The sequence below is a fragment of the Equus asinus genome, unplaced genomic scaffold (genome assembly GCF_041296235.1).
Source record: "Equus asinus isolate D_3611 breed Donkey unplaced genomic scaffold, EquAss-T2T_v2 contig_803, whole genome shotgun sequence".
Lineage (NCBI taxonomy): Eukaryota > Metazoa > Chordata > Mammalia > Perissodactyla > Equidae > Equus > Equus asinus.
This window is the reverse complement of record NW_027225520.1, coordinates 3,476,431-3,620,609: the sequence shown is the minus strand read 5'-3', so window position 1 is coordinate 3,620,609 and position 144,179 is coordinate 3,476,431. Positions and strand designations below refer to the sequence as shown.

At 45.9% G+C, this 144,179-nt stretch overlaps 1 protein-coding gene across 9 annotated transcripts; it reads right to left on the bottom strand.

Moving 5' to 3' along the window:
- Window positions 1–33,906: 33,906 nt before the first annotated feature.
- LOC139039700 (serine/threonine-protein phosphatase 2A regulatory subunit B'' subunit beta-like) lies at window positions 33,907–122,757 on the bottom strand. 9 transcript variants are annotated; one of them, XR_011501339.1, is made up of 5 exons: window positions 120,426–122,705; window positions 106,865–107,047; window positions 90,012–99,392; window positions 88,668–88,776; window positions 65,821–66,445 (listed from the first exon to the last, which is right to left on the bottom strand). XR_011501339.1 is itself a non-coding variant. In XM_070503912.1 (4 exons), the coding sequence occupies exons 1-3, from the start codon at window positions 120,771–120,773 to the stop codon at window positions 83,448–83,450; spliced, it is 660 nt and encodes a 219-aa protein (XP_070360013.1). In that variant the 5' UTR covers window positions 120,774–120,841; the 3' UTR covers window positions 65,821–66,445; window positions 83,416–83,447. The 9 variants fall into 9 exon arrangements, 5 of the variants coding, with proteins under 5 accessions (XP_070360012.1, XP_070360011.1, XP_070360013.1 ...); XR_011501340.1 differs by lacking the exon at window positions 88,668–88,776; XR_011501338.1 differs by lacking the exons at window positions 88,668–88,776; window positions 90,012–99,392 and adding an exon at window positions 69,339–76,124 and having other exon boundaries at window positions 120,426–120,820.
- Between the last annotated feature and the right edge of the window lie 21,422 nt (window positions 122,758–144,179).

Sequence of the window (144,179 nt, the reverse complement as noted above, 5' to 3'; positions counted from 1 at the left end):
CCTCCTGCCTGTTCGCCTGTTTCTCCTTCTCTCCTTCCATCCTCTTTCCTCCCATGTCTCAACTTCTCTTCCTTGTCTTTGTTCTTCCTGCTTTCCCTGTGACCCTCCATTTGTCCGCTCTTCCTCTGTCCATCCAGGTATCCCCTCTATCTGTGCCTCTACCTATCTCTTTGTCGCGTCTCTCTCTTCTTCAAGCACACTGTCTCTCTTGGGTTCATCTCACTCACAGGCTCGAACATCCCTCTACTCACACAATCCCTCCTTCTGTCACTCACATTTATGGCTCACCTGTGAATGGTTGTCCTGGGACAGCCACTGCTGGAGTGCAGATGAGCCTGTGGGGCTTCACCCACTGTGTGGGGTCTCTGTCTCTCCCGGACGACAGCCCTTTCCACAGCTCCTGAGCCGGGCAGCATGTTCCTGCCTACTTCCTCATTGCTTGAGCAACCAGAAGCCACCACAGGCCTAGGGGGGCCCCTCTTCCTTCCCCAGAGGAGCTCTCCAGCCCCACAACTCCACTGCCCAATTATTACTGGGCAGCTGGGAAGCCGAGGTGTGCAATTCTGCTTTGAGGGCAAGCATGCTGATCACAAGGATTATACCAATATTTCAATCTGATGCAGCCCTCAGAGAGCCCCTGGTCTTGTGAAAGTCACAGAAAATTCTAATACAAGGTGGGATGTTTTGAGGAGAAGCACCTGGCATCCTTTGGGTGAGAAGGGCTCTCTGGAGGAAGTTTTGCCCAATTGGGGTCTTTAAGAAGGAGTAGGAGTTATATAGGGAAATAGGGTGTGGAGCGTGTTCCTGGCAGAGGAAATTGCATGAGCAATGGCCCTGTAGGCAAAAACAGCATAGTGTATGGGAGAATTGACAGGAATTTGGTTTGCCTGAAGCACAAAGCCTAACTCAGAGTGAATGGATCAATAAGGCTGAAGAGTCAGCAGGAGCCAGATGTGCAAGGGCTTTGAGTGCCAGGTCAAGAAGCTTGAACTTAACCCTGAAGGCCTTAGGGAGCCATGGGTGATGCTAGAGCAGGAGTGTTCTAGTGAGATCTTCACTTCAGAAAAATGCTTCTAATGTTCAAGGCAGAGAACATCCTTTAGACAATGCATCCAGTGAGCATGTTAGGGTGTTGGTTCCGGTGAGAAAAGGTAAGACCTACCTGGGACGTGAATGAACAGAAGGAACGCATTGAGGAGCAATCTGTAGGTGCAATTGGTGTTACTGGCAGGTGAGGGAGGAGGAGCTGAGAGATATGCTGGCTTCGACTTGGATGAGCACAGCATTGGGTGGTGGTTCCACTGGGAGCAAAGGCAACAGATGATACTGAATTCAGGACTCTGATCTGGTCTCAGCTCAGCTCTCAGTGATGGCCATCTCTCTCCCTCTCTTCTTGCAGCCAAGGGACACGACCTGAAGGCCCTCACACTCAGTTCCACCCTCTCCAACATCCAGTATTTGACAGACATGAGCAAGAGCTCAGCCACATTGAACTCCACTGAGAGAGGCCTGCAGCCCCTAATGAGACCCTGGTGTCAGCAGCTCCTGGCTGGATGAGTCCCAGCCAGCCACTCTCCACCTGCTGTCTCTCCTGCTCGTCGTCCTCCTGCCTCCTCCCCAGCTTGGATCCTTGTTCAAGAAGAGCAGCCTGGGCCCCTTGTCTTGGGCTGTAGACTGATCTCCCTCAGGGAAGTCCCTTTTCTGAGCATTTGAGAGTCATGAACACTTTCGGTGACCACCCCAGTTTTCACTCTTCCCACTGACTGCCAATTTGCTCCTCCCTCCCTCTGGCCCCCATTATCAGAGGATTCAGGACATCTCTCTAGAGTCCTCACATTCCTCTCTCCCCAGGCCTGCAGACGATGGGGCAGCCACCAGCGTGGAAGCTGTCTGCACCTACCACCCTGACCCCATGGCTCATGATGGAGAGTGTGACAGAGACCCCATGTGACAGAGAGCAGCATTCCTGGGTGCTGAACCAGCTGATCCACCCTGTCACCCCGAGGGGCCTCTACTCCCTGCTCAGGGACAGCCTTTTTGTCAGTGGTGAGTGTTCGTGCTGAGCTGGATTGACAGTGATCGTTACTTATGCCTGTTCTGCTTTATTTCCTCTCTAACACGTCAGCCCAGGTTCTGCGTATGTAAAAACTTTCAACTTACAAATGGAGACTATGTAAATGGATTTGTTGATCCCAATAAAAAAAAAATGTGAACTATCTCACTATTAATTTTTATATAGATTGCATGGACAAATGGTAATATCTTGGTTATAATGGGTTTACATATATAATTAAAAATTAGTTTCACTTGTTTATTTTTACTTTTTTAAATGTCAGTATTTAAAAAAAGTTTAAATTTCATTAGATAGAGTGTGAAATTCTACTGTTGGACGGCACTGCTCAAGACGTGAAAATGAAGCCCAGAGAAAGTGGTTAGGGACAACTTTTCCAAGGAAAGGAGTCAATCTGACCCACGTGGCAAGATGCAGACAACAGTCTCATACACACACACACACACACACTTAGAAAGTAAGACCAACATCATCATAGAGTTGAACCACTACTTCTCAAGTGGCAAGAGGTTGCAGTCCTACATTGTTCTAAGTGGACGACCTCAGGAAAGGAGCCAGGAGTCAAGAAAATTTACCAATCAGGAAGATCTAAAACCAGAGAGTAAAGGTCAGGATCTTTGGTGAAGTTCCCAGCGGTGGATTCTGTTAGAGACTCAATACGTTAGTGAGAACTTTGCAAGAAGGGTTGTTACAGAACTCACCTATCGTTTCCTATGTAAAAATACACAAGTTTTGTAAAGAATACTAGCTCCTGCCAATCAACGAAAAGATGGTAGAAGACGAATATCGCCCTTGTAAATCACTCCTGGATTAGTGAGCCAGTCAGGGAACAGATGACAGTGGATTGAGCTGGACCTCACTAGGCTGATTCTGACTTCATGACCATCCTGTGGATTGTCTCATGCCAGGACCTCTAAAACATGCTGCCCCCACCACTCTTTTGCCACCAAGGTCCACCAACCAGACCTTGCTGACAAATGCCCTGGCTGGGCCCCTTCTGACCACACCTGGAGGACTCTCCCCAAATCCTACTCCATCACGGCGCTCTTCCACCTGCCACTGGCCAGGGAGGCATTTCCTCCAAGGCTGACACTCTGTGTGCCCAGCTCTGGGAATGACATGTCTCCCTCAAGTGAAGAAAAGGATGTCAGTTCAGATCCTGTGGGCTGCAGCCATTAGGACAAGGCCTGGGGTTTGCTGTCAGAGAGAAGAGAACCTGTGGTGGGTGTGGGTCCCAGGGTTCAAGAAGCCCCCGTGATTCCTGGATAGAAGCCCAGAAGACGATGCAGGACGGAGGAGGGATGCTTGGGTGTGATTGTGCTTGGGAATGTCCATAGGGAGGCGGATGTGCCATTGGTAATGCCTTCAACAGTGTTGTTCATTCATCGATTCATCCTGTCTCAGGGAGTGCTGTCTACATCCTTCCAGCCCCTAGTCTCCCCTCTGGAGCAAACAGACAGCGTCAGAAGAACATTTACATTTCATTTGTAATGTATGCGTACAGGGCATGCAATGTGCTGGATGTTGCAAGTGTTTTGAAACATTAACTCCTTTAGCACTCTCCATATCCTCACAAATTAGGTACGCTTATCCTTCTTGCCAACAACAGATGAAGAAACTGAGGCACCAATGAGGTAAGTACTTTGCCCTCTACCAATATCTAGGAAGTGATTGAGGTGGAATTTGAACATAAGATGTTGGCTCCATAGTCTCTGCTCTTAACCATGTTCTTTGCTCTCTAAGACTTCACACCATGAAGACGATGGCTCAGTGTATCCATTTTCTTGTTACACCCGGTAGCTGCACTCTTTGATCTCTGTCTGAAAAAGATGCTATTCGCATCAAAACTGTTGCACATACACAACCAAAATGACTTCTCCCCATATCCCATGTCCTGGAAAATACATAGAGAACATTTCAAAACATTTCTTGCCCAGGCTGGGAGTGCTTCTGGGAAATCCCACTGTTCCTGTAAGAAGCCAAGGGCAGGCTGGGAGCTGTGTCTCAGGGGAAAGGTGAGCAAAGGAGTTACAATGGGGTTACAAAATGGATGGGGGGCCTCAGCAGGAAGTGACTTCAGGATCTGGTTGTGTTTCAAGCTGGGTGCTAATTTTCAGGCTTTGGGTGTAGGGGCTGGTGCTGCATTCCAGGGAGAGGGGAGTCTCCCTGTGTTCTTGGGGAAACCAGACCCTTGAAAGCAAGGGAATGAGAATTTCCTTTCACAATGGACTTGGGAGGGGAAACATTCAGCCCAGAAGAGACAGTCATGATCCTGAGGAAACCGGAAGAAGCTGCCTCCTCGTCCGCCAAGCAGAAAGCCCTCCTTCATGGACTCACTTTATCCAGATGAGACCAAGAAGGAGGACATCATGAGATGCCCTTGCAGGTGGGAGACCTGTGACAGTGGAGCCTGTGCCTGGGAGGCTCTGAAAGGCATCATAGGGGTGACATTTGCTGTGAGCAGGGTGCCAGATGAGAGGCACGCCTGCCTGTGTCTGGGAACAGTTTGAGTGTCAGGGAGAAGGCACCGCTGGCACAGAGGCTCACAGGAAGAAGTGGGTCTGACCAGACAAGGTCAGAAAGATGGCGGTGTAGCTGGAAGGAGCCTGAGAAGAGAGAGGAGGGCAGATGGGGACAGGCAGGGCCAGAAGGCAGGAACTGGCAGACTGTGCTTTTCCCGTCACTCTCTGATGACACTGCTCTAAGACATTGCACCTAGAAAATACAAATCCTTAACATCTCACAAAGTGTGTGTGCCAGGAATGGGGCACAGCTTAGCTGGGTGCCTCTGCCTCAAGGTCTCTGTGAAGCAGGGGCTGCGGCTCTATTGCGGCTTGACACGGGGAGGGTTTGCTCCCAAGTTCACTCACATGCATGCTGACGGGGTTTGTTTGGACTGAAAGTCTGAGTTCCTGCCTGTCTGTTGGCCGATCATTCCTTCCCTTCTCTCCTATGGAGCCTCTACATAGGGCAACTGAAAACATGCACACTTGCTCCCCCAGTTCCAGAGATATATGATGCAGACAGAGAGAGAGAGAGATGGAAACAGAAGGGGGGAAAGAGGGAGGGGACTAAAGCCAATGAGTAAGAAGGAAGGGCCAGGCTTTTTGTTCTTAACCCTGGGTTGCAGACCATCCCATGACCTTGGCTGCATTCTATTCAGAAGGCAGTTCCTGACCACTTGTGGTTCCACAAGGACATGCACAGCAGAAGGCAGTGAGCACTGGAAGCCATGGTGGAGGCTGCCCACCACATAGGCCGACATGAGGCACTTGGGTCTGATTCTAAGTCAAACAGGAGACCGTGCAAGGTTCATGCCAGTGAATGGAAATATCTGAATTTCCGCTAATTTCCACCTCTTAAAGGTGCAGACCTTGAAACGAGGCCCAGAGGGGCAGTGACTTTCTCAAGGTCACACAGCTGGAACCCAGGCCTGTTTTGAGGGGTACTCCACACTACATCCCACCCCCTCTTGTCATTCTTTCATCTCTAAGTGTGTGCATCAGACACATGCAAACCAGACCACAGGTGTTGTCGCTATTGTCTCTTCTACACCTGAGGACGTCCGGAGGGAGATATTTCTGGCCTCGTCCCCATTGTGCAGGTTGGGTGATTGAGGAGGCCCTGGGAGGCCCATTGGCATTTCCAGGACACAGAGCTTGTAGGAAAAAAGAGGTCGGAACTCAGCTGCATGTCCTCAAGCTGGCACCCTGGTTCCATCTCAAGGTCCTGTTTTGGGATCTGTGCTGGCTATTTGTGTACAGTTCTGGAGGTGACATGGGCAAGGAGGGTGAGCAGCCAAGATCCCAGAGAGGTTTTCGGTGGGTGTGATTGAAGGAAGGGGCCCAGGTAAGGGAACCTTGAGGAAGTGACCTCACTTCCTTGGAGACAGACCCCAACAGAACTTAGCACACTGGTCTCCAGGCGCCCACATTCTAGACATAGCATCCTATCGAGCCCACTTGAGTGGCGACACTGAAGACAAGAGGATGTTCTCCTGCTGTCTCCCGAGTTGTGGAGGCTCTGGCTTCAGGAAAGCCAAGAAAAAGAGCCTTTTCAGTCACTATAGACACTGGCTTGGCCCTCACCTGCACCGCCTCTGTCCAACTGGCAGGAGGAGCACTCAGGTAACACAGGGCAGGCCATCCGGGTTAGGCCAAAACTGAATGCCACCCGCACACCCCTTTGAGCCTACTTGTGTGTCTGAGGGGAGTGAGTGAGGGACGGCGGGGCAGAGCGGGGACCCACCCTGGGTAGGAGCCGTTTGCTCGGTGTTGGAAGCCTGGCAGTGTGTCATGTTCCCAGCCTAGGTGGTGGCTAGCAGGATGGGATAGTGGGTGCTGGGGACCAAGCTCCTCTACCCATAGGTTAGTCCCGAGCCATCCGGTTGTCATCTCATTCCCTCCCTGGCTGGAGGTCTATGCAAATGCTGCTTGGTACCTGATCTGTGCTGGGGTTTCCTCCTGTGGCCAAGTCGAGGCAGGCCCCTGAGACCTCCCGGCCGGGATCTCGGGCACTGTCTTTGCAGAGCTGCACGCAGGAGGTGGTCGAAGAGCTGGCGGATGGCTTCGGGTACTCCATCTCCCTGGACAGGGACCAGCTGCACCGCACCATCATCAATAACCAGGGCTGCTCTGAGGTGAGAGTGGGCACAGAGGGGTCTTCCCACCCAGAACCCTGAGATAACCAGGGCCGGCCCAGAATCCAACCTCAAACTGCCGTTCTCCTGGGACCCGAACAGGGCTGTCCCCCATGAGTGTCCCACAGTCCCATTCCCAAAGGAATCTGGACTTCCGCTTCTCCCCACCAGCTGCATAGGAGGGTAGGAGGGCACTCTTTGCATTTCCCTAGGAAGATTAGAGAAAACGTTGCTGTCGTTGTCACTTCCCAATAGGCCCTGAGTATCTTTGAATTTTGCCTTTTTTGGAAAATGGAACCTTGATAATGAGGGTCTCCAAACTCCCTTTAATGTAAGAGAGATAACCATCAGCGTGTTTTGGAAGTCAAAGGGATTCTCAGAGTGTGTCACTGCCCTGTACACTGTTTCCATACCTGGGAGGGGTGAGGTGGCCACATAACATTTCCCTCCGGGTCAGGGTCCGATGAAGCCTCAGGCAGTTAGAGGGGCTGGCCCTCAGCCGCCAGTTTGGGCGGTTCTCAGTTCTGACCCACAGGACCTAGAGAAGCCACCTGGCATGTCTAAGCCTCTGTTCTCCTCTCTAGAGAGGGCATGTCTGTTGAGGATTCACTGGGCTGGTGCTCTGCACAGAGGGAGGTGTGTTGTCCCTCAGCGAGCAAATGGCCTCGAGGGAGATCAATGTGGAGTCCTTCGCAGGACCAAAGTCAGATTGTACTTTGAGAGCCCAGAACCTTGCTGAGTGTGGGAGCTCCTGTGTCTCCTGTCGCACACGTCTGGGAGGGGCTAGGAGTTCCTGGGTCAGCTGCAGACCTCGATAATGCTGGTGGTTCGCAGTGGTGACCCTGACTCTGTGTCCCTCCTCGTCCCACCCAGAGTGAAGATGAGTCCACTCTGTCTGTCACTGAGGCCTGCAGGATGCGTGCCCTCCAGGCAGGCACGATGCAGAGGCTCTCAGAGTCTGTGCTGCCAGCCTTCCCCAGCAGAGTCCTCTGCAGTGTCATCACCTCCCTCTGCAGCTACTCAGGCTCCAGCACAGCCCACCAGGTGCTGGACCAGCTGTTTCCCAGGTGACTGCCCACCTCCTCCTCAGCACAGTGGTGACTCTGCCCACTGCCAGCTGTGTCTTGTATTGGGAATGTCACCACATCTCTCTGAGCCTGAGTTGGCTCCTCTGAAATGTGGGGTGGCAGAGGATGAACTTGCTAGGCTTCTCCCAGGGATGAATGGGATCAGGCCTCCAGGTGCTGCCCTGGTGCCTGGCTCTGCAGAGAGGGTGGTGGGTCATGCTGTGGTTGCTGGTGTTGATTATTTCTCTGTCCCCCACGGAAAGTAGTCTTCCTCTCCCTTCACTGGCTTGTGGCTTTTTGAGTTTGGAAAAACACCTGGAGAGCATCCTGTCAAGGAGTTTGAGATGCCATCCAGCTGGTCCTGGTGCTTGTCTTTGATGTAGCCATTTAGGGATCTCTGGGGCCCCAGAGGGGCCCCAGGCCTACTCAGACACCTGGGGTGGTTCAGGTTGGAGTTCATTTAACAATGTCTATGAAGGGCGTACTGTGCACAGGGCATCTGGACACACTAAGTGTCACTCAGTGAATGAAGCAGACAGCCTCCCTGGGCCTCTCCTCTAATCTGAGAGTCAGTCAGTCACACTTGACATCATTCACAGGTCCCATCTACCCTCCATCCCGGCCGATGCCCTCATCCCCTTTGGGACACATGGAGGCAGCTTGGCCCATTGTGTGCAGGATGCTGGAGGACAGCACCACCTCCCAAAGTGAGTGGTCTTTGGGTGCAGACCGAGGGCCTCCTGTCTCTAGCAAACAGAGTGCGGGGAGAGGACGGAGGCTGTGGCCGGGTCAGGCCTGGGAGAACCCTGCATCTCACCCATCTTGTGATTCCCATGGGAGGGCTGAGTTCTGGTGGCTTCCACTCCAGCAGGGCTGGACTCAAAGAGAGCTATGCATGGGGCCCAGGCCCCCTGAGAACAGGAAGGGAGGCTGGGCTGAGTTGCCTCCTAGAGACCCAATCCCAGCAGAGTCCCAGCTCCTTCTGCCTCCCTTTCTCCACATCCACCTCTTGTGAGCGGCACCACCAGGTCCATAGTAGGAGGTGTGTGAGCAAGCTGCTCACAGATGTGCTGGTGTCTTCATTCCAGTGGCCCATTTGCATGGAGGGCTGGGGTGGGCTGTGTCCAGACCCTTGGGGAGGAGAGTGTCGGTGGGAACAAGAGACTCTCACAGACTCTGTGTTCAGCCTGCTGGATGAGCAGGCCTGCCACTGCCAGGACAGTCAGCTGGGGCTCAGGGCTGGGATGGGCTCCTCCTCTGGAGGGGGAGGGGATGGCACAGGGGCCCAGATGCTAACAAGAGTGCCTTGGGCGGGCAGTGTTTAAGGAAAGGCCAGGCCACTGACTCTCTGGCCCATCTGCCTCCCCGCAGTGCTATCTATTTCCTGCTGGGAACCTGGCTGGGCCAAGGGCAGGATTGCAGGGAGCCCCTACAGTTTCCATGCTGGACCCTGCAGCTGGCCACTCTGCACGTCAGCTTTGGTGGCTCACATGTGGAGGGCCATGCCTACCTTCTGCCAGGCCACCTGGAGCACCTCAAGGCCATTGAGGCCAAACGGAAAGGTGAGGGGACTGGAGTCTGAGAAGACTGTCTGTATTGAGGTTCATGGGCTAGAGTTCCCTTAAAGGCAGTGGAGTCCTTCCTGTCTTTGGAAAGGCACAGAAACTGTCAGGTGTGTGGGTGAAACTTTCTCCTTATCCTGCTGCAGAGCCAGCTCCAAAGCTCCTGCCACATCCAGAGCCAGAGCCAGAACCAGCCCCTGGGCTAGAGCCAGCTCCAGCTCCAGCCCCACCACCCGTGGCAGAGCTGGAGCCAACGTTACCTGCATCGGACCCTACAGGGCTGGAGGAAGGGGCACCATTAACTTCAGCCCCAGTGCCAGCTCCTGAACTAGAGCCCACTAGACCCTGGGCTGTGACCACCGAAAACCAGCTGGGGGAGGAGAAGCCGAACATCTTGGACTTCCCTCCCCGGCTGGTGGCAGAGCAGCTGACAAGGATGGAGGCGGTGAGCAGCGGGGCTTGCAGGGCAGGGGGGCCCTGCCTTCCTGTGCCATGAGCTGCCCCACACCTGCCATTCCCTCATCCAAAATCTGATGATCTGGATCCACATTCCTGCTCCCCCGTTACCAACACTGCGACTTGGGCACTTTCTTAACCCCAAGCGCTCGCTGTCCCCATGTGCACAGCAGAGCCGGACACTAAGGGCACCTGCTGCACGGGGTGGCTGTGCCGATGAATGAGGTGGAACAGAGAGGAAGTTGGGCCTTTGGTGCAGGAGGGAGCTCACTGAAGTGCTGCCAGGTCCTTGGGCCGATCACGCGTGTGCCCAGGGGGCCTTCAAATCCTCAGCACACATCAGGCATGTGATGTGTACTGACTCCAGCGGAGACAATCACACAAAGCCAGTGCTTCTCCCTGCCTCGGGGGAATGTGCATGGGAATGGGGAGTGGGACCCGAGGGGGACTGTGATGGGTGGAAGATGTCCCTTGGGGTGGGCCGGTGAGGGCTGTTTTCCGGAGCCTGGAGGAAGTGAGATGGGGCTGGGAGCAAATGCCCTCCCTTCTGCACAGCACTGTGTCCCAGGTCATCTTGTGCTGACACCTTCAGTGGATACAGATAAAACCCAGGGAATCCCACACACCTCAGAGATCACATCCTCTGATTCCTGAGCTCCCGCTCTGTCCTCAACCCGCCTGGGACTGTGGAGGACCATGGAAGCCGACCTGGGGTGAGGCAGTGCTGGCTACACTCTGAATCTTCTTCAGGAGCTGTTCAAGAAATTAGTGCCTGCCCACTGCCTGGGCTCCATCTGGTCCCAGCGAGACCGCAGGGACCACAAGTACCTGGCACCCACCATCCGTGACACTGTGGCACACACGAACACCTTGGCCAACAGTGTCATCGCTACGTGCCTCGGGGCCCTGGGCATGACAGCGCAGGACAGGGCCAGGATGGTGAAGCTGTGGATTCATGTGGCCAAGGTAAGTCATGGGAGGCCCATGGAGGCCCTGTCTGGAGTCATGGGAATTGCCTCTTGTTTCTCAGCTGTCGATATTGAAGTCTGTGGTCTGAGTCCCTGCACTGGCCCTAGACACTCCTGCCAGGGCCACACTGACCTTGACTTGAGGTCCTGGTGGTGGCAAGCTCACTTCCTTCCTGTGCTCCTTCCTTATGTTCAGCTAAAAATCCTTGTGCCTGGCAGTGTTACTCCTCAGGTCCCAGGTGTGCCTTCCCTGGGTTTCCTGGGCATCTGTCTCATCAGGACAGGAGAAGTCCATGAGGGGACAGAATCCAGAGCTGGAGAGCTCCAGCCCCCACTCACAGCTCAATCTCTTCCCTTCCCTAGGGGTGTCTAGGCCTCAGAAATTTAGCATCCTTCCACACGATCCTTTCTGCTCTGCAGAGCCCTGCCATTAAGCGTCTCAAAGACACCTGGGGACAAGTGTCCAGGTGGGTAGGCTGCTCTCCATCCAAGCACCACGAGGGTGGGTGGACCCTGCACCCGGCATTGGGTGGCCATGGCCCCCGCAGTCAGCTGAGACCACCTGGGAGACAGTGAATGCCTGGGACACGGACTGATCTGGTTCCTGGGTCTCTGAGCCTCTCAGGGCCCTTAGGCCAGCGATTCTGCCCAGGAACTCATTTCCTTCAATATCAGATCCTGACTTGAGCCCAGTTGGAGATTCTCAAGTGTTTCCTTTGCAGCAACAGAAATCTCCATCCAACTGAAACCAAGAGTGTTCCAAACAGATCTGTGTGGTAGATATGGGAATGGAGGCCCCAGGTGACAACAGGAGAGGCCCCTCCCCAGTCCCATGGGGACCTTGGGGCTCAGAGCAACCCAGTGAAATCCCTCATCCAGGCCCCAGGCTGTTTGGGTCTTCTGGGATCTCAAACAAATGGGATTTGCCCTTCAACCACCCCATAATCTTTCTTTCTTTCTTTCTTTCCCCACTCCCCCAGGGAGAGATCCTACACCTTTAAGAAGTGGTGCAGGGGACAGCAGCACGTGAGCAAGAGACTGTTCCTGAAGGTAACCTGGGGCTGGAGATCTGGGAGGAGGGGTGGGCGAGGGGGCCGGGAACATCCTGAGGGCATCCTAGGAAGTGAGGCTATGGTAAGGCCATCCTGGGGTTCAGAGACCCCTGTCGGTGGGGCAGGAAGGAGATGCCACACGGCCACCACCAACACCCTCTGCCCTCTCCCTCCATGTCTCAGTTTGGCTATTGTTGGGACACACTGTGGGAGTGCAGAGGTCAGGACCATGGTCAGTGGTGGGGCAGGGCGAGGGGTGAAGGCAGCGGGGACAGGGACTCTGGCTGGGACAGAGAGTGGACTCTCTTCAGTGGGTCCTTGAGCAAGTCTCTGCCCCTCTGTGGGCCTCGGTCTCCTCCTCTGGGAAATGGAGGGAGATGACGTGGTGCAGGCCTCACGGTGGGGTGATACCGTCCAAGGGCGGACAGGAATGGGAGGAGATTTGTGCTGGCTCCTCCGCGAGAGCTGAGGGGAGAGCAGTGATGACAGTCAGATGACAGGGAGTCCTCAGGAGAGCCCTGGAGGCAGGTGGAGTTCTCCCCACTGTTTCCTGATGAGGAAAGAGTCTCAGGGAGGCCTGGGCAGGCCCAAGGTCACACAAGAGTGAGTCCTGGAGCCAGGACTGGTCTAGAATCAGAGCACCCTGGAGGTGGGAACAGCATGGGCAGCAGGGGACTGGAGCCAGATGGCCAGGGTCTGAGGTCAGGGGCCTTGGGGGACATGTGGAATGGAGCAGGGCCTCTCTGACCCTGTCCTTGGCACTGACAGGAGGCGACCTCCGTGTTGGCCACTGCACAGAGGGGCCGTCATAGAGCCCGGGAGAGGCGGCGGCAGCAGGTGAGGGTGCCTGGGGGGGAGGTGCCCAGGAGTCAGAGGCGAGGGTGCTCCCCCTCCCAGCTAGAGGCCTGCCCCAGGAGAGGGGCCTTCCTCCTCCAGCGCATCTGCTGTGGCTGCCGAGCCTGAAGTGCCTGCACTGGCAGTGAGCAGGAGGAGGCCTGGAAGGGCTGGGAGCAGGATGGTTTTGGGGTGGGGAGGGGAAGGGGCCACACCCCCTGGGATTGGCCCACAGCCAGCCCTGGGACGTGACTGGGGGAGTTTGGTGTTCCTGGAGGGGAGGGGAGGAGGGCATTGTGTGTGGTGGGTGCTCCTGAGGGTCCTAGGCTACTGTATGTAGGAGCCAGGGGTGGGCAGGTGGCTGGGGTAAGGGGTTTCAGGGGAGGGTTCATGGGGGCACCTGAGTGCTGGAACTCATCACCATCCCCACCTTGATGGAGCAGGGTGTCATCCCCTCCCTGGAGATGATCTTCAGTTACCTGGAGCTGCTGCATGATGAGACGGATTATTATGTGGAGGTGAGTGAGCCTGGAGGTGGGGCCCTGGGATCAGGCTCCTGAGGGTTTGGGAGGAGAGAGTCCTGCTTGAGACCTGAGCTCTCACACTTGGAAAGGTCCTCTGCAGAGCCTCCCAGCCTCCTGTGGAAGCCAGGGCATCAGGCCCATCTCAGCAATGAGTGATGGGAGGCTCTGCCTAGGCCGCCATCCAGGCTCCCTGGGCTGCTGAGGCTCAGAGCTGCCTGGCTGTGTGGCCACAGGAGGTGGTGTCTGAGCTGGACTCAGCGTCTCCCTCTGGCCCTGCCCATGAGGGAAGAGAAGTCGGGCCCCTCCCAGTCAGGAAGCACATCAGTGGCTGAGCTGTTCCTTCCTGCCTGAGGCCTCAGTCTCCCCATGTGTCATCAGAGAGCATTAGATTACAAGGTCTCAGCTCCTCTGCCCCAAGGTCTGGAGCCCAGAGCCTGGCCCAGGTCCAAGTCCGGTCTCTGGAAGGGCCTGCCCACAGGCAGCAGTGCAACACTGGAAGGGGTGGGATGGGGGCTAGTTCTGGGCTAAGGGGGCTGTTTCTGATGGACTTCGGCTGTCTGTCTTCCAGGGGAAGGTGCTCAGCTGTCGGAATGAGGTAAGGAGCTGTGGCCTCACTGTGGTGAGTGTGGGTGTGTGGGAATCAGAGAGCCCCCCTTTCATAACAAGCCCTCTAGCTCAATCCCTGGGGTCGGACATTTATTTGCAGAGTTTGATATACAGAGCTGGGGTCCTATGGCGTTGGCGGGTAGGGGAAGGGCTGGCATCAATGACCCCTTCCTGGTACAGGATCTATTTCAGGCCAACTGTGAGAACAGGCACGTCCTGACTGGATTTGCAGGGAAGGAGAGTTCCCAAGTTGGCAAAGGCCCCACACTGGCTCCTTGTCCCCCTCCTCACCCCCTCCAAGAGCCCTGCAGGGTCCCCCACCCAGGCCATGTCTCCATCCTGTCCTTCCTCTGTCCCAGGAATTCAAATTCATCAAGGACATCGAGCTGGTCCAGAAGGCTGCAAATCTGTACACTGTGCAGCCCGATGAGCACTTTGGGGCCTGGTTCCAGGCCGTGGAGCCCCTGAGTGAGGAGGCGAGGTGAGGCAGGGCAGGAGTTGGGTGAGGGCAAGGCAGACTCTCTCTGCAGACCAGCTCCAGTGTCCATGGCCGTGGCTCCATGGTCAGCCTCAGATCTGGCTGCATGGTGACCTCTGGGGCCCTGGGACTCCAGCTGCTGAGAGGCTCTGGGAGGCACAGCTCAGGTGTGGCTCCTGGGAGCCAACAACTCCACTCTGTCCTGTAGCTACAGCCTGTCCTGTCAGCTGGAGCCACAATACCAGTGGACCAGAAAGATTCGACTCTTCTTCAAAGACAAGAAGAGCCACTCATCTTCCCGCCCAGGGCTGAGTGAGTGTCTGGACTGGCAGTGGCTGAATCCAGGGGCTCAGTACAGATTCAGGCCAAGTCTGGGCCAGGGGAGTCGGACAGCTGTGGTGCTGGGGCCCCAGCTCCACCGCTGAGCAGTCCTGTCACGGGTGATTCCCCTCGCATTTCTGGGACTGGTTTGTTCCTCTGTGAAGTGGGTGACACTAAATATCAGCCCCTGTGTCGGGGACAGATGGGGTGCGTTGGCTGACTGAGCACTCAGCACTGGGGCTGGGGCACAGGGTACAGTGGGTGCGGGGAGGGGGGAGAGTATGCTGCGTTTCTGGGGGAGGCCCCCTAGGAAATTCCTCTCTCTATCCAGACACCAGGTCCCCAAAAAAGAGCCCAGTCGTGGTGGCAGATGACGCTCCTGAGACCAGCTGAACTACAGCAGGGACACAGCGGGGACACTCAGGTGCATGGGGCCACCTCTCAGATGCTGATGTGCATGAAAACTTTGTGATCCATTTCCTGGGGTCCCTGAAGGCAACAAGGGAGTGGATGATACCCCCATCTCCCTCACACATTTTCCCCAGCGCCTATTTCCCTCTTTGGAGGGGCCATGTTTTTGTTGTCAATGATAAATGCTAAGTTTGGGTATTCTATTAAATTTCTGTTTTTTTCTCAGCCTGGGAGTGGACATGTGGTTCTTTCGCTCTCTGTGGTCATGAAAATGATATCCAGAATCTCACATTCCTCCTTGAATTCAGAAACCTCGCAGAGTCCTCAGCTCAGGGCATGTGGTGAAGAGAGAAGTGCCAGTGTCGTCCCTGGCTGCTGAAGGACAGTCCCGTGTTCCCCTCACTCAGAGGACAGGATCATTGCAGTGTGGTTCACCTGGTCCTGGAGCAGAAGCGGCCTCTCCGATCTCCCGGGGCTGAGACGTTGGAGGGATTTTCTCTGGCAGAACAACAGTCACGGAAACAGGGGTGTCCTTAAAAGTAGCACTTGCTTGGGGCCAGCCCAGTGGCGCAGCGGTTCAGTTCCCATGGTCCCCTTTGGCCGCTTGAGGTACGCTGGTACAGATCCCCAGTGCAGACCTAAGCATCCCTTGTCCAGCCACGCTGTGGCAGGTATCCTGCATATAAAGTAGAGGAAGATGGGCACGGATGTTAGCTCAGGGTCAGTCTTCCTCAGCAAAAATAGGAGGATTGGCTGCAGATGTTAGCTCAGACCTAACCTTCCTCAACAGCCAAAAAGCTGCCCTGGCCTGTGCCTAGCACAATTCCTGCCCAGGACCGTGGCTGCCTTGCTGCACTTGGAGGACGAGGGAACATTTTCCCAGTTCCTCTTGCCCAAATGAGGAACTTGTTTTCTGATTCAGCCCCTGGAATTGCATCCACTGTAAGTGGGGAAAATCCTGTAAAACCTCAAAATGTGCACGTGGAGAGGGCGAGGCTGGAGGAAGGTCCTGTGCAAAGGGACTAAGGGTAGGCAGGACTTTCCCTCTCTGGGCCCCTCTAGGGTCTCCCTGTTCACCTTTGACCTGGGCTTGGTCCTCCTGGGATTCGGGTCCTTGACTCTGATTCCCACTTCCTGCTTCTTTTCTCTCCAAGGGGAAAGATTGGGGAGGCAGCTTTTAGCGCCACTGCCGGGTCTCCCTCCACGAACCTGGTGCTCCCTGTGAACTAGGATTTTCAGCATCCCTGCACTTCCACATGCAATTCTTTCTTAGGGCAGAAATTCCCTAGATGCCCCTAGCCTTTCTGTCAGGTCCATCGTGGCCACTCCTTCCAGGCTGGACCTGATGGATCCCAGGGGAGCTCTGGTTTTCCAGGATAACAGACCATCATCCTGACCAGGAATGACCCCACAGTGTTCCTTGCTGCCCAGGGTGACCTCTGGGCCTGTGTGGTTCTCAGGTCCATGGTCTTGGACAATCACCAGTTTACACACTCTGGTGTAATTTGACTGGCTTTTCCTAAAGTGGTAGCTGGGCCCAAGCCCATGAAGCACATAGCCCCTGGGGTGACTGGGGTCTTTTCCACAGTCTTGTGCGGTGGTTCTGTCATCAAGGTGTGAAACTTTCCTGTTGGGAAGTTGGAAAGATGAGGCCTAAGAAGGGTGTGAGTTAGGGGTCCTGCGGGCAATGCCACCAAACTAATGTTCTGTGGATGTGCATGGACACAGCCTCACCAAGTATAATGTGGAAATGCTCCCCGTGTGGGTGTCCAACAGATACTGGTCTGGCTCAACCGGAGAACCCGCCTGAGAACCAACAGCTAAAGGGTGACCACCCGGCCTTTTGAGCCTCATCCCCAGGAAACACCATGTAAACAAGGACTAGATGAATCGCTTGTCACTTCTGAGTTATCCCCTCCTTCCTGATCACTGCAAGTGTCACTCAGACACTCTGCAGGCCGGACTTTGCCAGGGAGGCCGTCTCTGGACAGCCAGAAGCTGAGGATAAATCCTGGTTCCCGGCAGCACAGGCCCTTGCTGATGCAGCACAGCCACCCAGGAAAGAGACTTGCCAGAGGAAGGTGGGGAAGGCTGTGCTGTCCCTCCAGGGAGAAAGAGTCGTGGCAGGTCCCAGGGCTAGTCCAGGGCCAGGATGAAGGCACGGGTGTCCCACGAGTGTCTCCTCCAGGACTGGGATGCTCCTGAGAGCCTACCCGGCAGGTAGCAACATTCAGTAAGTCACGTAGGTACAGCTGTGACAGAGAAGGGACAATTTATCCCATCTTTGGGTTTCCAAATTGGAGATTGTTTGCTGAAGTCCATGAGTAAAGCAGTTAGAAAATCTGGATGACAGGTTTATTTTTGAAGGAAAGTATGAGTTACCAAAACTGGCTTCCTCAGAGCTAAGTAAAGGGAAGAGAAAATAACAATGTGAATCTCTTGAAATCCCTCAGGTGCATATAGTGTCAGAGAGAAATTGTCAGAATATTTGAGGAACTGGAAAGCTGGGTTCTGTTTAAACTGTTGCTGGTGTAAGGTGGGGATGGGTGCTTGCATCTCGTCTTCCAGTGTAAGTGAAAACAAGATCACATTAGGAGTGAACTCAGTCTTTCCAAAGTGGTGTAAGACATGGGTGTACTCCTCACTCACGTCCCTCAAGAGTATCTTGCCACGTGGTCCATTCATTGAAGCATCTTCCATTTACAGGAGCTAACAAAAAATCTGCCCCATTGACAGCCATACCATCCAGCTAAGTTCCACCTCACCCCACTCACAGTGCCCCGCAAGCCTCTCTTGGTGATCTGTCTCATCACAGTGAGGGATTCATGCCAGAGTATTCCAGAACCCTGGGAACCATATTCATACCACCTCCAATTGCCAAGACAGGAGGGTCTCTGAATGGGAAATCTGACTCTCAAACACTGCCTTTCCCTTGAATGACATGATTGGCCCATTCACCCGACTGCTGCCCCCTCGGTTTTGGTGGCTCTGGAAGAGGTACCAAGATGTACTGGCCTTTCCTTCACCATTGAGGAGACCAATGAGAACCCTTCTTGACTCCTCAACCTGCCCTTAGGTTTTGATGTGTACACTGCCTGTCCCAGTGACCACAAGACCTTGGAGACCACTCTGAGTCTCCTTAGGGAATTGAACTCTCTCTAACTACAACCACCAGACTAGAGCAAAACTGGGGCCACTGTTTTAGGAATAACTTCAGCATTTGCAGCTAAGGTTGGAACACTTCTGGAGATCTACCAAAGCCCCTGGGTAAGGGGTCTGGATCCTGGAGAGAGAGATTCCGGTCTTCACCAATCAGTTCTCTCATCCAATCATAGGGAAAGGCAGAAGCTCTACGTATGTCATCCCAAGGACTTCTCAGTTTGTCAGATTATTAACTGGGTTGGGAAGGAATATAATGGCGAAGGAGAAGTGCCATGGAAACATTGAGACTCAGCCCAGGGTCATGCTCAAGGCCAATGCATCCACCACACTGCTCCTGGGAACATTGGCTGAGGACAGCTCACAGCTCTTTCCCTCACAGGACATGCCCACAGCATAGGGAACCACCTAACCTTAGGACACAGCCCTCTCGAGGGACAGCCAGAGGCCCATGTCTGACTGATAAGGGAATAAGAAGCCTGGTCTCAATTTGGGACAACACCAAAGGGCTGTCCCAGCTCCAGAGATCCTTGAGAGTTGGCAGAGACTCAGTGGCAACTGTCTTGGCCTTCAGCTTCTCCTTCAACTATCCCCGCCTTGCTAACTTCCCATAGGGATATCTCCCCAGAACGCTTCCCTAAACCTTCCACATGGAATCCTCCCCCTCACAGTCTCTTTCCAGGGCCCCATCTGTGTCAGGCAGCAATCGGGAGACATTAATGCTGAACACAGCTGCATGAGATTCGGCAAATACTGTTCTGGAAGAATGATCTGTTAGACAATCTGAGAGGGTAGGTCATTGTAATCTCCAGGATAACTTAGGTAATGCTCTGGTAATAAATGCAACAATTGAGAAATTCATGACTAAAGATGTATTTCTCCTCAGATTTACATCATACATTGATAGTTGAGGTGAAGGGACCCCTGGTTCCTAAGTCACGTGGGGCAAGGCTGATGGAGGCCCCACGATCTTGTTGGTACACCATCTGAAACTGATGCCTTCTTCAGTTGCCACCAAAGGACAGAAAGAGCACCTAGTGTCTTACACCTCCTCTTTTATTCTCTGGCTTAAAAGTGATGCCATTGGTTGGAAGGTGCCACACATCCTTTCCAAAACCAAGAGGTCTAGGAAACATAGTCTTCTGTGTGCGAGAGTGAAAGCAAAAGTGGATGCTGGCACCACACTCTCTTTCTTTTCACCAAAGGATATGATTGCTTTCCCTCTCACATAGAGAATTCACTCACCCTCTTTCCCAAGGAGGACATCTGAAGACCCGGTAGACTCAGAAACCCTAGCTGACCCTTGGGCTAATGGGACAAAGACTTCAGGGACCACACATGACAAAGAATACAGAACTCGCAGGAGTGGATCAGAAAATTCACTAAAGAAATGAACAAGGACTATTGTAATAAGCAGAAACAAGAAACGCTGGGGATGGGGAGAACCTGACATCCTCAATTGTCACATCATCCTATTCCAAATACTCAGTCTCCTGCAAGAAGTTGCAGGGCATACAAAGGGACAAAGAAGGATGGCTCATACAGAGGAAAACTTCATGATTAGAAGGGGCCCTTGAGGAAGCACTGAGGGGTTACTGCAGAAAATCTTGTCTGCTTGTTGCTATTCACATTCCTGTGCTGAGCCTATGTCTTCATAAGCTTGTCGCGGGGATGCTGAACAGCTCTGTTTCAGGGTAAGACAGAGTCAGAGGTCATGGATACCAGCACCTGATTTGTCTATTCTCTTCTGTCTTTCTCCATGACTATATCTACTGTCTCATCTTGCTTTACAAGCAAAACCTGGAAAACCTACCAAAGCAATTGTTTTTGGGTTTTTCTACCAATAGTACAGAAAATATGGCTGTTACTTTTGGTGCTGAAACTCAATTTTGTGGAGCAAATTTCAACCTGAATTTGAAGTTTGTTTAAAATATTTAAACATAGAATAACCATATGACCTGACCCTTCCACTCCTAGATATTTACCCCCTAAAATCGAACACAGGTATACAACCAACAATTTGTCTAGGAATATTCACATCAGCCCTGTGCGTAATAGTCCAAGGTGCAAGGTCCATCAACTGATGAAGGGAGAAACAAAAATGGGGACATCCATGCAATGGGATATGAATCAGCCATGGAAAGAAGTGAACTGCTGATGTGTGTATAATCTTTAAAAACATTATGCTAGTGAAAGAAGGCAGGCACAAAAGGAGAAATCTTTATGTTTCTATAGATACGAAAAGCCCAGAAAAGGCAGATCAATAGATAGAATGTCCCTTCCTGGTTGCCAGAGGCTGGGCGTAGGGTGGAATGGGGAGCGACTGCTTAATTTGTATGGGGTTTCCTTTAGGATGATGAAATCTTGTGGTCCAGATAGCAGTGATGATTGCACAGCACTGGGAATGTCCTAAACCCCACTGAATTGTGGGTCATTCACCTTTTCACAGTGAATTTTACGTGACGTGAATTTTACCTTAATTTAAGAAAACAATACAGAGTTCATTAGCTCCCACAACAGAATGTCAAGAGCCCCTGTGGCTCAAGGATGAAAGGGCTCTATCAACAACCTCATGACTACTCCAGGAGTGGTAGATTTTCATTTTCTCTCATAGTGAGAGTGTTCTGTCCATTGTCACAAGACTATTCTATTCTTGGCCCCAAATGTCCAAAGACAGTGAGAGAAAATATGCCCTGTCATACCCCTTTTCACTAGACAGGGCTTTCCTTCCAGAAGCCCCAAGGGAACTTTCTGGGTCAGTGTTGCAATCCAGCCCATCACTAAGCTACACTTTGAGCAGTGACAGGATTGCATTCAATTCCTTCCCCACTGTTCTCAGGTAAGAAGAAAAGGTCATGTTTCCTGAGTCCATGAGATGGGAAACACCCAAACCAAACTTAGGTTCTAGCAAGGAGAAAGCCATCAGTACACAAATAACTCCCTGTTCTAGGATTTAATTTTCTTATTAATAGACTTTACTTTTTAGAATAATTTTAAGTTTACAGAAAAATTCAGCATGGGGCTGGCTCAGTGGCATAGTGGTTAAGTTTGTATGTTCCAGTTTGGTGGCCCGGGTGTCCCAGGGTTGATCCCGGGTGCAGACCTATGTACCACTGATGAAGCCATGCTGTGCTGGTGTGCCACATACAAAATATAGGAAGATTGGCACAGATGTTAGCTCAGCAGCAGTCTTCCTCAAGCAAAAAGAGGAAGATTAGCAATACATGTTAGCCCAGGGCCAATCTTCCCCAGCAAAATATATATATATATATATATATATATATATATATATATGTATATATATATATATATATACAGCAGACAGCGCAAGTTCCAATATTCTCCCTCATACCCCAGTTCACACACACTTTCCCTTGTCATCAATATCTTGCATTTGTGAGATACATTGGTTATATTTGGTGACTGATACAATATAAAGTAAACAACTTATATTAGGGTTCACTCTGTGTGTTTTATCTTTAATGGGCTTTGAAGAATGTATAAGGACATCTATCCACTGTTACAGTATCATACACCATAATTTCTCTGCTCTAAAATTCCTCTGTGCTCCTCCTATTCATTCCTCCCTCCCTCTGCCCAAGTCCCAGTAACGACTGAAGTTTTTACCATCTCCTTGGTTTTGCCTTCTCCAAAATGGCACATAATTGGAATCATACAGTGTGCAGCCTTTTCCAATTGGCTTCTTTTACTAAGAAATGTGCATTTAAGATTCCTCCATGTTTTTTTCTTGGCTTGATAATTCATTTCTTTTCTATTGCTGAATAATATTCCATTGTTTGAATAGACAACAGTTTGTTTATCCATTTACCTCTTGGAGGGCATCTTGTTTAGTTGCCATCTTTTCCAATAATGAATAAAGCTGACATAAACATTCAACTGTAGGTTTTGTGTGGATATATGTTTTCAATTCATTCAAGTATGTACCAAGGAGTGAAATTGCTGGATCTTAGGGCAAGAATGTCTAGCTTTGTAAGACACTTCCAAACTCTCCTCCAAAGTGGCCGCACTGTCTTGCATTCCCAACAGCGATGGATGAAGTTTCCTGTTGCTCCATGTCCACCTCAGCATTTGCAGTTGTTAGTGTTCTGGGTTTTGGCCGTTCTAATAGGCCTGTACTTGCATCTGATTGTTATTTCTAATTTGCATTTCCCTGATGGCAAGGATGTTGAGCATCTTTCTGTGTGCTCATTTGCCATCTGTGTATGAAAGGGCAGAAACAGAATGGACTGCAGGAAAAGAGATGGCTGGGATGACAGGAAGGTGGAGGCAGAGATGATCTTCAGGGCTGACTAGGCACTGACTATGCCCTCTGTCAGATAAATTGTGGTCTACCTAACATTGAGTTTTGAGTGAAAACTCCATAGTATCTGGTTGTGCACACATATATCTTATTGAGGCTTGAGTTTTTATATATGTTTTCACTGAAAGATGCCGTAAGCCCTATGTATAAACAGGTTGCTGTACAGCAGGTGATGACGGTGTCAGAGATGATGAGAGTCTATCTTGAGTGGATGGTGTCTGCCATGCAAGCGGCATGTGTTGCCTATCACCAGAGGCAGAAACCCAAACACTTCTGCCACTGCGTCTTAGTATTGGAGTCTCCAAGGAAAACACAACGCAGCCAAGCACTGGGTGGAACAATGCTTTACTCACATAGAGGAGACAGAGCAAGATCAGCTTCAGTGGTAGGCATTGGTCCCCCATGGCCAGCGGGTTCCTCCTGGCAGCTGAGGCAGGGCAGCTGGCCTGCACACACCCCTCTCATGCCGTAGAAGAAAGAACCTGACCCCCTCTGCAAGGGACAAGTATAGCAGTGGAGTTGGCCAGCTGCCATGTGACGCCCAAGCTTAAGCAGAACGAAGGAGAACACATTGAGTCTGGAATGGGAAAAGATAGTCCCACAAGAGGTGACAAGTCCAGCACAGGCTGTGCAGACTCCTTACCTCTTGGTGAGGAAGTGTTCCCCACCCAAGACTCCTTCCTAAGTGGCCCAGTGAGGGTCCACAGACCACAGGCGCTGGATTGCCTCTCCCGGCAGTGTCAGTGGCAGCCAATGCCTCTCCCATTACGCATTTTCATTTTGCATTTGCCACCAGAGAGAGCCCTGAGAGGAGCTACATCTGTTTTATCTCTTGGAGGACACTTCATTCCTGAGAAGTTTCCGTATTCTTGGCTACATTGGGTTCATAATCTAATCATTTTTATATTTGTGTATGTAGCATGCGCAGTATCCCCTCTCTAATGTTCAGTTCACTTGCAACACTGGAGGCGCTTACTATTATATTTCTATTTTAGTGCTGAAGATTCTGAGGTCAGAAGAGACTACATAACATCTACGAAGTTATCACGTTTACTAAGTGCTGAAGCCATGTTACCAGGTCAGACAAGCTTCCTTCAGAGCTGACCTTTTAACCTCTAATGACTTCTTGTAGAAAAGAGAAGAGTAAATGCAAGTGCTTTCTCAAGATCATTGATTGCAGGAGTTCTTTGAAGAGAAAACAAAAAGCAATGCCTTCGTGTTAGGAGAAAACCTTACAGTTCTCCTTTACGCAGTGTCTCATCTTAATTTTCACACGGAACACCTCACTTCACCAAATCTGTGTGGGTTTTCCCCACACCAAGCAATTCCGTGGACACCAGCTGGGCGTTCTACAGTTTAACCTAATTCTGACACTCTGTAGCTGGAGATAGCGTCAGATCCCACTGGTTGAGGGCTCAGTCCCATGACACTGCCCCCACTTCAGATGCCAATGGCAAGTGGTAGGTCCCCAGGTTACCCACATTTTCTGTCCAATTTAGCTACAAATCAGAGGTTACCACAACTTCCTCCTCAGGTTCGATTAATTTTCTAGAGCAGTTCACAGAACTCAGGGAAACATTTATATATGTTTACCAGTTTATTGAAGGATATGATGAACGATACAGATGAACAGCCTAATGAAGAGACACACAGGGTGAGGTTGGGGAGGGTCCCGAACATGAGAGCATTTGTCCCTGTGGAGTCGGGATGGATCACCCCCACTGTAGGCAGATGCGTTCACCAACCTGGAGGCACCCCAAAGCCCATAGTATTGGGATTTCATGGAGGCTCCCTCACATAAGCATGACCGATTATTAACTCCACTTCCAGCCCCTCCTCTCTCTCTGGAGAAGTTGGAGGAGAAAGGGGGGATGGAAATCCCAAGCTTCTAATCACAGCCTGGTCTTTCTGGTGTCCAGCCTGCATCCAAAAGCCACACAGGAGCCCACCCAGAGTTGCCTAGTTAGAACAAAAGAAGCTTCTATTGCTCTTGGCACTTAGGAATTTACCAGTGTTCCAGGAGCGCTGTCAGGAACTGTGGGCAGAGACCTATCTATATTTCCTATTAGCTCACAACGTTTTTTCCATTTCACATTACTGTCTCCAGATACTGACTGTAGATACAGCACATGTTTGCACCCTTCTCTGCTGTATTAAGCCTGGGTGGGCTTGACTGCTCCCAGAGGCCGCAGACGGGGAAGCGTCCGTAATCTGTAATGCCTGTTCATGAGTATCTGACTACAAATGCTATGCCCCTCAGGCATATGCAGACATGGATAAACTGCAGCCAGAGGCTCAAAATCCGGAAAGAAGGGGCTATTAGAAGCTGAATCCCTACATAGGATGGGGGGAAGAATTTTCACTCTAATCTTCTTGGTTCTTCTGGTTGTTCTAAGAGTTAAATTGACATAAGACAGAAAAAAGGAGAAAAAGAAAACAAAGTTTAATAACATGTATGCATGGGAGAAACCTAGGAAAACTGAGTAACTCACCAAAATGGCTGAAGCCACCACCTTAATTACCAACTCAAGCTGAAGACATAGGGGATGTTGGCGGTGGGGGTTTGGGACTTCCAGGGGCAATTCATGTGGAGATGGAAAAGCAAATGTTTGGTAAATAATTGTTTGCCGTACCTGGCACAGACTTTGGATACAGAGAGGACTGTGATCCACCGGGCCTTTCTAGGTTCCTCGCTGTCTGTCACACCTCGTTCATATCACACTGTAGTTTCCATGGTAAGAGTTCCCTCCTGGAACAGGCCTTCCATCTAGAATTCTTTTAGGCAGTTATGGGGAAGGTCAAAGTCTTTGGCTCTTAAAATTGATCAAGCCAAAGAGACACATCTTGGGGTAGCAAATTCTGCTCCACTACAGTAGTTAGATTCATGAGGAACTGGAGCAAATGGGAAATGTAAAGTTCTCCTCAAAGGAGGCCCACATTTTAGTTATCAGCATTATTATATATTTAAGTATGTATTGCATACATAGCACAACCGTTCAAAAGGCAAACTTTCCTTCCAAGTGCTCAGACACACAGTAGTTCACTTCAGAGAGAACAGAGCTTTAATTTTGGTGTGTATCCTTGCAGAGAAGTTACTTTCATATACAAATAGGCAGATGCTGAAAATACACACACCTACCTATATGCGTATATAAATATATAGGTCTATACTATGTTAATATGCAATCTCAAATACATATATGCATTTCTAAGTATTTATCTATTTCTTCACACACATGTGGTTCCAAATCAGTACATTAGACGTGTCGTCATTTCCCACAGCTTCAAGTTAGGTCACAGTATGTGTGGCTGCACCCTAGGCTAAATAACCCGTCTTCTAGTAACACGCGTTAAGGATTTCCCTGTATTCTTACAAGCAGCGCTCCAATTATTAAACCTGCATAAACTACAGTTTGCATCTATGTAGGCTTACACGTAAGTTAAATTTTCAAAAGTGTATTTTCTGTGTGCATTTTCACTTGTGATGAATTTTCACTTGAGTGTCTTTTCACTTGAAAAATTTCTCACGGTGACTGTACCATTTTGCGTTTTCACAGCAATGTGAGTGTCTGTTTCCCCAGCCCACAGTTCCTACTCTGATTCTCCATTCTTCTTGCGCTAATGCTCTACTTTCTCCTCACCTCAAATATCATTCAAAGAGACATTTTCCCTCTGTGTCAAGGCTCAGCGAGGATTCCACACTTGTCACTTTAGCCACATCTGTACTACAAACAGGAGAAGACTGCAATATTATTCTTTTTGTAGGTTCAGCAAAATAAAATCTCATTCACACACATATTTCTAAGATCACTTAGGGTATTTCAATCTCTGACAATGGATAAAAACTAGGCTGAGAACATGATCCAGTACCTCTATAAAGAGTTTAACTGTTTAAAAAAATGTTACATTTTGTGGACACTGAAAGCTCATGGAATAGGAGTAAACATGAGTTGGGAACTGTGAAATAATAAGAAATATATATATTGATGTCTTCCCCTGGTTCCTGACACAGAGCTCCTCAAACCCTTGTAAAAACCTAAGTGGTGAGAGCAGTAGGAGCATCTTTTGTCCCAACAGGTGACTCTGGTGGGCCCCCGGATGACTCCAGGATGGGAGCGGGTTACCAGAAAGACCAAGTCTTGACTAGAAGTTTGGAATTTTGAGCCCCATCCTTCATCCTCCAGAGAGGGAGAGGGGCTAGAAACGGAGTTAATAATTGATCATGCCCACGAGAGAAAGCCTCCAGAAAACCCCAACAGTACAGCGTCTGGGGAGTTTCTGGGTGAACACGTGGAGGTGCTGGGAGAGTAGCACGCCTGGAGAGTGCATGGATCTGTGCCGGTTCCCCATGCCTTGCCCTAGGCATCTCTTCCATTTCGTTGTTTCAGAGTTATATTCTTCTATGATAAACTGGTAATCTTAAAAGTAAAACATATCTCTGAGTTCTTTGAGCTGCTGTAGCAAATTAAATTGAACCCAAGGAGGAGGTTGTGGGAACGTCTGATCTATAGCCTGTCGGTCAGAAGTGTAAGTGACAACCGGGGCTTGGGATTGGAATCTGAGGTTGGGGGGGAACAGTCTGGTAGGACTGAACCCTCAACCTGTGGAATCTGATGCTGTCTCCAGGTAAACAGTGTCAGAATTTGGGTGAATTGAGTTGCATTGTAGGACAGCCAGCTGGTCCAGGGTCCTGGGTCCAGGAACCTCAAAGAGGAACAGAGAAGGAAGTGACATGAAATAGCTGTTCTTTAATAATTCTATTATAAGAATTAATAATATTATCTGAGGAAATGTGGAAATCACACAAGCCAGGAAAGGAGAGACAAATGGCCATAAGATGCTTGTACAATAAAAAGAAATGTGAAAATTTGTTTGTGTGCTATAGAATTTTGCGTGTGTGTGTGCATTTTAAAGTATTAAACTTAATATACAATTATAACCCAGTTTCAGCTATCAGTATCATAACAAAATAATTTCCCCATACAAAAAAATAAACACTTAAACATTTTAACAGCTACAAAATTATATTGAGCGTGTTTCATTACTTACTTAACCATCTCAATCTTTGGGAAATTTAGTTGTTTTCCATAATATGCGATTATAAATGATGCTGGTATTAATCATACTAAAACATTCTGTATATTTTTTATTTTCTTACGCTAGACGTATAAGAGAGCATGAACTGAGAAAAATTTTAATTGCTCCTAATTTATATTTCCACCAGCACTACATAAAGTTTCTTACCTCAACAGCGTTACCATAAGGGATTAGTATTTCTTTAAACAATAATTTTGGAAAGGGAGCCTTGGAATGCAATCACAAAGGTAGGCATTGTAGGACAGGAATTCTGAGTTTCCTTCCTATACAGATTTTAAGAACTCTGCCTAAAGCCAAAGAGAAGCCCGATCTTCTTTTCTTTATTTTTTTATTTTTCCCAAGGATTGGCACCTGGGCTAACAACTGTTGCCAATCTTTTTTTTTTCTGCTTTTATCTCCCCAAACCCCCCCTGTATAGTTGTATATCTTAGTTGCACGTCCTTCTAGTTGTGGGATGTGGGACACCGCCTCAATGTGGCCTGAGGAGCAGTGTCATGTCCGCGCCCAGGATCCGAACCCTGGGCCGCCACAGCGGAGTGCACGAACTTAACCATTCGGCCATGGAGCTGGTCCCTGGATCTTCTTTTATTTTATATGAATTTTATTTTCTTTTTTACCCCTTTTACAAAAGAAAGATCCAACATCAAGTGATGGAGCCATTGGCCTCCCCAAAGATGTTCACAGATCGCTGCATCCTTTGTCTCTCTTTTCTGGGAGGGGTACATATGATCAGGCTGTGTTAAACAACTTGATCACGAATATCATGTTGAGCTAGCTGATTTAATTACTCCTTCCCTGAGACTCCAGTGCCACAGGGACTGCTGGATTTGGAAAAAATGACCCAAGACCAAAAGGGGATATTGGGTAGGTTCCAGAACTTTTTAAAAATCTCTACTGCAGCAGAATGAATGACAACAGAGAGAAACTTTATTAAGCTGGATTTCAGGGTCTCTCAGCCTAGGCTTCCACTATAGGGATAACGTCCTGAGCAGAGAAATTTTTCTGTTAACCCTAGATCACTTAGAAGAACTATTACTTACTTTTGGAGTGTCAGAACTGACATGTTGAAATAGGACATTGGAAGAGGGAAGAGTTAACAGTGGATGTCTGTGGAGTGTGCTGAGGAAAACTTTGTCTTGCCATGTCTCCTTAATGGACACAAGAAGGTTCATACGTATAAGGGAACTCCATTTTCCTGTGAATATGTCCTTGCCTCATTGAAATACAGGAATTTTCTATAATTCAAAGGATGGAATGTATCTTCAAGAAAATTCTGAATGAGAATCAAAGCAAACAATGCTTTATTTTGATAAAAAACAACAATAATAACAAAAACACTGAAGCAGTTATGCAGGTGCCATATCCCTCTGGTGTGCTGGGTTCCCTGCCCTGGTCTGAAGAGGAGAGTCCTCGCTACGACCTCACACAGCATTCCCTTCTGTATGTCTATGACATCTTCCATGTGTTTACTCCTGGAACACAAGGAGAGATCTCCAACTCAGTGACACCACGCCAGTTGATGCACGCGGGCCATCTGGCCACTGAGGGCTCTGACAGTCTTCGTTGATGATCATGACCTCATGATGCATGGCACAGAACAATCTTCTCCACTTTGCCAAGTTTTAATATCCTCCACGATTACAGTGTTTAGCCAATGAGTTACATGCTTATACGTTACAGTAGCTGGGAGAGGTTTCCTTCCAACTTCTGGTATTGGAGGGAAAGAAAGGACAACTTTGGGAGTCAGTCAAACCATAGGAGACACACAAAGGCTGTTCACATTGTAGGAAATAATCAGATCTATTCTTTCTTTCAAAATAAGTCTGTTGAATGTTGAAGTCATTCTCTCCAATGTTTTGTCACTTGCAGAAATTCTTGTATGAATTCATTATAGGAGAAACTGAGTTTCTTCTGTCTTTCTTATTATAATTAGAAACAGTGAGATGAAGGTGCTTAATAGGATTACTCCAGGGCAAGAGGGGTCCCTCTCTGAAGGGTCCTGTAGATGTGGATTTCCTACATACAATAAGTAGAATGATGGGATTTCATCTTTAGTTTGAGAAGAGGTCTTTTCATTAAACATTGTTCTTGGAAACAAGAGGGCGAGATGTTGGCAGTAGCGGGGATAATGAAACTATTTTGAAATAAGCAGAACTTCAAACTGAGGAAACCTAGGGGATTGTTCCAGTGGCAATGAGGAAAGCGGGAACTGGAGAGACTATGCCACCAGGTTGGGGTAACAGGAACCTCACAGCTCCAATGGTGATCTGTCAGCATGAAGGAGGGTTAAGTGGTCTGAATCATCAGAATATGAAGAAAAGGACAAAAAGAAGACACCACAAGTCAACTCAGACCTAGGAAGAGACCCAGAGGTTTCACTTTGGGATCCTCCACGGTTAATAAACCTGTGTTCTTTCATAATTGTGAAAGGAGGCTCGCCTCCCCCAACAGTCACATTCAATTTCCATTATTAAGTTGACAAAATTAAGAATTTTCTTCTTTCTTCTCCAAAGCATACTGACAAATAAATACTAGATTTGCTGAGGCAGGATTCCTGTTTTGAGATCCACAGAAAAAAGAGCCTGAGTGAATTGTAGCTCTGTGAAAATAATCTTTGAAAATGTCCAGTTAAGCTTATTTTAAGTACTGAGGCAATCAGATTGTAACCTACGGACTCAGAGGTCAGTGTGAGCTGGTCATTGACGTGAAATACATTTACAAAGAACAGTTACACTTGTCCTGAAAACAGTGTTTGTGCTTTCACTTTTTTAGAATCTGAATTTGGAGAAGAACCTGATTGACCAAAATTATAACTTTAAGAACTTCATGAATAGAGAAATTTCTTTCTTTTCACCTTCCTTTCTTCTATTTCATTTTCATGGTGAAATATACAAACACAAAAATGGATACATAGTAGACAAGGAGAACTGATCGTTGGTTACCAGGGGAAAGGGGGGGTGGGGAGAGGGCCACAAAGGGTGAAGTGGTGTACCCACAACATGACCAACAATAATGTACAACTGAAATCTCACAAGGTTGTAAACTATCATAATCTTAACAAAAAAATGGATACATATAGATGGTTATTAAATAAACAACTGTGTGACATCAACCCAGGTCAAGAAATAGAGTACTACTACCACCAGTAGGTCTCCTGCATGCCCCCTACTGTTGCTAGACTCCACTTGCCCCCAGGATATCGAATATCCAAATTAGCATAATAACCCTCCCTTGTCTTTCTTTATACTCGTATCCTGTCTATTTCTATGCCAAAATCATAGTCTGATTTTTGCCTGTTTTTTTTCCCTTGTGTAATTAGGGTAACATATATATATACTGTTGCATCTGATTTCTTTCATTCAATATTAAGTATTTAAGATTCATACTCAGTGTTGCAAGTTAATCCTATTAATATACCATTTTGTTTATTCCTTCGATTGTTGATGGAGGTCTGGATTGTGTTCACTTTTGGCAGTTACAAATGATGCTTCTGAGATGATTCTTCTGTGTGTGTGTATATATATATATACACATATATATATATCTGGTTACCATTCACATGGATTTACTTATGGTATTAAGCAGGGATCATAGGGTAACCATATCTTCAGTTTTACTGGGGATATTGTCTTTTTTTCCTTCAAAGTCAACAAACCAATTGATAGTCCCACACTGTAATTCCCATATCTTCACATTCTTGCTGACACTTAATACTGTCCAGATTTTAATTTGAGGCTTCTGGTGGGTGTGTGGTGATGACTGTGGTGTAAATTTACTCAGCCTTTTCTTTTCTGTAATTCTGTCCCTGGTCAAGATTTGTGTGTGGGGGACAGGGTAGGAGGGAACCCGGGATTCCTACATCATCCTACGTGAAAATGTTTGTGGGGCACTGATATCAGTTATTTCTTTTACTTTACTTGGTATTTCAAGTGCACTGTCCAGTAGTGTGGCCAGGACACAGAGTCATTTCTCAAGGACCCCACGGAGTCTAAATATTAGACTCTAAATATTAGGTCTTCTTGTTTCCCTTTGAAATAGCTTCTTTTGTCCATCTGATAAAACAACCTCGAGTACTCTTTTTAAAAACAATAATTAAGATATAATTGACACATTATATTAGTTTCAGGTGTACAACATAGCGATTCAATATCTGTGTATATTGTGAAATGGTCACCACAATAAGTCTAGTTAACATCCACCACTATACATAATTACATATTGTTTTCTTCTGATGAGAAATTTTAAGATCTACTCAGCCACTTTCAAATATACAATATAGCGTTATTAACTATAGTTAATATAAATATAAATAGAGTCAACAAGTGCGTTACATCCCCAAGACATTTATTTATAGCTGGAAGTTTGTTATTCAACCCTCTTCATCCCTTTCACCCCCCATCCCGACCCCCCACCTCAATTACTCTTGAGGGAGCATAAAATCCTCATACTGACTAATCTGGGTACTTCCAAATTATTTGTCGGCTTCCACTCAGATCTTGCATTGAAAATCTCAAAGAGAGAGTTTAGATTTTCTTTCCTTCTCACTGCCTGACCTGACCAAAATGTCATGCATCGCTACTGGCCTATTGCTACATCCAGGAGAGTCACTTGAGGAATAGACAAAACTGGAAGAAAAAACACATCGATAATTTATCATTACATTGTCATCAAAAGCATGGAATTCACCAATGATGCCTAGGAAGAAATTGGGATCATTTATGGAATAGTGTAAAGAGAATGTAGGAGATGTCTCAGCTGAAGAGAAAGAAGCTACAAAAAACAATTATGAAAAAGATGGAGCAATAAAATGCATCAGGAGATTCAGGAGCATAAACAGAGTTAAGGGAAAAAAATGACCCATATTTTCTTAGTTACTCATTATGGAGAGCAGGATCAATTCCTAAAAGGTCAAGTAATTCTGATTCTGATGTATTTGATGATAATGTTTATTACTAATGGTAATTTGTATTTTCAACTATCATCATGTAATGCTGATAATTTGCATATATAATTTATATTTCTATAGTTATTGCTACTCTCCTCTTAGACTAGTGACCATTATTTTGAGCGACAAAAACACAGTGCCTTGAGATTATCTGTCTGTTCATTATATGAGTCAAGTTATTGAATTTTTGTCTTGCATCAATTTTTATTTCATTGATTGATTGTCATTTAGATGATTCGGATGTTCACACATAATTATCAAGTCAAATCTCAGTATTTATTTAGCATTTCTCTCTTCAGTTATGGTTGGAAAATCTGTCCCTAACTTAATATTACAAAAACATATGCAGGTGTATCTCCAGATCGCTTTTACATTTAATTATTCATTCCATTTTGACTATTATAGCTTAGCCTAGAGAATTAAGTAAATGTGTATTACTTCACTCCTACACACCATTTAAACGGATCAAGAGTTGCTTGCCCCTTATGCTGTCCCCAGGCTGCAGCCGCCTGAGGGGACTCGCCCGGGGCCCCGCCCTCAGAGCTCACACCCGCCGTGCGCTCTCGCCCCGGGGCCGCCCCGCCGATCCTCCCCCGCGGCTCTGCGCGCACAGGCCGGACGCTCGGAGCGGCGCCGGGCTGCCCTGCTCGTCCTCCTGGGCGCAGCGGCACCTCTGGACCGAGCACGCGCACCAGCGGCCTCCTCGCAGGCTCCGTGCCCGCGCACGCGCCCTCGCGTCGCGCTCCTGGCGGAGAGACCTGCGCTCGGGCCGGGCTCCGGGCGGTTCTCGCGCTGCCGTTCTCGCGGGACTTCCGCGCTTCGGCGGCCTTTCTGACAAGCCGCCGCGCCCAGGGATGTTCAGGTTGGAGCGACACTTCCCAGAGGGCAGCGGTCACGCCAGATCTTCGGCTTCCATTCCGTTTTCGCGCGCTTCTCCCTCTTTGCAGGGTGAGTGGAGCTCATTTGTGGATGTATTAGCACAGGATGCGGGAATCCTGTGAAGCGAGTCACTTCAGAGCCCGACGTGAACCAGGAGGGGTGACGGCGGAAGCGCTCACAGTGTGGCGGCCCGTAGTAGGGACACCAGTCCTCACGGGACTCTCGGGCCTGAACGGCAGAGGACGGTGTGTGTCTGTGGGGACAGACGGGCAGCGTGTGGCGGGGTGTGTGTGAGAGACGCGAGTGAGTGGTGGGATGCGCCTCCGTGCCGTGGGTGTGGCTGCGAGGCTGTGACAGGTGCGTGGCTGTGCTGGGGTGACGGGGATTTGGTTGCATGTCCTTTACCTGTGCAGGTGTGATGGCTGTGGCTCTGTGGCGTCACTGTCTGGTGGCTCTGGGCTGCCTGGCGCTTCCTCCTCTTCTCTCCTCACAGCCGCTTGGCTGCAAGAGGGAAGTAGGACATTGAGCCCTAAAGGAAGATTTCCAGCCAGGGGGCACCGAGGTTAGTTTGGGAAAGCCTGGGGAGTTCTCTACTTGGGAGCTCTGAGGGGCAGCTACTGTCTCAGAGCCTCGGGGTTCCCAGAGCTCGGACCCCAGGAACGTGCTGTAAACCTATACCCGTAGTCCAGGCTCTGTCGTCTTTTCCATCTGTTTATGTGTATGAGCAGGGCGGGTGTGGACCTGGAGAGTGTCGTGTAAGGGAGTCATTCTGTGCCCCAAGAAAAGCCTGGTGCCTCGTGACTTCCTCCTCAGTCCTGCCATACCCCAAAGAAGAACCTTGGGGAGGGGAAAGAATTGTTTTACACACAAAAGTCAACATTGAGGATGGTTGATTTTCTTTCATAAAATCATTGATTTTAAATTATTGATATAAGAAAAATTTAACAAAACTTAGCAATAATATCTGATTTTTAGTTGTCTTCCCAAAAACATGTCCAAATACTAAATGAAATAGAAGAAAATAAGGAATCATTTTATTTACCCACATGCCTTTTGTTGCTGCTTAAGGGCACTGTCAGTCTTACTAATGTTCTCACTTTATGAGACGCTTGATCACATCGGATTTTTTGAGCAGGTTATGATTCACAAATGTCTCTTTGTTTCTGCTCCATTTCGGTGGGAGGGAAATTTCTTCTTTTCTAGAAACTCTTGATTTATAAATTAAAAATGCAATCTCAAGTAAAAGTCCTGATTCCCCCCCTTTTTTTTTGTGAGCATTATCAGAGCAGGGCTGATAAGCACAATTTTATAGTAAAAAGGCAAATTGTTTCTTTTATAATACCCAGTTAGGGGACATGCAATGTTCTTCAATAAAAATAGCTAACATATTTATACAGGATTACAACATATTATTAAGTTTTTATGTAGATTATATTTCTCTAAGATATTCATGCTTAAGAAGTGATCTTCATGCTCCTGCCTCTACTGATGAAAAACCCAAGACACTAAAATGTCATGAACTCCAAGAGCAGTTACATTTAGAAAATCTGAGAACAGAATCTATGTCTTAAGTTTCAACTGGATACCTTTCCCCAGTTATGAGTGCGTACTTCACACTGGGACCAGTATCATCGTGATTAATAATCCTGTACATGCCATCACATAGCAGGACCAAATTAATTAACCTGTTCCCTGTTAGATTTTTGTGTTTCTGGTTTTGGTTGTCAAAAACTGCGTATTGAAGATACTCGTATCTCTTCTAGCCCAGTCTCTTCTAGCCAGTGTTTACGTATTCACTGACCAGATTATTCTCTCCTATGTGCTCAACTTAGTAATATTAAGAGCTATAATGGAGGAAGGAAGAAATTAAGTCCTATAAAGAAATGACTTGAGCTTCCCATGTCAGGACTGTAGTTGGATGAGAGATGGAGATCCCATTTGGCCAAGCAGGGAAAGACTGACATTCTCACAGACATGAGTTTTCTAGATACATGTGATAAAGCCCAGCAATGAACGGTCTCTGGAGGCTGAGATCCAATGCTCTGTGAGGTTTTTGGAATTGAATAGCAATATGAATTAGTGATTGTAATATATGGATCATGGTTCTTGGTAAGGAATTTCTGAATGATGAGTACAATGAATATTTTATTATTGACTAGGATGTGCTGAAATTGAATGACCTTGGTATAATTCTGCATCATCATACATCGAGTATTCTCTAAATCAGGAACCGCAAAAATGTTCAGTGAAGGATTGTTAATGGCCATAAAAGAGAATAAAAACATAAGCTGTTTAAGTTATCAGAGATGAAGAACAGAAAAGACCTTAGATATGTTGTCCAACCTAGTGTATAGAAACCTAGTCATCTGGAGATGATTACATCTGTTATAACTGTAAGTTTGAGTGCTATGCAGCCATTCAAAATATTTGTTAAAATAAGAAAACTATGTGGCATAGGATTTAACATAAAGAACTTGAGGATTGAAGACATCCCTTAGTTTATCAAACCCTCTTATTTTTCTGTCCCTTGTGACAATGTCTTTCTTTCATTTGGAGTGTTTAGCCCATTTACATTTAATGTAATCATTGATACAGTTAGATTAAGGTCACCCATTTTATTATTTTCTGTCTTTTCCATCTGGCTTTTGTTCCCATATTGCTCTATTTTGTCTTCTTGGGTTAATTAAGTATTTATTTAAAATTCCATGTTAATTTGCTTCTTTGCTATACTTTGTGATCATTTTTAGTGGTCACGGTCTGTATTATAATATATATTCTTAACTATTCAGAATCTACTTAGAGTTAATATTGAACTCTGCTCTTACTCGTCAAGTGTAAGAACCTTGCAATTTATAGCCCCATCTTCTATATTGCAGCTGTCATATATATTACATCTATCTTTATATAAAACTATAATACCATGTTTTTAATAACATCTGTATTGATATAGAACACAGCACATATTTAAAGTATACACTTGGATTCGTTTATTTAAAATTTTGATATAATAGACATATAACATTGAAGGAGATCTGGCCTAAGAACATGAATGTGCTTGCATACAGGACATTTCATGGAGCTGAGTTGCGGCTGAGCTGGCTTGCAAACAGGATGTTCTGCCCATTCCTCTTATGGCCCTTCCGGGGAGAACATTGCCTGCAAACAGGAGTGTTCTCAGATCCTGGAATTCAGCCTAGGGCTGGGAAACAAACACAGCATTGTAAGCACGTGAGCGTGCTTGCATAGAAGCATGTATGATGAGTCACCGCCTTTGGCTAGTTGCCGGCTTTGTCTAGGGGGATATAAATATAAACAGCCCGTGCCAGACGGGGCTTTTTTTCTTCCACTGTCGACACCGGTGTCCGTCTCTTTTTTGGGGCCCCAACTTTCTTCATTTCGTCAGCAACATCACATTATATTAGTTTCAGGTGTACAACATATTGATTCAATATTTGTATATATTGAGAACTGATCACACTAAGTCAACAGTATATTTACCTTTCGCCTGCCTATCCTTTGGATTATTTTCATCATAAGCTCACTTCTGCCTATAATGTACATCATACAATGCATCATTATTATTTTTGCTTTATGCATTTAGTCCTTTTTTAAAGAAATTTTAAAAATTCATTCTTCCACCACTTCCCCTCCAAAATTCTTACACCTGGCAGACACAAACTCAGGAGATCTCTGAGAGCTTTTTATCTATTAATTTAAACCAAGGGGTAAGAGAATTTGATTGGAATACAGCCACACCCATTCGTTTATATATTGTCGATGGCTGCTTTCCAGCTACAACAGCAGAGCTGAGTAACTACAAAAATATTTATTATCTGGCCCTTTATGAAAAAAACTGCTGATCCTCAGTTAACGGCAGTAGAGGAATTCCTGAATGAATGTCACTCAGGGGGATGCACTGCGGTGGTGCTCGAGGCTCTCTGCCTTGGGCTTCTTCCCTCCCCCTTGGCTTTCACTCACCAAGTGGACACAAAGTAGAGAGCAGCTTTGGTCTTCCTAAATATACGTTAGTGACAAGGTAGCTGGCATATTTAGGGGATTAAGAATTCCTTAATAACCAGACACCGAATAGCCAGACAGCTGAGGAGGACCGTGCAATAAAACCGCATATAACAATGAATAAAACCGCATATAACACTTGAGGCAGAGTATAACATGCTTGGCCATGGCATATTATTCTCTTGAAAAACTGCTCAGTTTTTCTTGTGAATATTTTATTCATAAGTTTTGTACAAATATTCAAAATTGGTATTAATATTGATTTCATACATTAATACTCAAAATTAAGAATTTAATAGTCTTAAATTTTTGTTATCGCCATTACATGTCCATTAAAAGTTAGAGGTGCAGGCCTGGTGGTTAAGCTTGCATGCTCCACTTTTGTGGCCCAGAATTCACAGGTTCAGATCCTGGGTATGGACCTATACACTGCTCATCACAGCATGCTGTGGTGAGCATCCCACATACAAAATAGAGGAAGATTGGCACAGGTATTCACTCAGCAACAAACTTCCTCAAGCAGAAAGAGGAAGATTGGCAACAGATGATAGCTCAGGGCCAATCTTCCTCACCAAAAAATAAAAAAAAAAAAACGTTCAACTTGATTGCAAACCCATATGGCTCTGTTTTTTCATTTCATTTCCTTTCTTGCGATTTTAATATTAGAGTGTTAACCACTTTCCCAAATTCATCTGACAGACTAGTGTTTCCATTTCTACTTTGTTTGAAGCCAACAGATTACCTGGGTACCTGCCCCAGCCCAATTCCTTTGAGCACTTCTCATCCTGGTAGTACCGCTGGGTCCCACATAAAAGGAGCATCTCTAAATGAGCCCCTCAGTGAAAATCAGGTATCATGTGTTCTTGGCCAATAGTATGCTGGAGCTCAGGGCCAGTCTACGAGAGTATAAAATGCCATGTGGCTACTTAGCCGTGTTTCGATACTTACCAGCAAACTTAACAATAGTGCAGATTCTTTAATGTGTGAAGGTTTTAAAGCAGGGTGAGAAATATCCACTAATGGTTTTATTTGTTTAATGTATCATGCCTAAAGTTATAATTTGTCAAATAATTGTCATTTCATTAAACTATCAACATCCCTCTAGATTTGCACTGTCAGATACAATAGCCACTAGCTACTTGTGGCTATTTAAATTTAATTGATTAAAATTAAATAAAATTAAAAATTGAATCCTTCACGGGTACTAGCCATAACAAAGTGTTCACTAGCCATGTGTATCGGACTTTACAGATAAAGAAGTTTTCTATCATCATAAAACTTTCTATCACATAGGAATATTCTGAATACCTACATTTTACATAAATAAAGAGAATTTTATGGATTTAACTAATTAAATACTGCCACACATTTAATCATTTGCAAAATTAATTGAGTACTGTAAAGCATATGGTTAAAATCATAAATCTTTGTCAGATATTTGAAAGCATCTTAATTCTTGTCTAGTAGAAACAATATGCAAAAATATTGTTTAAAAATAGTAAGTTGGAAAAATGTTGACTTACATTTTGTTATTACCATTTTTATGTTTATACTTACTCATATTCTCATTTCTTACCGTATTTCCCCTGTGATTATGATAACTGGATGATTTTAGATAATTCCTGCAGTTTCCATGTTTTTGCCTGACACACACACACAAAGTGTAATCACAAAAAGTGAATGTTTTGGATCTAGCTTATCAACCAAATATTTCTCAGTCAGGGCCTAGGTGTTGGTGACCTTGCGATGGAGGCCCCTAAATATCTTTCCTTTATTTCCTTCTTACAAATACGTGATTGAGATGGGTTAAGTTATAGTTTCAGACCCTTCCTCCCCTATGATAGAGTAACAAGGATAGCAGGCACTCTTTCACCTCAAACAACTTAAAAATATAAAAATATGTGTGAAATGACAGTGTTCAGACATTAGTCAACTGCTCAAGACTAAGATCCCTGACTGCATAAACAGTCAAGGTGAACCCTATTATTTCTCCAAACGTAATGAACCAATAGCCACAGTGGAAAAACTCCATAATATATGGAATATTGGGTAAAGTACGCAAAAGGAGACTGGCTTAATAGAGAGGAAAAATTAGACCTATGACATAAAAAAGCCCTTAACTTTTTAAAAGCTATTCTGGTCTTGCCTAACAAAGCTTCAAAATGCACCTTGAAAGGATCAAACACTTTCCAAGTTATACCACCTGCAAAGAAGCAGGAAAATGTGATACACAATCAGGAGAAAAATCAATATTCAAAACTGACTCAGATATAGAATTAGTAGACAGGTTATTAAAATAGTTATACCTATGTTTCATATGGTGACAAAGGTAGAGCAAAATATGAGCATGTTAAGAGAGTCATGGGAGATTTTTAAAAACCCAAATTAAACATATGGAAATGAAAACTACAATGCCTGAAATGTAAACTACATTGGGGAAATTAACAACTGATTAGGTACTGCAGAGGAAAGATTATTGAGGTTGAAGGTATACTAATCAAAAAGAAACAGAATGAAAAGACTGTAAACTTATCAGTGAGCTGTGAGACAACTTTAAGTGAACTAATATTGTCATTAAAGCTCCCAAAGAATGAAGAAAGAGGAGGGGACTGAAAAATTATTTGAAGAATATGGTAAACAATTTTCCAAAATTGATGAAAATTATAGACCTAAAATTAAAACTCAGTGAACTGTAATCATAGGAATGTAGAAATATAAACCAAGGCTGATCATAACCCATGATTTTGAAACAGTGATGAAGTAAAGAGGAAGTCAGCAGAGAAAGGAGACTCATTATATAAAGAACAAAAACAAGAATAAAATCAGATTTCTATTTGGAAACAAGAAGGTAGAAGGCAATTGAGCAAACTCCTTCTGCAGTGCTGAAAAGAAAAATATTTCCTTGAATTCTATGTAAAGTAAAATATTTTCGTAAAAAAGTAAAAATTAGTGTATGTCCAATTTTCTCACAGACATAAGAAATGAAAGAATTGATTTAACAGCATACCTGCACTATAAAAATGTTAAAGTCCCCCAGACAGATAGAAAATAAAATCAGATGAAAACTTAGATCTACACAAGACATGATAAAAATGTGTGTAAGTATATTTCTTTCTTATTTTTTAAATTAGTAAAAAGATAACTGAGTGGGACCCTCAGAATGGTGTAATGAGGAGCTTGGCAATTTTCCCCACAAAGCAACGATGAAACTGAATAACGTTATTAAAACAATTACTTTCACTCTGTGGAAATTGAGCAAACACATAAATGAATCAAGAAGCATTTATTCAAGCAAAACTACTGAACTCCAGGAAGGGACAATGGGAGTGTCCAGAGTTTTAGCCTAGGGATGCTCCCATCTGCCTCTGGCTTTGTTTTACCAGAGTTGAACAAGCTCTGAAAACCAGCAGCATTGAGCTCTGGGAGACTGACATGAGTTGGAATGGAGTCTGGAAAAACCCCATGCCTGGAGGTGTTGTGCAAAAGGAGTGTGAACCTCAGTGCAAACAACTGGGGATGGATAGCCAACACAGACGGTCTGAGGGTGCAATATCATGAGACTAACCAGAGGTTAAGACAATTCTGGAAATGAGAAAGCCAGAGAAGTTCTTAATAAGATTTGACATATTCGTGGTGGTCCGGAAGGTTGGTTTATGCATAAAGTTGTGAGAACCCTAGCCATCTGTTCATCTCTGGCTGAATATGAGGCCTTGAGTATGCAAAGAGGTGACAGGAGAAGGCCCTGCAGAAAGTAAAAAGCCAAGGATTTGTTTGTTTTATTTTATTGAGGTCATAATAATTTATATCATTGTGAAATGTCAGTTGTACATTATTGTTTGTCAGTCACTATATAAATGTGCCCCTTCATCCCTTGTCCCTACCCCCCAACACCCTTCGCCTCTGGTAACACTAAACTGTTCTCTTTGTGTGTTAGTTTATCTTCCACTTATGAGTGAAATCATATGGTGTTTGTCTTTTTCTGTCTGGTAAAAGCCAGGGATTTTAATGTGTTTCCCAACCAACACTCAGAGCCATTGCCAAGGGGTAGAAGGCTCACCTAATCAAGGGGCTTATGGACAACATCTGAGCATTCATTGGCTGACCACTAAGCTATGCTGACCCAGAAGTGACGCTGTGAAGCCAGGCTTAAAGGAAAAAAAGAATTTAAAAAATAACAATAAAGTGGTTGGAGACATCAGCATCTCCACGTTGCAAAGGAGACAGATTACAGAATTAGCCAAGTCAGTACACAAAAAACAATATCAGTTCCTGGGGGAGTAGTAGATCTAAATCCAGAGTTGGTGCAATATATTATCTAACATGTCCAGTTGTCAACAATAAAAAATGGGAACTGCAAAGAAATGGGAAAGTGTGAACCATACATGGGGAAAAGTCAACAGAAACTGTTTCTGGGGGAGGTGAAGATAGTGGACTCAGGAAAAAAATACTTAAAAGGAGCTACTACAAATATATTCAAAGATCGAAATGAAACCATATTTGATGAACTAAAATAATGTGTACAATGGCTCATCAAATAGAGAATCAATAAAGAGAGATTACTTTTTAAAAACATAATAGAAATTCAAGATATAAAGTGTTGAATATCTCAAATGAAAAGTTCCAAAGAGAAGCTCAACAGCAAATTGAGTTGTCAGAAGGAAGATTTTGTGAACCTGCTGATAGGTCAATGGAGATTATCCAGTCTGAAGAAACAAAGATAAAAGGAATAAAAATTAACAGAATGTCACAACCTGCTGGGAAAACAATCAAGCATAGCAAGCATACACGACAGAAGTTCCAGGAGTATAATAGTTACTTTGAAGGAGAGTAGAGAAAAGGACAGAAGAGTTCTTTGAAGAAATAATGGCCCCACATTTCCCCAAATGAGGAAAAACCAATCTACAAATCCAAGAAGGTCAACAAACTTCAAGTAGGATAAACAAAAGGAAATTCACATATAAACACATCATAGTCAAGCTACTGAATGCCAAAGACAAGTAGAAAATCTTGCAAGAAGCAAGAGAAAGAGGACTCATTATGTACAAGGGAACCACAAGCAACTGACAGCTGACTTCTCTTCAGAAACAATGCAGGCCAGATGACATTGAAAATGCATTTTTCTCTTTCTTTCAACTGATTGTAAAGATGATTGCACAAAACGATGAAAAAACTGTAATATTGGACCTATATAAATATGTAATATATGAAAATTGCACAAAGACAGGGAAGAATGGAGCTATATCGAAACAGTTTCTAAACCTTACTGGAAGTAAATATTAATCTGAAGAGTATTATGTTAAGATGTATATTGTCTTCCCTTGAGTAACTACTAAGAAAATAATTCAGGCTATTAAGACAACCAGTAAAATGTTTCTCTAGAAAAAAATATATTTGATATGAAAAAGCAGTAAAAAAGGCACAAAAACACATAAGACATAGGAAACAGCAAAATGGGAGATAAAAAGTTAACAATATCAATAATTGAATTAAATTTGAAATGTATGAAGTACTCCAATTGAAAGCTGAGATGGTTGGGGCCAGCTCTGTGGCACAGTGGTTAAGTTCATGTGCTCTGCTTCGGTCACCCAAGGTTTGCAGGTTCTGATCTCAGGTGGGAGCTATCAGCTCTCATCAGGCCACACTGCAGCAGCATTCCCACTAAAGCAGAGCAAGATTGGCACAGATGTTAGCTCAGCAACAATCTTCTTCAAGCAAAAAGAGGAAGATTGGCAACAGATGTTAGCTCAGGGCCAATCGTCCTCGGGGTAAAAAAAAAAAGCAAAGATTGTCAGTCTCAAAACAAAACAATATACAACTGTATGCTGTTTACAAGAGACAAACTTTAAATTCAAATAGACAAATAGGTTCAAAGTAAATCATAGTAAAGTACACCATGCAAATAGTAACAAAATAGCTGGAGTGGCTATATCAATATCAGGCAAAATACTGTTTGATGCAAAAAATGTCACTAGAGACAAAAAGGAATATTTTATAAGGAGGAAAAGGGAAACTTACATAAATATTTAACAATTATAGACATAAACATATTTGACAGCTGAGCAACAAAATATATGAAGCAAGTCTGGCAGAATTAAAGAAGATATAAACAAATTGTCAACAATAGCTGGGGTCTTTAATATGCCATTCTCAGTCTGGGTCCAATGAAGGAAGAGAAACCTCACAGTAATTTGAACAGGAAACTGTTAATATAAATGACTAACTATTAATTAATACTTACATAAGGGGATTAGAATAATGAGAGATTAGCAAGTAAGTAAACAGTACGCTACAGAGTATAAGACTACAGATATAAGGAACACTAAACAGGGGTGAGATTGAGAGCCCATGGGAGATCCACTTGACAGGACTGAGATCCAGACCTTGTGGGAGAGGGCAAGGCCTTTACTTACTGAAAGGACTCTGCGAGTAAGCCATGGTAATGGATCTTCAAGAAGCCCACCTCCTAGTGTGCTGTGTAAAGCTGTCCGTGGGGCATCTCACCAGAGATACTTAAGTGCGAACCTGTGCAATGGAGGACACACATGGAAACTGCTGATTACTGTGAGCTGCTGGCACCAGGCACTGGAGATGCTCTGAGTGACACAGGAGCCAAGGGGATACTCTGCCATAAAATAACCCAAGGATGAGTGTGTGATTAAAGAGCACAGATGTATTTACAGAGCAGCCAGAATGAATGAAACTATAGCTGAGTCAATAATTTTTTAACTGTCACACAGCATTCCCAATAATGGAGAGAAAAACTAGATTAAAAAATGAATATGAACAATCTTATCTGCCAATTTGATTGACATCACATGTGTAGAATAGAGGCAGAGACCATATGCTAGGCTATAAAATGACTCAATATATTTAAAAGAACTGAAATAATGTAAAGTTCTCCTATCACAACATAATTGAATTAAAAAGCAACAGAAAGAAATGTGGGAAAAATCTCAAAGTTTGGAAATTAAACTACATGCTTCTAAACCGCCCATATGTCAAAGAAGAAATCACAATGGAAACTAAAAATAATTTGAATGAATGAAACAAAAACAACATCTCACAACAGATTAGAAGTAAACGAGGATGCAGAGGAAAATTTATAGCTTTAACACCTATATTAGAAAAAATTATTTTAAATAAATACCTAATTGTTCTAATTGAAGGTAGAAAAGAGGAGCAAACAAAACCAAAAGCAAGCAGAAGGAAGGAAATGATCAAGAATAGAGCAGAGATGGAAGTCTATTAGAAATAATAAAAAATTACAGCAAAGATACAGGGTACAAAACCAACTTACAAAGATCAGTTGCATTTCTATACTCTAATAATGAACTAAGAGAATTCAAGAATACCATCCCATTTACAATTGCAACAAAAAGAATAAAATATCTAGCAGTAAATTTAATCAAGGAGGTAAAAGACCTATACAATGAAAACTATAAGACATTACTGGAAGAAATTGATGATGACATAAAGAAATGGAAAGATATTCCATGAACTTGGATTGGAAGGATAAACATAGTTAGAATGTCCATACTACCTAAAGTGAGCTACAGATTCAATGCAATCCCAATCAGAATCCCAATGACATTCTTCACGGAAATAGAACAAAGAATCCTAAAATTCATATGGGGGAACAAAAGAACCCAAGTAGCTAAAGCAATTCTGAGGAAAAAAAAAAAAAACAAAGCTGGAGGCATCACAATCCCTGACTTCAAAATATACTACAAAAATATAGTAATCAAAACAGCATGGTACTGGTAAGAAAACAGGCACACAGATCAGTGGAACAGAAGAGAAAGCCCAGAAATAAAACCACACATCTACAGACAGCTAATCTTTGACAAGGGGGCTAAGAACATACAATGTAGAAAGGAAAGACTCTTCAATAAATGACATTGGGAAAACTGGACAACCATATGCAAAAGAATGAAAGTAGACCATTATCTTTCACCATAAACAAAAATTAACTCAAAATGGATCAACTACTTGAAGGTAAGACATGAAACTATAAAACTGTTAGAACAAAATATAGGCAGTAGACTCTTTGACATGGGTCTTACAAAGATCTTTTTGAATACCATGTCTCTTCAGGCAAGGGAAAAAAAGAAATAACTGGGACTTCATCAGACTAAAGAGCTTCTGCAAGGAAAAGGGAACAAGGATCAAAATGAAAAGACAACCAGGGCTGGCCCGGTGGTGCAGTGGTTAAGTTTGCATGTTCCATTTTGGCGGCCCAGGTTTCACTGGTTCGGATTCAAGGTGTGGATCTGGCACCACGTGGCAAGCCATGCTGTGGCAGGTGTCCCACATATAAAGTAGAGGAAGATGGTCACCGATGTTAGCTCAGGGCAAGTCTTCCTTAGCAAAAAGAGGAGGATTGGCAGTAGTTAGCTCAGGGCTAGTCTTCCTCAAAAAAAAAAAAAAAAGAAAAGAAAATATACTAAGGCAGCAAGGCAGAAGAAAATAACTTGCAAAGGAACCCCATCAGGCTTTCAGTGGATTTCTCAGCAGAAACCTGACAGTCTAGGAGAGAGTGGAATGATCTATTCAAAATCCTGAATGACAAAACTTCCAGCCAAGAATACTCTATCCAATGAAAATCTCCTTCAGATATGACAGAGAAAAACTTTCCCAGATAAACAAAAGCTAAGGGAGTTCATTGCCACAAGTGCCCCCCTACAAGAAATCCTCAAGCAGGCCCTCATATCTGAAAAAAGAAATAGGAAAGGCGCTACAAAGCCCTGAGCAAGGAGATGATAGGCAGGCAATAATCAAGAAGTGGCAGATCTCTATCAGATAAGGTTAGTAAACAATTCTAACGTCAAGGATAATATAAACAGAAAATACCAAAACAAAAATGACCTCATCTTTTTATCCATAGATGCACAACACAGGTTGGAAAAAGATATGACAAAATAACTTAGAAGGGAAATAGTAAAGGGATGGAATCAGTATAGTCTAAGGAAGTAGGAGGCTGTCAGAAAATGGACTATCTCAACTATGAGATTGTTTATATGAACTTAAGGGTAACCAATAACAAATAATCAGAACAGACATCTTTACAATAAACGAGGAGGAAAAGAAGAAAAACAACAGAGAAAACTACCTAATCAAATTGGTAGTCCAAAATACATAGGAAGGAAACAAAGGAAATGCAGAAGAACCAGGAAATGTGTGAGAAGATGGGAGTGTTAAGCCCTATATATCAATAGTCTCTCTAAATGTAAATGGATTGAATTCTCCAATCAAAAGATACAGAGTGGCAAGATGGATTAAAGAACAAATGCCAACAATATGCTGCCTCCAGGAAACATATCTCAGCTCTAGAGACAAACATAGGCTCAGAGTGAAGAGATAGAAGACAATACTTCAAGTTGATGGCAAACCAAAGAAAGCAGGTGATGCCATACTTATATCAGACAAAGTAGACTTCAAGATAAAACTGATAAAGAGAGACAGAAAGGGGCAGTGTATAATAATAAAGGGGACTCACCACCAAGAAGACATAACACTTATAAACATGTCTGCACCCAACAGGAGCACCAAAGTACATAAAGCAACTATTAACAAAGCTAAAAGGAGATATTACCAACAACACAATAATAGTAGGGGACCACAATACTCCACTTACATCAGTGGATGGATCATCTAGACAAAAAGCCAACAAACAGATACTGGACTTAAATGAAAAACTAGATGAGATGAACATAGTAGACATATATAGAGTCCTCCATCCCAAAACAGCAGAATACACATTCTTCTCAAGAACGCATAGAACATTCTCAGGGATAGAGCAAATATTGGGAAACAAGGCAAACCTTAATAAATTTAGGTAGATTGAAATGATATCTACTATCGTTTCTGACCATAATGCCGTGAAACTAGAAATCAACTACAAGAAAAAAGCTGGGAGAGGAACCAAAAATGTGGAGACTAGACAACATGCTACTGAACAACCAAAGGGTCATCAAAAAAATAAAGGAAGAGATCAAAAGATATTCAGAGGCAAACAAAAATGGAAACACCATGTTGACTCTTATGAGATGCAGTAAAAGCAGTCCTAAGAGGGAAGTTTATAGCAACACAGCACCACGTTAACAAACAAGAAAAAGCTCAAATAAACTATCTTAATCTACACCTAACACAATTAGAAAAAGAAGAAGAAACAAAGCCCAAGCTCAGGAGAAGCAGGGAAATAATAAAAATTAAGTGCAGAAATAAATGAAATAGAAACAAAAAAGACTGTGAAAGGATCAATGAAACAAGGAGCTGGTTCTTTGAGAGGATGAACAAAATTGACAAACCCTTAGTGAGACTAAGAAAAAAAGAAAGAAGGCTCAAATAAATAAAATTAGAAATGAAAGAGCAGAAATTTCAATGGATAGCACAGAAATACAAAAGATTATGAGAATACTATGAAAAACTATATGCTAACACACTGGACAACCTAGAAGAAATGGATAAATTCTTAGACTCTTACAACCTCCCAAAACCGAATCAAGAATAAACAGAGAATCTGAATAGACCAATCACAAGTAAAGAGATTGAAACAGTAATCAAAAACCTCTCCAAAAATAAAAGTCCAGGACCAGACGGCTTCTCAGGAGAATCCTGCCAAACATTCAAAGACAATTTATTACCTATTCTTCTCAAACTATTCCAAAAAGTTGAGGAAGATGGAAATTCCCCTAACACATTCTATGAGGCCAACATCACCCTGATCCCACCACCAGACAAGAACAATACAAAGAAGGAAAATTACAGGTCAATATCGCTGATGAACATAGATGCAAAAATCCTCAACAAAATATTGGCAAACTGAATACAGTAATACATTAAAAAGATCATACACCATGATTAAGTAGTATTCATACCAGGGACACAGGGATGTTTCAACATCCACAAATCAGTAAATGTGATATAACATATAAACACAAAAGGAGGAAGAAAAACCACATGATCATCTCTGTAGAAGCAGAGAAAGCATTTGACAAGATCCAGCATCCATTCATGATAAAAATTCTCAATCAAATGGGTATAGAAGGAAAATATCCCCACACAATAAAGGTCATATATGACAAACCCACAGCCAACATCATACTCAGTGGGGGAAACTGAAAGCCATCCCACTGATAACAGGAACAAGACAAGGATGCCCACTCTCTCCACTCTTATTCAACATAGTACCAGAGGTTTTGGCCAGAGCAATTAGGCAGGAAAAAGAAATAAAAAGAATCCAAATAGGCACTGAAGAAGTGAAACTTTCACTCTTTGCAGACGACATGATTTCTATACATAAAATGTATAGAAAACTCTAAAGAATCCATTGGAAAACTCTTAGAAATAATCAACAACTACAGCAAAGTTGTAGCATACAAAGTCAACGTACAAAAATCAGTGGCATTTCTCTACTCTAATAATGAACTAATAGAGCAAGAACTCAAGAATACAACCCAATTTACAATTTCAACAAAAAGATTAAAATATCTAGGAATAAATTTAACCAAAGATGTGTAAAACCTATACAAGGAAAACTATAGGACATTACTGAAAGAAATCGATAATGACATAAAGAAATGGAAAGATAGTCCATGTACACGGATTGGAAAAATAAACATAGTTAAAATGGCCATACTACCTAAAGCAATCCACAGATTCAATGCAATCACAATCAGAATCCCAATGACAATCTTCACAGAAATAGAACAAAGAATCTTAAAATTCGTATGGGGCAACAAAAAACCCAGAATAGCCAAAGCAGTCCTGAGAAACAAGAAAACTGATGGCATCGAAATCCCGGATTTCAAAACATATTACAGAACTGTAGTAATCAGAACAGCATGGTACCAGTACAAAAACAGGCACACAGGTCAGTGAAACAGAACTGAAAGCCCTGAAATAAAACCACACATACATGGACAGCTAATCCTCAATAAAGGAAGCAAGAGGGGCTGGCCTGGTGGTGCTGTGGCTAAGTTTGCACATTCCTCTTTGGTGGCCCAGGGTTGGCCAGTTTGGATCCTGGGTGTGCACATGGCACCACTTGGCAAGCCATGCTGTGGTAGGCATCCCACATATAAAGTAGAGCAGGATGGGCACAGACGTTAGCTCAGGGCCAGCCTTCCTCAGCAAAAAGAGGAGAATTGGCAGCAGACATTAGCTCAGGGCTAATTTTCCTCAAAAACAAATAAATAAATAAATAATAAAGGAACCAAGAACATAGAATGGAGTAAGGAAAGCCACTTCAATAAGTGGTGCTGAGAAAACTAAAGAGCCAAATCTAAAATAATGAAAGTAGACCATTATCCTTCTCCATAGACAAAAATAGACCCAAAATGGATCAAAGACTTGAATGTAAGACCAGAAACTATAAAACTTCTGGAAGAAAATATAGGCAGTACACTCTTTGTCATCAGCCTTAAAAGGATCTTTACAAACATAGTGTCCACTCAGACAAGGGAAACAAAAGAAACAATAAACAAGCGGGACTTCCTCAGACTAAAGAGCTTCTGGAAGGCAGAAGAAACCAAGATCTAAATGAGAAAACAACTCAGGAACTGAGAGAAAATATTTGCAAATCATATATATGATAAGGGATTAATCTCTGCAATATATAAAGAGCTCACGCAACTGAACTATGAAAGAATAAATGACCCAATCAATAAGTGGGCAGAGGATATGAAGAGACATTTTTCCAAAGAAGATATACAGATGGTCAATAGGCAGATGAAAAGGTGCTAAACATCACTAATCATGAGGGAGATACAAATCAATGCTACAGTTAGATATCATCTTATGCCTGTTAGAACAGTTACAATCACCAAGACAAAAAAATAACAAATGTTGGAAAGGTTGTGCAGAAAAGGGAACCCTCATCTACTGGTGGTGGGAACGCAAACTTGTGCAGCCACTTTGGAAAACAGTATGGAGATTTCTCAAAAGGTTAAAAATAGAATTACCATATGACCAGGCTATCCCACTACTGGGTATTTATCCAAAGATCTTGAAATCAACAATAAGAGATGTATGCACCTCTAAGTTCATTGCAGCATTATTCACAATAGCCAAGATGTGGAAGCAACCCAAGTGCCCAACGACTGATGATTGGATAAAGATGATGTGGTATATATATACAATGGAATACTACTCCACCATAAAAAGCACATAATCGTCCCATTCACAACCACATTGGTGGAACTTGAGGGCATCATGTTGAGAGAAATAAGCCACACAGAGAGAGAAAAGAACATATGATTTCACTCATATGTGGAATATAAACAAACTTATGGACAAAGAGAACAATTTAGTGGTTACTGTGGCAGCAGGAGAGTGGGTACAAGGGGTGAGGTGGCATATCGATATGGTGTTTGATAAATACTGATGTACAACTGAAATTTCACAATGTTATAAACTAGTTAGACCACAATAATTTTTTTTAAACTGGTTTTTTGGAAAGTTCAAAAAAGGTGAGACAACATGAGTGACATCAGCCTCATGGTGGAATTTTCCCCCTTGTCACTCCCCTCTAAGTTACAGCCAAATGGACATGCACTGACCAAGAGAGGATTTCCTATACAGCACTAGAGGATGCCTAAGAGATCCATGCGTCTATACATCTGAAGGTGGGTGGACTCAACCCCCAGTAAGCAGTGGAACTAGGGGAGAAGCCCCCACCACCCTCCCTGAGTGGCAGCAATCCAGGTTGTGGATCCTCACACAGTGGCTTGCACAAGTGGTGAGGACAGCCCAGCCTGGCCTGTGTGACTGCTGGCACAGTGGAGGTGGCCTGGCCCACACAACTGTGAGCAAACGGGGTGGGGGCAGAAGAAATAGCCCCTTTGCCCCAGCAGTGGCAGGTGGAACCTGTGACCAGAGGCTTCAGGAAACACAGCAGATCTGGTGACCTAGCCCCCACTGGTGGCACCCCCCAACACCAGCTCAGCAGCAGCAGGAGATACATATAGTTCTCCAGGTCCCTGGCAGGGATAGTGACACCTGTGAACCCAGCACCCCTGGCAGCAGTGCAGTGAGCACCTTCAGACAACCCAGGACAAGCATCACCGGTCATGATGGGGCAGCAGCATCCAAGCCTATGGGAGCCAACAGAAAGCCAGGGGGGTCTCAAATAGACCAGCCTCACTATACCTGGAAGACCTAGAAAAAGAATAAACAAAGCCCAACATCAGGAAAAGGAAGGAAATAATGAAATCAGAGCAGAAATAAATGAAACAGGAAGTAGAAAAACAATAGAAAGGATCAATGAAACTAAGAAGTGGTTCTCTGAGAAGATAAACAAAATTGACAATATCTCAGCCAGATTCAGAAAAAAAGAGAGAAGACTCGAATAAATACAATCAGAAATTACAGAGCAGTAACTACAATGGACACTGCAGAAACACATTGGATTACAGAAGAATACTATGAAACACTATATGTCAACAGACTGAATAGCCTGGAAGAAATGGATAAATTCTTAGAACCATATGACCTCTGAAAACTGAATCATGAAGAAATAAAGAATCTGAATACACCAATCACAAGCAGAGATTGAAACTGTTATCAAAAGCCTCCCAAAGAAAAAGTCCAGGACCATACAGCTTCTCTGGTGAATTCTAACAAACATTCAAAGAAGATTTAATTCCTATGCTTCTCAAACTATTCTGAAAAATTGGGAGGATGGGACACTTCTGCATTCATTTTCTGAGGCAAACATTATCCTGATATGAAAACCAGACAAGGATGACACAAAAAAGGAAAATTACAGGCCAATATCAGTGATGAACATAGACGCAAAAGTACTCAACAAAATATTAGGAAATTGAATACAACAATACATTAATTGGATCATAGACCACAATCAGGTGGGATTTACTGTAGGGGTGCTGAAATGGTTCAACATTAGCATATCCATCAATGTGATGTACCACATTAACAAAATGAAGAATGAAAATCACATGATCATATCAATAGATGGAGAGAAAACATCTGACAATTTCCAATATCCATTTATGATAAAAACTCTCAATAAAATGGGTATAGAGGGAAAGTACCTCAACATTACAAAGGCCATATATGACCAACCCACCGCCAACATCACACACAATGGTCAAAAAGTGAAAGCCATTCCTCTGAGAACAGGAACAAGACAAGGGTGCCCACTCTTGCCACTCTTCTTCAACATAGTACTGGGAATTTTAGCCAAACAAGTAAGGCAAGAAAAAGAAATAATAGGTATCCAAAAAGGAAAGGAAGAATTAAAACTGTCACTATTTGTGGTTGACATGATTCTATATACAGAAAACTGTAAAGAATCCAACAAAAAACTATTAGAAATAATCAATGAATACAGTAAAGCTGCAGAGTACAAAATCAACATTCAAAAATCATTTGCGTTTCACTCCATAACGGGGGCCTGCAGTTTGCCAGTTGGGATCCTGGGCGTGGACCTACACACCGCTCATCAGGCCATGCTGTGGTGGCATCCCAAATAGAAGAACTAGAACTATTTACAACTAGGATATACAACTATGTACTGGGGCTTTGGGGAGAAAATAAAAGAGGAAGATTGGCAAAATACGTTATCTCAAGGCCAGTCTTCCTCACACACACAAAATCAGTTGCATTCCTATACACTAGTAATGGACCACCAGAAAGAGAAGTCAAGACTATAATCCCATTTACAACTGCAACAAAAAAGAATAAAATACTTGGAATAAATTTAACCAAGGAGGTGAATGCCATATACTCCAAAAACTATGACATTAATGAAATAACTCAAAGAAGACAAAGAAATGGAAAGATATTCCATTCCCACGCATTGGAAGAATAAACACAGTTAAAATGTCCATATTACCTAAATCAATCTACAGATTGATCTACAGATCAACCTACAGACTTAATGCAAACCCGAATGGAATACCAATGACATTCTTCATGAAAAGAGAAAAAAGAATCTTAAAATTTATATGGAAAAACAAATGACACTGAATAGCCAAAGCAATTCTGAGGGGGGAAAAAAGAAACAATATTTGGATGTATCATGCTCCCTGAACTCAAAATATACTACAAAGCTGTAGTAGTCAAAACAGCATGGTACTGGCATAAAAAACCCGGATATACAGATCAATGGAACAGAATTGAAAGCCCAGAAGTAAAACCACACATCAAGGGACAGCTAATCTTCAACAAAGGAGGCAAGAACACACAATGAAGAAAGGAAAATCTCTTCAATTAATAGTGTTGGGAAAATTGGACAGCCACATGCAAAAGAATGAATGTAGACCATTGTCTCACATGATACACAAAAATTAACTCTAAATTGATTAAAGACTTGAACGTAAGACCTGAAACCATAAAACTCTTAGAAGAACATATAGGCAGTACAGATTTGACGTAGGTCTTAGTAGTATCTTTCTGAATACCATGTCTCTACAGGCAAGGGAATCAAAAGACAAAATAAAGAAATGGGATTACATCAGACTAAAGAGCTTCTGCAATGCAAAGGAAACCATCAGCAAAACGAAAAGACAACCTACCAATGGGAAGAAAACATTTGCAAATCATACATCTGACAAGGCGTTACTTTCCAAAATATATAAAGAGCTCATACAACTCATTAACAAGAAAAAAGAATAATCCAATAAAAAAATGGGCAGAGGATACGAACAGACATTTTTCAAAGACGATATCCAGATGGCCAACAGGCACACGAAAAGATGTTCGACATCACTAATCATCAGGGAAATGCAAATCAAAACGACAATGAGATATCACCTCAGACCAGTCAAATGGCTATAATTACCAAGACAAAAAATAACAAACGTTGGAGAGGATGTGGAGTAAAGGGAATGCTCATAAACTGGTGGTGGGAATGCAAACCGGTGTGACCACTATGGAAAACAGTATGCAAATTTCTCAAAAACTTAAAAACGGAAATACTGTATGATCCAGCCATTCTGCTACTGGGTATTTATCAAAAGAACATGAAATCACTAATTCAAAAAGATATATGCACCCGTATGCTCACCACAGCATTATTCACAATAGGCAAGATGTGGAAGCAACCTAGGTGCCCATCAAGAGACAAATGGATAAGAAGGTGTTGTATATATATACAATGGAATACTAATCACCCATAAAAACAGACAAACTCCTCCCATGTGAGACAACATGGATGGATCTTGAGCAAAATAAGTCAGACAGAGAAAGAAATACTGTATGATTTCACTCCTATGTGGAATATAAGCAAACACATAAATGAGAATAGATTAGTGGTTACCAGAGGAAAAAGGGATGAGGGAGGATGAAATGGTAAAGCCACATATGTATGGTGATGGATAAAAACTGAATTATTGGTGATGAACACAATGCAGTCTAAAGAGAAACTGAAATATAATGATAGACACTTGAAATGTATACAAGGTTGAAAGCCAATATGACCCAATAAAATAATTATATATATATAAATACATATATATACATATATATATATTTAAATACAGACACTGACCACTAAAAATAGGCACATATAGAAAAAGCAAGTTAAAATGGAATTTTAAATAAATATTATTAACCCCAAAGAAGAAAAAAAGAGAAAGGGGAACAAAAGCCAAACGGAAAAAAAGAAAACATATAGTAAAACGGATGACCTAAATCTAACTGTCAATAATTACATTAAATGTAAAAGGATAAAATTCTCCAATTGAAACTTAGAGTTTGTCATAACAGATAGAAAAACAGCATTTAAAAAGAAACAAAAGAATATCTTAAATACTCAAATTCTTTGTTAAATTCTATCATATGTAGTTTCATTATTTTGACAAATATTTTGAATGGCTGCATAGCACTCTAACTTATGGTATAATAGAATTAATCATGTTTAGATGATTATGATTTTATACATTAAGTTGGACAACATATCTAAGGTCTTTTCTGCTCTTGCTCTCTGTTAATTTAAGACATGATTTTACTCTCTCTTATGGCCACTAGCAATCCGACTTAGTACTTCTGTGGTTCATGAGTTAGAGGATACTAATGTAGGATGATCCAGAATTATATCAAAGTCATTAAAATTCATCGCATCCTAGTCAGCAATAAAATAGTCATATTTATCATTCAGGAATCCCTTACCAAGGACCATGATCCATATATTTTCAAGTCTTAAATCATATTGCTATTCAATTCCAAAAACCTCACAGAGCATTGGATCTCAGCCTCCAGAGATCGTTCATTGCTGGGCTTTATCACGTGTATCTAGAAAACTCACGTCTGTGAGAATGTCAGAGTCTTTCCCTGCTTGGCCAAATGGGATCTCCATCTCTCATGCAACTACAGTCCTGACACGGGAAGCTCAAATCATTTCTTGACAGGACTTAATTTCTTCATTCCTCCATTATAGCTCTTAATATTACTAAGTTGAACATATAGGAGAGAATAATCTGGTCAGTGAATACATAAACACTGGCTAGAAGAGACTCGGCCACATAAGGAGGACTAGGTTATTTGGAACCATTGTTCAGTTCACTGGAATGGGAGGAACTGGGAAGCACATAATAACATGGGGTTCTTTTGGGTAGGAAGCTTCAGAACAATTAATGAAAACATTTACGTCCCACTATTTCAATGAGAAGGAAACACTAACTTACACATACCATGGTTGTGCACCTGCCAAAACGGATCAGTCCTCCTTGGGATTCCTCTACTGGGAAAGAACAAAGAGAATCCAGAGCTGGGAAAGGAAAAAGAGACCATGAGAGCAAGCATAATTTAGGGTTACCATGAGAGGAAGTAACATTTGGCTCCTCCATTCCATTTTGCATAATACCTCTAACTGTACAAACATAACAATATGAAAAAATTAGAAGGACTGTAGATAAACCCAAACTCTTCCCCTAATGCCCAGGAAACCCAAACACTTCAGCAGACAGTTTTCTGGCCAGACCTCCACTTTGGGGAAGCTGCTCTGCACCTGAGACTAGGCTGCTCAGCCCAGCCCTGAACAGGTCCTCCTCCCTCCATTCACACCTTCCAGGACTGAAAAGGAGCCACGCCATCCAGGCACACCTAACCTCATGGCCTTGGGGTCAGGTGAGGTTGAAGAGGTTAGAAAAGACATAGAACTGGTCAGGAAATATTCAGTATTCCAATTCCAGAAAAACTGACTGTGATTAAACACATTACAACATATCCACGTAATAAACGTGAAGTCAGGAAAAATATCGTGAACATGGAAAGCATTCCGGAAACACTGTCAGTAGAAAAATCAGGTTATAAAACTATAGGTACAATATGATACCATTTGAAGAACATATGTGTATCTCAATATCAAACGACTGAAAAATCATCAGACTTCAATAGACAGAAAAAATCTAGAAAGTTTTACATTTACATGTTGACAGTGCTTATCTTTTGCCCCTGATGGGGGATTTTGTTTGTTGAGTATATCTTAACTTGCTGATTGAATGTTCATTTGTTAAAATATCTATGCATGTGAAGATTTGTTGTGTGTTAAGTGGAAGCTGTTTTCCAAAATGTGGAAAGTTCATTCTTCTAAACAGAGTTTAGTTGGTCTTGGGGAGATGTACTAAATTTGGGTTGTTTTATTAAATGGTTTTTGTTTCCTTCAGTTATCAGTGACACAATCTCCTCTCAGGTTTCTAGGCATGCTCACTGTTGGATTACTGTCTAGACAGATGGCTGAAGTCCCTGAGTATAGCTAATATGTATTGTTGCTGGTCTCGGGGCTACATCCTTTTGCAAGTTCTCTTCATGGAACCCTTTCCCATCCTGTTAGCCACGTCCTCCAGAAAGCTGCTCAATTATCTTATCCCATCAGTCTCACTCAGCAACCATCATCATCAGAAAAAAAATGTAAAGTAGGAGTTACCATGTGACCCAGCACTTCTGCCCTTAGGTATATACTGAAGAGAATGGAAATATGCATTCACACAAAAACTAGTACACAAATGTTCACATTTGTCACAGCCAAAAAGTGGAAGCAATACAAATGTCCATCAACAGATGGATGAAGAAAATGCCATTTATGGATATAAGGGAATATTACGCAGCCAGAAAAATAAGGCTATTTTGATACCGACTCCTCATGGATGACCTTGAGGACACTGCACTAAGTAAAATGAGCTAGTCACGAAAGTATAAATTTTGCACGATTGCTCTACTATGAGGGTCCTAGAGAAGTCAAATTCATAGACACAGAAAGGAGAATGGTGGTTGCCAGGACTGGGAGGAGAGGGGAATGGGGAGTTAGTGTTTAATGGGACAGAGTTTCAGTTGAAGATGAAAAAGTCCTGGAAGTGGGTGGTGCTGATGGTTGTACAACAGTGTGAATGTACTTACTGTCACAGAACTGTACACTGAAAAGTGGTTAAAATAGCAAATGTAATGCCGTGTATACTTTCCAAAATAAAGTAAAAGAATGATGTGCTTATCTACCACATGGACGAACTTTGAAAACCTCAGGCTAAGTGAAAGGAGCTAGACATAAAAGGACACATACTGCATGATTCCATGTAGACTGAATTTCAAGACTCAGCAAATCCATGGAGACAGACGACGTGTTAGTGGTTTCCAGAGTATGGGAGGACGAGGGATAGGAAGTGACAGCTGACAAGGACAGGGTTTCTTACTAAGGTGATCAAATATTTTGGAATTAGATAGTGGTACTGATTTGTACAACCTTGTGAATATAGTAAAAAGTTTTCTTTTGAGTACATTTTTACAAGGTGAATTTGGGGCTGGCCCAGTGGCGTAGTGGTCAAGTTCAGCACATTTTGCTTTGGTGGCCCGGGTTCACAGGTTTGGGTCCCAGGCATGGACCTACACCACTCATCATGCCATGCTGTGGTGGCACCCCACATACACAACAGAGGAAGACGGGCACAGATGTTAGCTCGGGGCCACTCTTCCTCAAGCAAAAAGAGGAAGATTAGCCACAGGTGTTAGCACAGGGCCAAACTACCTCACCAAAAAAAAAAAAAGGGGGGGAATTTTATGATCATGTATATATCTCAACTGAAAAAGTAAGGTAAAAATTTACAACATAAATTCCTTACCATCATGGTGCTCTCATAGGTCATCATAGTTTGATCGCAACCCGACAGTGGTGGCTGCAGTCAGAATGACATCACTGCCTTATCAAACACCAAGTCACATTATCTGAATCTCCCTAGTGGCCTTCAATGCATCTATTCCTATTCAGGGTTTACTTTACCTACCAGAAGGAACATAAGAGTATCAACAGTGTCATTTGAGTCTTTTTATCACCCCAAATACTAAGATGGCATGGTCTGGCATATGATAAGCATTTACTAAAAATCTGATTATTTTACCCCAAATTCTAGTTCTAGACATTTCTTAAGAAAATATTGAGATAAAGAAATGCATGTACGAGTATCTTCAATACAGAGTTTTTGACAGCCAAAAACTAGAAACACAAAAATCTAACAGGGAACAGGTTAACTAATTTGGTTCTGCTGTGTGATGGCATGTACAGGATTATTAATCAGGATGATACTGGTCCCAGTGTAAAGTACACACTCATAACCGGGGAATGGTATCCAGTTGAAACTTAAGACATAGATTCTGTTCTCAGATTTTCTAAATGTAACTGCTCTTAGAGTTCATGACATTTTAGTGTCTTGGGTTTTTCATCAGTAAAGGCAAGAGTACGAAGATCACTTACTTAGCATGAATATGTTGGAGAAATATGATCTACATTCAAACTTAGTAATATGTTGTAATCCCATATAAATATAAATATGTTAGCTATTTTTATTGAAGAACATTGCATGTCCCCTAATTGGGTATTATAAAAGAAACGATTCTCCTTCCTAGAGTAAAATTGTGCTTATCAGCCCTGCTCTGATAATGCTCACAAAAATAATGGGCAAAATTAGATCTTTTGCTTGAGAATGCATTTTTAATTCATACATCAAGAGTTTCTAGAAAAGAGGAGGAGGAAATTTCCCTCCCGCCGAAATGCAGCAGAAACAAAGAGACATTTGTGAATCACAACCTGCGCAAAGAAGCTGATGTGATCAAGCGTCTCATAAAGTGAGAACATCAGTAAGACTCTCAGTGCCCTGAAGCAGCAACAAAAGGCATGTGGGTGAATAAAATGATTCCTTATTTTCTTGTATTTCAATCAGTATTTGGAAATCTTTTTGGGAAGACAACTAAAAATCAGATATTATTGCAAAGTTTTGTTAAATTTTTCTTATATCAATAATTTAAAATCAGTGAATTTATGAAAGAAAGAAACAACTATCCTCAATGTTGATTTTTGCATGAAAACAATTCTTTCCCCTCCCCAAGGTTCTTCTTTGGGGGATGGCAGGACTGAGGAGGAAGTCACCAGGCACCAGGCTGTTCTTGGGGCACAGAATGACTCCCTTACACGACACTCTCCAGGTCCACACCCGCCCTGCTCATACACATAAACAGATGGAAAAGACGACAGAGCCTGGACTACGGGTATAGGTTTACAGCACGTTCCTGGGGTCCGAGCTCTGGGAACCCCGAGGCTCTGAGACAGTAGCTGCCCCTCAGAGCTCCCAAGTAGAGAACTCCCCAGGCTTTCCCAAACTAACCTCGGTGCCCCCTGGCTGGAAATCTTCCTTTAGGGCTCAATGTCCTACTTCCCTCTTGCAGCCAAGTGGCTGTGAGGAGAGAAGAGGAGGAAGCGCCAGGCAGCCCAGAGCCACCAGACAGTGACGCCACAGAGCCACAGCCATCACACCTGCACAGGTAAAGGACATGCAACCAAATCCCCGTCACCCCAGCACAGCCACGCACCTGTCACAGCCTCGCAGCCACACCCACGGCACGGAGGCGCATCCCACCACTCACTCGCGTCTCTCACACACACCCCGCCACACGCTGCCCGTCTGTCCCCACAGACACACACCGTCCTCTGCCTTTCAGGCCCGAGAGTCCCCTGAGGACTGGCGTCCTTACTATGGGCCTCCACCCTGTGAGCGCTTCTGCCGCCACCCCACCTGGTTCACGTCGGGCTCCGAATTGACTCGCTTCACAGGATTCCCGCATCCTGTGCTAACACATCCACAAATGAGCTCAACTCACCTTGCAAAGTGGGAGAAGCGCGCGAAAACGGAATGGAAGACAAAGATCTGGCGTGACCGCTGCCCTCTGGGAAGTGTCGCTCCAACCTGAACCTCTCTGGGCGCGGCGGCTCGTCAGACAGGCCGCCGAAGCGCGGAAGTCCCGGTGGAACTGCAGCGGCGAGAACCGCCCGGAGCCCGGCCCCGGAGCGCGCGATGCGAGGGCACGTGCACGGGCAAACGCCGCTGCGCCCAGGAGGCCGAGCAGGGCAGCCCGGCGCTGGTTCTGAGCCTCTGGCCTGTGCACGCAGAGTCGCACTGGAGTGTCGGGGGGCGGCCCCTGGGGCGCGAGCGCAAGGCGGGTGTGAGCTCTGAGGGCGGGGCCCCGGGCGAGTCCCCTCAGGCGGCTGCAGCCTGGCGACAGCATATGCGGAACCTAACTCCTGATACCGCCGGGGGCGGGCTGGTTTATTCAGAAAGCCTGTTAGCTGCGTTTAAACGGTGTGTAGGAGTGAAGTAACACATGTTTACTTAATTCTCTAGGCTAAGCTATAATAATAAAAATGGAATGAATATTTAATTGTAAAGGTGCTGTGGTGAATATTTTGTATATACTTTGCAATATTGATTTAGGGACAGATTTTCCAAGCATACCCAAAGAGAGGAATCTTAGTAAAATTCTAAGAGTTCACTGGATAATTATTGTAATCATCCTAATCACTTGAATGCAAATCAATTAATAAAAGTAAATCCTAGACAAAGATTTGATAGATTTATTTTAACAAATATAATGAGACTGCATTACAGCCCGCTGAATTAGAATCTCTGGAAAGCTTTTGTTTATGTCTGTGGAGGATTTTGACACAGCCAATGCATGGACTAAGATTTGAGAGTCAGTGCCTAATAACAAGTATAATAATGCAAATAATAACTAATGTATACTTAATCCATGCCATGAGCCATGCACCAGGCCAAGCACTTCAGATTATCTCCTTTAACATTCATAACAACCCAATGGTGTAGGTACTGTTACTATTCCTGTTTTATATGTGAGGGAATGGACGTTTAGAGGGGTCAAGTTACCTGCTTAAGGTCACATGGTAGGACTTGAGCTCATGAAACAGACAAACAGCTTTTCAGCCTCTAGCTGTAACCATCAATTATATACAGAGGGCCAAGGAACATGTTAAATGGCACCATGGGGATTCAATCAGAAAACTCCAGAATGTGGGAAATTCCATGACATAAATGACTTGGGTTTTTTTTGACAATCAAAATGGATGAAACAGAGAGGGAAGAGAGACTTGTAGATCAGCACTGTCCTATAACACTTTGTGCAATCGTGGAAATGTTCCGTATCTGCACTTTCCATGCGACTATTTGGCACTTGAAATGTGGCTGTTGCAATGGAGGAACTGAATTTTTAATTTTATTTAATTTGAATTAATTTGTGTTTAAATTTAAATGGATACATGTGGCTAGTAGCTGCCATGTTGAACAGTGCAGTTATAGATCAGACTAAAGAGACAGGTCAGTCAAATGCTATGTGTAGACCTTATTTAAATCCTGAGTCAAACAAAATAATTCTAAAAAGATTTTATGAGACAACTGGGAAATGGCCACTGACTAGGTATGTGTTAAAATTTTTAAGTAGCATAATGGCTTTATAGTTAGGCTTTTAAAAAAGAGACTTTACCTTTTAGAGATACACACTAAAATATGTAAGCATGGGGATGATATGACATCTGGAACTTGCTGTATAAGATTCCTTTGGGGGCAAGAGAGAGTACTGGTTGGAGTATAGATGAACATCACTGACCGTGAATGGATGATTGTTGAAGCTGGGTGATGGGCACATGAGGGTACAACTGTCTTCTCTCAACCTTAGAATAGGTTTGAAATTTTCAACAATTAAAAATGTAAAAAGATATTTGCGTAGTGCTTTTCCATGTATTATCTCATTTAATCATCAGAACTTAGGAAGCAACTGGAACGACTGTTTACAGATGGAGAATCCGAGGCTCAGAGAGATTAGGTAACGTGCCTGAGGTCACACAGCTAGTTGAAGGCCTAGACTCAAATCCAAGCAATCTACCTCCAAATGTTGTGATTCCATCTCCTCATACTCTGTGTGACAACCTGTGTCATTGTCACGGGTTGCTTAACGGTGAATGAAGCAGGAAGGGTGAGGGAAACAGAGTAAACACCATGGCTCTCATTCAGAATGATGGCTCTGCAGCACGTGCTCCTCTAATTAGGAAGAGATGACCGTCAGCCACCAGCTGCATGAGCTGATTAGTGAGCACAGAGAGAGAATGCTGCTGAACAGGATTAATTTGTAAGTTCCAGCTGTGAAAGAGGCTTTATTAACCTTTTTCTATATACCACCAATGATGATAATAAAAGCCATTTAAGACATTAAGTCCATTGATTGCAATTGCTCTTCTCAGGACTCAAAGGTTATATTATGCTCCTTTTCCTTCAAAATATAGTCAATATGTGCTGAGGAAAATTTTCTCAGGGTAGTATCTGAAACAAAAGACAAGTAACTTGTATTTGATCTTGTTAATGCATCTATTCTCAAATTAAATGATTTTGGTCTTTAATTTCTTATACCTTCCTCAAAGGCCTTGGTTCCTATCGGCATATGATGACACGTTAACGTTTCCTACATAAAAGATTTCACAGCAGAGGCACAGCTCGGCCAATGCTTTTAGGCAATATTTTCACTCCTTGACAATTATGATACAGTGAAGTATCTTTCTTAAGCTAATAAATTAACCACTTAGTATCTGTGGGAACTACAAACAAGAGAGATGAATATACTAATTATTACCCTTCGTATCCGGACCTTTGTCTAGGCTTCACTGCTTACTGGTTGTAGCCTATGATAGTAGTCACTCAGCACTTGAGTGAAGAGTCACATGTAGCTTCATCTCTAAAAATATTTGCAAATATTTGCCTGGATCTGTTGGAATGTAATAAAAGGGACAAAAAAATAATGGCCTAATAATGACAGGATGCAGGAAAAAGGGTTATGAATTGAATCTTGAAGCAATTAAACTGTGTCCCGTAGAATTTTATTCCTGGGCTGAGAGTAACGGCCTTGAAGCACTGAGCCTTCTTGCTCAGAACAACTGCCTGCTTCCCAAGCAGCTGCTCTGAATCCAACATCTCCATCATCTCAAGCAGCCGTCACTCCCTCCTCAGGTCTGAGCTGACCCATCTCACCTGAGAGCTGGAGTTGCAGGAAGGCACGAGGCAGGAATTGGAGTCAGAAGGCAAATGGCAAGCGCAGATTTATGGAATGGTGAGTTCCAATAATTAAGTAACCAAAATGTCATACAGAAATGAGATGTGCCACACAAATTGTAACCATGAGTGCCTTAGAGTTTGCTGAGGAGAGAATAGGATTACGAAGACTTTACCCTAATGGTCTAAGAAGGCTTTGAAAACTACGGATGTCTTTCCACGTGCTTTGAGTCAAGACTTGTTTTCTTCACGTTCTTATTAAAAAATCCACCTCTAGCCAAAAGGGTTTAAAGACATTACCACCTTCTAAAGATCATGAAAATTGAAAATCAAAATGACTTTGCTTATGTAGGATCCAAACTTTTCTGAAGTATTTGAGTTCTCTTCAAAGGAAATTTCACACATAATTTGGAGGAATGCACGTGTTGAGGTAAAGATTCTTTTAGGGACATTTAGATGGTGAAAGAAAGTAAGCCCTACCCTCACCCCCACAGATAGTGCAATAAACCATTATTAGATCTTATACTGTTATTAAATAATATGTTTTACAAAAAAGATTGAACACATAAAATAAGAACATACCTCTGATTGTTCCAGAAGTAAAAATATCATCATTTTGTGTCAAAAAGCTCTTCCTGATTGACCACACCTGCTATGTTCCTTGTTCACTGTGTAGTTTATTGCTTATTTCTACAGGCCGGCTCTGCAGATGTCACGTCTGGTTATGCGACAGGTTTGGAGTTTTAGTTTATTTTTGGCTGGGATGGCGTGACAAAGTTTAATGTCTTGCATAAGCTTAACATTTCAAAAATTTTTAGCCTGAACTTTGTTACATCTAGGACTTTCCTGAAACTTTGACCTGATAATGAGGAGAAAGTGAACATTATTCAAAAGATGTAGGACAAGGAAGATAGGGAGAAAGGAGCATCAGTACTGAACCCTCCAGATCAATCTTCGCCCTCGACCTGATACAGTTATCAATGCTGCATTAGACAACCCGGCTCTGGGCAGTGAGCAGAAGCCTTTCAACGAAGACGTCTGGCTACTACATACAGTGTTTAGCATGGTTTCCCAATTGAAGGTTTCTGAATTTAATTTAACCTCACCGTTAGCCTCCCTTAATATCTGGCAGGCAAAGTGTTGCACAGTCTGGATAGAATCCTGCTGCAGGATTACCAGATTTCTGGACTATTAGTACTATTCTCTTTTAATGTCATCGTTGTGAAACAAAATGAACAACCTGAAAACTATATTTGCAAGTTAAGCTGCAGTAACCATTTACTGCCAAAACTAAACGTGACCAAAAACCTCTAAACATGACAAAACACACGCACACCACCCTACACCACACACACACACACACACACACACACACACACACACGGGCCAGGAGCCATAAGGCAATAGTTTGATAAATTATACTACTATCAAAATCATACAACTCCCAAACACAGAGGATACACACAAGAGACAGAAAGGATGTGGGTAAGAGGAATCCTCACTTACTACTAGGGAAAAGTATGAACTCTAGGAGACAACCACGCTGAAGAACACTTTACAATAGCCAGTAAGGAGGGTGCAGGACTCACAAACCAACAGCCTCCCTTGTAGACAGACACACTAGGGAAATCCTTGGACACGTGCACAAGGAGATATGTCAATGCAGCATTGTTTTTACTAAAGGAAAAAGGAATAATCTAAATGTTTATTAATTTTAAAATAGAAAAATATATTCATAAAAGGGACTACTATTCGGTAGTTAAAAGGAATAATCTCAATCTATATGCATCCACATGGATAAATTTTGAAGTCATAGTGAATAACCATGCTGAATTGCAGAATGATATGCACAGTCTGGTGCAATTTATAGAAACTTTATAATTTTAAAAAATTATATATATACATTTTTTAAAGAAACAGATCTGTGAAAAAGTATAAAACCATGGGAGTGTATTGTTTAAGGTGTTGTCAAAATCACAGGTGACTCCCTTGTTTAGGCCAAGCCCAATTTGGGTTCTTTTAAAAATAAGCAATGAGGTAGAAGTTTCAGAATATCCAAAGACTAGAGAGTATTCAGAAGTTTCTTTTACCGTCCTTTAATTCTTTCTGCAAAAACGTTCAGACATGAGCACATTGGTTCCATCAGCCTCCTCAGGAAATGTCTTCATTTTTCATGTGCCCGAGCAGATAGGAACGCCCCAGGCCCCCTGCCTGCAACCTTTCATAGAGGCAGACGTTAGAGCTTTGACCCCAGCTAAAATCTGCTCCAAAGTGGGCAGAAAGAGGTATTATGGCCTTTTTCAAATGAACCTCTCCTAGGGTCAAAATAAATTATTGTATAATATATAATATATCCAATCGCAACTCAACGACCTCCCTTGAGGCAAGTTTGACGGGCAGATTCTTCTCTGTTCTTTATTAGCAACATCAGTCAGAAGGTGGCACAGTTTGTGAACAGCTTCTCACGGGAACTTTGCGAGCCTCACTGTTGCAACGATGTGAACCTGGTCTCTCTTGGAAAGATGCTTGCAGATCCCGGGAAGGCTTACTTGAGAACAACTGTCCACAGACAATTCATTATTGCTGTCTTTTTTTCTTCTAAAAGACACAGGAAAATATTTAAACCTTTGGTGCATGTGAGGGGGTTTTCAGGTGTACAAAGGGTCTCCACAAATGATGCACGTCACCTTCGAGGTGGTGGTCACCTGTGGGGAGACGTGGAGAAGAATGGCATCAGTGAGAGTGGAAGAGAAGCTTCAGCTGTACCTGTAACATTTTATTCTTTAAAAAACAAAGGTGAAGCAAATATTGCAAAATCACGGTAACATTTTAAAACTGGATGGTGGACATATAGGTGCTATTATATAATTCTCTCCTGCTTTCTGTACACTTGAAATGTTATACTTAAAAAAATGATAAAGAAACAAAGCAATGCTGAAGGGTGAACAACAAACTTGGAAAAATATATTCAGAACATGTATGGGTGTGGGCCCTGTGGCCGAGAGGTTAAGTTCATGTGCTCATCTTTGGCAGCCTGGGGTTTGCTGGTTCGGATCCTGGGTGTGGACCTACACACTGCTCACCAGGCCATGCTGCGGTAGCATCCCACATAGAAGAACTAGAATGACTTGGAACTAGGATATACAATTACGAACTGGGGCTTTGGGGAGAAAAAAAATACAGGAAAATTGGTAACAGGTGTTAGCTTAGGGCCACTCTTGCTCACCAAAAAAAAAGGAAAAGCATACTTAAAAAAAAAGGAACATGTATGAGAAAAGGGTCTATTTTCCTGATATGTAAAGACAAATCAATAAGGACAAGATAAATGACCCAAGAGAAAAATCTGTGGAGGATATGAATGGGGAATTTATAGAAAAATAGCTAATGAATTTATAAAATATATAGCCTAAATATATATGAATCTCTCTCCATGTGTGTCTATGTGTGTGTATACACTCATCAAACAAATGCAAATTGAGAAAACAATACTGCTTTTCACTATCATATTGGCAAAATTTCTTATATTTGGCAAAACACAGTGTTACTAATGGTGGAGAAGAAACATTCTCATGTGTTTTTGAGAAGACTGTATTGGTATAATCATTCTGGAAGGCAACATTTTTTACATTCCCTTTGAAAGACCAATTCCATTTCTAGGGTTTTTTCCCTTTGGATATAATTGCATGAATGCACACAGATATATGTATAAAGGTATTGTTTATCATAGTAAAAAATTGAAGAGAAAATAAATTTTCACCAGTGGAAGACAGATCAAATTGATGATGATACATCCAATTGCCGAATAGTCTGTATCAACAAATGAAGATCTCCACAATACAACATAAGTTTAGAATGAGCAAGTGGTGGAACCATGTATACAATACAATTCGATTTGCATGAAAGGCATGCGTTATACATACGTGTGCACCCAAATGTCTGAACGCAGCATCACAGTGATTACCTCCGGGGCATGAAACTGGAGGTTGGGAACAGGCAAGAAACCTTTTCTTTCCTCTTAGACTTTTATTGCATCAGTTAGGACTCTATGCTGCAAATGACGGAAAACGGAAACTCAACCTGCTCTAAGAAGTGGGTGGATTTGTTGGCTTAATGTAACTGAAAAATCTGGGGGGAGTTTCAGTTCATCTTGAATCACGGCTCTGCAATGTCACCAGGATGCTTTTCCTGGGTCATGACTTCATCTTTTGCGTATGTGAATGGTGTCCTCTAGGGGTGTGTACCTGATGGCCCTGATCATCTGGATAGCTCCCCTATCCATTACCAAAGGCAAGGGGGAATGCTTCCCTTTTCCAGAAGCCTCTACTTACTGGCTCTCAAGGGTTCATCAGTTCTAATTGGATTGTATACCAATCTTTGAATCAAACATCATCAATCGTGGCAACGGGCTTGTGGATCAATTCCAGGCAAACAAATTAACATAAAATGGAGTCTGGATGGTTTCCCAAAAGAAAGAGGGATGCTGGGCAGCAAAGAGCAAATATCCACTATTGCTAGATAATGTTTTCCCAAGGGCATGTAATTATCTGTCTGTCTATCTATCTATCTATCTATCTTTCTATCTATCTATCTATCTATCTATCTATTTTATAGTCCACTAGGGCCTAGACTCTGAGCTCCACAGGAAGGGACTATGTTTGTGTCACTCATTATCTGTCCTTTGGGTCTAAGACGGGTTCCTGGAACATGATAGGTGGTCAGATAATATTTGTAGAATAAAAACAAGATGAAACAACCTACATTGCAACCTGACTCCTAATCACTGTCTACAGATTAAGAAAACTTAGTCACAGAATGAGCATCCTCAAGGCTATCTTTCACAATATTTTCATCCCAAGTGATCAGAAGAGAGGCTGATGTAGTGAGAGAGACACAATTTTTAGGAGAAACACTGATGGCTCTTTTAAACATTTGCTGATACTGCTTTTTGTTGATAGAAATTATTTGATACATTGTGTGAATTCATTACTCCTGAACTATTGCAATAGTGGATGAACTCAGCTAATTCACTTACTCTATTGTTCAAATAGCTTAGGGTCAGGCTAATTTAAGACTTTTCTTCTTCTTTCTCTTCCCTTTCCTTGGCCCTCCTTTGGGTACTCCCCTCACCGGGCCACCGAGAACTGCTTCTGCCTGTGCAGCTTGCCACATATTTACGGTTGCCAGATAAAATACAGGATGCTCAGTAATGTGTGAATTTCAGATAAACAGCGCATTATTTTTCAGTACGTGTATGTCCCAGATATTGCATGGGACCAGATATTACATGGGGTATGCTTATCTAAAAGATTATTCATTGTTTATCAGAGTTCACATGTAACTGAGCATCCAGTGTTTTTATTTGCAGTAATTTCTTATTTTTATTTGCTAAATCTGGCAACTCTACACATAATGCCGGCTACCTGCAACTACTTTCAGTTTCCCAAAGGGTAAACCCCTGGGCTTTCTGGACCATGAAATAGCTGATTATTGGATTTTTACTTGTTAGTATGGCTCTTTTATACTTAAAGAGCAATCCTAAAGTAAACCCGTGTGTAACCACCCCCCAGGTGAAGAAACATAGCAGAACGATGCCAGTACCTTAGCGCCATCTGTGGTTCTTTCCTATATCAGCATCCTCCTCCCTCCCTTGAGGGGTAACGACTGGCTTTTTTCATCATTCTCTGGCATCTCTTTAGGTTTGCCACCTGTGTAAGCATGCATAACGATATAGCTCCTTTTGACTACCTTTGATAGCTTCTTTGTGACTTGTTTCTTTCACCCAACCTTGCACTTGTGAGGTTTATCCATGTTTATGAGTGCCGCTGTGCTTCCTTACTTGTCATTGCTGCACAGTGTTCCAAAATGTGATCATACCCATGATTATCCATCCATTGTACTGTTGTGTGGTTGATGGTACAGTTTTAACTTAAGTTGAAAATTTTAGAATGTTTTAAATTTATTGCAGGAAACTAAAATAACTACCATAAAATAGTTTCATACCGTTTAGGGAAATTTCTAATACTTAGTACTCCTCTGAAAATTTCTGTTGCTATATTCAATAATTGGGCAAAGTTTAGAGGCTTATATAAATTGGTTCTCATTTATATTCACAAATTGTTTTTTATTGTGGAATAACAGACATATAGTAAAATGCACAAATCTTAAATATATATCTTGATGAATTTTTACATATGTATATACCTGTGTAACCATCACCCAGATCAAGATCTAGAACGTTTCCAGCATCCTTTTACTATGACTGTCTTGCAGCTCTTTTATTTCCTGTTGCTACCTACAAGATAGCTGTCTGTCTAAATTTTTGGACATGCCCAATACAAGTCTGTATGATGATGGGTTTTGGGCTTTCAGGTGCACCACATGGTGAGTCTGCACAATGCTAAGTGGTTCCTTTAGAGAAGGGCTCAAGCCATTCGATTTCCAAAAGGAAAAGTGATAATACAGATGCTGATGGGGCTAACAAAGTAGATGAACTAATGTTTCTATTAAATAAAAAAATATTTATCTTCCAAAAGGAGGATTTAAGATCAGGCAGATAGTAACATCACATGTCTTTATAGTTAAATTGAACATATAACTCTCTGCTTGTGTATTTATCATATAAAGAAAAAACTGACTTATTGCAAATATTATCACCCACTAGCTGTAAAATGCCTTGAACCTGGTGATGTGTAGAAAGTATAAGGATAAAGTTACATGCAAGCAATTTATTCAAAACTTTGAACTTATTGATATATTTTTTATTACTATAATGTATTCTGTATACTGCTCTGTATTCTGACCACAAATTGCTGTGATTCCCCTCAGAATTATGCCACTCTCTAATGGCTACATAACAGCAATGTCTCTTAAAATATACCCAGTGGCACAGTGGTTAAGTTTGCACCCTCCACTTCAGCGGCCCAGGGTTCACCTGTTCGGATCCCGGGTCCAGACAAGGCACCACTTGGCAAGCCATGCTGCGGGAGGCATCCCACATATAAAGTAGAGGAAGATGGGCATGAATGTTAGCTTAGGGCCAGTCTTCCTCAGCAAAAAGAGGGGGATTGGCTCAGGGCTAATCTGCCTAAAAAAAAATATATATATATATATATACACTCTGAAATTTATTTATTTATTTATATTTTAATTGCAGTAACATTGGATTATAACATTATATAGCTTTTGGATGTACAGCATAATATATTTCGAATTCTGTGTAGATTACATCCTGTTCACCACCCCAAAATTAATTATAGTCCATCCCCTCACATGTCAGCCTAATCACCCCTTTTGCCCTCCCCTCCTTTCCCTATGGCAACCACCAATCCAATCTCCATTGCTATGTGTTTGTTTGTCATTGCTTTTATCTTCTACTTATGAGTGAGGTCATACGGTATTTGACTTTCTCGCTCTGACTAATTTCACTCAGCAGAATACCCTCAAGGACCATCCCTGTTGTCAGAAATGGCCATGTTTCATCATTTCTTATGGCTGAGTAGTATTCCATTGTGTATAAATACCACATCTTGTTTATCCATTCATCCCTTGATGGGCACCTAGGTTGCTCCCAAGTCTTGGCTATTGTGTATAATGCTGCAATGAACATAGGGGTGCATGCATCTTTATGCTTTTGTATTTTCAAGTTCTTTGGATAAATGCCCTGCAGCAGAATAGCTGGATCATATGGTAGATCTATTCTTAATTTTCTGAGGATACTCCATACTGCTTTCCATAGTGGCTGCACCAGTTTGCACTCCCACCAGCAGTGTACAAGGGTTCCCTTCTCTCCACATACTCTCCAACATTTGTTGTTTCCTGTCTTGTTAATTATAGCCATTCTGACCAGAGGGAGGTGATACCTCATTGTAATTTTGATTTGCATGTCCCTGATAACTAATGATGTTGAGAACATTTTCATATGCCTGTTTGCCATCTGTGTATCTTCTTTAGAGAAATCTCTGTTCAGATCTTTTGCCCATTTTTTAATTGGATTGTTGGTTTTCTTGTTGAGCTGTATGAGTTCTTTGTATATTTTGGATACCAGCCCCTTATCTGGTATATGGTTTGCAAATATCTTCTCAATAAAGGAATACAGTCAAGTCGCAGGAAACAAAATCAATGTACAAAAATTAGTTGCGTTTGTACATACTAACAATGAAGCAGAAGAAAGAGAAATTAAGAATGCAATCCCACTTGCAATTGCAATCAAAAGAATAAAATACCTAGGAATAAACTTAACCAAAGAGGTGAAAGATCTGTACACCGAAAACTATAAAACATTGATGAAAGAACCCAAAGAAGACACATAGAAATGGAAAGATATTCCATGCTCTTGGATTTGAAGAATCAACATCATTAAAATGTCCATACTCCTTAAAGCAATCTGTAGATTCAATGCAATCCCTATCAAAGTTCCAACAAAATTTTTCAAAGAAATAGAACAAAGAATCCTAAAATTTACATGGAACAACAAAAGACCCTGAATAGCCAAAGAACACCTGAGAAAAAAGAACAAAGCTGGAGGTATCACACTTCCTGATTTCAAAATATACTACAAAGCTACAGTAACCAAAACAGCATGGTACTGGCACAAAAACAGACACACACATCAAGGGAACAGAATCGAGAGCCCAGAAATAAGCCCACACATTTATGGACAGCTAATATTCGACAAGGGAGCCAAGAGCATACCATGGAGAAAAGAGAGTCTCTTCAATAAATGGTGTTGGGAAAACTGGACAGCCACATGCAAAAGAATGAAAGATCATTCCCTTACACCATGCGCAAAAATCAACTCAAAATGGATTAAAGGCTTGAATGTAAGACCTGAAACCATGAAACTCCTGGAAGAAAACATAGGCAGTACGATCTTTGACGTCGGTCCTAGCAGCATATTTTCAAGTCACACGTCTGTCCGGGCAAGGGAAACTAAAGAAAAAATGAACAAGTGGGACTACATCAGACTAAAAAGCTTCTGCACAGCAAAGGAAACCATGTGAAATTTCTGAATGCTCACTAGAGATACGTTGTTCAGACAGATCTCTCCAGTATTTTACATTTTCAGCATGGGAAGGAAAGAGAACTCAAGCACTGAGAGTTTTAGTGAATCTTAAGGAAAAGTATTCACGTGTTAAATGAAATGATTTTGTGTGCACATGCAATACATGTTGAAGAGGAAGAGAGGGAAGAAGAAAGTGGATGGGCACTGAACAATGTTTTATTTCTATAAATGTGGAGCTTACAATTGAGAATCTCTTGCAGGAAAGATTCCAGGTCAAGATGTACGCTGTGACACATGATTAATCCCCACTCTCTCATCTCCCACTGAAATTCCAACACAGATACTTTTCAAAATCACAGAACTATATCTGTAGAAAACGATTACAGTCTCGTCAGTGTGCCAGAAATTTTGAGGACTACCTGGAAAATAGAAAGCAAATGGGTTGAAATTTCCTGTAAAAATCAAAAGAGAAGAAATTGCATCTCAGGACACCAAAGCCAAGCCAGGTTCTTTCTAGGAAGCCTCAGATAAGCTCTAGGCTCAGCATCAGCGGATTCAAAGGGAGGAGCTGGCTGTGGAGCAAACATCAGTGGAGTTCCCTCAAGATGCTTCCTCGTGAGAGTATTTGGGCCTGAGAGAAAAACCAAAGCCAGACTTGTAGTAATGTCAGAATTTAGACCCAAAAAAGCATTAAAACAAGATACTTTATAATATTAAAGGGGGAATTTGCAATGAAGGTATAAAATCTCTGCACCAAATAACATAGCATCAATATCGATCAAGCAACAACTGTAGGAGATGCAAGGAGAAATAGAAACCCACTAGAGATGGAGCCTTCAGTTCACCTCTCTCGATCTATTTTAGAGCAAGTAGACAAAAGTAAGAAAATAGAAGAAAGTGCAGTAATGTCTTCAAAGGTCTAGGGAAAGACTTTTTGAATTTAGCCTTATTGTTAATTAAGCATCAGGATAAAATGAAGACATCTGGAAATTAAAAAGTTACCATTCAGTGTCCCCACGAGAAAACAATTACTTGAAGTTCTTCAGGCCAAAAATGGGAAACCAAGACATCAGATTGTACATAATGGTGGCAACTAAGTACAACCAGAAAAAATAAAAGAAAAATTTAAGCAGCAAACTTTTAATGTCGTAGCCTTCAGTTTCCTTCTAAATTAGTTCAATCGCAATGTTTGGTTTGCGGTGAATAATACTTATGTAATCTTAATATTGTACATGCCGTGTATTGGTTTTCACTTTTGGGTGTCAAACAATGTCAAAAGCACAGAAGATTTAATAATTATATTACAGAACAGCAAGTAAATCTCATAAATCTTGGCAATTTAAAGATTACGTGGCAGGGTATCTCAGCCAACAAATTCAAGTGTATAAGAAATATCACTTTATTTTCTACATTTCAGTTTAATTTCCACCTCTGGGAAATATTCTCTTTCTCCCTCTACCTCTCTCATAAGACCTGCTTGATGGGAAATGTAACCACAGACATTCCTGGGCTTTCTCTGCCCTCCTGGGGTCCCACCAAGGTATGCAGTTGCCAAATATTCAGAGAGAAGGGCGCCCCCCAGGCTTCAGTGATCTGCACACCCGGGTAACCGGGAGCCTCCATGAATGACTCTTTGCAGCGCAGCAGATCTCTGCTCCTTTGGGGCTCCACGCGCGGCATGGGAGTCTCAGCTGAGGTTGGAACCCTGTGCTAGGGTCCTGCTTTCCCCAAATAGCTGACACCACTACCTTTTCTGAGGTTTGCCCCTCCTAGGGCTCCACCATGGAGCAGTGTTTGTTTCCCACGTAGCTTCTCAGCACCGCTCCGGCCCTCGCGGACCTCCGACGGGGGAGCCTCTCCTGCCCCTGCTCCTCCAGGGCCCCTGCGTCCTCCTGAACGTCGTGTGCTCCTCGCTGAGCTCAGGTGTGTGGACAAGTAAAACAGGCAAACATTTGACTGGCTAACTCTGCCCTCCTCCCTGCCCTGTGCCTCTCCTGAGGCAATAAAATTCACAGCACGTTACTGCTTGAATGGAAAAATGGAAAAGGGGAAACATGAATTAAGATCACACAGTATTTTTCAGACAATATTAACATAACTGAGAACAATAGGGAGGTAACTAGAGAGAAGAGGAGTAGAAGGGTAGTGTTCTTGCCTTTCATTGTGGATACTGAATCCATAGTAAATTTGATAAATCAAGAATTAAACATTTATATATGCTATTTAGAGTAAATAAGGCAATGACTAGAAAATAAAAATATAAACAATATAATCCAGAGGTGGAAGGGGAGTTAAATCATGATAAATTCTTAGTCCCTCAGAGTGGAATATCAATAGATTCTGTATAAACTTGATAAAACTTGAAGAAATATGATATAAAACTAAACTAAAAACTATTAACAGAGGTGATTTCTGGGAAATGAGTTAGGGCCTAGGGAGAAGAGGAGAAAACTGGGAAGAGGAGGGAGACTTTGTTATTTTCATTTTAAGCTTTTTTATTTTAATTTTTTTAATGATGCAATCCTTTTCTAACAAAAATTAGGTTAGTTAAAAATAAATGACTATTTTAACACACTGCCTCATCAACATTTATAAGACATACTTAATAAAGAATTCACACATTAAAATGTGCCTATGGGCACTAGGCCTTTACTTTAAAAATTCACTATTAAATTCCTTCCCATATTAGGAAGAGCTGCTAAAAAATCCACACCGAAAAACAAACCCCCTTAGCTTTATATAGATAAACAAATAATTTAGCCAAAAAGAAATACTTGAGAAACGACTAGAAGGAAACACTAACAAAAATTAGCAAGAGTGACAAGGCAATGGTAATGAGCACGCCGTCTTTCAAAAGAAGAAATCATTCAAAATATTTCTTTATCAGAGTCGCAAAAAAAATCATGTCCTCTGGTACAGTAAAACCACTTTAAAGATATATTCCAGCACCCTGCTAAATTCCATCAAAGTTCCTGTATGTAATCTCTATCAGTGCACACTACACTATATATTTACTCCTGAGATCTAAACTTCATGTAAAACTACACATCATCCTGAATAAGAGAGAGTGCAAGATGGCACAGGCAAGCACACAGACTCAGTGCCCTCTTCACAGTCTACTTTCCTTCAGAAGGTGGGCAAGTTCCTTTACCTCCAGCTCTTGTTTTTCTCCTCTGCCAATATGGAACTTCCAAATCGAGGTCTTATGAGGCTTTCCACATATGCCAAGAAGTAACCCAGCTACCAGGCAAAGAAGTCCAAGAGAGACCAAATGGAGAATCTGCTGGGGAAGGAAAGCCTAACCAAAGGGAGAGAATGGCCCCACTTGATAGTCAGCAACTGGGTCCACAAAGATGAGCGAGACGGCCGTGGATTCTCTCACTCTAGTGGGAGAATGAGAAGAGAGAATTAGAAAGGGGATCAATACCCATCCCAGCCAGTGCCTGGCCCTTTGAGCCAACCCAGCTGAGAACACAGACATGAAACACAGATGACTTGTTCCACTGAGGTCTGCCCAAATTCCTGACCCACTGAATCAAGAGCAAATAAAATGGTGGTTGTTTTATGCTGCACATTTTGGGGTAATCTGCTACAAAGGAATAAGTAACGCATATAGTCCCCTTTGTGTATTCTCATTCATGATACTGTTTGTGTCTTCTTTTTTTGATCAATCTTGCTAGAGTTTTATCTATTTTAATTTTTTCAAAGAATGAAGTTTTAACTTTGTCGATTTTCTTATTGTATCTTTACTTTCTATTTCACTGGTTTGTGTACTTTCTTTTACTATCTTTCTATTTTCTTTGACTTTACTCAGTTATTATTTTTCTAATTTCTTAAGAGGGACACATATTAATTTTAAGATTTTCTTCTTTTCTAATATAAGCATTTAAAATTTCTTTCAAAATTCCTTTCAAAGCACCTAATCCCACTAGTCTTGATTTGCTTCTTCATTATCTTTTGGTTTTAGACATTTACATTTTCCATCATAAGTTTCATCTTAAACCCAGAAGTTACTACACAGGGATTTTAAATTTATTTTTCGCTTTTAATTTCTAACTTTCTTGAGTCTATGCAGTTTGTTGAAGTTTTCTTCATGGCCTAGTGTGTGATCATTTGTAACTCCTCCATACGTGCTCAAGGAAAATATGTGTTCTCTGATTATTGAATGTCCATTCGGTCAAGTTGGTTAATGCTTTTGTTGAGATCTTCTTTATATCGTTGCTGAATTGTGTCTGTTTGGTCAATCAGTGCTGAGAGAGGTGTGTTGAATCACTCACGATAACGGCGGATTCATCATTTTTTCTCTGTAGTTCTGTAGATTTTTGCTTCATCAATAGTGAGCCTATTTTATTAGCTCCATACATGTTTAAAATTGCTCTAGCTTGGCGAATAGAATGTTTTATCATTGCACCATGACCCTCTCTGTTCCTAACAATGTGCCAGCTTTCTTTTGGAAAACTGCTTGGCAATTTCTTATAAAGTTAAGCATACCCAGAATGACCCAGAAATACCACATCTATATTTCCCCAAGAGAAATAAAACATGCCCACAAAAAAGACTTGTACAAGAATGTTTATAGCAACTGTTGACCTTAAACAGACAGTCAGTTATTTCTCCAGCAAAAATGGGTTTATGGGGGACCAGGAAAGAATTGCAGTTCAAAGTCTGAAACCATCTCGAGCCAGGTGCAAGTCGCTAGCAGCATGGAGGAGAAACTCTATTCTGGGAGGAAGAGCAAGTTGGGACGGCCATTGTAAACATGGAGTCCAGAGGTATAGCAGCGTTTCACTAGCTGAGTTGTGATAGTCTCTCATTGGCTGAGCTTCTTGGTCAAGAAGAAGTCTGTCTTCTTCCTGTTGGGCTCTGCTAGAAGGTAGGGTGTGAGAGCTCCGCCTTTGGGCCCCAAGACTCCAATTTAATGAAGTTTCTATTTATTAATTTCCACACAACTTTATTCATAATCGCTAAAAACGGAAACAATCCAGATGTCCAGCAATGGGTGAATGGGTAGACAAAGTATTCGATGGAATACTTTTCAGCAATAAAATCCAACTCCTGATCACGCAACAGTAGGGATGGATCTGGAAAGCATGGTTAGAGAAAGAAGGCCCACCTGGGAGAGGACCTACCCCCTTTATGTGTGTGGTGATGGAAATCAGAGCAGAGGTTGGCTGCCTAACAGTGGGCGCCTGGAAAGGGGATGAGGGAACTCTCAGTGATGGAAATACTCTGTATCCCGATTGGGTGGTGCTTACACAGCTGTTTACGTTTAGCAAAACTCATCAAATCACACACTAAAAGATCAATCCTTTCCACGGTATTTAAATTTTACCTCAATAAAAAGCGGATGGGAAAAAAAAAGCCTGGCGATGTTGGAAAGTAACGCTAAGCGATGTAAGGAGAAATCTGCGGTAGTAAACCCTTTTTAAAAAATATTAAGTGAAGAAAACGTTCCAATAAGCTGTGCTGTATTTGTGTGACTAAATAAGGACGTTAAAAAGCCCTGCAAACAGTGAATCCCTTCTGCTCCGAGGAGCGCTTTCATTTTTCCTCGGATGCTGGGGCCCTGGAGCTCCGGTCGGATTAGGGACCCTAACGCCTCACCTGCGCCCCGGCCCCGCCCCTCAGGCATAATCCCGTCGTACCCGCCCATCCTTTGAACCGTGCGTTCACCTTTCAATCAGTTCGAATAGCACAGGGAGAGAACCAATCGCAAGCCTCGTGGGAGAGAAGGGGCGGGCCCCTTTCCCGCAGGGGTTGCTCAAAGGCCCTCCAATCAGAGGCTGGGTGTGGGAAGTTCGGATTCTGGGCGGCTGAGGTGTAGGCGGCACTGCTCCGAGGCGGCGGCGGCGGCTCTCCAGACAGGGAGCGTTCCTTTCCTTTTGGTTTGACTGAGGTTTCACGCGACAGGCTGCCTGAGGAAGGTGAGTGCTGGGAGCTGGAGGAAGGGCGCTGGCTCGCCTCCTCCTAGAAGGTCTGGAAGGGTCTGAGGTGGGCAGTGGCGAGCTGGACGCCGCTTGGGGGAGGCTCCTCTAGGACCACTTACCTGTCCTTCCCGCAGCCGATGGCTCCGTCCTCCAGAAGAGTAAGTATTTGTTGCCATAATCTATGCAGCAGTCAGCGTTTCACCACTGGGCCGTGATTGGCCTCTGGGGCGGGACGATGCTTAGCATCCTTGGCCCCGACCTTCAATTCCAGTAGCTGCTCCCAGAGCCAGCGACAACTAAACCCGCCCTGGTTGGGAACCTCTAGGCAAGCAAGACGAAGGCATTCTAGACTTTCAAGCTGGAAGAAACTCCACTCAGCCAAGAGGGGAACTTAGATGTCCTATATGTGAAGAGCCAGGCTGCGGGGCTTGAGATCCCAGCTCCAGCGCCTGTTGGCAGTTCTCTCCCTCACCTGTGTAACAGCGATGACACTAACCACCTGTGCTGGTTTAGGTGACAATTAAACACGCCTTTACTATTAACTCGAGCTTTTGCACACACCCTGTCTCTCTTTGTGGAGCATAGTCCTATGCAGTATTTTAAAATAACTAATGGTTTATTGTTTAACATTTAGCACATTAATACTTGCAGGAGGTGGCAAGTCAAATAGTAGAGGAGCATGCTTACTGAAAAGTAGAGTCCTTTGTCACTTCCCCTGGGCTCTTACAGGAGAATGTTATTAGCATCCAGGTCAGAAGAATTCTCATTTTTTATATACTCTGTTGATTGCTTAAAATCATGTAACATTTTAATGGGTTGCATTTCTTGTGCAGATTTTTCTTTTATCTGGAGTTTTCTAGTGGACTGTCTCAGTTATTCTTGTTGTTGAAGAGTATAGTGTGCTTAGAACTTTTCTATCTTCCTATTGCAGACCTTCCCCTTTTTCTTTCTTTTTTTTTCTTTTGAGCCAGCAACACTTGTGGAGAATCAGTCATCTTTCTCCCATTGGGCTTGGTTCTTTTCTATACCAGCTGCATAGGTGACTCCCTTAGACTTTCCACTTTCCTTTATTCTTTTCCTCATTTGAATGAAGGATTTCCTGGAACACATGGCATCCTGTTTCTTGTCCTTCTCCCTTGTTTTGCTTGAACACGTTCTCAAGAATCTTTCTAAGAAAAGAGTATGGGCCAGGTAAACAATATGATTTTTCACATGGCCGAAAATAATTTCATTATGCCCTCAAATGGCAAACTATGGTTATCCTTCTGTATCACCATGGTAGTTCTTCTAAAATCCCATCTTTTGCTCAATCTTGTATATCCAACTGCCTGCTTATCATCCCTGTCTGTCTAATAGGCATCTCGTGTGTTTGTTTTGTTTTGTTTTTTGGCTTGAGAAAAAATGCCAGGCTGCCTGCCTTCATCACAGGGAAAGGTTAGGAAACGATTCTGTATACTGTCCTTCACTTACTTTCCCTATTCTCTCCTTTCCTTCACTCTTGTCACTTTGTAATGCTGTGCGGTGAGCCTAGAGCCTCTTGTTTGTGTTATGGCCCACAGCTTCCTGGGCTTCACTTCATCTGTCAAGCAAGGCCCTATGTAGAAGCCCAAAATAGATCGTACTATCTTTTGATAACTTTCTTCCCACTCTGCAGTGTCGTATATTTATTCCATTTTGTACTGAAAATTTTTTATTTCAGAATGCTCTGAGGTGGGGCAGGAGGTGAACTGGAATCTTAATTTTTTAAATAATATGAAAATCTATATAAGTTGTCTACCTTTCTTTTCCCTGGCAGGATGGCTGCATCACATTTTGCCAGTCAACTGAGAAAGGATTTAAGTATTGAGATGATTAGAACTAAAATTGCTGAGGAGAGTTTTCTCTCTCAGAAAGCAGACAGATATGATAAATATGAACGAAAAAGACACTCTGGTTTGACGGATGTCAACCTTCCAACCTTGGAAGGTAGAAATCTTGAATTAGAGGAGACATCTCAAGAGCCTATTCCAGAAGAGATGAGTGTGAGGCAAAGTAAGTAAAGAGCTATTGTAATTTTAACTGCTTTGAAGAGGGGAAAAAAGTTGGTTTAATACCTGAGGTTAAAAAATCCTTGACCAGGGGCCAGCTGGGTGGTGTGGTGGTTAGGTTCACATACTCTGCTTCTGCGGCCCGAGGTTTGTGGGTTCGGATCCTGGGCGTGGACCTACATACTGCTCCTCAAGCCTGTGGCAGCATCCAGCAAACAAAATAGAGGAAGCTTTGGCAACAGATGTTACCTCAGGGACAATCTTCCACATCAAAAAAAAAAAAAAAACTTACCAGAAGAATGGAGTTTTGAAATACCATTCTAAATAACTTGATATTTTCTATGACTAAATACTTCCTATTTAAGGTAAAGGCTGTGAAAGTTCCATTCGCTTGTGGAGTGTTGTAAGTTCTGACTTCTGGAGTTTGAATAAGATAAGTGTTGACAAGATTAATTGATAAGGGACATTAAAATAGAAGTTTTGTAGCTAAATCAGGTCTCAAGTTGTTTAAATGTTCACTGCTTCAATTTTGTCATTTTCCAGGACCAGTGAAATATGCAGCCCAAGGGCCTTCTTTACAGGGAGACCAGCTTTACTCTGAGTGACATGAGAAGCCATTATTGGATTAGTGTGTTTATAATCTGCTTTATGTTTTAAAGCATCACTTACGGATGGTAGGGTGACCAGCATGGCCTCCAGAAGACCAGCTGGGAGATAACTGCAATAATTTAGCTCATGGTTGACCACAGTGGGAACGGCAACCCTGGGTGGTTTCATTCTGGTTACATTTTGAAGTTTGAACCAATAGGATTTCCTAATAGAGTGGATGTAGGTTGATAAAGAAAAGTCAGGATGGTTCTAAGGGTTTTGGCCTGAGCAACTAAAAAAATGGAGTGGCCATTTACTAAGTTGTAAAATACTGAGAGAAGAACTTGCCATCTATAGATGGCAAGTCAGGGTGCTGTCTAGTATGGTCTGATGATGTGAAATATAAAGCTGGGCTGTTTTAGTGAAGAGGAAGAAATAATTGAGAAACAGCAATGAGGGACCACCCCCCACCCCGGCCCGCTTCAGGCCCAGTGATATGACCTTTGTGGGAGAAGAAAACAGTCAACCACTTGAGAGGACAACTAGGGGAGCGTTGTCTTCAGGGGAGAGCCAGGTTACGGTTAGATCAAGAGATGAAGGGAAGAGGAACTTCAGGGAAGTTGAGGATATAGGGGTTTCATCGATGATTAACCACTTCATCATCTGAGCTTTCGCATCTTCTGTTCTCTGCCTGGATTATTTCTTTTAAACAACTTTATTGAGGTAGAATTTGCATACCATAAAATTCACCCATTTAAGTAAATGCCTTTTGTTTAGTAAATTTACTGAGTTGTGCAGTCATCTCCCTGGATTATTTTAAACCCTCACCCAGTGGGCAAACGCACTCTCATTCTTCAGAAACCTTCTCGGGTATTCTCTCTTCTGACAAGCCTTTCCTGACCTCCCCAGACAGGTTTATACTGATTCTCGATTGTGCATTCTCGTAGTCTTCATTCCATGCTAAACCAAATTGAAACTGTGCTCATCTCCCCCACGATACTGTGAGCCCTTCAGGGGCAGAAATTCTCTTATTCTTACTTCCTAAAAATGTCTGGTACATAGTAGCCACTCACATTTTTCAAACAAGTTTAAATAAACATGAGAATACATAGTAGAAACCTGAGTTGAGAATCACAGGTGGGAGATAAGGAATCTGACAGGTCAAGGTGTCATCCAGGGATGCCTCTGAAGCTTGACTGAGGCTGGAGGAGCTGTTTCCAAGATGACTCACTCACATGACTGGCAAGTCGATGCTGGCTTTTGGCAGGAGGCCTTAGTTCTTCGTCATGTGGTGTCTCCATAGGGCTGCCTGAATCTCCTTAAGGCTTCACATGGCCACTGACTTCCCCAGCGCAAGTGATCTGAGAGAGAGCAGGGCCAAGCTGCACTGTCTTTAATGATACAGTCTTGGAAGCCACACTCCATCATTCCCACACTTTTCTTGGTGACACAGCTCAGCCCTATTCTGTGTGGAGGGGACAACACAAGGGCATGACTACCAGGAGGTGAGAATTGTTGGAGGTCAGCTTGGAGGTGGGTGATCATAGAAGTTAATTAATTTAAAAGTGAAGTAATGGATGCCTAGGGGATGGCAAGCAGTTAATTTGTGAACAAGAGAAGGCAAAAGGGAGAGAAATTTTGAAAGAACAGGGGTTGAAATGACTTGTGTGGTTAGCGTGCTAAGGAATCAATACGAAGTTACTGAAAGTATTGCTTAGCAGCTGTTGAAGTTAGATAATGGTATTTTAGACATTTGGATAACTTTTTATTTGAATGTTTTATATGCTATTTTCCCCCCTGCTTAGGATCAGCAAAGTCTCTTCTAAGTGATCAACGAAGACAAATGTTCCAGAAATACGTAGAGGAAAAGCGACTGAAAAAATTGAGAAACCTTCAGCGATGACCATTTATAGTGTGTGTTTATAGACATGATAAGACTATTTTTCTTTCATGAATACCAGCACACCAACCAAAAAAGGTAAATTTAGTATCATAACTTGATATTCAGGAATAGTTCTTAACCAGACTTTTCTTTAAGAGATTATACTTGATCTTAGCCAAGAGGCCAAGAAGCGATTATTTGAGAGTTTAAATGACTAAAACAACCCTTTCCCTGTAGTCCCTTTATTCACTTAGCTAGTTGGCAGGAGCTGGGAGTGACATCCTAATAGTTCAGAAGATGGAGATGAGGTCTCTCGGTGCAGCCATAGGTAGGTTGACACGGGATAAAACTAGCAAAGCAGTCAGAGCCAGGCTGGACGGGCAAGGCCGGGCGAAGGATCTGGCGTCCACCCTGTCGGATGCGGAGAGTCAAGAGAGGCTTATACATGAGCTTGTACCATGATCAGATTAATAATTCAGGAAGATTACCCTAGGCTGGAAGATCGTAGTCTGGAAGGGGAAGAACTTATAGGTAGGAAGACTGTAGTGAGACTGTCGTGATGGAATAGATGAGACAGGATAAGGGGACTGGGGCAGTGGGCTTAAAGGAAGAAACAGGTGTGAGACATCTCAGGAGATAAATTTGACGGGGACCAAGCAGATGGTGAGGGGTGAAGGAAATTGAAGAGTCGGAGATAAGATGATTCTGAAGATAAATTAGTTTGAGCAACCATATAAATTGTGCTGCAGCTAAAAGAGGGGTGGAAGCCAGGAAAAGGAACATGCCTAAGTGGGTGCATATTGATAATGCTTTTCCTGCTTTTTCTGCAGCTCATTTGGGCCATCTGGATAACAGGCAGTTGGGAATAAAAATTTGAAAATCAGGACGGAGATCCATGCTGAGTGGTGGATTTAGGATATGATATTGGGAGTATGGATGGGGGTTTAAGCTGTAGGGCTAAATGAGACCACTCCAGTAAAGATATACACATTGTGAAAGAGTGAGGTCTAGAGAGCACCTTCAAGTGGGCAGAAGTCAGGTACCAGTGATAGGTCAGATTGGCAGGAGAGCTAAAACAGGACAGAAGCTGGAGGAGGGGTGATCTAAAGAAGAGAATGATCCATGAGTTAAGGGGGATGAAGTTTGAACACAGGCAGCTGGATTTGTAAATTAGGTAGTCACTGGTGATTTGCTCTTTTCAAGGTCGTCTCTTGTTGGCTGTGTATTCATTCCTGATTTAAATAAGAATTGAATAATATAAAAGCTCAAGATATCGCCTGTTTTTGTTTGCTTCAGGAATGTCATTGATTTGAGAGACCTTTGATTACTCTGCATGTGACCTTAGGATAAGGTGGAAGTGACCAAAATTAGTAGAATGTAGCTCAAGGTGGAAAGATACAGAAAAATATGGTGTGTATGTGTTCGAGGAGGGCGAGATTGTTTCTGTTTGGAGGAACATCAGAGAAGACCTCTTGGAAGGGGCTGAATTTAATCTGGCTTCTCAAGAGTATGTAAGGCACCAGTCATTGGTCTAAACTGTAAACAGCTATTTACAAAGTGTTATATGTAGGGGGAAAAAGACACACATTGTTGTGTTAAATAATACGATTCACCAGTAGTTTTTTATTCTACTTAGACAATAGCCATCGCTGAATATTGTTTACTTTGTGCCTCGTTTCTTCAGCACTAGATCTTCCCTGAGATTTGGAGAAGCAAGTGGCTTCTAATCTACAGAAGAAGTCTGATTGTGCTTCTTCAGGAATTTTAGAGTTGATAAATAACTTATCACTTTTAATCAATCCTTCTCTTGCTGGATTTCTTCCTTGCTTTGTGATCAGGTCTCCATTTTCTTATGGACAGAGGACAAGTGCACAATCATTGGATTTGAAGGCAAACTGTCAAAGCTAAGAAAGTAAGCTGTGCAGTATCTTTTCATAAACAGGAGAGAAGAGATCTTAATACTCTAGTTTCTTCATTGACCCCTTCCAAATATTTCCAGTTCATCATATTAACAAGGATTCTAATACCTGGAAAATATAGTATGAAATTTCTCCTTTGTGCTCACTGAGAAATATGAGTAAGTTTTGAGGCTTTTAAGCATAATTTAAATCAAACCAGAACCAGAAAAGAGAGTAATTTAAGTTAGCAAGTATCTTTTTGCCATAAATGATTAAGGGTTGGATGACTAAGGGTAAAATTTAACTTTAAAATGGAGACTTTATTTTGTAATGAGACATGGAAGTAAATTATGGCAGTTCATTTTTTTTAACTTTGTCTGCTTTTGATTGTTTTAATGCTGTTCCATCTTGTATGGATTGCCAGGTCAAAGGCCAAAGCCCAAATGGAGCTGACTAGGGTGAAGTTGATAGTAGATAATTGTTACTAAAATGATGAATCGTGCTCCTTTTCTCAGAGTAAGTAAATTCATTTTAAATCTATTATCAGCTTCAATCAGAGTGATTATTTTACTAGAGTTAACAGTACCAAACTCCCTGTTATTGGCATGGTGACATAGAGCAGTTTTGGCTAGATGCTAAGGAAGTACTCACTTGAAATATTCATTGCCAAACATCCCTTATGAGATCTATACCAACTCTGTGTGTCACTCTGTTTGTTTACTGGGCTCTATTATGCATCCATGTCACTATAAAATGCAGATAGGGATATAAAGCACGTAGGGTGGGGGATAAACTTACGGGTCTTCAGAACACCATTATGGACAAAGTTAATAGGACGATTACTAAAATAAAGTGAAGTGGGCAAGGAGGTAAATAGCATGTCTCTTTATCAGGTGAGAAGGCTCCGTTTCACGTATTCAATAAATTGAGTCACTGCCATGTTCCTCTAGGCTCTAGGATATAGTAATGAATAAAGCAACATTCCCTGTTTTCATGGAGCTTACATGTGAGATAGGCAATGAAAAGAAAAATATATAGTATGTGATGGTCCTAAGTATTATGCGGGAAATAAAAAAAAAAAAAGAAGGCAGATGGGGAGTATTGAAGCTGGTACAGGGTGAGCTTCCGATGGGGCCTCACTGAGACGGTGGCGCTTTGAATGCAGTCTCCAAGGAAGTTGCAGAGTGCACTGTGGGAAGAGTTTTCTATCCAGGAGAAGATTTTTCCAGACAAAATTCAAAAGTTTTGAAGCGAAAACATGCTGGTATGTTTAAGGACTCTCAGAAGATTATAGTCAGCTATTTAGAATAGCTTAGGCTATTAGCATTTTCAAAATTCTAGGATTCTACAAAAAGTTTGTAAGGAAATCTATATAATGGAAAACTTTTTTCATCTCATCTTATTTGGGGTGGTGGATTTTTTGCTGGGTCATTTACAATAGATTTCAGATGAGGGGTCAAAATACCGATTGAAAATGTGGTAATTTGATTCATCAAGCAATTAAATCACATACCACCTAATCTTTTCAATAGATCATTAATAGGAGTGATGTTCGAGCAACACGATCTGGTCAAAGACAAACCTCTGAAAAGAAAGTGTCCAACGAGAAAAAGGTAGCTTATTATTATAAGCTCTGACGTTGCCGCAACAATGCTTTAGTAATTACCGAAAGCATTTAATTTCATGGTTCCCGCAGCAGGGCAGCCTGCAATGCCCACGTGCGTGAGAACCACTCGGTCGATGACTCAAAGAGCGAAGCAGACCTCGGGGGCAGGCACCGCCAGTGTAGCCTCTGCGGGAGCAGCCTTGGCTGTGCCGGCCACGCGAGCGGCACGTGGTGAGAACTGTTCCTTCATCAGTGGCTGAAGTAGAATGCTCTGGTCCCTGAGGTTTTTCGTGTTCAGTTTTTAAAGTCATCGTGTACTTCTTTGAGTAGGCGAGGAGGAAACGGGAGATTCCAGGTCCCGAAGACAGGTTCAGTGCCCCACCATCCAGTTAGCACACAGTGGGCGCTCAAGCGGTGAAGCATGTGCACCGGTGGGCAGCGCCACAAAGTGAAGATTAATGGCCCCAGTAAATTACAGCCCATTTGTTTGGTGGAATACAGTGTAGCGTTTAAGAACGATCCTGTGAAAGACACTTCATGACATGGTCCAGGATGTATTAAGTGGGCAAAGAAAACAGGTCCAATTCTGAACAGTGTGATCACAATTCTAAAATATGTATGTGAATATGTGAACATAGGAAAAAAACTGGAAAAGCATACCCTGAATTGTCAGCAGTGATGATTTCTGAATAAGGTCATCTTGAGTGATTTTTATTTATTTATTTTTTGAGGAAGATTAGCCCTGAGCTAACATCTGCCGCTAATCCTCCTCTTTCTTGCTGAGGAAGAGTGGCTCGGAGCTAACATCCGTGCCCATCTTCCTCTGCTTTATATGTGGGACACCCACCACAGCATGTTTTCGACAGGCAGTGGGTGGGTCCGCACCCGGGATCTGAGCACCTGGGCTGCCAAAGCAGAAGCGTGAACTTACCTGCTGCGCAGCGGGGCCAGCCCCTCTGGGGTGATGTTTTTTGCGCTTTGCTTTTCCTGATTTTCTATAATAAATATGCATTTGATAGTCAGAGGCAAAAGGTAAAATACTTTAGCACCTTTGGTTTTGTAAACAGATATCCTATACTTGGCAGGAAGTTTTATCTGTATTTATCGTATTTAAATAGGGTATTTTAAATAGGATATTTTAAAATGACTTTTAATCATAAAATCCATTAAGGCATAGATTCATATTGTTGCCTTTTTTCTTTCCCAAATTACCTAGTACTTTTTAATTTTTTTCGAGGAAGATTGGCCTTGAGCTAACATCTGTGCCCATCTTCCTCTAGTTTATATGTGGGACAGCTGCCACAGCATGGCTTGATAAGCAGTGCATAGGTCCATGCCCAGGATCTGAACCAGCAAACCCCGGGCCACCAAAGTGGAGTGTATGAACTCAGCTGCTATGCCACTGGACCGGCTCCTTACCTAGCATTTTTAATGCAGAATTTTCTATCTAGTCAAAATGGATCTGTTATGTCATTTTTATTTTAGATAATATAACAGAAAGAAAAGTACCAGATCAAGGAAGGCCTGCCAAAAAGATCGAAGAAGAACCAGGCAAGGTAGAGTATAAGTATCTGTTTATTTCTAGACATTTGGAAAATCTCATTTTTATTTTCATGAAGCTGAAATTAAGCTTACAAAACTGCTTCAAGAGGTTAACCTCCACGTGTGTGAAAACCTCTTGAAGCACAAGGAAGCGTCAAGAGGGTTTACTGTTATGGTTTGTGAGGTGTCTCATCTTTAAAACCTTATAGGTAGAGAATGTGTAGTTTGGTTAACAGAAGAGAGAAAATAAAAACACAGCTGACGGAAACCTTCATGTGAGCATCGGCTAGGAGATGGGTGCAGTGGGTGAAATGCGTTGACTCTGGATTCAGCTAGGCCTGAGTTTGCCTATTGTCTCGCTTCCAATTGGCTATATAATCTTGGGGAAGCTATGAGTTTGTTCTCCCAGCTGTAACATGTAATATCTACACAGAGTAGTTTCAAGAATGAAATCACCTGACGTTTCTGACAGCATCTAGCATAGTGCCTGGTAGAGTCTTCAAAAAGAGCCACCATTTCGAGGACCCAATCCCTTAATTTATAATCCATGCTATAATTCCTTAGCCTTAAAAAAAAAAAAAAAAGTTATGCCAAAGTGTAAGAAACCTGGCTAGGTTCTTACCAAAAATCAGACATAGATCCTCCAAGGAAGGCAGTACAGGGTGATCTTCACAGGCGAGCAGCTGGACCTCACAGCTCCTCCCTCAAGGTTGGTTTTCTCCTTAAGGATTATCGCTAGTGTCTACCTTTGCAGCCACACAGGCCTCAAGCACAGTGTTACCCTTAACCTCTAGTCCGGGTAGAAATACGTATCTCATTAAAACTCAGAAACGTAGAAACCTCTAAAAATTATGTTGAAATGAGTGGATTAAATTGGCAAAGGTGGTTGAAAGGTACAAACTTCCAGTTATAAAATAGGTAAGTAGAGAATGTAATGTACTGCATGGTGACTACAGTTAATAATATTGTATATTTGAAAGTTGCTAAGAGTAGATCTTAAAAGTTCTCATCACAAGAAAACAAAATTTGTAACTGTGCATGGTGATGGATGTTAACTAGACTAACTGGGGTGATCATTGCACAATATACAAATATTGAATCATGTTGTATACCTGAAACTAATGTAATGTTGTATGCCAATTATATTACAGTAAAAAAAAAAACTACCAAATAACAAATTGACTTGAAAAAGAAAATACGCTTCACATTTTATATGGTTAATCTTACTGTGCCACATTGAAAAATAGTTTTGCTCATATGATAAACTTATTTATAATAATCCAAAGTTATTAAAAAAGATTTTGTCCTTGACAATACTGGTAATCCAATAAACATTGGATTTCTGATTCTCAAACCTTTGTAATTATCAACATAATTTAAGTAAAAAGATACGTATTTGTTAGGTGAGTGAATTTTTCCACCTTAGTTTTCATATATTTTAATTTTTGGTAATACCTAAAACCTATTACATAGTTTTTTTAATATGGATTGGTTCTCCCTCTTTCTGGACCATAGCAATGGTTTATGTAGCTGGTCTTCTGACTCCATGTAAACATTTAATTGTATTTGTTTTTGTTTCTTAAATTATGTACGTGGGATATATCTCTTAACTTTCACATTTTCGGGCCTAAAAAATTGGTGGAATATATCCCAAGAAGAGAGACTCTCACTCTATTCTGTTTATTCACATCCAGGTCATGTCTTTTAAAGTTGATAGCGAAGTAAATACTTTGGAATCACAAACCAGTGTGACAAACGGAAGGGATCCAGATGGAGTCTTATCCAAAGTGGAAAAGTTACCTGAGACAAATCCTGCAGAAGTGAAAGGGAGGCCATCCTTCGCACCAGTAGATTTTCTGTTTCGGCCACCAGATGGTCTGAAGAGCTATGACGTAACACCTAGACTCCAACAAGCACCGCTACTTTGACAGCCAGTGACAGAATGAGATGTTATGAATGAATTCCTTGCTGACATGGAGAACGAATGCCTTTCTTAAATTTGGCCTGTGCTTTTTAAGTTATTTAGTTAGTAAACTATGTTCATTACAAATCATGAAAATTTGACCTCTCCAAAAAATTTTTCAGAAGGATACAATAATGTATTTGACAGATTTGATATTTTCTGTGCATTATTATTTTCACGATTCAATTTGCTTTTTTTTGCTTTTAAGAAGTGACTTAATTGCAACACTTAGAAATAAATTTTTAGAAAGAAGAAATTGCTATACTGCAGCTCAGACATGGTTTGGATTTTTTTGTTTGTGTTTTTTTTACTGAGTACTACTTTATAAAAGCTATCTCAAAAGACAAAATGATTAACTTGTAAAGTGGGGAGAAAAAATCAGTTTGAATCTTTACAAGAAATGGCAAGGTTGCTTTCCAAAGGCTGGCTGGCGGCAGATTGACCGAGAACTGCTCTGCGGCATCTGAGACTCCTAAGTGTGTATGTCCGGTTGAGAGGGCTTTGCATCTGTGGATCTCATCACAGGGGGCAGAGACGGGCCTTCCCGCTGGAGGTGTTTACGGTTTTTCCCTCTAGATTAGACATGTTTTAAAAAACAGAAACATATTTCTATTTTATCCCATGTTTTTAAAAAACAACATAATTTTGAAATCCTTCAGTGAGATGTATGGGTTCATGTTTTACGAAGTGTATTTTTGCTCTTGCTTAGTGATGAGGCTCCAGAAGTAACAAAAGAAATGTTGGCACACAAAAGTGAAACTTCAGTACATCAAGATTCCGACGAATTACGCCGTCCTTTGAGTTCTCTGACAGTTGGGAGCACAGGTATGGTATTTTCATGAATTTTTTACTTGTTTCTCTGGGTTATGGTTTATCAGAGATCGTTTAGAGTCTTTTCCACCATGTGTCTCACCATGTAGCTCAGGGTGTGATCTCAGGGTCAGAAGAGACGGAAAAGCATGGGGAGGGCTATCTGGAAACAGAGCTGGAATGAGGACTGCAGACTGAGAGGAGGACCGAAATGTAAATTTCAAGAGATGAAGAACATTGAGAGACACTGTAAAAGGAGATCTGATGAATGAAATCTTTGAGGCAGAAATAAAATTTTATTTAAATTTTAAATTTATTTACAATTTTAAATTTCAATGTTGAAAAAATTGAAGGATTTAAGAAATTTGTCTTGTGGGGGATGTCGTTATAGGAGTTGCTGCTTTGAAATGTATATGTAATGTTTTCTTTAATCTATAGATCGTGTCTTAAATAAAAATGAAACTACTACTGAAAATTTACATGGCTTTCCAATAAAAGAAGTCCCATCACTTGAAATAAAGGAGGATCAGACATCTCAGCAGCGACATGTGCTGCATTTCAGGTCTGTGCGTTTGTTCCCAGTGTAAGCATTTTGTATTAATGTCTAGACATTTAAAACCAAAATTAAACTATTTTAACCTTAATATAATACGTAGATGAATTAGGAGGAAACTGACCTTGAGTGATTTTTATTTATCTTTTAAATTAAAAATCTTTTTCAATGGCTAGTATATTCATGTGGTTGCTAACTTAAAAGATAGAAAGAGGTACAAGTGAGAAGCCTTTTTTCCAACTCTGCTCCCAACCCTACAGTTCGAACCTTCCACAGAGGCAAGTGTTATTCATTTCTTGTGAATTCTTCCAGAGATACATAATGCATATGTAGATAAACTTTTTTTAAATGTAAACAGTAGCATACTATTCTGTTTTCATTTAATGTTAAATGTAGGAGATATTCCATTTTAGTCCTTTAAGAACTTTCTCATGCTGTTTTTGTGTGTGTTTTAATGGCCGCATGGTATCCAATTGTATGGCTACACCACGATTTACTTAGTAGGTCCCTGTTGCTGGTTGTTTCCATTGAGTTCAGTCTGGTAGTATTACTGTCAAGCCTGCAAAAAACAAGCCTGGATGCTTTTCAATCCTCTCCTGTGCAAATAAATAAAGACCTCAATTTACATTCCCTCAGCAAAATATGGGAGTTCCTATTTTATCATACCTTTTTTTCAAACAAAGAAACTAAGTTAATGTTTATTTTACAAAAGAAGGATAGAGGGAGATGATGGTAGGCTCCTTGGCCCACTAAATCATAAGATAGGATTATGTTTCTCCAACTATGAAGACTGAAAATTAGAGTTCCTGTTTGGGAACCTAAAAGCCATGTCACCTAAATGCCTTGGACACAGATCAGAGGACTGCATCTGGAGAAAGGCCCCAACGCTCCACATCACACAGGAAATGATGACATACTATGTTCTTGAGTGAATGTAGCAAGGAGATTCTCACATCTTTTCCAATACAGTACTAACCACTTTTTTGGGCTTTGACAATCAAATAGAGGAGAAATATTATCTTCCTATACTTTTAATACTCATTTGTTCTATTATGAATGAGTATATTTCAGAGCCACTTCAGCTGTTTGTAGAACGTAAGGTTTTATGATTGTAAGGGATTTTAGAGATGAGCTAGTCCACCGTGTTGTTGGACTGAGACATTGAGATAATAAGCAATTTACCCAACTAAATAATGTCGGATCTAAGACAAGTCTCCTTTCTCATTAATTAAGTTTTCATTAGATATAAACAGCTAATTTTTTCTTCTAAGAAAAAAAACTATCCTCAGTTTCTCCTGCTAAGATGCTTTTTATAAAGAGACAGAGTCAATTTATCTTGGGCCGGGGTTTCTCAACTTGCACTACTGACATTTCAGATTGGATAATTCTTGTTGTGGGGCCGTCCTCTGCATCGCAGGATGTTGTGTAACGTCCCAGACCAGTAGCACTCCTCTGGTTTGTGACAAAGGTGCTCTAGACACTGCCAGATGTCCCCTGGGGGGCAAAATTGACCAGTGTTGAGAACTACCGCCCTTGGACAAGCAAAGCCTACTAATTAGAATCTGTGAGGCCCTGACACTGTAATTCCAGTCTTACAGGGTTTAGCTTCAACTTACTCTGGGCAGTTGGGTTGGTCTCAGTTCCATGGGCAATACCAGAAGTAAAGACAGAACTCAGGCATGTCTGGTTCTTTCTGTTTCATCTCTGATAAATGAGAACGGAAAGAACTAGAAATATTAGCTTGGAAAGTTGCTCTTGGCATTAACCATCCACGTAAGTTTTAGGTGTAGAAAGATGGACATGTATAGGATATCAACTTGTATTTATGGATTTTAATATATCACAGTTCATAAAATAAGCATCAGCTCTGGAAAATCGCTATTGTATAAGTGTCATATTGCTAATACTTAGATATTAGTATGAGAAACATTTGTAAAGCTGAAACATGTCATAATTTTAGAAAGATTCTCTGATATGAAAGAGAGGAATTAATATTGACCGACTGCCTTGAGTGGGAAAGGAAGCTTGAAGTATAGATTCCAAACAAAGGGGAGGGAACATTTATGTTTTTTGTCTTAGCTTTGTTTATTTTATTTTATTTATGTATTTATTCTTTTTAGGAAGATCGGCCCTGAGCTAACATCTGTTGCCAGTCTTCCTCCTTTTTTTCCCTCTCCCCAAAGCCCTGACATATAGCTGTATATCCTAGTTGTAGGTCATTCTAGTTCTTCTGCGTGGGATGCCAGCACAGCATGGCCTGATGAGCGGTGTGTAGGTCTGGGCCCAGGATCTGAACCAGTGAACCCTGGGCTGCTGCAGGTGAGTGCATGGACCCAACCACTTGGCCACCAGGGTGGCTCTGCATTGTTTATTTTAATATGTCTACATTTATCTGAAACAAAAATCTAGTGTTGCCGAACTTTATAGTTTTGTTAATCAAAATAGCAAGACTTTTCATTTCTCAACATACGTTCACTAGTATCTCTGTGCTAAAATGGTAGATGACTTATAAGGTGTAAGTAATTAGAATGTTAGCAATCATTCCTGGGAGTTAAACGTTTGCCTATTTTATTATTAGATTTTTTATGACTTTTTGAGTGACATCTATATCTAGTATTGTTTAATTATGCAAAATATTTTCTGAATGAAAATGACCTAAATAAATATGGAACAAATTTTCTGATATTTCCTTAATCTTATTTGGAGAAGCTTTTTAGAAAAAATCATTTGTGTGCTGTGTGAAGTCCTTAGATGCTGATGTACAGTGAGTTGTTTGAGGTTGAATTCTTGTAAAATACAAGGTGAGCAGAATGCTGTTTACTATGTAGCAACATATATGAGAATGAATATTGCTACGTTTTAGTGGGAACAGAAGCAGACAGTTAATGCTCAGTATTGGTATGACAAAGTTTTGTAGTCGATGTTTTTTTGTTTTGCTTTAAGGTAAGAGTTTGATTCTGGAAGCCCCAGGATATTTGGGGTGAGGTCGTCTTATCAGCTGGCTGACTTGCAATCAAGGTCCTGTTTTGTTCTCTAGCTTTTAAAAATCTCATCTTTTCCTTAGCAGAAGATCTTATTCCCCTCGCAGTTGGTCAAAAAAGACTCCTTAAGGCAGAAATATTCAAACGGCTTGAAGAACTGGTGGACAATTTGGAATACAAATGAGGCAAAAAGGATACCACCTGTGCAGACCTGGATGGGTTCTGGAACATGGCCAGCCTTCAGGTATGTGGCCAGGATTTGGAATGGCTTAACTTTCGAGTCGCATGTTTTTGGAAGTGAGGTAACAGTAGTAAAATGGGAGTAGTAGAGGCTGCTTAGGTATCTGTAATATTAAAGGAGATATTAGCCCCTTTACAAACTGTAAAGCACTGTCTAAATTTTATGGCTGCTGTCCCCTCCTCCTGCATACTGTCAGGGTAATTTCTATATGGGTTGGAAATTGAGATTCTATTCAGCTGTTGCCTAGTCTGTGATGATTCCATGTGTGCGAAAATGAGGACGAGTCTTCAGTAGCTGGGTCCATCGAGCAGTTATTGTCCCTGCTGTGTGTCAGGCGTTGTATGAGGAGCTGACAAATAGGCACATTCTCTACCCCAGAGGAGTTTATAGTTTTATCAGAGTCAGACATAGCCCTCATACCAATCTGGTGTAGAAAGCGCTGATAGAGGCCGTTACTAGGAAAATCAGTGAAGGTAGGGAGATGACAATTTCTAGCTTTTTGAGCTTATTTTAGAAATAAGCATATAAAATACTAATTCAAGAACCAGTGGCCAAGAACCATGAGACATTTGCAGACAGCCCGAAACCTGGAAGAAGGGGCCGCAGCAGCACAGGAAGGAAGCTGTCTGGATGAGGCCGTGGGCTGATCCAGGAGAAAGAACTTTAAAAGCAAGTGTTAATATGCTCAAAGAGACCAGGCATTTTTTCTGCCAAATGAGAACAGCTATGCAAAAAAGAACATTCAGAGAACGACAACAAGAGCTCTTTGAAGTTAAAAACTATATGAGCAGAAATGTAAGATTCACTAGAAAGATGGAATATGAAGCTGAGATCTCCCATAAATTAGAGCAAAAAGAGAGAGATAAAAGAGGAGAGACTAGATAAGAATATTAAGGGGACCAGTCTAGGAAGTATAATATCCAAATAACAGGGATTCCAGAAAAAGAGAACAGAAAAAATAGTGGAGAGGAAATGATCAATGAAATAGTTTGACATTTTCCTGGAACTGGAGGACCTGAATTCCAGATTGAAGGAGCCCATTGAGTGCCTAGCACTGTATGTCAGTGTAGACACACACCAATGCACAATGAAATATAATTGTACAACTCTTGGGATGAGGAGAAACATCTAGAAACTTCCAGAGAGCAAAAACAAGTTTCATACAAAAGGTCAAAAATCAGAATATCCCTAGATTTCTCAACAGCGACATCGAAAGCTGGGAGAACAAGGCCCTCGAACTTCTCGGGGAAAATAACACTCAGCCTGGTGTTGTATACCCAGCCAGTCACGCTTGAGGGTGGAAAGGCATGTTTCAGACACACACAGTCTGAAATTTTACCTCCCAGGCACCCTTTCTCAGGAAACTGAGAACGGCCCTCACAAAAATGAGGGAGTAAGCCAAGAAAGGGGAAGGAGCTGGGACAGATCCCCAAAAAGTCTAAGGGAATTGTGGCTGAGGTGAGTAAAGAGGGTGAGCAGCAGGCTTAGGAAGCAGCTGTTCAGACTGGAGCAGGAGGCTGGGGCTCGGCGAGATACTGTCTCTGAGGCTGAACGGAACAGAATACCCGAGTGGTTTGCTTTTCTAGTTGTATTAAGAGGGAATTTATACATACTGTGCAGACTTTAGAGGCAAATTGATGATAGATACATTAAAAAACTAAGCAAACAAAAAGCAAAGCAATGATGAAGTCTAGAGAAAAATGTGAAGAAACACAATATTCTGGTAATTATATGGCGCAGAAGTGAATAGTGTTTATGGAGTCACTTTATGACCAGTTGACATAATAATGAGTTGGTTCACTAGCATCCTTCAATGGTGACCAATTAATTTTGTCTTTCTTAGTATCATAATTATTTTATGGATTTAAAAGTATTTGTGTTGGCATCTTTTACAGTCATTATCTTTAGTGATGCTCATTTCCCAGTTTTGGCCAGTGGGAGCCTCTTCAAGTTGGCTCCTGGGGCTTTTATTTATTTTAAAGAGCTATACTGAGGATAAACAATCTACATATGATAAAATCTGCCCATTCTAAGTGTAAAAGTCAATGATGTTTAGTAAATTTACAGAGTTGTGCAACCGTCGCTGCAATCCAAACTTAGAACGTTTTCCTCACCGCAGAAAGATGCCTCTTGCCTGTTTTCAGTCAGTTCCCATTGCCACTCCCAGTCCCAAGCAACCACGAGTCTCCTTACTGTCTCTGTAGATTTGCTTTTTCTGAACGTTTCATTCTAAGAATCACCCAATATGTGGTCTTTTGTATGTGGCTTCTTTCCCTCGGCGTGGTGTCTCTGGGGTTCCTCCATGTTGCAGCACATGCCTGTACTTTGTTCCTTTCATGGCTGAGTAGCGGTTCATGGAGACATCAGTCTGTATCGTCCAGTTGATGGACATTTCCACTATTTGACGATTACGAATAATCTATGAATATTCACTTACAAATCTTCATGTGGGCATGTTTTCTTTCACTTGGGTAGATATGGCTGGATCATGTGGTAAATTTCTGTTTAACTATTTAAGAAACTGCCAAACTGCTTTCCAAATTGATTACACCCTTTCACGTGCCCGCCAGCAGTGTGTGAGAGCTCCTGTTGCTCCGCATCCTCACCAGTGCTTGCTCCTGTCTCTCTTAGTATTGGCCATCCTGTGGGGTGTGAACTGTCATATTGTAGATTTGATTTGCATTTCCCTAATGAGTAATGATGATCAGCATCTTTTCATGTGCTTATTATTAGACATTTGTATGTCGTCTTCGGTGAAATATCTATTCAAATCTTTTTGCCCATTTTTAATTGGGTCTGTCTTTTTATTATTGAGTTGTAAGTGTTCTTTGTATATTCTGGATACAAGTCCTTTATCAGAAATATTTGCAAATATTTCCTCCCAGTTTGTGGCTTGTTCTTTAATTTTCTTAATGGTATCTTTTGGAACACAGCTGTTTTTAATTTTGATGAAGTTCAGTTTATCAATTTTTTTAATGTTGTGATTTTGGCATTATTTCCAAGAACTCTTTTTGCCTAACCATAGGTCACAAAGATTTTATCTTATGTTTACTTCTAAAAGCTTTATCTCTTTCACTTAGGTCTGTGAACATTTGGAGTTCATTTTTTAAAAAAATTAAGTTGTGATTAATTATTTTTTGCTAGGAAAGATTTGCCCTGAGCAAATCTGTTGCCAGTCTTCCTCTCTTTTTTTTCCTCCCCAAAGCCCTGGTATATAATTGTGTATTCTAGTTGTAAGTCCTACTAGTTCTTCTGTGTGAGCTGCCACCACAGCATGGCTACTGCTAGACAAGTCATGTGGTTCCACACCCAGGAACTGAACTTGGGCTGTCAAAGCACAGCATACTGAACTTTGACCACTAGGTTATCAGGGCTGGCTCTGGAGTTCATTTTTGTGTATGGTGTAGGAAAGAGCCCAAATTCATATTTTTTCTTGCAGATATCCACTTTTCTCAGTCCTGTTTGTTGGAAAAAACTATCTTTTCCTCACTGAATTGCATTGGCACTTTTGTTGAAAATCAATTGGTCATAAGTGTAATCCTGAGTCTTTTTGACATTTAAATTTTTTTGAGAAAGGGAGATTGAGAGTACCTATTTGTATAAATGCAAATAGAGTACCTATTTGTATAAACAGAGACTCAAAGCATATTTACCCAACTGTTGACAGTGGTTACCACTTTGAGGAGATTGGAAATACCAGAAGGATGGGATCATACATTCCCATCCTGCTAGTATGTATATTATTTGAATCCTTTAAAATGAGATTGTGCCAGGGTCAGCCCAGTGGTATAGTGGTTAAATTTGGCACACTCCACTTCATTGCCCCAGGGTTTGCGGGTTCTGATCCCAGGCATGGACCTACACCACTCATCAAGCCATGTTGTGGTGGTGACCCACGTACAAAATAGAGGAAGACTGGCACAGATGTTAGCTCAGGGCCAGTCTTCCTCAAGCGAAAAAAGAAGAGGATTGGTAACAGATGTTAGGGCCGATCTTCCTCACCAAAACAATAAAAATGAAAATAAAATGAGATTATGTCAAGAGAAAGAGAAGGCAAGCTACAGACTAGGGGAAACTTTTGCAAAAGACCTATCTGATAAAGGACTGTTTTCTAAAATATACAAAGAACTCTTAAAACTCAACAATGATAAAACAAGCAACCTGATTTAAAAATGGACAAAAGAACTGAACAGACAGACACTTGATCAAAGAAGACAGATGGATGGTAAGTAAGTGTATGAAAAGATAAGATGCTCAACATCATATGCCCTTAGAGAATTGCCAGTTAAAAGTAAAATGAGACACTAGTACACACTTATTAGAATGGCAAAGATCCAAACCGCTGACAGCACCGGATGTTGGTGAGGATGTGGAGCAACAGGAGCACTCATTCATAGCTGGTGGGGGTGCAAAATGGTGCAGCCACTTTGGAAGACAGTTTGGCAGTTTCTTACAAAACTAAACAGAGTCTTACCATACGATGCTGCAGTCACGCTCCTTGGTGTTTGCCCAAATGAGCTGAAAACCTGTGTCCAGACAAACATGTGCACAGATGTTTATAGCAGCATTGTTCATAATTGCCAAGACTTGGAAGCAATGGATATGCTCCTCAGTAGGAGAAGGGATAAATAAACTGTAAAAAAAAAACAAAAAAACAAAAAAAAAACGGAGAGATTGTGTTCACACTGTATAATTTAGGATATCTCTCCTACCATTTTAGTCATCAAAATAGTTTGGGAGTTATTCACATATGACATCCTTTATGTAGATTTTTAACATAAAATAACAATGAACAATTTTACCATAAGAATTCATTTGAATACAAAATTGACAATGACAGTCTAATTTTATGTCACCAGTCCAAGTCGTTGTCAATTTGTTTGAAGCTTTTGGGCATTAATTTGTAAATTTAATATGGTTAGCATTAATCTGATAAACTTGTGCTTCATTTATTAACAGATACAGGATCTACGCCAGAAATTCAACAATCTGACCATACTTGAGGAGTGTGGATGGGAGAAAGCCAGCAATACGAGCAAAGATGTGTTTCAGGTAAATTTGTGGATTTCTAATATAGACTTTTACTTTAATGAATTTAAGCTTTAGAAACATTTAGCTTCAGGTTTTTCATTTCACAAAACGTGTCATCTATTACAATGTCCTGATTGTCTTGAAGAGTGAGGAAAGGTCAACACAAAATTCAGGATGGTTATTTCTGGCGGGGGAGGTGGGGCTGAGATTGGATTTGGTCCTCCTGAGAGCTTCTGAGTTGCTAAGTAACGGTATGTACCAGTGTGTTTTATTCTTTAAACTGTACCTATACATTGTTTTGCAGTAATAATAGCAGTAGTACATAATTTATATAATGTGCCAACTATGCTTCCCAGGCCCTCACACACATTGACTCAGTTAATCCTCACAACAGTCCTGTGAGGTGGGTGCCGTTATCCCCGGGTGGGGAATCTGAGGCCAGGAAGACTCGAGCACGTGCCCAGGGTGGAGCTGGGTTTCTCATTCCAGAACCCATGTTCTTAACCCACAGGTTATGCCATCTCTGCTTTCTATACTCTTGTGTGTGATATATTTCAAAATGAAAGAACTTTTTAAGTAGAAAAGAGGAACAATGACTCTTAGACTCTCTCTCTTCTTCCCAAATTTTATCATGTAAAATTTCCTATTTTCTCTGTAAAATTGGCTTTGTTGACATGATAGATTCCATTCTTATCTATTTGTACTAATTTTTTTCCCAAAATATTTTAACTCCAAGCTTTTGGTTCAGAATTGCTACTTCTCAAGCCAGCTTGGAGCCCTGCCACTTTTTCTTTTAGATTTTAGAAAAATGCCTCTGGTTGTAAAATCAGGTTTCTAAACTGGTACTTTATTATGCTGTGTAATCCAAATAAAAACTCTGTTTTGAATTCTGTCTTAGGAGTTTAAGATGTTAGAGTATTAAAGGATTATTGTAGGATTGTTTTACTAATGAAGTCTCCTTATTTTACTAATGAAGTAATGTCTTAGTAAGACGTTAGTAATGTCTTACTAATGACAAAGGCCCTGAGGACAGTGACGAGATTGATTGAATGAATTTCAAGTCTGTTAAACAGGAAGGATGCTGGGACATTTGGACCTGCCGTGCGCATTTCTTATCGGGTGCTTAGTCCTGGGGACATAACACCATCAGTGACGCAGATAACGGCTGTGTCAAGACAGCATTATGTCGGAGCCTTGTAATTCTGCCCCTTACCACCAGTGTTTCTCTCCTACATTATTTTATAGGCCACCGTTAAGACTACTGAACAGTTAAAATCAAACTAATCTTTTATCTATACTTTGGAACCATTCCCCCAGATCTCTTATTCATTGACCTCTCATCCCATCAGTTAGCCTTGTTCTCTCTTTTCCATCAGTTTTTAGACATGTTGAAGGGTCCTATCTTTGTTTACATTAAACGACAACCACAACTAACTCCTTGAGGGCAGGAACTTTGTCCTTTACCTTTGACCCCCAGCATGTTTAGCACATACTAGGAACTTGATAAGCATAAGATGGATGTGTGAAATATTTTAGGCATGCTTTATTCATTTTTCTTATAAGATGGTAATGAGTTGCTTTAGTAAATGTCATAATTTCTCTTTGTAGGAAAAAGTTGTCTCGGGTATAGCGAGTGAACCAAAACATGATGATGCTGGGATCGCAGATGGGGGTCGCCTCGCTGCTGTGAAGAAGGCAATGAGAGAGAGGATGCAGCCGGGAGAGCGTGCTGAGGCCGTGGGCTCTGCGGTGCCAAAGGAAGTTGATCATAAAGCGTTTGACACTGGATCTTTTAGAATTGAAAGTCCCGTTAAATCATTCTCAGGTTAGTTTTTCTGTTGAGACTACTTAAGAAACGTACTTGGGTTGGATGGGAGCTTGTACAGGAGGTGAAAAAGTTTTCACAGGAAGCAATATAAGCTGTCTGTGATTTCTGGAAAATAGACCACATCCTCACCACCAAACACTTGCAGATTTTGTTTGATGGATGGGATTAGATTACCTGAAGTGACATATCTCCTAAAGTTGCTTTTCTGTGTTTTCTAAGTGACTTCACTTCCATTATTAGCCCCTAACCCCACGGTCCTGGGAGGAAGGTCCCAGGTCCCAAGAGGGAAGGGCGATGAGCATGAGGAGTGAGGTGATTTCCTTCAGGTTGGTGCCAGGCTGGATGAGAATTTCAGCAGGAAAGGAAGCTTAGGCACCAAACCATCACACTTCTCTGGCTGTTCTTAAAAAATGACGCTTAGGGAAGGTGGGTTTGGTTTTATTTTCATTTGTATCAAAACTTTTGCCCAGATCTTTTTGAAACACAACAGGCCAATCCACAGACAGAAAGGGGACTCATGGTTGCCAGGGGCTGGGCGTGGGGAATGGGGAGTGACTGCTACAGAACCCGGGATTCCCTTGTAGGGGGATGTGAATGTTCGGGAACCAGACAGTGGTAATGGTTGTGCAACACTGTCTATGAAATAAAGGCCCCTGAATTGTACATCTTAAAATGGTTAAAATGCTGGTGGAACTTTATGTGAATTTTACCACCATAAAAAGAATGAAAGTATCTGCAGTATGATTTAGTTTATGTACAATTCTAGAAATCCCTAATCAATAGTGACCACAGGGAGCCTGGGGCTGGGGGTGGGAGGGATGAGAATGAAGCAGAGTTTAGGGGCCAGTGGAGACGCTCATCATGCTGACTGTGCTGACGGCTTGACAGGCCCACTGGAGCTCACCAAACTGTCCACAGCAGACACCCACTGCTTCTCGCCCAGCAACCGTGCCCGGAGAAAGCCGCCAAAGAAGTAGAAAAGCTACACAGGTTTCAGCTCGTGGGGTCACTTTCATGCTCCCACACGAACATGCAAAGCGAGGACCACCTCGCCAATGGGGAGTGATCGCCACCCATAATGTTCAGAGAGAACACACCCAAGCATAGAACAGCGTGCTACTTCTCATCCAAGAAAGGGAAGAAATTAAATATGTGTGTACATACACAGATGTATATTTGTAGGTATTTGCTCATATTAAAAAATAAAGGATAAGCCAAATTTATGAAAACTGTTACTTATGGGGGAGGAAGAGAGCAGAGTTGAACAGACAGGGGTAGACTCTGGACTTATGGGAATATATCTGGTTTGTGAGTTTTGACCTTGGAACCATGTACGTTTTTACATACTTATAAAACAAAATTTAAAAACATACTTTAAAAAGGCGATCTCTAACAGAAGAGAAGGGGACACTTCCGATCTTCCTCTTGGACCAGTGTTACCCTAATACCAAAACCAGACACAGGAATCACAGGAAAACTGCCAGCCAGTATCTCTTCTGGATACGGACACAAAAACCATCCACAGAATACCAGCCAGTGAAATCCAGCCACGCAGAAAAAGGACCACACACGATGGCCAAGTGGGATTTGCTCCAGAACGCAAGGTTGGTTTAACATTGGAAAAACCAACTCACGTAATGCACCTCATCCATAGAATAAAGAACCAAACCACACGGGCCTCTCAACAGACACAGGAAAAACATCCGACCAAGCTAACATCTTTTCTTGATAAAAACGCTGACCAAACCAGGAATGGAAAGGAAGGTCCCCAACCCGATAAAGGGTATCTGTGAAAACCCACGCTCACAGCATGCTTAGCGGTGAAGGACTGGATGCTTTTCCCAAGGGCAGGATCAAGAACCTCCACTCTCGGACATCAACACCACACCACGCTACAGGTTCTTCCCAGAGCAGTCGGGCGCGACGAGGAAATAACAGATCCACACCGGGAAGGAAGAAGCGAAACTATTTCTAGCCGCAGGTAACATGATCATGTACACACAAAATCCTAAGGAATACGCTAAAACACTATTAGAACGAATAAATGAGTTCAGAGGACTGCAGGATACAAGATCAGTACACAGGAATTAATTGCATTTTTATACACTTGCAATGAACAAGCTGAAAATAAAATTCAGAGAAGCATTCCAGTTATAATAGCATCAAAAAGAATAAAATGCTTCAGAACAAATTTAACAGAAGATGTGCAAAACTTATACTTGAAAACTACAAAACATCTTCGAAAGAAACTAAGACCTAAATGAGTGGAAGACGTCCTATGTACACGGATGAGAAGACAGTAGTAAGACGGCCATACTCCCCACACCGATCTACAGAGTCAACGCGAGCCCAGCAGAACCCCAGCTGGCGTCTCTGCAGAAACTGACAAGCTGACCCTAAAATCCATAAGGAGTTGCAAGGGTCCACGGAGAGCCAAAACAAGCTTGAGAAGGGACTCACACGTCCCATTTCAAAACCGACTACAAAGCAGCAGTAATCAAGACAGGGTGGAACTGGCATAAAGACACAAGGACAGGTCAAGGGCTAGAATCAGAATCCAGTACTAAACCCTCATATTTATGGGGAACTGATTTTCAACAAGGGGGCCAGGGCCGCTGGACGGGGAAAGAATGGTCTCTTCAGCCTTGGTGCTGAGACAACTGGATTTCCAGACGTAAAAAATGGAGTTTGACCGCTGCATCACTATATTCAAAAATTAACTCAAAATGGATCAAAGACCTAGACGTAAAGGCCGAAACTAGAAACTCTCAGGAAAAAACAAAAGCAAATCTTCATGACCTTGCATCTGGCAATGATTTCTTGGATATGACGGCAAAAGTACGGGCAACAAATGAAAAAACAGATAAAGTGAACTTTATCAAACAAACAAAAACTTTTTGGCATCATGGAAGACTATCAAAAACTGAAAAAAGGGGTCAGCCTGGTGGTACAGTAGTTAAGTTTGCACACTCTGCTTCAGTGGCCCAGTGTTGGTGGGTTCAGATCCTGGGCACAGACTTACACACCGCTCAACAAGCCATGCTGTTGCAGCAGCCCACATCCAAAATAGAGGAAGACTGGCACAGATGTTAGCTCAGGTCCAGTCTTCCTCAGCAAAAAAGAAAAGGTTAAAAAAGACTCAGGTCAATTCTCAGTTTTTCAGGTGCTGAGTACATATAATTAAAAAAAAGAAAAAACAACTCAGAGAATGGGAAAAAATGCACACCAAGTATTGGATAAGGGACTTGAATCTAGAATATATAAAGAACTCTTACAATTGGACAATAAAGTGACAATCCAGTTAAAGAACGGGCACAGGATCTAAACAAACATTTCTACAAAGAAGATGCACAAATAGCCAATAAGCAGATGAAAAGCTGCTCAACATGACAGTCTTCAGGGAAATGCGAGTCAAAACCACCAGGAGACACTTCGTGCCCCCTAGGACACGCTGTCTACAATCAGCAAGACACAAGTGCTGGCGAGGGTGTGAGAGATCGGAACCCTCCTACGCTGCCGGTGGGAATGCAAAATGGGGCAGCTGCTTTGGGAAATGGTCTTGTGGCTCCTCAAAGCGTTAAACATGGTGTCGCCATGTGTCCCAGCAATTCCACTCCTAGGTGTGTATATCTGAGAGAACCCTACACCTGCACACCAAGACTCGCACACGCGTGTTCCAGCAGCCCTGTGCACCACAGCCCAAAGGTGGGCCAACCCAGACGTCCATCAGTTGATGAATGGATAAATGCACAACGGGACGCTGAAAGGACGTGCCACTGACACACGCCCCAATACAGACGAACCTTGAAAACACAGGCTCGCTTGTATTTTTGCTTTATTTTGCAATAAAGCACTTCCTTTATTGCTCCTCGCTTTACCGCGCTTTGCTTTATTGCGTTTTTCACCAGATGCTCCACCAGCAAAGAGAAGATGACTTGCTGAAGGCTCAGGTGCTGGTTAGCATTTTTTAGCAATATGGTATTTTTTAATTAGGGTATGCACTTTTCTTTAGTCATAATGCTATCACCCACTTAGACTACAGCATAGCATAAACCTAACTTTTATCTGCACTCGGAAACCAAACAATTCGTGTGACTTGCTTTATGGTGACATTCACTTTGTTGTGGGGGCCTGGAGCCGAGCCCCCAGTGTCGCCCGGGTCTGGCTGTGTGCTGAGGGAAAGAAGGCAGACACAAAAAGCCACACATGGTATGGATCTGTTTACATAAGATGTCCAGGATACTCGAACCTACAGAGACAGGAAGTGGATTAGTTGGGGGTGGGGGAGGGGGGATGACAGCTAAAGGGTACAGGGTTTCTTTTAGGGGGTGACAAAAATGTCCTCCAGTTGACTACGATGATGGCTGCACAACTCCGGGCATACACTGCATTGTGCTGAGTTGTACGTTTTAAATGGGTGAACTGTGGTCCGAGAGTTATATCTCAATAAAGCAGTTCCAACAAGAAAAGAGGACAAGCCCTAAAAACTGCAAGCAAAAGGAAGCACGTGAACCATTCAGCAGGTGGAACAGAACCTGCTCACAACACACATGGACGGAGGGTCAGCATCCAGAATAGGAAGAGACATTCCAGAGGGGAGGGTGGGGATGAAGAAAGAGAGAGAAAGCACCCCGGAAGCACAGGGGCAAAGGGGAAGCACAAGCACCCCAATGCGGCCTGAAGGCGGAGCTCAGGAGCACAGCCCAAGGCAGCCCGATCCATGGGGGAGCGGGACGCGTCAACGCCAGCACCCAGGAGGGGCCGTGCCAGCCGCCGGCTACACGGGAGCCTTCCCACGCGGCTGAGGCGATGTGGGAAACCACGATTGTGCTCGTCTACGTGTGTCTACACATGTCAACATGGATGGCCTGGAGACATGCCACCGAATTTCAAAACCAAATGGTGAGACAATGCACGGGGGATCATGTGTTAGGCTAAGTTCAAAATCGACATGTTGCTGCGCATGGACTGTGGGTCCACTAGCACCCACCCTACACAGGGAGAGACACGGGGCAGGAGGGCGGAGAGGAAGGCCCAGGCTGGACCTCAGGGGATCAGTTGCTTAAAAAATGCAAAGGTGAACGCTGCTCCATCTGGGAGGGCAACAACGCACAGGCATGTCTGTCTTCAATATTTGGCACAACCGTTAATACAGAGTCTCCACTGTGTTTCAGATCCTGAAAACAGAACACAAGCACCAACCCGTGAACGTGGTGCTGCCCAGAGGCAGCACGCAGGGCACCCACCTTGGCCACCTTGCCCATGTCCTCCATGGTGGCTCTCTCGTGCGGAAACTGGGCGAAGGTCCGCTCAATCTTGGCGATGACGGCATCGACGTCCACTGTCCCCTGCGGACGGCCTCGGGGGAAGTAGAAGGTGGGGATGCTCTGGCTGCTGGCTGGTGGCAGGGGCTCCTCCTTTGTCTGGACCTGAGAAATGAGACAGGTGGTGAGGACTTGGGAACAGGAAACATCGTCCTCACATGAACCCGTAACAGACAGGGGCGGCACCGTTCTCAAAGTGAGCGCACGGGGCCACGGAACCCCAATGTGCACAGAACGCCAGACAATCCTGGGGGCCAACTCCAGCCATGAGGCCACCCGCATCCGAAAGGTCACACACCACAAGAGAGCGTCACATACCACTGATCCACACTGCTGAGCCTCCCCCAGCCCTGCCTCAGTGTGACCCCGCAACAGTGACAGCTGACGGCCCAGGCTGCCAGGGAGGCTGGCACAGGTCCTTGTGGGGAGCCTGCCCCGCAGTCCTCCTGGGGTCAGGGTCCTCCAGGCGGGCCGTCAATGGCGCTCGCTCACAGCCAGGACAGGTGTGGCCTCTCTTTGGGGCCCACACCTGCAGTCGCTGGTTCCCACGTGTGCCTCCCGGAGAATGGGACGTACGTCTGTCACCTGACCTGGGATGGCCCTCCGGGAAAGGATCTGGCCCTGCAGCCTCTTTCTCGCCAGAAGGCAGAACGGCAGCTGAGCCACCCCAAGTGAAGCCAGCACCTTCAGCAGCAACTACTTCGGAGAAGTTTGACCTCCTGACATGCTTTCCAAGACACAGTGGTGTCGGGACGTGCCCTCGGGGATTCAGGGAGCTGACCTGCTGTGGGGCTGTCGTTACAGGCGGAAGGGGGGACTCTGTATATAAAACACGGTTGTTTAAAATGCCCCCAAGCAGAAAGAGCTGTTCAGTGGACCCGGTTAAGGAATGACTGCCGAAAGTTGGCCCCAGGCCGGGTCTGCAGCACCGAGGGGGGAGAGGCTCTGAATCTCCTCTGAGGCCGAGCCCATGAGGCTCGCTGTTCCCACTACGGTGGGCACGGTCGCCCAGCAGGACTCAGCAGCATCTCCCTGCTGACTCAGGAGAGGCCTTCTGGGGCCAGAAACAGCTCCTGGGAGCCGGGTCGTAGACGGCCGCCGAGGACCAGGCACCCGGTCGGCCTCGACGGGCAGTGACGGGGAGGCACAGTCTGGCCCATGGACGCATCTCCGGTCTACACCCTACATTCTCTAGGGCTGGGGACACGAGGCCACAGTCTCAGGAGGCAGGAACAGCCCAGCGTCCTACTGGGGAAGGACTGGACTGAGCAGCAAAAACCCAATGCCTGAGGCCACGGGGGCTGATGGGGCCGGGAGTGGGCAGATGGTCAGGAGAGTGCACTGTGAGGGTCCCCAACTCAACAAGGTCTGGGGAACCCAATGCACACGGGACACCACGGGACCACATAGGACCTGCAGACCCTGAGCGTGCAGGAGACACACACACAACACAGCAGGCCGAGGAAACACCACAGAGGGTTCAGGGCCGGCCCAGTGACCGGGCACAGCGTGGTTCTTACCCAGAGGAATGGCACCGCCAGCAGGCCCGAACGCCCAGGTGGGGGGTCCCCTCCATGCGCCACGGGGCACTCACATGTCAGCCACCCTCCCCAAGGCCGAGTGACAGAGCACAGCTCATGCAGCCACCGCCTCATGCCACAGGGACCAGGGGCTGGAACACCAGACACCAACAGCACTACCAATTTGCCACCAGGATACACAGTCAACACGGCTCCCCACTGAAACCTGCGGGTGTCCTACACATCTCGTCCTGCAACGGGGGCCTCTTCACCACCCAGCTGCAGCCTCTGGGACCGGCTAGTGTCCTCCTCAGTCCATCAGTCCATCTCAGGGACGGCCCATGTTCTCTCAGTCACGTCTCGGGATGGCCCCACGTCCCCCTCACTCATGTCTTGGGGTGGCCCCCCACGTCCCCTCAGTCACGTCTCAGGATGGCCCCACGTCCCCCTCAGTCACGTCTCAGAACGGCCCTGCATCCCCTCACTCACGTCCCGGGACGGTCCCTCGTCCCCCTCACTCACGTCTCGGGAGGGGCCCATGTCCCCCTCAGTCATGTCTCAGGGTTGCCCCGCATCCCCTCAGTCACGTCTCAGCATGGCCCCATGTCCCCTTCAGTCACATCTCGGGACGGCCTCGCGTCCCCTCAGTCATGTCCCGGGACGCCCTGTGTCACCTGTCTGTTTTCCCTCCAGCACTAGGAGGAGGAGTCACTTGTAAACGCTTTCTGTCCTGCCCCACTGACGTGACCCACAGACGACAGCAACACGTCCAGAGGTGTTGCTGTCCTGAGTCTGCTGTACTGGGGGGCTATGGGGAGAGCCTGCAGACGCACGACAATGAGCCCTGTGATCACAACAGGGCAAATAAAACAGTCAGGGGTTTGACGCAGGGTCACCTCAGTGCTGAGAGCCGAGAGGCAGATGTGGACGGCACGGTGATCAGAAAGGAGAGGCTGCAAAGGGCGGCCCTGAGGTTCCGGCACCTATTGCAGGCCGGCTGTGCTGAGCGAGGTGGATCTGCCATGGACGGTGGGAAGCACGAGGACCACACTGTGGACTAAGCCTCAGAGCAGAGCAAAGGCTGGACGATGACCTCGGGCCCACCCTTCACGAGACTCGGCCCGAGTCAGCACCCAGGGACACAGGCTGATCCCCCTCCTCCCAGCCCGGGATGTCCTGTTCCACGGGGATTGGGTTACAGTGTCAGAATCACTGAGTCCTGATGTGACAGCCCTGCACAGCAGCACTGAGCCAAAACCACACCCACCGTGGCCCAGGGACAGGCGGGAGGGGAAGCCACACCCAGAGCTGCCTCCTTGGAAGGAGAGGGTTCGGTTCAACAGATCTGCTGGGGGTGCCCACGATTCGCTTTGAGGAAGATAACTTTTCCCCTCGATTTCTGGAACAAAGACTGAGGGCCATTTTTCATTTTTTTAATTTTTTGTGAGGAAGACTGTTACTGAGCTAACATCTGTCCCAATCGTCTACTACTTCATATGAAGGAGGCCGCCTCAGCGTGACTTGACGAGCGGTGCTAGGTCTGCGCCTGGGATCCGAACCCGCGAACCCCAGGCCACCGAAGCGGAGCCTGTAAACTTAACTGCTGTGCCCCCGGGGCAGGCCCCTGAGTGCCTGTTTCCTTGCCTTGTGGCGGTGGTTCCGTTTTCCCGTCTTTCTCTTTTCTTCTCTCCCGCGAGGCGGAATGAATTGCGAGCCCAATGCCCTGAGCTGTCGGCCACAGTCGCTGCCCTTGTACCTTTGTGCAATACGGTGTTGGTGTTTCCTGAGCACCGACCACATCTTCCCATGAGCCATCTCACTCAACTGCCGCGTTCAGGACAATCTGTGACTGACGTGCCCCCAGCATCCTGTATTCACGGTGGGAAAACTGAGGCACAAGGAGTCTGGCGCTCCAGGCAGAGGGCAGGGCACCTACACTGTGGGGTGGCTGCCCCTGGGCTGGTTCTGGAGCCGTTGTCAACCATGTGCCTTCTCCCCAGTCCATGGCTGGGCTGACACAGACCCCTGGGCTGCTAAGTCACAGGGACGTCGTTCGCTGCTGGTCAGCGCTAGGAGGCCGCGCACCTGGTCACCTGGGAAAGGACAAGGAAGAGGGATGACAGCGCTGCTACGCCTCCATGCAGACACACTGCTCGGCCTCTCGCCTACGACCAGGTGTGATTCCTGAAAACGAGGTTGCTGTCACCGTGTCAGCCGGCTTCTGCCAGACCCGTTACACAGTTAATACTCAGGCCGGTCCTGAGAAATGGACTTTGACAAAATGGACAGAACGTGACAAAGAACTTAAATCAAATCTTCCTGCGGCTGTCAGTGCACAGCAATCCACCACGAGGCTCACCCTCGCCCCCCTGGCTGGCCCGAGCGTCCCCATGGGTGCCCTCCTCCCCCTGGATGGCCACAGGCACACTCCAGCTGGCGACGGCGTGATGCTGACTCCACCACACGAAGCCCTGAAAGCAGCGGGGTGGGCTCACTGGGGCATCCTGGACATGTGGTGTCAGGCCCTGTGTCGCTCACGCCCACTATCTGTGCCCCCCTCCTGTGGAGACATAGGGACATTTCCTGCCCAAGGGCTGCCAAGCGACAGCTCTGGAACCTCGCTGGACACTCACGAGGAAGTCTGTCTTCATCTGCACAAGTCACGCGTGGCGACCAGACCTCCTCATGAATCCGCAGTCTACGCAGATGCGAATCCAGGCTGGGATCCGCGAGCAAGGCTTTGCCCTGGGGTCCTGGCGGCTCTGCCTGGGGAAGTAACGTGGCCTTTGTGCCCTGGTGACCTCGCGGTGACCCGGCCGCCACCACACGTGAGGGGAGGGCGGGAGGCCAGCATGCCCCTTTGTGGAGCAGCAGCAGCAGCAGCGAGTGCTCGTGGCTCCTGTCCTAGGCGTGAGGATACATGCAAGCACCTCCTGAGGGGGCTTTGGGGGCCTGGTGTCCCTGGTGCTGGTGTCTGCACACACCACAGTCCTAAAGGTGGGCGGTCCCCACCACGGGCTAGGCGCCTGTCCTGCGTTGTTTAAAGGTGAGCGAGTGCAAGAAGCTTACAAAGGCCCCAATCTGAATGGGAGCACAGGGAGGCAGCCGGCACGGCCTCAGCACCGCAAGAGTGTGGCTCGTCCACGTGCTCCTGCGGGAGGAGCTCCGGGGGCCACCACCATCTCCGACACCGCATTCCCTCCTGCCCCGTCAGCAGAGGGCGCTGTCAAACTGAGGTTCCGCCGTCTGGGGGAACTAAGACACCACACAGGCATCATGCTCCACCCCCACCGTACTCTGAACCAGGTGGAGCATCTCCTCATTTGTCTAAAAGGCAAGGACACCATCTTCCCTGCCCCTTCTCTACTCCACGCTGTGCCGTCATTTCTGTTCCTCCTCTGACCATTCCCAGGGCGGCACGTGTCTTCGGCTTTGTGAGTTTTGTCCTCCGTCCCCAGGCCCCACGTCTTTTTATTTACTTTGTGACGTCTGTCACCACACGGGAGTTTTTAGATCACGTTTGTAGTCGGCTTCATTCTCTCGTTGGTCTAACAGATGGTCCAAGGCAGCACTGGGAGCTACTTTATGACATCTGAGCACGTGCCCTGTGCTCACGAACTCAGAACGACCGGCACCACGGGGACAACGTCTGAGGTCTGTACAGTGGCCCATCGACCCTCCCATGGCCCTGCTGGGCGGGGAGGCCTCGGACAACAGGAGAGGCCAGAGGTATAGAGAAGGACATGGGGGGCCAGTTCCAAGGAGGATGGACACCGGGCCCCCGTGATGCAGGCTCGGCCGCAGTCCGAGAGGGAGAAGCTGATGGGCCACCCGGGCAGAGGGGCCAGCCTGGGCCAAGGGCACGGGGAGCCCCAGGTCCTGTGTGGGCCTCGCAAGGGGCAGAAACCACGCGTCAGGAGCAAGTTCACCAAACCTCTGTGGGTGGAGACGCGCCAACGTGTCTTCCGAAGCTGCAAAGACTGAGCACTCTAGGAGGCAGTATTCACACTGCACGGGATGAACCACATCTGACGGTTTCTACCCGCTTCCTGAGCACATGGCGCAGAGATTCCCACGACAGCGATGGCACCGGCTCAGTCACCTGTTCCTCCTTCTCCATCCCCCACCGTCTGCTGGTCCGCTTGTCTCCAGGGGCAGGAACAGGAAGGGGATGGGGCCCAACAGCCAAATGGGCCTCCCAGTCAGGACTGGCGGGGAAGGGCCTGCTGGTCGCGATGGAGACACACACACAGACGCACACACACGCATGAGGCCTCCACGCCCAGGGCTGCCACGCGAGGGCCTGTCTCTGCCTCAGCTCGTGTGTCTGTTCCTGGGGGTGGACACACAGCTCGCTGATCTCCAGGAACCCCTCGCCTCGTGCGGCAGCCCGGGTCCTTCTGACCCTGGAACACAGCAGAGCTCCTGTCTTCCTCTGCTCCGGGCCCTGAGGCCTGGCCCCGAGGACACACGCATAGCTCCATGAGACATGACCTTCTGGACAGCGGCACAGGACGAGCAGAGTGGGACACGAGCGAGCTTACTGCCTGGGGAGCTTGACCATGGTGGAGGGAGGACGCCCACATGGGCTGCGCAGTGAGAGACGGCCCCTGTGGTCAGAGCCATGCGGACGGGGGGAATTTGGGGGGAATTTGGCAGATGGAGGGAGGGAGGAAGGGAGACAGCTACAAACTTAGGGGCAAAGACACAACCACAGGTCTTTGGTGCTCTTGACAGCGCCCTGCAGACACCCCGCATGGCCACACTGGCTGCTGCCAGCAGGAGGGCTTCCCTTGAGGGTGCCACACGTCCCTTCCACCAACACGCTGGTACAGGAGGACGGTCCCCTGGGTCAGGAGTTTGAGAACCACTGCACCACAGCTCCCTGGGGCACAGCGGGTGTGTGGAGGCGCTAATGACTGCCCCTGTCACTGCCCACCTCAGGGCCTTTGTGCCTACTGTTCCCAGGCGCCCCACAAACACTGCCTTACCTCATCTAAGACCATGATCAGATCCCACCTGCCACTAGCATGTCATCAATAGACAACACAACACCCCCCGCCTGAGCCCACTCCCACCTGCCGTCCCCTCACACCAACCATCACCCCAGGTCACAAGGTCATCCCTGACACACCACACATCCCACCCCACCTGCCGCCCCCTCATAGTAACCGTTACCCCAGGTCACAAGGTCATCCCTGACAGGACAAACATCCCACCCTACCTGCTGCCCCTTCACAGGAGCCATCACCCCAGGTCACAAGGTCATCCTACACACCACACATCCCACCTCACCTGCAGCCCCCTCATAGGAACCATCACCCCAGGTCACGAGGTCATCCCTGACAGAACACACATCCCACCCCACCTGCCGCCCCTTCACAGGAACCTCACCCCAGGTCACAAGGTCATCCCTGACAGAACACACATCCCACCCCACCTGCCGCCCCCTCATAGTAACCGTTACCCCAGGTCACGAGGTCATCCCTGACAGAACACTCATCCCACCCCACCTGCTGCCCCCTCACAGGAACCATCATCCCAGGTTACAAGGTCATCCCTGACAGAACACACATCCCACCCCATCTGCTGCCCCCTCACAGGAACCGTCACCCCGGGTCACAAGGTCATCCCTGACAGAACACACATCCCACCCCATCTGCTGCCCCCTCACAGAATACATCACCGCAGGTCACAAGGTCATCCCTGACAGAACACACATCCCACCCCACCTGCCGCCCCTTCACAGGTACTGTCATCCCAGTCAGGCTCTGTAGGCTTTTCTGTCATCCCAACTAGAAGGTGCAGCTACCCTCCAGTGCCTGGCACAGAGCAGGCCCCCAGCAATATGCAGTGATGGAACGCACATCCCAAAGAGCTCCCCTGAAAGGAAAACACCTTTCGCTGTGTTCGGAAAGCTGCTACCTCAGAGAACTTGGCCACATGACTCTGTTTCCCTCTGTCCACAGTGAGTCTCTCCCAGCCTGGAACCTTCCATGTCTCTCACACTCATGGGGAAGCAAGCGTCTCCCACCAACTCACTCCCTGAGGCACAGCGCAACACTGGATGACCCAGTTCTGGTGCTGGACTTGCAGGATCGACTCAGGGAGAAGTAAATGCTAACATGTGTGCTCTTTCTGCGGCCCTGTCAAGACCCAGGTACCCGGACCAGCCCTTCTGAGGAAGGCAGCTGGAAATGCTGGGGAGAGCACTTGACAAACATCTTCCTGAGTGCCTCACGGACTGGCAAGAGAGGAAGGACTCTCAGGGCACGGACGCTGGGAAGGGGCACCCAGCGAGGCCAGGAGAGGCTGGACAGGCGCTGCCTTCAGGGAGTGCACTCAAGGGGGTGAAGTGACCGTCACCTCACAGTGTTGCAGAGCTCGGGGACAGGAGGCAACATCCAGCATCCTCGACGGAGGCTGCCCCCTGAGCGGGATCCTGGGGGCTGCCCCTGCAGCGAGAAGAATGAAGTGGAAATAAATCCCCACCAACCTCTGACCCCAGGAAGGAAAGGACAATCATAGGCCTGAAAGCTGGTGCTGCATCAAGGGGCTGCGGGCAGGGGTGGTGGCAAAGCTCCCGAGAGCTCACAGCAGACTCCCAGTCAAGTGTGCAAACCAAATGTACATCCTGTGCCTGGTCCCCAAACCCTCCAGCCGACGACGTCAGGCTGCCACAGATCAGCAGTGCCCGGAAGCAGCAAGATGTGCTGAGGTGAACCATCCTCAACTCGGGACTCAGAAAACGCCCCAAGTTCCAAGGAAAGTGAGGCGTTCATGATCAAAATGCACAAACACACATGAAAGGAAGGCACCATGAGGGAGAGCCGGCAAGCAGGGAGCAGCTGGGCTGGCGAAGACTCCGGACTCTGACGTTGTTGAGAATGAGAGCCGACACGCTTCATATATCAAGACAGGGAGAGGCTTGAAGATGCAAGAGTGAGGAGACTTAAGACAGCCCCAAATAAAACGTCCAGAAGAACAGGAAACACACTTGCTTTCTGGGTTGGAGAGCAGAGCAGCACAGCTGGGAGGGACTCGTGCCCCGGGAGGGAGGAGACGCAGGTGCTGAGCCTGCAGCTGCAGAGCTGGAGACACATCCTGAGACCCGAGGCCCAAGGAACCCCAAGCAGGAGTCCTTGGAGCGACCCACACTGCACACCGGACGACGAGACGGGACAACACCCAAGACAGCGGCAGATCCTCAGAACCTGCCACAAGGAGACGGAACGGAACAGAAAAGGGGACCATCTCCAAAGGAGCGACCCAGGAGCCCTGCAGCCAGCTTCTCGACAGAAATGCAGGGGCCAGAGCTGGAGGAGAGCGGCTGCCCTTTCGCCCAAACGCCACCTCCCGGGAGGTGTCTGCCACACAAAACCAACATGGAGACAGTTTGAGACCAAAACGGAAGAAAAGCAAAAGCGAGCCGGCCACTGTCAGCAGACGCTGGTCCAGGATGTGCGGGGGACCGTGCGTCAGGCAGAAGCCAAGTGCTCCTGACGCAGGTCGGAGATGCAGGAAAGGGGCGTATGGGGGGCAAATCTCAACACGCTGACTGTGTGAATCATCATAAGGCGGCGATTTTATTTCTTTTTAAAAACCCTCCGAAGGCAACAACAGCAGTATAAAATGAATGGGGTCATGGAATGGAAGTGTCTGAGAGTTTTGTTTTTTTTTGTTGAAGAAGATTAGCCCTGAGCATCTGCCGATCCTCCTCTTTTTGCTGAGGAAGACTGGGCCTGAGCTAACATCCGTGCCCATCTTCCTCTACTTTATATGTGGGACGCCTACCACAGCATGGCTTGCCAAGTGGTGCCATGTCTGCACCTGGGATCCGAACTGGTGAACCCCGGGCCGCTGAAGCAGAACATGCTCACTTAACTGCTGCGCCACTGGGCCAGCCCCCATCTGAGTGTTTTGAGCTGGAAGGCAAAGGTATTAATTTTTCACCTGGAAAAATCCAGTAGTGGCCATTTCTAGGATGAGCAGTCAGCTAGGAGCAAGGGAATACTCCAAAGTAGGAGAGGAAAAGAGAAAGAGGAGGCAAGAAAGGACAGGACGAAAATAAACCAAGATGGACGAACAGTCATAACACGTGGAAACAGACAAACGGCACAGTTAAAAGATGAAGATCAGAAGGAAAAAGAGAATCGTGTCTATTCACAAGAGACACACATAAGACGTAAGGGTGCAGAGGGTGAACATCTTCTCAAAAGACGGAAAAGGGTAGAGGGGCCGTGGGGTGGCTGGACTGACGTGCACACAAGAGGTGGAGGTGTGGACAGTACTAGAGAGAGACAGGGACCGCGTCAGGGCAGGCGACCAGGGGAAACGACATGCCTCAGAGCTGGCCGATGCCGGCCCCAGGAGCCCCACACGGACACGGCAGACGCTGCAGGGAAAAGCAGAGGTCCAGCCCCCAGGGAGGCCGGGCCCAGCTCCCCGGAGCGATGACGGAGCTGACCGGACAACGAGAAACAAACAGCCTGCTGCAGACACGGGAGATTTACAAGTTTAATCTCCGGGACAGAAATAGATGCGGCCCCAGCACAGCTGCAGCTCTCACATTCTTTTCCAACACACAGGACGCCGTTGGGGGCTGGCCACCTCCTGGGCCGCAAAACAGGTCTCAGCAGGTCCTGCAGGGACCGTGGGGCGCATTCCCCGACCTCCAGGGGACGCGGCCAGATGACTGGAATGAACAAAAGTGGCAAAAACACACACGTGTGTGTGTGAAAGGAGAGTCCTAAAGTACGGCTCAGGCCTCTTAAAAAATGGCAACCAGCCGACCAAGGGGCATTCGGGTCCCCAAGCCTCTTGCCTGGGCTCCCACCCGCCCCGCCCCACGCAGGCCCCCTGCAGCCCCGATCAAGGGGCACGGCCTCACGGAGAGCTACTTCTGTAGAGGGCCCCAGCCGCCTGCTCCCTGACTCGACCCCACTCCTGGGACCTCAGACTCGCCCATGGGCCTCCCAGAACACACAGTGGGGCGGAGCGGTGCCCCCACGACCAAAATCCAAGCCCTGGGATAAAGCAAAGGCATCTCTTCTCCCGCAGAAGGGTGTGGGGGAGCCCAGCAGAAATCCGTCCAGCTGTGTCTCTGGGGTCACACCTCCCAACACCAGCCTCGGACGGTCAGGTCCCAGAGGGGTCAGACGGCACGTGCTGGGACATCAGATGGGTCCCTCCGACTCCAACGGGCCAGGACAGGGCACAGGTGGCAGAATGAGAGCAGGCCAGGCAGGGACGCTGGGCCGGAGCGGCCAAGCCCAGCAGCGTCCTGGGCGGCCCCGTCTGAGACCGGATGCAGCAGCAAGGCCGGGACGGGGCCCTGGACGGGGCCAGGGAGCTCAGGGGGACAGCCTGTGGATTCCAGGTGAGCCCAGGCCCCAAAGATGCTGCACCCAACAGGAGGCCCCTGTGGGCCGCGAGCTTTCTCCTCGGCTCCCGTGGACCCTCCACACCAGCTGGCAGGAGGTGCGCCAACTAAACGCGTGAACGACACTCCACGCTGACAGATGGGAGCCAGAGGTCAAAGTTTAACACAGGGGAGCCAAAGACAACAACGGGGGAGCCAGGCCCTGCACACGGGTTCGTGCGAAGGATCTCCCTCCAGCACAGGAGGGGCCGGGCTCACTGTGGAGGCTGCTGGGCCAGCCGCGTTCACAGGAGGGAGCAGAGCTGTGTTCCCAACACTGACACAGACGGGGGAGCCCGGCTGAGCGGGGTCCCCGGCCTGGACACTGTCAGCCTGGCTCTGCACCTGCCCCACAGGACGGGCTCCCAAGGGGGCGTGTGTGTGGCTCTGGAGTGGCCTGTGAGGGGAACCTGCATCCACAGCCGAGTGGACAGAGGGGCCGCTTCCAGCTGCCAGGGTCCTGGGAATGTGGATCAAAGGGGGTATTCATGACCCTTCCTGCAGGGTACTGTGACCCCACCCAGACTAGGACCCCAGACTGTGGCCCACTTGCCATCTGGGACAGGCAGAGCTGGGAGGCCACGCTGTCACCCCAGGGAGGGGAGGTCAGCTCAGAGTCCAGGACTGTCCCCAGGGGGTGGCCACACTGGGGTCTGGAATGACGCTCAGCGGGGTCTGTGTGCCCTGAAGGACCCTGCAGGGAGGCTGGACAGCGTGTCCGGGCCCACAGCAAGGTGACAGAGTGGAGGAGCAGAGGCGCCCGTCAACTGTGCCTGAGCCTGTTTGTGGAGAGTGGGTGATGGGACCCCCGGGGTACAGGACGCTCAGGACCCCTTCCAGCGGGGTGAGCCGAGCATGTCCTGGGCCTGAGAGAGCCTGCAGTGACCACCGGGAGTTGGCGCTGCTCGGCGCCCAGAAGGCCCAAGAATCCCTGGGCAGGGTGGGCGGGTGGACATGGGAGGCGGGAGCAGGGATGGCTCCACTGTGGACGGCACAGCCGTGCCCCAGGGTCCTCTGCTCCGGGCCAGGGGGGCCCACTGAGCGGGTGGCGTGGCCGTCAGGCTGAAGCACCACCTCCCTCCCTCCACCCCCAGCCTCTCCCTCTACCCCCAGCCTCTCCCAAAGATGTTTGCTGACCCCCCCAAGGCTGTGTCCCGAATCCGCCCTCCAACATCTTGGGATGAAAGGAGCCAGGAGAACTCTCCTTCTGCTCCTCCCACAACCCCCATGAGAAAGACCCACTGGTCCACCGCCTGCAGCCCAGGGAGCACTCACGTTACGCAATGCACATCGTCACGGCTGAGAAGCAAGGTTGAGACATGTTTTCTGTGACAAGAAACAACTTCCCATGAAATGAATTCATAAAGTTTGATTCCCAAAAAGTGATTTTCATTTGATAAGCAGCAGCCCTAAAGCAATGCAGACTTTCCTGCATGGGCTCTGTGGGGAGCCGGGCCCCCAGGCACGACCATCCTGGGCGAGGCTGGAGGGATTTCCGGGTCTCCCACACAGCCCAGTGGACCATCAGGAGAAACCCTAACTGCCCCACATCTGTTTTCCTATCGTCAAAGCAGGACCCGCGTGGGGCAGATTCCACTCCTGGGTCTCCAAATGCAGGCACTTTCCTTAAAATCTAGGGACAGACTCACACCTTCCCCAGCTGCAGACAAAACTTCAGAAGTTGGAAGACACAAGACAGGAAAAATTCCCAAGCTGTGTAAAAGCTGAGATATGATCCCAGAAAAACTCCCATTAAAATATCAGCAGAAGGCAGGTCTTTTTTTCCCCCAGATGGCCCGGTCTGATTGGATGTCATTTTTTTTGGCCACAACAGGACGTTAAGTCCTGGCCTACAGAAAAAGTGCGGGTGTCTAACTGCAAGAGGTGAGGCGTTCAGGAGCAGGAGCCCCGGCCCCAAGCCCTGTGGCCCTGCCCCCAGCACCGGCCCAGAGCTGAGGCGAGGACAAGATATGCCACGGAGAGACCCCTCGAGTCACAGACAGACTCTGGGGATCACGGGCTGTCTGATGCTTCCAAACGACTGGGTCCCTCAAACTAACTCGTAACACGTCCAAGGTGTAGACACAGCAGGTCTTACTCCTCTGAGCACACACAACCATGGAGAGGGTGTCTACACGCCAACTACTCACTATCAGCACCGAGCCATCCACTTGCCCGGCCCATGTGTGCAGATCCCCACAGCCCAGTAAACACCATGTGGCCGAGAAGGCCAGGCGTCCCACAGGGCCGTGTCATCACGGAGATGGCCGTGACCATGGGCCAGGCTTCCCACCGGGACCACAGGGTCAGGTCCCCACCCGAGCCAGAACCTGTCCACGCGCTGGGGGCTTGCATCCTGGCCACACCGCGGCACCTGCCGCCAAAACTCCAGCAACGGGCGAGCTCTTAGGAGCTCTCCCAGCGACTTCACGCGGGACCCACGCTCCCTGCACGGGTGGGTGCGAGCAGCCCCCGCCCCCCCCACACCAGGGAGGGACTCGGGAGGGACCCGGGTGGGCCGGGGGGGTGACATGCGGCAGACCTGGACCTGCTGGAAGGCCTTGAGCCTCTTCTTGAAGCGGGAGGGCAGCACGAAGTCGCAGCCGCGGGCCAGTGAGGCCAGCTCCTGCCTCAGGCTGGGGTCCTGGCACAGCGACGGCTCGTGGAGCCGCATGTCGGCTCGCGTGGGCCGCCAGGGCCCGGGCCAGGCACCTCGCTCTGGCTCTTGCTCTCGGGGCTGGGCCTGGCTGGGGCCGCTGGGCTCGGGGCGGCAGCTGCGCCCGGCAGGACGGTTGGGGTGGCTGGGCTCAGCGCACTCCGTGCGTCGCTGGCCAGGCGCTGTGGGGGCCGGCCCAGGCGGCGCGCGTTCCACAGGCTGAGGAGGGCACATGGCTGGAGGAGGGGTGGCAGGCCACCCCTCCCGCGGGCAGGCGGGCCGGCGGCTGTGCAGGCGGGAGGGGACAGCTGGCGCGCCCTGACCGAGCAGCTCTCTGCGCGACTGCTGAGGGTGCGGGAGGCCTTGCAGGGGGCGGTGTCTGCAGGGACCCCGGCTGTGGCTCAGTGTGGACGCACAGGGCACAAACAGGTCAGCAAGGACAGCCGATCTGGGGCAGATCTGGGGCCGCCTGCCAGCGCTCGCACAGCGGGGAGGTGGCGCTCTCCCCAGAAGCAAAGCCTGCCCGCCCGCCCACAACTAAAGGGGACCTGCCACAGGCTCCTCGCGGAGGAGCGGGTTCTACGCTGAGGCCCCAGCCTGGGACCCAGATGCAGCCAAGCAGCTGTTCCCTCCCTGAAAACGCACTGGGAACAAAGGGGTCTGCCCGCCCCAGCTTCCCCTGCTCGTTAGAGGCTGAGAAAACATACTGAAGCTGCAGAGGACACCGGAAAGTTTTCTCTTCAAAAATCGGGTGAGGGGGTGAGTATTCTGGCTTCTGTAGTCTTGGTGCCGGTTCCACACGACAAAACGTAGAATGTCAGGACAGGGCAGAAAGTACCACAACATACAAGGTAACAATATGGAACGACAGTGTGGAACGTCACGACAAAGTACCAAGTAACCAGAACGTCCAAAATAACGACAGTGCACAAAGTACCAACAGGGCAGAACGTAACCACAATGCAGGATGTAGCGCTAACGCACACCATAAGGTAGGAGCCAGTCACATAAACGTCAACAGGGCAGCAGACAGCAGGTGCACTGAGGATGCGGCCAGCGGACACACGGACACCCGGCACCTCCGCCCGCTCCCGCAGGAAGGACCAAGGCTGCAGTGGGGGCCGAGTCGCCTGGGCCCACGCAACTCAACAACAAAACATCAAACAACCCAATCAAAAAATGGGCTGGAGACATGAACAGACATTTCTCCAAAGAAGATATACTGATGGCCAATAGGCACAGGAACAGATGCTTATCATCGCTGATCATCAGGGAAATGCAAATCAAAACTACACTAACATATCACCTTACACCCGTTAGAATGACAAAAATATCTAAAACTAATACTAACAAATGTTGGAGAGGTTGTGGAGAAAAAGGAACCCTCATACACTGCTGGTGGGAAGGCAAACTGGTGCAGCCACTATGGAAAACAGTATGGAGATTCCTCAAAAAATTAAAAATAGAACTACCATACAATCCAGCCATCCCACTACTGGGTATTTATCCAAAGAGCTTGAAGTCAGCAATCCCAAAAGTCCTATGCACCCCAATGTTTATTGCAGCACTATTTACAATAGCCAAGATGTGGAAGCAACCTAAGTGCCCAGCAACAGATGAATGGATAAAGAAGATGTGGTACATATATACAATGGAATACTACTCAGCTGTAAAACAGAACAAAATCATTCCATTTGCAATAACATGGATGGACCTTGAGGGAATTATGTTAAGTGAAATAAGCCAGCAAGAGAAGGATAATCTGTGTATGACCCCACTCATATGAGGAATTTAAAATTATGGACTAAGAACAGTTTAGCGGATACCAGGGGAAAGGTGGGGTGGGGGGTGGGCACAAAGGGTGAAGTGGTGCACCTACAACACGACTGACAAACATTAATGTACAACTGAAATTTCACAAGATTGTAACCTATCATTAACTCCATAAAAAAGTGTTAAATGTATATCTTTTTTTACTTATCAAATACTTAAGGGAAAAAAAGACTACCCATTGTAGGACAACTTACTCTGAAGTAGACACTCTCACATATGGACAGTGGTAATAAAAGGATTTAGAAAACAACTTGGCAATAAGCCTTTGATCTCTTGAGTAATTCTGCTTCTTTTTATCTATACAAAGAAAATAATTCTTAATAAATAACTTTACTCACAAAAGATACTGATCTATGAGTTATTTACAACAGCGAAAACACTGTAAATAATTAAAATGTATAATAATGGCTAAATAAACAGGTATGCATAAAAGTCATACAATATCATACCATCCATTAAAAATAATTCAAAAAAGTTCAATTATAATATGGAAAATAGTTCACACTACAATGCTAACCAAAAATAGCAGGCTATAAGTTGTAGACAAAATATGATCACAACTATGTTTAAAAGCACATGAGGTAAGCCCTGTGGGATAGTGGTTAAGTTCACGTGCTCCACTTTAGCGGCCCAGGGTTCATGGGTTCAGATCCCAGTCTCAGACCTACACACCACTTATCAAGCCCATGCTGTGGCGGTGTTCCACATACAAAATAGAGGAAGACTGGCACAGACGTTAGCTCAGCAACAATCTTCCTCAAGCAAAAAGAAGATAAGCAACAGATGTTAACTCAGGGCCAGATTGGCAGCAGCTAAGGCCTGGCTGATAATCAGGATCTTCTGGGTTGAAATTTTACAAGACACATATGATGAGCAGTAAGAAATTTTGGACGGCTCCAAGGGAATTACTGAGATCACAGACCACAGATTGCAGGAATGGCTGGTAGGAGAAGAGAAATTAAGCTGAGAACACGGTGATGTGGCATCACTTCCGATCTTGAGGAATGGGTATCTGTTGTATGAGTGTTTGACCAAAATCCGGCCATCAGGGATTTGTGTGGGTTAATACGTTTCTGAATTATTTATTTTTGAACATGATCTTTGGGTTGATGGAAACATGTGGGACAGGGGAGTCAGTCACTCAGAGTTGGGCAGATGACAATTTCACAACTGGTTCAAGCTCTAAAGGAGCTATGAACACCAGCTGGTCAATGGGAGACACTATCTGCACAACAGATCCTTAGCAAAGCACATATGTTTATAATATCCAAAGGACTCTTACAATCCAATAGTTTAAGAAGACAAGTGACACTTCCCTGCTTACTAGGAGACAGCAGTTCAGGCATGTGATGAGCACCAGGAGTCCTGCCAAGCAGATGAGGACGATGGCCCAGAAGGGAGGTCTGGGGAGACAAATGTTGGGCTGAGCCACCTCCTGCTATTCTCCCAGGGCTTCTGCTGTTGCCCACTGTGCTCAGCAGTCCTTCACATGGTCTGGCCACCTTTCATCATCAGCCAAGACCCTGTGTGCAAGGTGCCCTTTGATGAGGCACAGCATTGAGATATGAAGCACAAGCCCCACCTGGGCTAGGACTTCCTTGAGACTCACTCGAATTCTCAGTCAAGGCATCACTTCTGTTGGCAAAGTACCCTGGAAGTCAATAAAATGGAGAATACATGTGAATGTGTTTTACTTTTTTAAATAAAATTTTTGAAACAGGTAGAAAAGGAGAACAATATTGGAAACATCCATGACCTGATTTAACAATGTAAACTTCATCCAGTTAAACCATGTTTCATCCAATGTGTAAATTATTCAGACCTGCCACCCATGCTTTCTCCCATATTTCACTGGAATATTAAAGTCAAGTAGACATCCTGATATTTCACCCCATTTCAGTTTGCATATCTGAAAAATTAGGACACTTTGCTACATAATCCAAGGCCATGATCACGTTACAAGAGTGTAACAAATTAAATCAAATTTATACCTCTGGGCACAGAGGACTGAAATTGCACCAGGCCATCTTATGATGGTGAGGGGGAGCATGGGCCATCACTTGGCAAGACCATGGGTAAATTTGTAAATTCCCTCTCAAATGATTTCTTCCCTGTCTAGAAGCACATTCCTCCCCTTCTCCTTTACCATGTGTTTCATACTCATATGCCAGGATTCACCTACAGTGGAATTTCCTTCAGGATGTCTTCTCTGATTACCAATCCCAAGTATGGAATGGCTCGCATCAAATCATTTATAACTTTCAATCATCTGTTCCTGTTATTGCCAACTACGCCATCTACTCTAGGGGGTAGAGACACAGAGCACTCATTGGGCACCGGGGGAGGGTTGCAGGTCCCCCTACTTGTGCAACTCTCTCCAGGTCACTTCTTAGAGATGTGTTGTCCAATATGGAGTGGCAAATGCCTTTTTACATTAAAATTAATTCTAATTAAATAAAATTAAAAGTCTAGTACCTCAGTAACATTAAAAATCAGTACCCATAAAAACCAATGACAATGCCGCCCTTCAAGTACTCAATAGTCACATGTGGCCTGACAAATGGAAATGGCGAGCAATAGGATATATTGGAGTATATGAGGAAGCCATTTGGTGTAAACCTAATCGGCCTGACTTTCTTTCTCCACAGGGGCCTGACACGGTCATCAAGCATGCATTGCATATCTGCTTTAAACATTTCCTATGGCAAGAACAAATGCCCTTAAGATAAAGGTGCAACTTCCCCCAACACTGGCGTTTCCTTAAGGATAAGCATCTTTCCTTAGGCTAGGAGCTGATGTTGTGCTCATCTTTGACCACCCAGCTCACCTGTGACCACTCAGCTCAAAACAACAGACCTGCCATTCTGCTGTGTCCACTGAGACAGCAGACCTACCTGCTGTGTCCATCAATCGCTGTGCCGACAGAGCAGTCTCGTGACCATTGTAAAAGGGACATTTCAATCACATGTGAAACATCCTGTTTGGGGGTATATAACCGCTCTGTACACCCCACTTCTTTGGTGCCCTTCCTTCCACTGGGAAGAAAGGCCCTGAACCATGTCCTCACATTTTAGCTCAGAATAAACTCACCCAAATTTTCATTTATAGATTGGTTACGGATTATTTTCGTCAACATTTCCTGCATAGTCGTGGCAGGATGTCAAAGAAACCCAAGGGAGACCACTGGAAATCTACACTGAACCAGCATTTGGTACCAATAGGGGCCCATTGAGCCCCCCTGGATCACTGCATTCTTCAGGTGACCCTGGTGAATTCTCCTGAAACCCAGACCTCCTGATTTTATGTTGACAGTCCAAGAGCTTACATGAGCTCGTTAAGGTCTTAAGACTATTTGTCTTAAGGGGTACCGGTACATACCCTCGGTAAGAGGAACCTAGGAGGAATTTGCTAGGCCAGAGCAGCCTTGAGGAACTTTGGAGTGAATGGGGAAGGCTGACCTTTTTAATTTGGCTTTAAAATTGGAAAGAATTGCATCTGTAAAGTCTGAACAAACTGCTTGATAGAGAAATGAGAGGCTGCAGGGGTTCAGCTCTGAAGAAAAGGGACTCCTGCTCCTCCTGGCCTTTACCAAAAGGAGTCCTTAGGTGACTAAGGGCCTCAGCAGGAGTGTCAGAGGATCAATCCTCAAGAAGTGCAGCGGTCCCATAGGGAACTCTATTATCATTCACGTTACCTAGTTATGGGCCACTCCTTCCTCCCCATGTCATCCTGCCACCACCAGCCGCAAGCCAAGCCTGCAAGAGTGAGAAGAGCCAGCTGCGGCCGCCCACCCAACCCCGGGGAGAGCCCCGTGGAGACCGGTCACCCTGACCCCAGTGGGAGCCCGGCTGTGACATTCAGTGATGATTGGCGTGTGTGGTTTTAGCCTCCGAGCTGTGGGGAGATGGGATGCAGCTACAGACAAGAACCCACGGTGAGGGCCTGGTGCTGGAACAGCCCCATCTTCACCCCAAAAAGGGGGGACAGTGCTGTTTGCAGGACGCTGCCCTGAGACTTGGTTTGAGGCATTTTCTGAAGGGCCCAAATCGTCTGACCTCTTAAGCCCTCTCTGAGGATGTGCTATCTCCCCAGGTGTCTGTGACTTTGTCCTCATGCTCCGTGCTAATTCTGCACTTTTCCCCCGTGTTCAGGCTCCCTCATTTTTTGCCGAGCCAGGTCATGTTGGGGTGGCCATCTGCTGCCTGTGGGGAGGATTTTGGGGCCTCATCCCAGCCCTGCAGGAGAGCTCGGCGAAGGGTCTGCAGCATCCCGGGCACAGCCGAGGATGCAGTGATGACTCCTGGCACCAGCCACTCTGAATTAGAGAGAAATGCGTGTTGTGCAGGTAGTGACTTAGCAATAAGTTTAACGAAGTGTGTTTGCCTCTGACTCTTCGAGGCGGAGTCTGAGGGAGGCTGTAGCTCCTGGAAGGTGATCCCAGAGGCAGGGGGACCAGGTAAAGACGGGGAGGCAGAAGCTCTGTGGGGCTGTGAGTTGAGTGGTGGCCCCCACAGGCCCTGGGCCTCCATCCCTCATGCCTGCTGACTGGCATGTGGACCACCCGCCTCTCAGCACCATCACCCAAACAGCCGCAGGGAGCCACGGGCAGCGAGGTCCCCGGTGGCAGGATGTGACTCCCCACTCCTGGGCTGTGGTCCTGCCTGTGGCCAGCGAGCTAGTTGGAGAAGCTGTCCCTGCCTCAGTGGCTGGAGCTGCCAGTCCCCACCACTGGGGTTGCAGTCGCCTTCGCTGACTCGAGGGGCCCAGCTCCACGGTGTCAGCTCTGGTCTCCAGAGGACAGCTGACCCTCTCTGCACACTGACCAGCCACGCTTCACCTCCACCTAGCTCACTGAAGACCACCCTCTGTGGGCCAGGACCTCAGTAGGGAGCCTGGGCCAGCACAGCCGTGTCACCAGCCCTCATCACCACCTACCCTGTGCCAGTCCTTGTGGGTCCACCCGCCCCGTTTCCCTGGGTCCTGATGGTTTGTGTTCTCGGGGTTTAATCTGTTTGCAGGATTTCTGTCTGGCATTGTGCTGGGATCTGACCCTGGTCATTATTCTAGAAGAGCGGGGGGAGACCAGCCGAGGTGAGGAGGACGATGCTTACACAAGGCCTGGGAGGCCTGGCATGACCTCTGGCCTCCAGGTAAGGGGGCCTCTGTCCTCTGTCAGGGAGAGGGACTGCCCCTTCCAGCTCAGAGAGCCCAGGACTCCAGGGGCGCCTGTCTGAACCTCCCTGACCAGGCTCCGGGCACCCTCACTGCCTGTGGGTACTGACCGCGATGTGGAGGGCCGTGAGGGCCCACAGCTACCACCCCGTGGATCAGCCACACGCTGGCCATGCCAGGGGAGCAGCTGCAGCTGTTCAGCCTTCACGGCAGGCCCCCAGGGATGCCATGCTCTGTCTTCAAGGCTCTGCAGCTGCCTTCCACAGTCTTTCACCATGCAGCCCCTTCACCTGCCCAGCCGTCTACATCACCAGGAAACCCAGGCTCCCCTCCCACTCCCTCCACCGAGATTCTCTGTAAATGGGATGTCAGCTATGACGGGGTGATCACCACCTCACCTTCCAGGGGCCAGGGCCCTGCCAGCCCCTGAGCAGGGTGCCCACCTGCACAGTCCCTTCCTGGGGCTCTGCCCTCAGTGCTCCACCCCAGAATCTGGGCTGAGACGATGCCTTCTAGAGAGGCGACCCCAGGGAGCAAAGGTGAGAAGAGAGCCAACAAGGTCCTCATTTCTACCGGAAGGGAATCATCCAGTCATCCAGATGATTCTGGAATGACCTGGAACCATCTATAGCTGCTGGTGCCTCCTTCTTGCCTTCTCAGACCAAACTTCCTTCTGTCTGTCCCTGTGGCCTGAGCCACTTGCAGCTCCTCACTGGCCCCTCCACTGCCCGTTACTGAGCCTCGTGCGGTGCGTCACCTACAGACCAAACTTGTCACATGCCACCACCTACAGACCAAGCTCGTCACATGCCACCACAGCTCTCACAGACCAGGAGACCAGAGAAGACGTGAGGTAAGCTCCTGCAACAGACTCTGTGGCCCTCTGATAAACACACAGGCCATTAGGAGGCTGTTCTCCTTGCTCCTGCCAGCAGCAGGGGAAGTAGGTGGCATGAGGGGCCTCGAAAATATGTCCACAGGGGAGCTACTGTAGGGAAAAAAGGGTCACCACCAACAAACCCCATCCAGTCCAATCGGCTTTGTGGCCAGGAAGCCAGGGGGACCTTCTCTGCCCTGGGCCCTCGTCCCAGGGAGGCAGCCCTGGCAGCGTCCTTATTGTCCCCGGCTCCTGGGACCGGGACTCTCGAGGTGCCCATACCAGGGTGGTTTGCATGGCCAGGAGCAGATGTTTCCCTCTGGGCCCTCTGGGGCTCAGGATGACCCCGCCCTGCAGGTGGCAGGAAGGGGGCCCGGTGGCTGGAGCCAATCTGGTTCTAACTTTCCATTCCTGTTTTCATTGGCAAAGGGCCCCAGCTAATGTGACAGAGGAACTCCACTCAGATGAAGGAAGATGGCTGGGTCCTGGCTGCTTTGCAGTCTGCTCAGGTCAACACACATTTATTGAGTTCCTACTGCATTTTCTTGGGTCACTTGGGAGATTTTATTGAGTACCTACTGTGTGCTCAGCACTCTCCTATGTGCTGGGGATGCGACCTTGAGCAAAGGTGTCAGTTTAGGTCCTTCGGGAAGCCAGCAACAAGACAGAGTTACACGTGCAAGAAATGTGATGGAAAATGTCTGTAATAAGTGGACAGGGAGCATGAGCAAGCATGGAGAGGCGCCAGCCCACAGAGGAGGTGGGCAGGAGGTGGGCAGGGAGCCTCGGCCAGTCTGCTGGGTGCTCCAGGGCAAAGCCTGTCATAGCCGAAGTTCCCGAAGGCACTGCAGCTGGAGGCTGTCAGCTTCTCTGGAAAGGTGATCTGAGCAGCCCACCTCCACGGCGAGATGGGTGCAGCTGGCATCTTGTTGGGGGATGCAGGGGACAGACAACACAGCAAGCAGCAGTCGCACTCCCCTTCTAATACAGAGACCCAGGGACAGTGTCTTAAAGGAAGGAAACATGCTCATTCTTCCCTCCACTGCTGAGGACAGGATGTGGTGGTAAAACACCTTGAGCCACGTGGGTGAGAGAAATAGGGAGAGCCAGAGAGGAGCCCGGGTCCCTGAAAGACTGCGAGGAGCAGAGTCGCCACGCCAGCCCTGCACTGCCTACCTGCAGGCTGCATGCGGGAGAAATGGACTTCCCTCTGCTCACGCCACTGCTGTTCCACGCACCTGGACCCTGAATATGGGGATCCCATCTCTTTGTCCAGAACAGGACATTGTCCAACAAATAGCGGCTGGAGAAAGATCGGATCAGGCCGCAGGCCCCCACCTCAGCAGGGGAGGTTAGTTGGGGGTGGGGGAAGCAGATGGAGGAACTCCCTTTGGGTATGATGACTTTTTCTATTGATAAAATATGTATAATGTAAAATTGACCATTTTAACCATTTTAAGTGTATGGTTCAGTGGCATTAAGTACGTTCACATTATTGTACAACTATCACCACCATCTGTCTCCAGAAATTTTTCATCTTTTCAAACTGAAACTCTGTACCCAGTGAACACTAACTCCCCATCCCCCATCTGCCGGCCCCTGGCAGCCACCCTTCCACTTTCTGTCCCTATGAATTTACCTATTCCAGGGACCTCATATATGTGGAATCCCACAGAGTTTGTCTCCTTGTGTCTGGCTCGTTTCACTCAGCATGATGTCCTCAAGGTTCACCCACGTTGTTGCAGGTGTCGGTGTTCCCTTTTGAAGGCTGAATAACGTTCCATTGTAGGCACATGTCACATTTTGTCTATCCACTCACCTGTCGATGACGCTTGGGTGATTTCTACCTTTTGGCTATTGGGATAATGCTGCTGTGAACACAAGGGTACAAATATCTGTTTGAATCCCTGCTTTTGGTTGTTTGGAGAATCTATGTGTATGCCCAGCAGTGGAATTACTGGATGACATGTTAATTCTACAAGTGACTTTTAATGAGTTATGAATATAGTGTCTCAGGATGAGAGCTCTAAGACTAAGTTGAAAAGACAACATTCCGGGGAAGCCTGTGAGAGAAGCTGGTACACCTGGAGGAAGGTGGTCCTGGGCAGCCCTTTATAATGAGCTCATCCTCCCACCTACCAGCAGGTGCAGGCCCCCACATCCCTACCCCAGCTGCCCCCAAATCTGCTCCCCACATTACCCACAGCTGCCCTCGGCCTCAGCCCACCTGCCCAGCTCCCACAGGTTACAGGGAACTGCTAGGGTCCTCTTCGTCCAGGCTGTCACCCCACATGACCCCTCAGTGCACATGCATGCTTTCATCTGGTACCCAACCAGTGAAACAGCACGTGTTGTGACCAGGCTCCAGTGTCCCCTTCATGGGCCATGGATAGGTTGTCACAGGTAAACAACCACAGGTGACTTGCTATACCTTCTGACTGAAATGTAAACCCCCAGTGGGTGTGTATGTGGATGTTTCCAGAGGAGTCCTCAGCTTCCTCCTAGTTTCAGGCTTTATCACTCAAAAGAAACCCCCACAAGCAGAAACCCAATGTCCTCTTCACCACTCTGCACCCGGGCACTGGACGCTGTCTGCTCACTCGGCTGCCTCCTTGCCTCGGCTAGCTCTGTCTTCCCTCCCTGGACCCCCCAGCTCCTGCTCACTTGGCATATTCGGATCTTATTAATCCTTCAAGGGAAACTCCTCCTGAATTTGCCTGGGTCCTTCCCAATTTGGAGAGATCCCATGGTACCACGGTAGCGTGTCCCCCTTCCTGCCTTCTGTTCTGAGGCACAGACCAGCAGTTGGTTCTCAGAGCACCCTGCCTGCGCCAGGAGCCTCGGTGCTGCCTGTGGATAGACTGATCGACAGAAGTGTTAGAAACGCAAATTCCTGGGTCCTGCCCCAGACCTCCTGACTCAGGAACTCTGCCCCCAAATTCTGCCCCGGGGTGAGCCGGCAATCTGTTTCACTGGCAGGGAGAGTTCCAATTTGAACCTCGTTGGGCTCTGGGAGGACCGAATGAATCAACGCTCGAGGATCGGCAGCAACAGATTCTCACAGGTCTCACCTTCCTCCTTTCTCTCCTTTTTTAATTGAGGTATAGTTTACAGCAAAGTGCACAAACTTAGGGTACAACGTGTTGCCTTTTTACAAACGTGTACCCCGCAGTAGCCACAGCCCAGATGAGAATCTAAAACATTCCCAGCAGCCCGGAAGGCTCCCTCACGCCTCCTCCCAGCCAACAACCCCCCAGGAAGCCACTACCCTGATTCCATCACCATTGATTAGTTTGACCTGTTTGCGACCTGCGTGTAAATGGAGTCATGCAGTTGGCACTCTTTGTGTGTCTGCATGCTCTTGTCCCACTTTGTGACATTCGTCCAAGTTGCCGCGTGAGGGAGGATTCGCTCTTTTTCTTTGCTGCGTGGTGTCTCCTGGTGTGAACACAGCACACTCTGTCCAGGCTGCTGTGCGGAGGGCTTGTTTACGGTGGTTGTAGAATGTGGTGGCATCGTTTGCGTGGACATAAGCACCTGTTTCGCCTGGATGCCAGACCCCTTCCCGCGCATTCTGAGCCCTGCTCCAAGCTCTGCGAGGGCGCGGTGTCCTCCTCTGTCCCTCTGCGGCCTCCTCCGAGCTCTGCGAGGGCACGGTGCTCTCCTCTGTCCCTCTGCAGCCTGATGGGCAGTGCTTCCTGGGAGCCAAGTCCCCGCAGGGCCAGGTTGCCTCCAGCTGAGGGAGGTCTTCTTCCAGCTCAGCCAGGAGTTGGACAGTCCTGTCCACGGCGGCAACGCCAGGCCTGAGCTCTGGGCACTGTCACCCAGAAGGCCTGAGGCATGTGGTTTTACAGGCTGGGTGCCGAGGCTGATGGCATTCTGTTGGCGTCCTCTCTGGGGGGCTGGGGCCTCAGCGTCGGGACCCCTGCTCTGCACAGAGCAGTGGTGTAAGAAATGCTTTCTCCTGTGACGGTGTGGTGGTGTGGTGCCCTTCTCTGCATGTTTTCCAAACACGGGAAAAGTTTCTAAAACATCACACAGCTAGCTGATTCTCAAGCAGGGGCGGCAGACGTGTGTATGGAGCAGTGGGTGGAGTTGCCTACATGCCCACAAGGGGGTCACCCTGGAGGTCAGGTGATGCGGCACAGAGGTTGGGCTGAGATGCGGCTGCAAGCTCAGCCTGTTCTCCAGAGGCCAGGAGGCCAATGCCAGGCAGTTGTGGCCTCTTCAAACCACCCCAACCTGACGCCCACTTCTGGCTCAGGTTGCCCCAGCTCCTCCATACAGAGCAGAGGAAGCCCCAGGAATCCAGAGATGAGGGGCAGGTTGAGAAGATGGGGTGAGTGGCACCAGGGTCCCTCCCCTGTTGAGTCACAAGAAGGGAATGAAAGCAGGGCGTGGGCTGAAGCTGAGAGGCCCCAGTCTTGCCCTCTCAGGGCCTCACCTGGCACCGAGGTGAATCGAACCTGCCAAACCCTGGGAGGGCTTTCTTTGGGGGTAAAGTGCCTGCCACCTCCACCCAAGGAGACTGGGGAGAAGCTAGGAGAGCAGGAAGAAATTGGATTAGCCCTCAAGCAAGACACTCCCACCCAAGCCTGGGACGCTGGGAGGCATCGCTGGGAGCCATCTCTCAAAGGAAGTTGCGACATCTTCCTTGGGTCTAATTTGGGTTTTGGTTTGGGGCCAACCAGGCCTATCTTTACGGCTCTGAGAACGTTTTCAAGTGGTAGACATTGTTTCCAAGACAGCACTCAGTGAACACTAGCCTCGGCTCCCCGCCCGGCTCCCTGGGGAGCCTGCAGGGTTAGCCACATCGCAGAGCTTCCAGACAGGGGAAGGTAGCCACTGGCAGCAAAAGGGACGAAGGGCTCAATTTGTTCATGTACAAATAATGGCAAGTTTCATGGAGTGTTTGGTGTGTGCAGGACACAGTCTGAGTACTTCACATGCAGGAGCTCCCGAAACCCTCACAACAACCCCTTTCACAGAGGGGAAATTGAGGCACGCTGAGGGTGAGCAGCCCAGCCAGGGTGGCAGAGCCAGCAGGCAGCAGAACCAGACCTTGACCCAGGCGGTGCTGTGGCGCCCTTGCCCGCACAAGCTGGATGCTGCCCCTCTGCTGCGGCAGCTCTTCATGAGCATGGGCCCCTGTGGGTCCTCACAGCCACCACAAACTGACAAGGAAAACACAGGGACAGACTGAGAACAATGGGCAAAGGAGGCAAACAGACATTGCACCAAAGGGAAAAACAAAGCTGGGAATATCCGTAATCAAAGCAGACAATGAGAGCCATGAGGGACGTCTTGAACTGGCAAATGTTTGAATGATTTCTAATAGCTCCGAGCGTGCCGGGAGCTGCCGAGCAGGCGCCCTGCACTGGGGCTCTCCCGCCGGCAGAGCATTCTGGAATCCTGGCCACGCGTGGCGGGACCTGCAGAATGCCTTTAGAAGACTCCCCCGGGTCTCCCTCCTCAGAATCTTCCTGAAGAGACTGGTCAGAGCTGCAGCAGAGATGAGCATTTAAAGTTGTTCACTGCAGCATTATTCACAGTGGTGAAAAGGCAGAAAAATATACACATTCTGACAGAGGGGAATACCCAAAGAAACCTTGGGCAGGCTGCTAGAGAGCCATTAAAAGTGGTATTTTTGAGGAAATTTTTGTAACACAGGAAAATGCTCATGAGATGATGTTACACAAAAAGGGCAGGATACAGAACTATGCGTATTTTGGAAAAGATGCCAAGATTGCCCATGAGCGGGTTGATGAGGCTGCCTCCGTGAGCGGACAAGGGCCTGGGGCCTGGGTGGTGGGGCCCCTGCCTCCCTGCGCGTGCCGTGTGAGCAGCTGGAACCTCTGCTGTGTGCACACGTTACCTTTAAATGTTCTATCCTGAAATAATTTCAAACCTACAGAAAATTTACAAGCATTAAAAAATAACGTTCTTATAGCCTTCACCTAGAGTCACCCGTTGTTAACATTTTATGACCTTTGTTTTCTCCCTCACTCTTTGTAATAATGCATGGTATAATAATATATTATATATTGCACATTATAAGTTATATATAGGCCTGGCCCAGTGGTGCAGCAGTTAAGTTCGCATGTTCCGCTTCGGTGGCCCAGGGTTCACCGGTTCGGATCCCGGGTGTGGACATGGCACCACTTGGCAAGCCATGCTGTGGCAGGTGTCCCACGTATAAAGTAGAGGAAGATGGGCACAGATGCTAGCTCAGGGCCAGTCTTCCTCAGCAAAAAGGGGAGGATTGGTGGCAGATGTTAGCTCAGGGCTAGTCTTCCTAAAAAAAATGTTTTTAAGTTATGTTATATATAATATGCTCTGGTTATACATAGTGATACATCGTATGTACATGTATGGGAAGTTGCCTTCTGAGCCATCCGTGCATAGACTGCAGACCTCATGCCCTTCACCCGCAATTACTTCAGTGTGATCTCCTAAGATCCTAGGATCAAGGGCATTCTCTATGGTGGTCAAACTCAGACCGTATTCAAACTTTGCCATGTGTCCCAACAGCATCCTCTGTGTTACTTTCCCCCTGATCCACCACCCAAACCAGGACCTCGCACTGCCTTCAGGCGTCACATCTCTCTTTTCCTTCCACCCTGGAACGATTCCTCAGCCTGTCTTTGTTTTTCATGACCTTGATTTTTTTAACGTGTGTAGACGGTTGCTTTGTATATTGTCTCTGCTTTCGGTTCGTCTGATGTTTTCGCGTGATTAGCTCCATGCTGTGCGGGTTTGGGATCTCACAGCAGTGACACTGTGTCTGTCCTTGTGCATCCTATCAGGAGTCACCCAAAGTCGGCTTCTCTCATCACTGGTGTTGTTGACCTTGACCTCTTGGTTAGGGTAGTGTCTGCCAGGTCCTCCAGTGTGGAGGTAATTGTTCCCTCTGTCATTAATAAGTAAATTTTTTTTTTTGAGAAAGATTAGCCCTGAGCTAACGGCTGCCAATCCTCTTCTTTTTGCTGAGGAAGACTGGCCCTAAGCTAACATCTGTGCCCATCTTCCTCTACTTTATATGTGGGACCCCTGCCACATATAAAGCCAAGCAGTGGCTTGCCAAGCGGTGCCGTGTCCGCACCTGGGATCCAAACCGGCGAACCCTGGCTGAAGCAGAAGGTGCGGAACGTGCACACTTAACTGCTGCACCACCGGGTCGGCCCCATGTCATTAGTAAGTAATTTCTGAGTGATGTTCTGTGTGAATATCCTATTCCCCACCAAGCTTTTACTCATAGTTTAGCATCCATCAAAGGCCTGACAATTATTATCCCGATGATTCCAAGTGTGTGTTACTTTCACAATTTAAAGTAAAACTTACTTTTAGAAAACTCGTGATTTTTCATAAAAAAAGGTGAGGGATAGATGAAACAAGATTGGAAAAATGTTGACAGTTGGTGAGGCTAAGAGATGCATGCTCTCGTATAGTTATTCTATTTTTCTCCACTTTCGTGTATTTGAACATTTCTATACTAAAAGCTTTTTAAAAAGTTATTTTACACTAATTAATAGTATTCATGCTAAAATTGTCTTCAACTTAGTTTGAAATGCATGAAAACATAAGGGAAATGGAAGGACGGCTAGAGGCCGAGGTGGGGGGGGATGGAGAGAGGTGTCTGAAGACCGGAGGGCTCGCGAATGCAGCGTCACAAGGTGAGAGCCTGGGAGGTCTTTGTGGGATTCTGCCAACTGCTTTGGATGTTCAAAATTTGTCGTAAAATGTGGGGGGAAAAGTGTTTATTCCTAAGTGGAGGGTTATCTTATCATTCTGTTATACTTTTCTGTGTTTTTAAATCTGCTATAAAGAACACAAGTTACTTTGTTTTTTATATTTATATTCGATGCTCAGTAATTCAGAGGCTCTAAGAGATGGCTGGCCAGAAGTCCTGCCCCACGGCGAGGGATGAACAGGTTGTCCTCTTGGCTTCTCTGAGGATGGCCCCGGGTCTGAGGAAGGCCTGCGCTCCAGCGTGTTTGGGACTGGTCTCCATGGACAGAAACACTGAGGGTCCCTCAGGAACTGAGGGCAGGTGCCCCTTTGAAGAGGAGCGGCTCCTTCCTTCCTCCCTCAGTCTCTTCCCTGGATGCCCACATCACTTCTTGGCTGGCAGACACTCAGCTTGCAGGGAGCTGCTCTCCATATGGGGCACAGGTTTGGGGGCCCTCTGTGCACACTGTGCCCTCCAGCATGCTTTTCTGCTCACTCCTCTGTGCCCCCAGGAAGGAGAGTGGGGGCAGAGAAGAAAAGCTGAAGGGAGGAGAGGCCCATGAGAACGCTTCGCACGGCAGAGCAAGGGAGGCCTGGCCCCAGCTCCCACTCTGGCCCTCCCGGCCAGGTTCCCAAATGCAGGCTCGGGCAGCTCCCTTTTCTGACCTTTTCTGAGGAGGTATTTAGTCTAACAGACAGGTTCAAATTCCAGCCTCACTGCTTGCTCGTGATGCTGGACAAGCATGTTCTCCTTTCTGAGTCTTTATTTACTCGTCTGGAAAATGGGGCTGTCCTGCGAGCTGAAGGAGATGATCCACATTAAGGGTGTACCCGTGCCTTTTGCAAAGGGCCCAACAAACGGTCACTGTCCTTCCTCCACCTGAAGCCTCTTACTGTCAGCCGCTCTTCTAGATGGGGAGCCAGCGGGCACAAGACTAGTCCTCACTCTTCTGCAATTGACAATCTAGTGAGATTTGTTATCAGTCCATGTGACAAAAGCCACTGATTTACTCATAAGTTCTGGGGTTAAATACAAGACCCCGGATGTAGAAAAGCAGTGAAATAAGTGGAAAGTGCAAGGGACATCTATTCAGATCCTCTGGGTGCCGGAGCCAACTGGTTGCAGGTGGCAGCTCAGGTGCACTCAGGTGCCTTATCACAGGGATGCTCAGAGCCGATGCTCAGGGTCCAGATTCCTCCTAGGAGCCACATGGCAGGGCCTCCAGGAGAAAGAGGGTCAAGTTCAGGGTGACCCATCCCCTGGCCCTATCAGGAGCTGACATCACTTTAGGGTCCCCTGCCAAAATACAACTACATTTTTCTTTTTTTTTAAAAAGATTGTCACCTGAGCTAACAACTGCTGCCAATCTTTTTTATTTTTCCTGCTTTTTCTTCCAAATCTACCCAGTACATAGTTGCATATTTCACTTGTCCTTCTAGTTGTGGCATGTGGGACGCCGCCTCAGTGTGGCCTGATGAGCGGTGCCATGTCCGCACCCAGGATCCGAACCGGTGAAAGCAGTTCGCGCCACCGAAGCAGAGTGTGTGAACTTAACCACTCGGCCATGGGGCTGACCCCTGCAGTTTTCTTGATTTCTCCACATCTCCCTGGGTCCTCGGCTTCCTCTGAGGTGGGCTTTGTTTTTCCAGCTGTCTTTGGTGGGACTCAAACTCAAGCCCCATGCCACAGGAAGGAGGGTGGCGAGTGGGTCATTCGTCCAATAGGGAGGGTCCTCTCCGGCAGAGCTCCCAGGCCAGGGCGCCCCCTAGGAAGCTGGTCCCACCAACTGCTGGACACCTTTGGCTGGTCTGTCTTGTGGCCAGGGTGGTAAGGGAGGGTCAAGAATCAAGACTGGGATTTGTGTAAAAAGGCCTGACCTGTGGCTCCTTCCTCAGCAGGGGTGCCGGCCTGCCAAGACCTCCAGCCACGTGTTCACGTGGGCAGGTGCTGTATAAAACTTTGCACAAGTGAGATATTTAACCACAGTGGGCTAAGCCCACCGTCTCTGTGCAGTCTGTCTTCCCTTCTGTGACACTCCTCCGGGTGTGGCGGGTGGAGTGGCCACGCGCGTTGGAGGATGGATGGGTGCTGTGGGGAGGTGAGCTGGGCTAGGCTTCCTTTGGGCTGAATGGGCTGTACTTACGTGGCTCATAGGTGCTTCCTATGGCATATAGGTGTCTAGTGCACAGGTGTACAGGTAAGTTGTTTCTAGTCACCCCAGTGTGGGATTGGCTTCCAGGAATCCTCCTTCCTCCTGGGGCTGACTCACCGCCTGGCATCAGGACACTGAGGTTCAGGGCTAGGGGTGGGGTCCTGCAGTTCTAGGTGGCATTTGGTTCATGGAGAAGAAGCAGAGTTGAAATGCATGTAGTCTGGCTGGTAAAAGTATGTGAATTTGCCGACGGTCTGCCTGCTCTTTCCCACACCCAAGGTCCTGGGAAATCGGGAGGCCACAGCTCACTGCAGTGGGACTGAGCGCACCTCTCTCAGTGGCTCCCTTCCCACCTCTGCAGACGTGGCTGCTCCAGGGGCTCTGCCGACCTTGAATGGCTTAACTGTCATCCTAGGATTTGCTTCTGAGACTGGGGTGTGTGTGTATGAAGGGAATGCCGCAAAGCAGAGAATCTCCTGGTCTTTCTCTGCTTTGAAAATGCAGATTTTTCTCACACACGGAGCTCTCCTGCTCACCCTGTTGGGTTATTTTCAATGTCATAGTGGAGATGAGTTTGGCAGTGGAGCCAGACTTCAAAACCACTTGCCGTTTCCTAACCGGGACCTGGGGCAAGTCCCCTAGCTCTGGGATCCTCAGTTTCCCCGCCTGTAGGCCGAGAACAGTCCTAACACCCATGTCATAAAGGCTGTTGGAGGGTTGGCAGGAGACGGCAGGTGCAGCACTTAACCCAGGCCTGGCGCCTGAAAACTGCTCAGCACGTGTTAGCTATTTTTCTTAACGTTACTGCGCTAGTATTTTTACTAATATTATTCACAGCCCCCCTGCGAGGAGACATCGAGCACATTAGCCCTCGTGCATGTGGGAAGGCAGGAGAGAGGGAGCAGTTGAAGACAGGAGGTGTCTTGGTCACATTCCCCAGGAGTAGGCCCTGATTTATGTGGCCTGACCATTCAGCAAGTGCCCCCAGGGGGAGCGGTGAGGAAGCGGGGGCAGCACACCGAGAAGGCAAGCAGCCAGGCAAGGCTCTGAGCCCAGGCAGAGTCCTACCACGGGGAGCTCGCCGACCCCGCAGGGCACTGAGCCGCATGCCAGCGTTTCCCAGACTGAGCTAGGATGTTGAGCTTTCACACTCTCCCAGTTAAGTTAACTGGCAGTTGCCAGTTAAGGCCATCTGGGGGGACACTTCTAGCTCTCTGCAAGGAGGAACAGTAGCTCCAGTAGCCTGAGGACCGTCCGCTCCAAGGAATTTCAGGTGCAGACAGTTGGAAGCCAAAGCAGGGGTGCGTGGGAACCTGCTCCAGGCCGAAGGGGAGTGTCCTGAGTTAGGGGACAGGAGACTGAGGCTTTGACACAGCCACGTGCACACGTAATGCTCTGTCCTCCAGCTTGCTCTCTTCACTTAATAGTTGGTCTGGAGATCATTCCAGACCAAAGCGTATAAAACTGCCTCATCCCTTTTTTTTAACAGCTGCAGTGTTCACTGAGTGGATATGTTATTATGGAGTTTATTGTCCTCTATTGATGAGTATTTAAGTTGTGTTCAATCTTCTGCTATTGCAAAAAAAAATTGTAATAAATATCCTTGTGTTAGTGTCGTTTGTACACATGCAAATATCTCGGGAAGTATGAATTCCTAGGAGTGAGTTTTTAGGTCAAGGCATGTGCATATTTAAAAAATTCTTATATCAACTTTACCAGTTTACACTTCCACTGGTAACGTTGAGAGGACTCATCTCCCATACCCACTCCAGCACAGTATTATCGAAGTTTTGAATCATTGGCAATCTGATAGGTAAAAAATGGTATTGGACTGTAGTTTCCTTTTGCACTTCTGTTGTGAATAAGACTAAACATCTTTTCATAAGTTTAAGAGTCGTCTGTATTTCCTGTTCTGTGGACTATTCGTTTGTATTCTTGCTCATTTTTTATTGCAATTTGATTTGTCTTAGTGACTTGTAGGAACTCTTTACATATTAAAGAAATTTGAGTCTGGAGCGGAATGACGCAAAGATGGAAGCAGAGAAAGTATGTTCATCCCAAAGGCTGCCCATGAGTTCTGTTACCTAAAGCTCATGGCCAGACCAGTCTTTTCCAGTGTCTGACTCTTCACTTATTCTTTGGCTCCTGTGAGCTAGCCTATGTACTCTCAGTGCATTCTTTGCATGTTTTGTTTTGGCTTAACTTAGCAGCATGGATTTCAGTCATTTAAGGAATCTTGATGGATATGCCCTCCCCCACCAGGTCGAGGTTCCAGGGGGAGGGTCTGAGTGGGGTGTTCTCCTTCCTCCAGCCTGGACTCCCTGCTTTCTCTGCAGCTCTCCCACTTTCAGGCCAAGGCGACTAGTAAGCCTTCCCAGCACGTGCAGCCTCCTCTGCGCCGTCTTAGATCCAGGCCAGGGGTCCCTCTCTCTTCGTTGGGAGGGCAATGGCAGTCATTGGTCTAAGGCTTTGCTGGTGCTTCCAGTTCTGGGATTGTGGACAGCAATTCTCCCTTGATAATTCTGTCCCAGAACCCCAAAGATCTGAGCCCACAGGGCCCTCAGGGAGCCTGGGGACCGACACCTCCATGGACAGCAGACACTGTGCAGAGGAAATGCTCATCCAGGTTACACACTGAGTTAGAGATGCTGCAGGCCTGGACTCCAGTTCTGGATCTCTGCTGAGCATTCATTCACTCTTGCAGCAAGCATTCCTGAGCAGCTGGGCACTACAGTGTGCAGACAGGGCCACTCAACAAGCAAGAACCCAACCCCATCTGAAGCACAGCCCTGATAACTGCCGAGCGGGGAGCAAGGTGCTGGCAGGAGACTGCCCAGTGGGGAGGGCTGGGGGGACCATGCCCTGACCAAGACCAGGCAAGAGCGGAAACAACAGGTCGAAGTGCACTCTAGGCAGAGGGAATGGCGTGTGAAGGCCCAGAAGCTGCAAAGTCAGGCGGGAAGAGGCCAAGTGAGGGTGCCGCTGTTGCTGGCTGCCCCGGCCAGAGAGGCTGCTTTTATTCTGAGAATTCTTGGGGATAATTGCATGTCCCTCGGAAGTCTTACGTGTGCATGTTGTAGTGGGGGGAGAGGTGTGCCTTATCGTAGAAACCGCCACTCCTCAGATGGCCTTGGAAAGGGCCTTAAAGATTGTAGCAGAAGCTGTCACAGAGCCCACCCCAGGCCTCACCCGGGAAGGTGTTTCTCTGTGATACATGGCACCCCAGGGGGGGACTGCAGAATTAACCTTGTCACCCCAATCTCAGAGCAGCCCAAGGCCCACGCCTGGTGGGAGCTGGCGGCTCCATGCCCTGGCTGGCTGGCGGTGGGCCTGGGATGGCTGTAGGGTGAGTTCTTCAGGGGAGGGGGCCTCAGGTGCCCACCATGGAGGCCTGCCCACCAATGCAGCCCATCTGGGTCCCTCCGCTTCCCCGTCTCACCTCCCCAGTCACCTCTGGAGGTTTTCTGCTTACCTCCATGGAAGCCACCTGTGCTGAGTCTCGTTTTGGGCTGGGGGCACCCTAACTAAAGTGGAGCCCTTGCAAGAGTACTAATGCTCCCCTGCTCCCACACTCCAGCCAGTCAATGTAGTTTGATGCGCCTGACCTGTAAATTCCAGGAATCCCAACCTTCCCACTCAGCTCACTGCTTGCCCCCTAGCCCGGGCAGAGGGCCTGCCAGTGGGAGGCCTCTGGTGGATGTTACAGGGGTGTGGTTCCTGCAGAGAAGGCCAGGGAGCCTGAGGGAGTGAGGCCAGGGAGAGGCTCAGCCAGGCCTGGGCCCAGAGCTCAAAAGCCTTTTACCAGGGACCCGGCCCACGAGTGTCAGGATGGGCCATTCTGCGGGCTGAGTGCTTCCCATGGCAATCCTGCCCAACTGGCTGGGGAGCCTGTCTGGCTGGGTGCGAGACCCCCGGGACCCTGCCCACTCACTCAGGGGCACATAGACCAGAAGAGGGCCGCAGAGGCATTCCAGTCCCAGGCCCCTGCCTGGACAAGGCTGACCCCAGATCTGCCCTGGTGCCACACCTTGGGATAGTGCTCAGCTCCTCTAAAAGTCCAGAATGAACTCCAGAATTTCTGTCACCACTGAACACCTCCCACATGCCAAACACCAGGGCTGGGCTGAGGACTCAGTGATGGGCAGTGGAGATCTGCTGCCTGGTCTGACAGGGTGCCAAGGCTAGTAGGGGGCCAGGCATGGAGCCCATGTGCCAGTCCTCAAAGCCTTGAGTGCTGGGCAGGGAACGAGCAGGAAGCTCTGAGGGCCAAGCACAGATGGGCAAGTTTGGGGGGTGGGTGTGGCAGATGGCTCAGAGAGGGCAGCCTGCGAAGACTGGTTTGGGTAGGAGGACAGCAAGTGCAAAGGCCCTGAGGCAGGAAAGAGCAGGCATTTTGAGACCCCAAAAAGGAGACTGGTAGAGGAGAGAGATCAAGCCACAGAGGGAAGCAGGTGTGAGCTTTGGGGCCAGGAAGCCATGGGGGCCAACCAAATGTAGTTCTGGGTGGGCTGAGAAGCCATTGGCAGCGCGTTGAGCAGGAAGGTGACCAGAACTGAATTTGTGTTCTCAATAGACTCCTGTGCAGTCAGGACTTGGGAGCCCAACTGAAGGGAGATAGGCAGTTGCTGGGCTTTGTTCTTCGACATGGGCCCTGGGGAGGGCGTGGACATGAATGGAGCCTCACACAGCTTTCTGCCGTGACCTTTTCACCACCCACCATTGCCCTCTGCCCTCTTTACGTGTGAGGAAACAGGCTCAGAGAGGGGAAGGGACTTCTTCCCTCAAATGGTACCTGGACGGGTACAGCTGATGCACGGCTGTCGTCTTCCCACCACCTCACAGGCCTTGGGTGGCTGCCGGGGCACCTATCATTTCAGTGAGAGCCTTTGGGTCTGTTGGGAAGAAATGCTGGGCAAGAAGAGAGAGGAAAACAGAAGGAAGGGGATTGACCACGCCTGCCCGGTGGTCGTGTTTCTGGGGCAAGAAACACGGGGGCCCTGTCTCACAGCCACCCTGTGCCCTCACAGGTCTTGTTTGTTGAACGTGCTCGTGTCCCTGGCCAGGAAGCAAGAACGCTGGAGGACAGCGAGCCAGCAACTGGGCAGTCAGCGAACTGGAGGGCAGAGGAAGGAACGAAGTCGGATGGGGCCCTCCTCTGCTCAGGGGCTCCTCAGGGCCCTGAATCCACCCACAGGGCCCACAGGATGACCTCGGACCTGAACCCCGCAGCTGACCTCACCTCCTCCTGCTTCCTGTCTCATTCTGGCGGCCTTGACTGCCTGTTTGATCCCTCTGGCCTCCAGGCACCTAAACTGGAATGAGATGATCCTTAGAGATCCTTCTGGCAAGTCTGGGCGAGCAGGGGCTGAAGCCGGCCAGCTCCTCGCCCAGCGCCCTGTCAACTTCACCTGGGGCCTCCCGCTGAAGCCCCATTGCCACTTGCCTCTGCTGCAGTGACTGGGCTTCCGAGGGGCCGTGACCCCTGACGTGGCCCCCAGTGGTCTGGGGCACACTCTCTCCCAGGGAGAAGGTCAAGAACAGGGTAACGGGGCCGGCCCGGTGGTGCAGCGGTTAAAGTGCACACGTTCTGCTTCGGTGGCCCGGGGTTCACCAGTTCGGATCCCAGGTGTGGACATGGCACTGGTTGTCAAGCCATGCTGTGTCCCACATATAAAGTAGAGGAAGATGGTCATGGATGTGAGCTCAGGGCCAGTCTTCCTCAGCAAAAGGAGGAGGATTGGCAGCAGATGTTAGCTCAGGGCTAATCTTCCTCAAAAAAAGCAGAAAAAAAAAAAAAAGAACGGGGTAACATAACGAAGTGTCACGATCTCAGGCAAGTCCCGGTCCCCTCTGGGCCTCAGTTTCCCCTTCACTGAG

Excerpts from the sequence above, each read along its gene's own strand:
- LOC139039700 (XM_070503910.1), bottom strand. The coding sequence starts at position 120,773 with ATGTGCCCTCCTCAGCCTGTGGAACGCGCGCCGCCTGGGCCGGCCCCC. Across the intron at positions 107,048-120,425 it reads AGGCCTTCCAGCAGGTCCAG|GTCCAGACAAAGGAGGAGCC; the intron begins GTCTGCCGCATG and ends CTCATTTCTCAG. Across the intron at positions 36,584-106,864 it reads ACATGGGCAAGGTGGCCAAG|GCTGAATTCCAGGATCTGAG; the intron begins GTGGGTGCCCTG and ends TCCCAGCCCTAG.